Source organism: Haliotis rufescens, unplaced genomic scaffold (genome assembly GCF_023055435.1).
Source record: "Haliotis rufescens isolate VD_foot unplaced genomic scaffold, xgHalRufe1.0.p SCAF_123, whole genome shotgun sequence".
Taxonomy (NCBI): Eukaryota; Metazoa; Mollusca; class Gastropoda; order Lepetellida; family Haliotidae; genus Haliotis; species Haliotis rufescens.
Genome location: NW_025963806.1, coordinates 359,952 through 482,734, shown reverse-complemented (window position 1 = coordinate 482,734; position 122,783 = coordinate 359,952). Strand labels below are relative to the sequence as shown.

The window sequence follows — 122,783 nt, the reverse complement described above, 5'->3', positions numbered from 1 at the left end:
TTTAATACTGTACCCTACCACAAGTGACGTAAGATTGCGGATGCTCGGAGGCCATTGGTTGCTAGGTGTAGAGATCCCCAACTGAAACGAATCTACAAGCGTTTGACTGTGTATTGTGATTTTCTGAATAATTATGTTCGTAAATGAATTCTAAGTGGCACCAAATTATGAAAATAGCAGCATTTAACTTACGTTCAAGTTTTCTGTGTCCCATTGAATCCAGATTGTAGAAGGGGAGGTAATCAATATATCATACTGCATAGTGGAATACTGCACCTGCAAGCTCCTCACAGCGATAGCCCGTTCGCGGAGCTCTCTATACTATCGCTGCCACCAGTCAAAACTCCCCACTGTTGATAGTAGGCCACAACCATGCTTGGAGTTGAACTCGCAACCGAATGACCGTTATGTTTACAAACATGTAACGACTGTCATGACGCCGAATACACTTACCGCTGATAAATTACTTTCTTTGTTTGTCAATTTGAATTTCTATTTCATTAAAACTATCATCTTTAATTGATATAGTAAGAATGTAAGGGAGAAGTTGGTTGATTTTCCGTTAGTCTGCAATCTCGAACCAATTTGATTATACAAACAAAAAGTAAATTCATCTGGAAAACATGGTCAGTCGTAAACCTTTTCAAAATGAAATATGATGGCATTCCCAAAGACATAAACAGAAGTATAAACGTTACTACATATGGGGTTAGAGGGCAAATTTCAAGATTCTTGTAAAGGCCACGCCCACACTGGTGGCAGCGATGTTACCGAGAGTGTAACGAAGGTGTCACACGCTGGGAAGGAGCTTGACTGCACCTGCATTAAGGGGAGATTACTGCAATAGAAGGGGAGGTAATCAAGGTATCATACTGTATCGTCTTGTTTCATCATGTTATCTTAACATATTCATGTATTTTCATGTGATAATTTCAGGGTCTCTTTTTTCAAAAACTGTGCTTTATTTTGTATCTTAGACTGCAAGTCATGTTTTAGTAGTACCCTTGATGTATCCGTGACATTCTGTGAAATGTTTCCTTACATTGGGACACTGAAAATACAATTGCCATATACTTCCTGAAAGAACTTGAATTTTGCGTTATGATATATTTTAGAATTAATAGGTCTGTTGCTGACTCACTGGTTGGTTAAGTGATTGTCACTTATATCGGAATAATTACCCGGCAGATCCATGTTGATGTGAGGTAGGGAGAAGCACTGGAAGTCAGACGGAGATAGCTGAATTAGTACGACATGGTCCAGGACATATCACCTCAGTCAGCTGATAAATGTACAATCTCAGCTCCCTGGGGAGTAGACCAGGCTTCAACAAGTCATGTTATCATAATGTCACATCTTAGATGGTGGTTAGATTATTTTTCAGAGGTGAAATCATTGTAAGTTCATAAAGCATTGGTGGTTTGCTGTACAGAATTGCATCCCTTGTTACGCCAGGATCCACTGGGTATAGATTCAGCTTGACCATGACCTTCACTCTCACGGCACTATGTCCATGGTCAGGTGATCTAACAAAGTGGTCACTATCAGACTTCTTCCAACACTTAAGATGGCAGCCTCTACGTCTTCTCCTAAAGTGTGATAAAACTAAAGTACTGGTTAAAGGGGAGTTCAGCTCCACCCCTCATTCCCTATAATCACCGACTAGTGTATATAGTGATTGTATTAAATAACAGTATTGGTGTTACTGGAATTATGTATTAGTTGCTTAAATCACAGCTAGAAGTTAATATCCAAAAGGAGATAGCTTTCTGATCACTTTGCACACACTACTTCCTTATAAGCACATTGCAGTCAACGCTGACAGTCACGAGCCATGCACAGGCTACTCAACTGAGTGATCACTTGTTTAACTAAGAGAACTTGTACTTTGTTGGGATGGGCAAGTACTGATGTCAGTAATGATGCAAGATACTTGGACATGCCCTGCATTTGGGGTTTTCTCGATCTGTGACTTCTGTGTGTACTTCTTGAGACAAGTTACACAAGCAGTTGGAAGGCTATGTGGTGCAATACGCACCAGCCATGACAGATTATCTAAAGTCATGTGAAACAAATCGGATGTTTACTGTCTTTGAGTTGTATATTACGAGGAATGAGGCGAAATAATTGTTTGATACACGTGTACCCAAGATTAACTTACTTATTTCATATAACATGTAGTTCTTTTCATTCATTACATTGAATTCTTTGCCTTTTATATGTCACAGATTGCATCCATGATTTTTTTATGTGAAACTAGCTTTGAGTTATACAGCACTATTGTATTGATCATGTTTCCAGGTCGTTGTTGCATAGAGTTCTCTCCCTTCATCTTATCCTTAGAAGTAATATTGTATTAACTATGATGCATACATCAAATTTTGAAATAAGCATGTTATTCAATGACATTGTGCAGGCCAGAAATCCACAAGTTTAGAGTTCATAGGCAACACTTGTTTTTGCTGGGCAAAAATTCAGTGTCTTGCGGATTTGTATCAAAGGGAGAGAACTGCTGTTTTCCATGTCACTGGTTGTGAGCCAGCAGCTTTTGCCTGTTGGTGATTGAATATATGGCTGTCAAACTGAGCACGGGGTGTAAGCAAGTAGAATTAATTTTTGATACTTAAAATATGATGTAAATATATCTATATATATATATGAAATTAATATTTTATCTTAAAATACAAATGTTAAAATACAACTTGCAGTGTTGTTGCTTATTTCCCTTCTACTTTTAGTGGGGGCACGGGTGTCCCAGTCGTCTACGGCGCCACGATTCGCTGTGCAGAGTTGTGTCCCTTGGGCACGCCAGAAACCAAAGATCGTGGGTTCGAATCCCGGTTCACCCCGATTATGTTTCTAGGTTTGTCAGCACCGTGCTCGTGGGTTTCACCGAAGTGGTAAACGTCTGAGACCTGCATCACTTTGGGCTTTCCTCCCACATTAAGCTGACACGCCATAATATAACTGGAATACTGTTAAAAGCGGCGTTAAACCCAACTCACTCACTCTACTTTTAGTTGTCGTTGGTGAATACTTGTCACGTGGTGGTACCAGTGGTACAGGTAATACTTGTGTCACGTGGTGGTACAGGGAATAGCAGCTGATTCTATGTCCACGTGTTGAGGTCCTGATCAGCACTTTCTGCAAGTCTACATGCACAAAAACATGTGGTGATCGACCGGTCTTTCAGAAGACCAGGACCCCCACCACTGGAACAATCTCCCTCTTCATATCGGATCACAGCAACAATTGTGTACTTTAGTCTCAACCGAACACTGGCATATTGAAGGCAATCTTTGAAAGCATGATACATGCCAGTGCCAGTGCCTTGCTTGACCTTAGAGGCGACAAACTGACTTGGTTGATGCATGTCATCGATCCCAACTGCGTGGATCGATGCCCATGATGTCAATCACTGGATTGTGTGGTCCAGACTCGATTATTTACAGATTGCCGTCATATACCTGGAATATTGCGGAGTGTGGCGTTAAACAACAAACAAACAAACTTGGGTTTCTGATGAGGTTTCAGTGACAGTGATGATTGTTTTTCATCAGAACTCTCACTTTTGAGCAGTGTCAGCTGGAAGTCTAGTGCACCGTGAGTGTGCGTGTGTGCGTGCATGCGTGAATTTCTCTGGCAACTACCAGACTCCCAATTACTTACAGACCGCTGTTATACAGCTGAATATTGCTGAGTGCTGAGTTAAACAACAAACAAAAACATACTGACAAAATATGGATCTGGTTGGAAATCAATGCAGGGGTTGATGTAGAGACCTATATACCAGGTTTGGTGATAAGTACCATCAGTATCATCAGTACCATTTTGAGGAACTGTAATCACACATGAGAGTGAGCATCTTCCACGTACGGAACTTGACCTTTGTCCTGCTCATTCACACAATGTTTTCACTCTACAGAACATATGCCTTCTGAAACCGGTGGCCATTTTGAAAATCACATTGGAACCTCTTGAACACTAGAGTCATCATCAGTGGAACCTCTTGAACACTAGAGTCATCATCAGTGGAACCTCTTGAACACTAGAGTCATCATCAGTGGAACCTCTTGAACACTAGAGTCATCATCAGTGGAACCTCTTGAACACTAGAGTCATCATCAGTGGAACTCTTAAGTTTCAGCTTCTTTGGTCCAGTGTTGTCTCAGATGTTTGCAGAGCCTAGTTTGCATTTTGAGAGAATTTGGTCGAGGTCAAAACAATAATTCATTTTATTGCAATAAAATTTAGTCCCACAAGACCGCTTTTAACTCGTATATAAACTAAATTTCATATAAAGTGGATTATTATTTGTTAGTTCATTGTGAGGTGAAATAGATGTCACATTCAAAATTATTACACTCATGGTGTGTGTGTGTGTGTGTGTGTGCACGCGTGCATCCGACCAGTCCTTGATGCTGAGCGCCAGGCAGGGTAACAAAAAGTACCATCATTGAACTTCTTTTGGTTTCACGTGGCCAGGATTCAACTCGACCTTCCATTCTCTGGGCAGACACTATCCACAGAGGCAATCTCAATGTGGACTTGAATTGTGAGCCAGTGGAATTTTTAACCCATGTAATGTCGAAACAAACATTACGCATCCAATATTGGTGTCTGTATACCAGCACAAACAACAAACATGTGACTATATATTATTCATATTTATGTACTGTACAGCAGAACAGAATCATACAAAACAGAAGACAAGCAACGGCACATTGTTTCTAAGCCAAATGCAGAACTTACATGTCTGCTCCTACTGAATGTCCTCAAGATGACGTCAGTATCCCCACAATGGCCAGTGGACTCTTAGGTCTGGTCCAGTGTAATGCCACATGCCAAGGCCAACCCACCTGTCCTCCCCAAAATAAGACAAACATTGCAAATAAAATACAGTTTCTGTAAGGCCAGGACAATTTAATGTTTGTTTTACAAATTGTTTTGGTCAATTTGCCAACAGGCATGAGGTAAATAAACAAAAAAATCAATCTCATGAAAATCAGATCTTAGTTCTTGCTACCACAAAACAAATGTCTGAGGGCATCCCTTACAGGTCACGCCAGAACAACTTCGTGAACCGACCAATGAAATGACTAACAAGGAGACATCAGCCAATAAGAAAGCAGATTTCTCAAGCTATACAATGCTAGTTTCAAACTGGCTACTTCACTTTGAATTTTTTGGGGACTAATTCTCAATCAAAAATTTGAAAACTGACCAAAAGAACTTTCTGGAATGGCTAACTGATGACCTAGATTGTATGGTAGTACTTCACATGAGCAATTCAAAGTGTCTTCCGCTCAAATGTTTATATCATTGAAGGAAGAGATAGACGATCATTTTGACAGATTGTCATAAAGCCCATAACTGTCGATCTGAATACCCAGTATTAACCTTTATGAGGTTGTATGATCAGCAAAACACATTCTGACCGTTACTTTCCTGATCTGGTAAGCGATGCTCTGATTAGTCAGATGACAGGTCGCTTTGACGTGGCCCGTAATGCGATGTCCTCACATCTTTGTTTAGCGGCAGGGAAACCAAAAACATTCTAAAAAAATCACTTTTGCAAAATATAAAATAGGCTCATCTGTAAAACAAACAAATACACTTATCCGGCCTTATTATAGACAAATGAAAAAATTGTATATAAGGACCAGCCGACTCTATCCTATTAGGATAATTAATCTGTCATTGACCATGCCATGAGTGAGTGAGTGAGTGAGTTTGGTTTTACGCCGCTTTTACCAATATTCCAGCAATATCACGGCGGGGGACACCAGAAATGGGCTTCACACATTGTACCCATGTCGGGAATCGAACCTGGGTCTTCGGCGTGACGAGCTAACGCTTTAACCACTAGGCTACCCGACCGCCCCGACCATGCCATGACATTAACTATGGTGATATGAAAGAATTGGGTGGTCCTAAAATTGTTTTGAGTAGTATAGTAAAACTCTTCAGATTCCATCATAAGACAGGCATCAACAACATTCTCAACAAAATATACCTAAAACCCCAGCATACACTCTTTAAGTGTTTGGGAGATTCGTCACAGGAAGTGAATTCTCAGGGTGACACATCTTGGTTGGGATTACGTTTCGGTCAACTGCAAGAGACTGCATTATGTGTAAGCAGGATACCTTAAATTTAATTTTATGGTTCATTTCATAAGATATCAAGTTTCCATGTCCCAACAGTCTTGAAATGCCACCTCAAAAAAAAGAAAAAAAGAAAAGAAAAAAAAGTTGAAGAACACCTGATTCGTTCCTGTGACTGTTGTTAACCTGTCAGGACGTGAAGGAATCGGGTTGTCCTCAACTAGTCTCGAGTCGTATACCAGACAGTCTGTGGTAGTTGGCAGCAGTACAACTGAGTGTAAGTTGCCAACGGTTCTGGGAGACTTGCAAGGTTCGCTGCCTCCTGTACATGACCTTCAGTCTGTTCACCCGCTGACGTCAGCAAACATGATGAATGTCTGTCTCGTACCTCAGGGGCATCTTCCTGAGGCAAGGGCGTTAACTGACTTTAAAAGTCCAGTTTCCACCCTTGCCGAACTAGGCTGGTATTATGGAGTTACATTTTGGCTGGACTAACGAGTCTATGCATCATCCAATCAAAATCGCACAACGAAATCAAAATACGGTTTGTAAACTGTAATGCAGATTTCAGTCGATTGCAGAATTTGCAAAGCATGTGCACCGCCAACTTGTTGTCAACAGATATTTTGTAAATCTTTTCATGTTTTTATCAAGGTCTTCACATGACTTGATGCACTTGGCGATGTAAGACTCGTCTTATCATAATATAGGTCTTGATTATCGATCAGATCGTCTTGACTGGATGCTGTCATTTTGTTTGAAGCAAATGCAAGTGATATGAGAGGTTGAATCTGATTGGTCAATAGGAGAGGCATAGAAGGGACGTAACCCATAATAGCCACTGTTGGCGCTACGATTGAGGCCAGGAATTCCAGCCTTGTTCGGCAAGGGTGGAAACTGGACTTTTATAGTCAGTTAACTCCCTTGCCTGGGGAAGATGCATCTGGGTATGCCAACATGTAGACATGATGTATTAAATCTACTGCTCCTAAATATACTCATAGGTTCTGAAAATCAAGCATCATAATAAGGTAACAGTGACCCCATAGGGCAGTTTTCCCTACTTTCATATGAAGTGCTCGGAGAAGGCATCTCCTCTTCCTCATCTTCACCTGTGGTAAGGGATGTGCATAAGTGCCTTCCTAAGAAACATGTTTTACATTTTTTAGCTGCCATTCTTCACCACCTCGCTAAAACAAGTGGGGGTTGGGGTGTGTGTTCCCAACAACGGCCTGCAAGAAATGATTTAAAAAGTAAAATTTTCAGTTGTTGAAATGCAGCCTCCATGGATGTCACTGATGCGGTTGTCGCCCGCCATTTTGGAATTTCTATTTTCTAGTAATTGTTTTAAGTTCATGAAATGCTTTGACATTCAGTTTGTGTAATAGTCACAATAACCCATACAAATGAAAGAATCATTTTTTCTTATTATTTCGAGCTTGATACCCTCACTGTTATAGCTTGATACCCTCACTGTTATAGTTTGATACCCTCACTGTTATAGCTTGATACCCTCACTGTTATATCTTGATACTCTCACTGTTTCAGCAAGTCCCGATGTCGTGTGCACCATACTAGTAGCATCAAACAAACATGGTGGACAAGAATCTAGCAGCAGAAGTGTTCAACCAACCATCCTTCCAACTTCTCCAATCACTCGCGCCCAATACGTCAAAAAGGATTACCGTGTCAAATAAAATATCATGCACATGCAGTTGGCATAAAAACATAAATGTCAGAGAAACTGAGAAACAAAGTTCGAGAAGGAAGGTGTGGTGCCATGCTCACAATGACGGCCTTCACGACACAGCATCGTCAATACTTCCTGAGTTTGTGTACCTGTGTTCTTAATCACCTGTAAATATACTCACCTCCAAAAGAAACGCGAACCATAGCAACACGTAGAGAAGTATGTATGTTAAGAAGAGATGTTTCCAGTGTGTACCACTTGACAAAACTAACAATCAGTCAAGTGTTTCGACACTGTCTTTATTCTTATCACAATATGCTGCACATGATTTCCAAACTTTACACGCTAATCTTGCACGAGGCAAATGGTGTATCTCGAGTCATGGGTCTATGACGTCACATGTGATGTGTTCATGAGCGTCGGTTCACACAACATACCATTATGTTCATTTGTGCATCAAACCAAACTTATCTCTCTTGAATATGGGTAATTCTTCAGATATTAACCAGCATGTATGGTATTCGCATTTCTTTAGTTGCTGAGTATACATGCGGTGGTCTGCAGTGTGGTCTCATATTTAACCAACGAGCCACCAGGGCCTGGCTGCTGAGAGAGGAAACTAGCGGGTGGCCTGACCAATGAGTGCTTGGATCAATCGCACACACTGCAATGTTTCTCCAGCTATTGCTGCCCCACCCTTGAGGCCGTCTACTCTACACATTGCACAGGTAAAGTTCACAGTTTTACTCACGGATTTGGGCTGTAATACACTGCCATATTTCATTTTTTGATTTTTTGTACTTATAATTTTACAGACCGCCTCCTGGTCTGGTAGTAGAGTGTCCGCCCGGAGAGCTGAAAATCAGGGTTCGATCACCGGACGCGTCATACAAAGCGACGTTAAAAGATGGTACTTGTTGTAAACCCGATCTGGCGCTCGGCATTAAGTGGCTAAACAAGGACTGGTCGGCTCGGAGTCAGTATACTGTGTCTGAGTGGGGTATTCATGTTAAACTGTGGCATGGTATCTCAGTGGGCTGGCACTACAAATCGGCATCAGTCCAGAATAGTACAAGTAACCACACACACACGCGTGCATGCATGTGTGTTTGTTTGTTTGTTGTTTAACGCCACACTCAGCAATATTCCAGCTACATGACAGCGGTCTGTAAATAACTGAGCCTGGACCAGACATGAGTTAATATACTGGCTGAATACATTCACGTTGTTGGTGGAACACAGTGAATACAAACCCGGGAAGTATTGACAATGACAACATAGAAAACATTCGTAACTTATATCATGGCGATGATGTATCCCAACAGCAAGTTACTCCAACTCCTTCCTCACATGTCCTTCACTAGAGGGGTGGTCGGGTAGCCTAGTGGTTAAAGCCTTCGCTACTCACGCCAAAGACCCGGGTTTGTTCCCCACATGGGTACAGCTCGTGAAACCTGGAGATGTCTGGAGTCCACGGTCGTGATAATGCTGAAATATTGCTAAAAGCAGCATAAAACAATACTCACTCACTCTTTCAGTGGAGTGAGTGAGTGAGTGTCCCCCTTCCTGTTTTTTGGGTCCTGTTATCAGTGAAATACAAGTTGCCAAAAGCCATCACGATGTTACTTGATGATAAGATCACATGATTTGGCCAATTTTTATTTCTACTTTAGGAATTTCTTGGGATGAGAGTGTGAGGTGGTCCTGGCATATCCCAGCCTAGATGAATGAATACCATCACAAGGATTTGTTTGTTTGTTGTTTGTTGTTTAACGCCACACTCAGCAATAATCCGGCTATATGACAACAGTCTGTAAATAATCGAGTATGGACCAGACAATCCAGTGGTTGACATCATGAGCATTGATCAACGCAATTGCGTGAGTGAGTGAGTTTGATTTTACACCGCTTTTAGCAATATTCCAGCAATATCACGGCGGGGGAACACCAGAAATGGGCTTCACACATTGTACCCATGTCGGGAATCGAACCCGGGTCTTCGACGAGACGAGCAAACGCTTCAACCACTAGGCTACCCGACCGCCCCCTCCACGCAATTGGGATAAGATAACATGCATTAACCAAGTCAGCGAGTCTGACCACCCGACCATCACAAGGAGTACTGCGTGAAGCTACCATCAGGTATTCTACTTCTACCACTGCGTTAGGGACTTGGTGATGAGGAGGTCAGTAGGGCAACTACGCCATTATTAATTGAGAATTTGCTTGTTGCGAATCACTACTTCCATTTTTCTAAACATATGACTCAACTTTTGAAAGGAACAATCAGATTGCCATTCTATTTAAATATACACAACATACATCAGTTTTGGGGATCATGGAAAGATAAAACAAAATCCTTATCAAAAGTTGAGTAGCATATAAAGTATCAAGGATTTGTCACAGTGAATAACCTGCACATATAACTTGCTCTTGTTATACAAAATACTGAAAGTAATAACATAAAAGTAGATTATCAATGAATCATGCAAGGTGTGTGTATGACATAACTTTGCCCAAACTCTACACTGAAGTGACACTGGGAGACAGAGTTGGAAGCGAAGCTTGTCCTAGGAAGACGGAATGCTTGAACAAGCTTAAGTTGAACGCTACACCATGTTTAACAGAATATCGGTTATATCCCGGCATGACAGCTTAAAGTGGTGGAGAACCTAATATGAGTGAGTGAGTGAGTTTGGTTTTACTCCGCGTTTAGCAAATATACCAGCAATATCACGGCGGGGGACACCAGAAATGGGCTTCACACATTGTACCCATGTCGGGAATCGAACCCGGGTCTTCGGCGTGACGAGCAAACGCTTTAACCACTAGGCTACCCGACCGCCCCTTGTGCCCTTCGGAGAAACCATGATCACCGGCAAGAATCGTAGTCAGGGTCAAGCCGCAGTGTTTGACTTTAAGGTGTGTGTGTGTGTGTGTGTGTGGGGGGGGGGGGGGGTCCTGATGTCCTTGACCATTACTGTGAATGACCCTAGGGACCACCTACATCTGTAGCCTGTGACCCTGGGGCGAAGATGACCACCCCTGGACTTTCAGGCTTAATTTCCAACACTGCAAGGCGATTGTGTGAGATATTTTTATAGAAAAATGTATTAACCATACTATCATAATAACTTATTAATATTGATAGCGACAGCAAATGTGGTGGATCTTTTGAAACAAATGACTTATTTCAAAGGAAGAAAAAACCCACTGCTTTTCATTTATAAAAATATAAGATTCACTTTTCAATTTTTGTGAGTCGGAGGATTTGTATACCAAGCTTAAACAAATTTTGGTCTAACTTTGGTATACTGACTTCCTGTTTATGTGCAGCAGGTTTTCAATGGCGATCACAGCAAGTAAAGTCAAGGGAGAGTGGCTAGACGAGTCTCATGATTGATTTACTGAGTGAGTGAGGGAATGATGTCTAAAGTCACGATGTCAGCAACATTCCAGCTAGTCTGGACCACGAAAACCACGAGTCACGATCCAAGCTGTCACGCAGTCAGCCACAACAAACTAAAGTTTGCCAAAAGTTGGCCTTCATTTTAGTCTCTTGAGAGAATTGAAGAGGAACTAAGTAAAAGTTGGTAAATTGGTTTGATAATGGTGCTGACAAACCTAGATTCATAGCCAGGATGAAGCTTGGATTCAAACCCATGATTACCGGATCCTGGAACTACAAAGGGATGCAACTCTGTGCAAAAGACGTTTTGGTCACGATTCCCCCATAGTTTGTTTAGAGCCAGTCAGCCAGCCCCACTGACGTAGTAGATACCATAGCATATATAGTGCTACATCTGTATAGCTACTGATGGTAATAACAACATCACACAGACTGGCTGTACCATGTCAAACAGGGGTATAACATCAACAACACATACTCCTGTCTGGAGACAGTAAGCACAGGGGTAAAGCTGGCCACACAACTGTTTCTCATGCTGCTGTCTCTAATAATGAATCAGCCCACAAACAGGTTCACCCTACGGATACCCGCTAGCCTCATCAAGAGCAGTGAAGCCCTTCTAGATATTTCCAAAATCTTTATGACCTAATCAGTTTGTATAAAAAAAAGAAGGGTTAGTGTGCATTTTATTCGCAAATTCACACTTTGACATGCAGGGAAATTATTCATCGTATTAACAGTTTCGTATAAAGGCATACTTAACAGTGTATTTAACTTCATTAAAGAATTTAACCAAATACTGATCAAATGTTTATCACAAAGAAAACATTACAACATCAGTGAGCTATTTCTCTCAATTTCTAACACGCGACATTGGATGCATCATACACTGCTGTCACAGACCGAGGTTTCAATGCCGCGATGTTTGGAGGACATTGCGGCACTACTGCCATATGGGAATGAATTCATATTTTGTTTGATATTTATTGCCTTATATCAAGTCTACGATTATCATCAGAGATGTTGACATCTATCGTAAAGCTAACCTGATTCACAGCGGACATCCTTACCGAAGGAAACATGACAAGCATCTATTTATTTACATAGATCTAGTCATCAACTCAAGAACGTTCACGAGATAGCGTATTTAATTCCGCCAAATTCTCTCAATACAGCAGATAGAACATCGTTTTGCCTACCAACGTCTTTCTAATGTGACTATCCAAACATGAAACATATTCGTCTTGAACTGTATCTACCTTATCAGAGTGTGAACAGCCTTCAACTCGATTTGAATACACACTTGTTGGCATGGCGTGATGGTTTCTGATGTAGAGCTCCATGTGCTAATGGCCTTATTCCACACAGGGACCTTAGCGCTAAGAGAATCCATGTAATAGTGAGTGAATGACATCCAGGTGTCATGGCCGAGATGTCATAACAAATATTGGATAGAAAATATGGTTTATATATCCTCCTATTGGCTAAAACGAGGATCGACAATAAATGACATATTCCTGTTCCTCTTCCAGTAATAACTCATCAACTTCCTGTATGAAGACAATTATATACATGTAGTGGAGCATCTTCCCGAGGCAAGCGTGTCCACTAGCCTGTACCAAAGTCTAGTTTCTACCCTTGCCACATCAAGGCCACTTTTCCTGGCGCGACCCTGGCGCCACCTCGCGTAGATCACAAGTTGTGCCCCTTGTAATGAAATCGCGATATCCAATCAGACAACTGTTCTTATCTCACATAGCTTCACCATGCCAACTACCATAGGCGACAACCTAGTCAATCAGATAATGAAAACATTTGCGATTTCATCCCTGAAACAAAAACATACGCAATCGTTTGGGGTTTAAAAGATGAAAATGATGTGTCAACAAGGACGGGCAGTGGTAAATCATTTTCATACGAAGGTGTACCAGTCATGGATGTTGAGTTTATGAAACGTTCTCTGATTGGACTATCGATATGTGAGATAGTCCAATCATAAGCACAGGAAAGTGGGCAGGATGTTGCAAGGGTGGAAACAAGATTTTGATAAAAAGGCTAGCGGATGCTCTTGCATCAGAAAGATGGTAGTGGAGATTCACTTTTCTTATCCAAGGTCACCATTTCAGTACGGTCAACCTTGACCTTTCACTGACCTTGACCTTTCACCGACCTTGATAACACAAATATATTTATAAATGTACGGAGTGGGCGACCCATTGCCTGGAATACTGAGTCTGTGCATACATGGTGCATCATGGGTTCCGCTGCTCCTGTAGTCAATAACGACGACATCGGCAGCAACTAGCAGAGTACAAGCAACGTAGTGAAATACAGTAATATGCTTAAATGGAATATCCACAGTGATATTAGAGTTCGATGGTGATGCTCCAGGCCTTGACAAGCCATCTTGACAAACTGTCAACACAACGCATGGCCGGATGACGTTACGCATCTCGCTGTGCTGGGAAGCTAAAGCACGTGCATTAGAGAAAGTCACATGACTCCTGTACCTCAGTCATGTGATCTAGGACGACTGATACACAATGAAACTAAAATATCGTCACTTGGTAAAATCGCACCATTAAGAGATCACACATCTATTGGCCGATACCAAAGTCATCTGCTACTGTCGCCATGACAACATGGTGACAATATCACAAGAATCGTATTGTCACAGATCATACTTGAATATATCCCCTTGGAATGGAACCGCTACCATGGTAACACACAACAAAATTGTTACAACCAAGTGCTGGATCTACAGCTGTCAGTTTGTTGTTGCCATGGTTACTATCAGAACTGGTAACATGACCGTCGTCCTTGACAACCATCCCTATGGAAACAGCACATGCTGTATCTGTGTTGCATGTAAGAATACAGGATCTTCTGTTTAACGTGGCGACAAAGAAGCTGTCCCGTGTCACATCACAAGAAAGGATTGGTCGAGTTTCCTCTTGGCGGAACTTGTTGGGAGGCCGCGTTCTGAAAGAATAACAACAGTTGTTGGTACATTTGTCATAAAAGTCTGCTAAACATATGCATGAAATAAATATTGATACATGGAATTTATGTCATCTGACAAACATAATCAAGGGAAAGATACAGATGCAGGCAGCTTTTCATACATGTCTTCCAATCAATCTGCCTGGAACTCCCATATCGTGGTGATGTCAACTCCCATACCTTAACATAGACTCACGTCAGTCTTAGCGCTAAGATAATTGTAACTCCCATACTATGACAGACTTATGTCAGTCTTAGCTCCAAGATAATCGTAACACTCATACTATAACATAGATTTATGTCAGTCTTAGTGCTAGGATAATTGTAACTCCCATACTATGACATAGACTTACGTCTGTCTTAGTGCTAGGATAATTGTAACTCCCATACTATAAAAGACTTATGTCAGTCTAAGCGCTAAGATAATTGCAACACTCATACTATAACATAGATTTACGTCAGTCTTAGTGCTAGGATAAATGTAACACTCATACTTTAACATAGATTTATGTCAGTCTTAGCACTAGGATAATCGTAACTCCCATACTATGACATAGATTTACGTCAGTCTTAGCACTAGGATAATCGTAACTCCCATACTATGACATAGATTTATGTCAGTCTTAGCGCTAGGATAATCGTAACTCCCATACTATAACAGACTTACGTCAGTCTTAGCTCCAAGATAATCGTAACACTCATACTATAACATAGACTTACGTCAGTCTTAGCGCTAGGATAATCGTAACTCCCATACTATGATATAGACTCATGTCAGTCTTAGCGCTAAGATAATCGTAACTCCCATACTATGACATAGACTTCCAGCATGAGGGGAAACTTTCTTAGGAAATTGTCTGTGTTGAAATCAGGCTAATATGCTTAAAATATCTCTTAAAAATCACATCAGCATGAATTACAAACAATATTTAAAAACATATAAAAATGAATATCCTATTTTTTATGCAGCAGTAGAAACTGACATTTTGAGTCCACTAGTCCCAATAATGATAACATATTGCAAAATCCTTATGAATGGCATATTTCTACTGGTCCTCATGATACCTTAACTAACCGGCAGTTTGGCAAGGACTACAGGACTAATGACAATTTCTAACGGTGTTATGTAAACACGCAAAGGACTTTCTCTCTGAGTATGCAAAATGTAGGGAAGGCTTTTCTGTACAACAAAATATAGACCTGACTCCAAGGACAACAAAAGTGATGTCAAATAGGGCTGGGACGAGTTCAAATTTACTACCCGGGTACCCACCCCCCTATTACCCGACCCTACCCGGGTACCCACTGTAGGTCTCAGGAGATGTCTCAAAATGTCCGATTGGGAACATTTTTAGCACAGCCCTGGCAAATCGAATTTAGATACATATAAAAAACAATCTGGTCATTCATACTCTGAAGTTGAATTAAGTTATATCTTTATTCAACCATATGAAAAATCAGAAGGAATGGGTGCACAGTCAGAAAGAAATGCAAACATTAGTGACTTTAGTGTAACAGTAGAGTTCTAGATAAGTTTTGTCATTAAACAATATATCACGTGACTTATCACGGGTCCGGGTAGTCCCAGGCCTAATGTCAAACAACTGGTTCCGACTAAGAACAGGATGACATTAGCACCTCAAGTGGGAGAAGATCACAGTCATCATAAGGCTATACAGTTTTTTTCAATGTTTACAAATGTTTTACTGACAAGTCAGGCTGGGTAGGTTGAGATCAGATGTTGTGATGTATCATACCCTAAACTTCTCTCTGTCACATATCAACCTAAATTATACAGTGTCCCAAATAAATATGATGATGTATCTACGAGCTGATGAGCTGTGAGGCTTGTTATCTACTGGTGAATAACAGACAATGGATCACAGACTGTCAGAGAGTTATCTCACTAGTGTATGTCAACATTGATATCGAGGCCATGTAGATATGAAAGTTATTGAAATATGTGCAATCAATCGGAATGAAAAATGCGTTGGGTTAGAAAATAGGTATTGTTTATGGGAAATCGTTTGTGAATGGTTACTAACTTATATATTTGTAAGATTTTATAGAATAGTCTGTCCCACTGATCTGAGGTCTTGGCCTTAATCTACCCCAAGAGTGGACTGACCCATGTTTATGTTTACATACATATATGTACAATATGCAGAAGTTGGATCATCCCATTAAGAGAATTAGGGGTGATAATGAGGGCCACTTTTATTGTGCCAATGATTGGTGTAAGATGTATGGGTCATTCCCACTTTGAGTATGGGGGTGTTTGTTGGTTGAACTATTACTACCGGATTAACCGCCAGGTAATGTATAAATGTGCAGCCAGGATATTTAACCCTGTCTAAATGGACTCCTATTGAAAGGTTGTCTAGCATAAGTTTAGTTTATTCCAAACAGGAAATAAAAAATATTCCCCAGTAGCTGAGAGTAACTGGGTGACATATTTAACATATTAAAGTCTTTAGTTAATTTTTAGTTCTACCACTGATCAAACATTCTGCAAGACATTAATTTGTAAACCAACTAATATATATTGTCAGGCCTTATTCTGTTGATCAAGAATGTGGACTGGCTATTCCCACTATGACGCAGGGGATGAGGGCCATGCCTATTATGTTAAAAGGGGTGTCAGGTTGTTCCTTATACCCCTCCACATTAATCCCAGGTTATCAGTCACTATCTCCATCTATGACCCAAAGATGCTCTCTAGACAGGGATCTACAAGGCTGTGTGGCAGTATGACTCTCATGATCCTTTAACCTGGATCATGATACACTTACAATAATCACTTACTGAGATAAGTGTGAGCAACTAGGCCCATAATCCTCAAAGTTATATCAAGACATATATGACACCAAAATATCTCAAACATCAGAAACTTCCACCATATTTATTTTTTTGATTCTTGAGATAAAATTACACTCAAGCTAACTCAAATAGATTCTTTGAAATTCAATATGTTTCAAATTCACTTCAAAGTTTTATATCTAGGTCAATATATATTATCATATTTTCATCCCTGCACACCTCAGTACAAACCCCAGCTCACGTCATCTGATTCTTCCCAAGTTCTCAAGTTCCCAAGATGCCTGTGATCCCTTAATACTGGCTACATAGACAGGCCTAGCAAACATTCAGACTTGATGTGAAGGACATCACCTCACAGTTACATACATAAATGCTTTGAGTGAGTGAGTAGTGTTTTACGCCACTTTTAGCAATATTCCAGCAATATCACGGCAGGGGACACCAGACATGGGCTTCACACTTTTTACCCATGTGGAGAATCAAACCCAGACCTTTGGCGTGACGATCGTCTTTAACCCCTAGGCTACCCCACTGACACCTAAATACTTTGGCCAGTTTGTTAAATAAAAGAGAATATAAAAACTAAAATTCCTCACACTCAATATATGGATGAACACCTAATCGTTAACGTATTGTGGCCTCATGTGATACACTGCTGTTTCACCCCATGTGATAACACAACTATTTATCAAGCCTTGAAGGATAGGTCACAGCGGTCCGGAGCTTGTTTTCATCGGGACTGTGATATGACCTGTAGGCACGTGTATACAGTGATAGGATAGATGTTTGTTGCAGCTGTAAAATTTATTGTTAAAATGGATATACAAATATAATGTTTAATCCAGGTGAATACTGCTAACTCAGGTCCATTAAACTCACCACAATAATAAGTCAATATAATGCTGGACACTTAGGCAATGTTCATACATCCCTCTACATGCTCTAAGCATGCTAAGTGCCCATCTTGAAACAGCATTGGTGACAAGGGGAAATATGACCTGATGTGTTTGAAGGAGGACCAACTGTGGGTAATGTGTTGCATTTTGTATTAGTCAGTATGTGGTATTCATTAGGGCTGGGACGGGTAACTCGGGTACTCGGGTCGGGTGGGTACTGAGTAGGACCTGGGTACCCACAGGACTAGTCACGTGATATATTGTTTAATGGCAAAACTTATCTAGAACTCTATGGTTAAACTAAGAGTCACTAATGTTTGCATTTCTTTCTGACTTCTGCACGCTTTAGTCAACTTCAGTGCATGCATGACTAGATCGTTGAACATAATGTGAATATCTCCAACAAGATAAAAACAAAAACCAAAACCAAAATATCACCACACTCAGGAACAAAAACCAAAACACAAAAGACAACAATTTATTTACAAAACACATAAACACATGCATCACTGGCTTAAAGACAGTCGCCAGTCTCAACATCCCTTCATATCGGATATGCAGATTAACGCTACTCAGAGTGTTAGTTCAGTAGTTCCCAGTTGATTCTCTATCAAAGGAGATCTTAAGTGTCCATGTTTGGACGTGTCACATCTGACAATCTCCTCCTATCAAGACAGACAAGATGGAGTGTTGTCCATGTTTGGACGTGTCACATCTGACAATCTCCTCCTATCAAGACAGACAAGATGGAGTGTTGTCCATGTTTGGACGTGTCACATCTGACAATCTCCTCCTATCAAGACAGACAAGATGGAGTGTTGTCCATGTTTGGACGTGTCACATCTGACAATCTCCTCCTATCAAGACAGACAAGATGGAGTGTTGTCCATGGTGATGTTGGTGGTTTATTATCATGTATGACTTGTTACAACATGGTAGATATTAGAGACGAAGAACCAGCACCATCTCGCATTATGAAGGAAACCGCAACATGCTCGGTCACGACGTCATGGGTACGCTGAACAACATTCTCACTCACCTCACACAGTATCACATGTTACACACACAACATCACACATGTGACACACACAACATCACACGTGTGATACACACAACATAACACAATATACATGTGATACGCACAACATCACACGTGTGACACACACAACATAACACAATATACATGCAATACAAGCAGTATCACACATGTGACACACACAGCATAACACAATATACATGTGATACAAGCAGTACAACACATGATACAACACATGATACAACACATGATACAACAGTACTACCCACAGTACAACACACAGAAGACAGAATGACTAAAAATAGCTTTATGCCGTATCAGCAATGCTACAGCTGTTCACAGCCACAGAGTTACAAGAGAGGCAGAAGACGCCAGCAGTACAGAGAGGTCTTAGTACAGGCAGAGTTAGATAGACTGACATTAGTTAGAAATTCATAATCAGAAGAACAGAAAGTCCTACTGTCCCACTGAATGCTGTAATCGACAATAATGCAGTCATTTGGGAAGACCTGCTATAGGGCTGGCTTCTGGACCGGTGTTAACATGATCTAAGCATTGTTGTAGTAAGATTAAAATACTGCCCTAAATTTTCAGCGCACATTTTCAATAATAAATATTCTAAACAATACTGAATCTCAGAAATAGTCTTCTAATTATTTATTGGATTAATGAAATGAAAATGTTTCATTGTTCCTCTTGAGATGAGGAAGGATGCAGAAGGTGAATATGGATGCCACAGACATGTTCCAAACATGCAAATCTTAAACAGTCAGAAGTCTGGAGGTTCCACAAGGGACGGGATCGCTGTGTCCCAAATGTTCATCCCAGCTGTCTCCATACCAACCATCATCCCGTATCGTCCCTGAAGAGTGTCACACCATCGTCTATACTGCACAGGGGTGGGATACGGACACAACACAACAGTGAGTTAGTACAAGCTTCACAACCCATGTTAGAGTGGGGCTAAAACTGACCCCTAGGGTCCAGCATTTGAGCAGGCATTTGACCTGAATGGGGGGTTGGCATCTGAACTGGATAGGGCGTCCGCATTTGACCTGAATGGGGTGTTGGCATTTGACCTAAATGGGGGGTCGGCATTTGACCTGAATAGGGGGTCGGCATTTGACCTGTTTGGGGGGTCTGCATTTGACCTGATTGGGGGGTCTGCATTTGAGTTGCCATGGGGTGGTGTCCCTGAGCTGGCATGGGGGTGTAAGAGCTCACCATGAAAGGGTTTCCCGCAGGTTGGACTGGCTGTCCCCACCCTCCTGCGAATCCCTGGGGCTGGGTGGGGAATCCCGTCTGAGCCGCTGCGAATCCCGTCTGAGGTTGAGCCCCGAATCCTGGGTTGGCTCCAGCCGGTGCTGACTGGGTGAAGCCGGGGAAACCTGCCGCCGTCGTTCCGAACGCACCGCTTCCGTTCTGCATACCAAATTGTCCAAAACCTGCACTGGCGGGCTGTGTTGTAGGCTGACCCCCGAACTGACCGAAGCCGACCGGCTGCTGCTGGAATCCCTGACCTGCTCCCCCGAAGGGGTTCGCCTGTGCTGGGGCCGGCGGAGCGGCTGCTTGAGTTGTACTTGTGCTTCCTCCGAATGGGTTCGCAGCTGGAGGAACAAGGACAACGGTTCACAATCAGTCATACAACTAACATCAGAAATCAATGTCACCTCATGTCCAAATATTACGAAAGATCGTTAACTTTGTGATCATAGGTTTTCAAGATATTAATCATAATGTAAAAACCAACATTAATGTTAAACATGTTTCAGTAATGTCATTATGTCCAATTAGTACTTAAACACATGTACGGATATTAAAGACCAGCCGATGTTGAGATTAAATCGGATTGACCTGTCCACTTCATAAGTTTTCATACAAAACAGAATCATGTATAGCTTCAACAATAAATGAAAGCACATAACAAAACACTGCAGCATTGAGACATTAATGAGCTGACACATACAATCAGTCCTCCTGCATCCCGCTACATCCTGTATCCATGGCAACACTATCAGGATTATCCAGTTAGGAGCTACACTGAGTGAGTGAGGGTTTGACACTAGCAAGCAGTACCATGGATATATCATGCCAGGGTGGAATACACCAGTCATATTGTAAGCTTATCATGACCTAGCCGGATCCTGACCAAATGTCGGCCATTTTGACCACCCAATCCTCGCATAACACGACTCAGTGAGCAGTGTTTGAATTTAAGCATGAAAGTCATGGAGTGAGTGAGGGAGTGTGGTATTACGCCGCTTTTAGCAATATTCCCACAATATCATGTCAGGGGACCCCAGAAATGGGCTTGTACCCATGTAGGGAATTGAACCTGAGTCTTTGGCAAGACGAGAGAATGCTTTAACCACTGGGCTACCCCAACACCTGGAAAGTCATGGAAAGTCAAATCTAATAATTAAAAAATTTAAGATTAAGATTTAGGGGTTGCCAATATTCAACAGCCATTGGAGCAAATCTCAATGGCCTCCTTGAATTGCAAACCCTTCTTCAGAAAGCAATGGCTAAACCATGACCTTGGTTGCCACAAGGGGAGATAATCTATGTTATGCTACAAAAACTTAATTATTTCTCCTTCCCAGTGCACAGCGATCCATTGACCTGGGCAATAACAATATGGCATCTCAAGCATACATTGGAACCATGTGGCTTACAAGCAGGTTATTTTCAAATTTATTTTTAAAATTATTATTATTATTATTATTATTATTATTATTATTATCAAATAAGGGATGTAACTCTGCACAGTGAATTGTGCTGACAATTGGGCCACCTCTGCCCAAGTAGATATTTTCCCTGTCTCCATGTCACTACTAATCAAGACAGTGCAGAGGAAAAATATTCTTTACATTTTATACTGATTTTTAATGTTTATTTATTGATCTATCATCCTCAAACTAAAAGCTCGAGCCCTGAGGACACAACTGACATTCACATTCACCAGTACATCATGTTTAAACATGTTCAACTCTGAGCCTGTCTTAAATCTCTAAGGATTCAACAACAACCAAACCAATGCATGCAGAATTTCATCCACAAACAAATTTGGAACATCCCACTTGATTTTGTAAAACACTTTACCAAACATGACCCAACCCAAATCTTGTGTTGCCATCCCCTAGAGTAGAGAGGTACCAAGGCTGGAGGAAGAGGATGCTAACATTCCTACAGGCCGCATCCCCCACAAGCTGAGGATGCTACAGAACTATGGGGTAAGAGCATGCAGACTCCAGTGTCAGGCCAGACTGAGTTCTCGAGCCTCTATGCACATCCGATACGGAGCTCTCGAGCCTCTATGCACATCCGATACATGAGAGAGGGTGAGTGAGTATGGTGGGTGTTAAGCTGGTTGAAGCAATATTCCAACAATATCATGGCGGGGGACTTACGGAGGGGCCGCAAATGTTGTGTCCATGGAGAGAATGTAGGTGAGGTGAAATTGGGTTTAACGTCGCGTCCAAGATTATTGCACAAATATAGCAACGTACATGCATGTGTGTGTGTCTGTGTGGCTGCTTGTACTAGTCCGGACTAATTCATAGTGCTAGCCCACTGAGATATCTTGCCGCAGTTTAACATGAATACCCCACTCGGACACAGTATACTGACTCCGAGCCGACCAGTCCTTGTTTAAGCCCCTTAATGCCGAGCGCCAGACAGGGTAACAACAAGTAACATCTTTAACGTCTTTTGGTATGACACGGCCGGGGATCGAACCCAAGACCTTCTGCTCTCCGGGCGGACGCTCTACCACGGAGGCTGGAGGGGATCTAACTCCTTTAGGGGGATGGGTAAAAATGAGTGAGTTGGGTTACTTTTAGAAATATTCCAGCAATATAACAGCATGGGACACCAGCAATGGGCTTCGCACCATGTACCCATGTGGGGGAATCAAACCCAGGCATTTGCCATAATGAGCATGAACTTGAGCAGGTGAGCTTCCCCAACATATACAAAATATTGATACTCTGCATAGATCATGAGCTTGACCCATCACTGACTTCAAAGTTATTTCAGTTCTCTTACGACATATCAGGATAATGAGGCAGGAAAGCCTAAAGTTGGAGTGAGTGAGTGAGTGAGTGAGTGAGTTTGGTTTAACGCCGCTTTTAACAGTATTCCAGTCATATCACGGCGTGTCAGCTTAATGTGGGAGGAAAGCCCGAAGTGATGCATGTCTCAGACGTTTACCACTTCGGTGAAACCCACGAGCACGGTATGGTGCTGACAAACCTAGAAACATAATCGGGGCGAACCGGGATTCGAACCCAATCATAGGTTTCTGGCGAGCCCAAGGGACGCAACTCTGCACAGCGAATCGCGGCGCTTTAGACGACTGGGCCACCCGTGCCCCCCCCTAAAGTTGGAAGTTAATTATGCAAGTCAAGGGTCCTTGTCAAACCCAATGTTAATACCATAGGAGAAGATCTCAGGTTCCCCAGGACTTCATATCAAGCACTGTAGACTGACACAAGTTGTGACACCAGTGACAACTTTCAACTCCATAAAGTATGATGGTGCAGACAAACCGGAGACAAACGGAGATCAGAACCCATGATCACCTGATCCTGGAAGCTAATGGTTGCCTTGAGTGAGCACTTCGACAGCTGGGCCACCCGTCCCTCATAAAAAGGCTTTCAACATTATTTGGTCTTTTGCAAAAAAATAATAATTCTGGGATCTGTTTTGGCAGATAATCAAATTTTATATAAAATTTAAGAGTAAAATTCGACTTAGTCATTTTCTAACTTATGATATAAGGATATAGGATATTTATCTAGGTGTTATTCTACATCTTCACACCATATATGTAAACATGCTGTTATTAGTAATTATATACATAATTATTTTTTACCATTGAAATGTGTTAAAGAAGATATGATTTTTTCTGCATGTTTCAGTCAAATTAACAAAAGATAAACATTGATGCACTTCACTTAACGCTGCAAATCATCCAGGTCATGTTGCACTTCGGTCCAATCAAGACACAAGGCAGGTTTCAAATACAAGGGAGGTAACTCTGGATCACATAATTCATCCCAGCTTGAAACAAGATTCAACAAGAAAAACAGCAGAAGAAGATGGACGCAAGAACTCAATGTAAATGCCAAGCAACAGAATGAGTAAGACAGGGGTTAAACAGTAACTAACTTGGCATGCACAATGCTTATATTGTTACCACGGTTACCAGAAGGGGAGACAAAGGGGTTTCCTGGGAATCCTAATCGATTTAAGCTTTTCTGGCAATCTGATAGTAAACAAGGAACAAATGAGAAACACAAGCCTGGAAAGTAGAACTAAAAACAAAATCATTCTAAGAACTTGTTAAACAATTCGACTTAGATTACAAAGAGAGTCTCAATGAAGAGTTTAAAGAATCAACATCTAGATTAATAATGTGAAGTTGATAGAGAATATTAAAACGACAGTATGGCATAATTTTTACCTGTTCAGCAGCAGTAAAGGAAAAACAAAAAATGAATATTTTAAGAAGAAGCAAGTGTTTCACAGAGTTGTGAAAAATCTGCACTAATGTACTCAATATAAAACAAATTCAATACCACAAAGTAGACACAATATATGGTTAACAACTTCATTATTTTGCAGTTGTTATCCATAAATTGTGTCTCCTTTGTCATCCGTCAAACATCTAAGAAATGCCTATCAAACAATAAACTTAATATCACTTTGAAACAACTCACTAGGTCATGTTGACATTTGACTGTGCAGTTTTAAGTGTGAGAGGCAATCTCACCCAGTTAATGGTGAGATGCCCCCATGGAGAGACTACTTCAGGCATACAGAACCTCGGAGAGCGCCTGGCCATTGTACTAAAGACTGATGCCAAAGAAATCAGTTCAGGCATAATCGGCCTCACCTGTTGTTGAACTTGTATTGCTGAAGATGCTGCTTGTGCTATTCGCAGCCGTTGGCTGAGGTTGGTTGTTCCAGGCTGCAGGTGCACTCCCACTCGTGCTACTGGTTGTGCCGTTCCAGTTGATATTCCCACCCCCTACACTGGTTGTCTGACCCCCCCAGTTGAGGGCAGACCCTGACCCAGCGACCGTAGTCCCTCCCCACTCCATGTTCCCCCCGGCAGGAGGGTTGACAGGGGCTGCTGTGGTCGTGGCGGTACCAAACACGCTGTCCAGATCGGCAAGGGCTGCATACTTGTCACCACCACCCCCGCCGCCGCCGCCGGCGTTGGGGGGTGTCTGTGAGGGTGGAGCTGACGGTGCAGTTGCTGTTGCTGGGGAACTGCCCAATGGCTGAAGAGGAGCTGCAATACAGATGAACATTATCGGAACAAATTTCATAAAAAACAAAATAATCATGAAGTGGTCGTAGCACTTCCCAAACCGCCTCCATGGTCTGGTGGTAGAGTGTCAGCCCGGAGAGCGGAAGGTCCGGGGTTCGATATCCGGCCGCGTCATACCAAAAGACGTTAAAAGATGGTACTTGTTGTTACCCTGTCTGGCGCTCGGCATAAAGGGGCTAAAACAAGGACTGGTCGGCTCGGGTATTCATGTTAAACTGCGGCATGGTATCTCAGTGAGCTAGCACTTTAAATCGGCATCAGTCCGGACTAGTACAAGCAGCCACACAAACACACACGTACATGCACGTCGCTATATAAGTGCAATAATCTTGGACACGACATTAAACCCCATTTCACCTTACCTCATATTACAAAAGAACTAAACAACGCAGTAGCATCTTGGACCATGTAGTCCTTACATTTGCATACTGTGGGAATTTATGCAGTTCTCAATATCTTAATACCAGCGGTAGTAACTTACATTTTTAATCTACTAGACATTGTAACGACAACATGGCACATACAACTACTAGTCCTTATGATACCTTAACTATTGGGCATGTTTGGCAAGGGCTACAGGACTAGTATCAATATCTAACAGTGACAATACAACTTGTAATCTGGTGTCCAGTGGTTGATAGCATAAGCATCGATCCAAACAATCCGATATTCCTCTCCTTTTACAGAGATTGCACTGGTTTGCCTGGTCCAGACTTAGGCTGTGGTGATTACCGTATTTTCTTGAGTATAGTGCGCACCCATGTATAATGCGCACCCCCCTCTAGCGGGTTCAATATTTGGGAAAAAAAGAAATTTGAATATTATGCGCAGAACAAATTTACACCGTACCCTTTCAGCGAAGTCCGGCAAACGAATGGGTGCTGAGAAACTTTGTCAGTACAAATTCGAATACATGTTTATTTACCGTTTATATAGTATTTATTGTTCTGCTAGGCATTGTTTTATATCTAGGGATTAAGATTACCTTGTGTATTTTCTCGTAAACTAAGCCGGAAACAGCATTTGTTTTCGAAAAAAAGTGCGCACTAAACTCAAGAAAATTAATAGCAAGAATGTTGCTGAGTGCAGCGTAAACAACAAACAAACTATGACAGGCTGCGGTAGGAATTGTGTTCTAATCTAAGCTGTCATGACGGTGAGAAGGAAGGCCTCCATCTCTGGCAGACATTGTGGACACCAAATAACCACCCCAAACTGTCAGGAATGAGGCTCACCACTAGACATGGGGAACGCTGAGGGGGGCGGCGCCTGGGCTGCAGGGGTCGGCTGACTACCAAAGTTGGAAAAATCTGCAAAGCCGCCGCCTGAAAGTCAACAGGGAAAAGAATGTAACGTTGTTGGAACAACAGGAGCATGAACCAGATACACAGAGATGGCACTTCATCAATAACAACACAAACAGATGTATATACAATACTAAACGAGCTCCCGTGTAATACCACAACTATTCACGAGTTTCTAAAATTGGTTTTACACGGGAGCGAGTTTAGTATTTTATTTATGACTTGCCATTTATAACGTTTTTAGAATTATACTGTTAAGTATGAATAGGCTGACACCTACACGATCCACGGCATAGTCCAATTGAGTTTAACAGAATAATACTTTAAACACGTCAAAAGTTGAAACGTATGAATTTAATACCATACAATGGTCCAACTTTAGAATTCACAAAATTATCATAGGGCTAAGACTATCGCAACTCACATACTTTAACTAAGACTAACGACTGTCGTTGCGCTGTCGCCTTGTGGAACGGGCCTTGCACCTCAAAGTTTACAATAACGTCACAATACCCGATGACGTAATTTGTGGAATTTTGTTGCAAGATTCATCGGCGAAACAATGCCATGTGACGTCAGCCTAGCAACAAGGTTGCTGGGGTCATCGAGTGTGCATAAGCTCCTCTCAGTGATCTATCATCTCCACACGCAATGTCGTTGAATAAGCCAAGGGATGTTAAGAGCTTTCAATATTTGTTCGTGAAACGTGTTCCGAGAGTACATAAGCACATGTTTTGGTATTACACAATGTGTAATACAGCTGTATGTTTATTAAACGGGTGATCTCTTCACGGGCAAGTAATACAGATTAGTAATGACTTCAACACTTCTACACTGAGAGTCAACTGACTTGTCTGGACGTCCATAACATCCCCTGTGCAATTGTCAGACTTGTCTTAGTGCTAAGAGTGAGTGTGAGTGAGTATTGTTTTACGCCACTTTAAGCAATAATCCAGCAATATCACGGGGACACCAGAAATCGGCACACATTCACACATTGTACCCATGTAGGGAATCGAACCGATGCCTTTGGCGTGATGAGGGAACGCTTAAACCACTGGGCTACCCCATCGCTTTCTTTTTGTGCTAAGAAGTTAGATCCCTCTGTTGAACTAAGCCCTGATGTGCTTCATGAAGAACGACACTCACAAAAAAACCTCCACAATACCTTTTACGCCAACAAGGCATGTCTGTGACGCATGTATCATTCACTCACCTCCCGACGACGCTGGAGGGGTGCTGGCAAATGGATCACCTCCGAGGTCCCCGAGCAGGTCAAATCCTGACCCTTGTTGTGGCTGTGGCTGTGGCTTGGTCTGGGCCACTGCTGTGGGCTGTGGGGGTTGGACCGGCTGTGGTGCCCCAGGGGGCGCTGAGATAGCCCCGGGGTTGGCGGGCGCTGTGCGATTCATCTGGGGAGACTAGAAACAGACAAGGTTCAGATCAGTGTGATGGGTGCTGTGGCCGACTCTCCTGATTTCCAAACACAAATGTCATCCTTCACCTAAACAAGCACCTGTACTTGAAACTCTCCCTGACTCGGCAGTGACCTGGATTACAGCAGAGCAAGAGTGAGTGAGTGAGTTGGGTTTAACACCGCTTTTAACATCATTCCAGTCATATCACGGCATGTCAGCTTAATGTGGGAAGAAAGCCCGAAATGATGCAGGTCTCAGACCTTTACCACTTTGGTGAAACCCACGAGCACGGGTAGGGTGCTGACAAACCTAGAAACATAATTGGGGCGAGCCAGGATTTGAACCCACAATCATAGGTTTCTGGCGTGCCTAAGGGACGCAACTCTGCACAGGGAATCGCAGCACCTTAGACGACTGGGCCACCCGTGCCCCTCAGCATAGCAAGAGAACAAACAACTAACCCAATGATTAGATTGCTTTTACAATTTTCTGATATTTTACAAAATCAAACCCAAAAAAACAACCCAAGCCACAAGTGTTTGCATACAAAGAAATACCTACATTAGCATCGCCAGAATTGTACACAAGCAAGTCAAGTTTCAGTGCTGAGTCAGCACTAACAAACACACTCAGATGTGACTTGAGGACTGTGTTGTAAACATGTAACTGTCAAACTCCTTAATACAAAGTGTCACCCCTGCCACAAGGATCACCAAGCTGACCTCACGCAGCAGTCTTCAGCTAATGAATGTAAACTGCCCACTTATGGTTCAAGGGAGACAACTCTAATAGGATGTCATACTCCAGACAAGTATCACATTACCCATGCTACATTCCTGTTGACCCTGAGATGTAAATTGCTTATTTTCTGTGCCCGGATAGAATGACATCATTTGCATGTCAAGCATTGTCTTCACATGTGACACTCTGCGTCATGTGACTTGAGAATGACAGCAAGTCCAAAGTGCTTAAAACAATCTGCTACATAGAAGCACGCAAATGCTAGTATAGTGATGGTTTCCCACTCTTCAATACAACAGCATGGTGAATATCCAGGGTTTAATGAAGCAATCTAACCTTGGTTAAAAGATAACAAAGAGGAACATGATACAAACTTGATAACAAACCTGTTATCATTTCAAATGAATGCTGGGAAATGAGTCATTTCCCGAGATTTAATTATATTTGAAAGGAGATGTTGTAACCAACATATTAAAAGATTGAGTGCATCATTTTAAATCATTAGTTGGACCCCGCCTGCTTCAGTACCGACCCCCACTTCACATGACTGTTCTGTCTGACCACAAGCCCTACAGGGGAAGAAACTCGCTACATGCGTTGCCCTACGTGAAGTCATACACCAAATGTCTGGCCCCAGGGGTCTTCTGCTCAGAGGCAGATATTCCACTCCATGTCTGCAGCAATTGTCAGTAACTCCCAAATGGGAATGAAAACATTTCTATTTCATGTAAATATAGACATAACCATGGTAATGGCTTGGTCGAGGTAACTTGTATTCCACCGACACCGTTGCCTTGAATGCAATGTTACAAGGCAATGGTAAAATACTCTGAAAATAAGGACTTTAAAAACATCCTAATTATGAACAAAATAACAATGTTCTCCCTACTGATGGCACAAGGGAACAATGGCACAATGACACAAGGGCGCAATGGCACAATGGCACAATGACACAAGGACACAATGGCACAAGGACACAATGACACAATGGCAAAAGGGCACAATGACACAAGGGCACAATGACACAATGGCACAATGACAATGACACAATGACACAATGACATAATGGCACAATGACACAATGGCACAATGACACAAGGACACAATGGCACAATGGCACAAGGGCACAATGACACAATGGCACAATGGCACAAGGGCACAATGGCACAATGACACAATGACAATGGCACAATGGCACAATGACACAAAGACACAATGGCACAATGACACAATGGCACAAGGGCACAATGACACAAGGGCACAATGACACAATGGCACAATGGCACAATGACACAAGGGCACAATGACACAATGACACAATGGCACAATGACACAAGGGCACAATGACACAATGACACAATGGCACAAGGGCACTTAGTCTGGACTCCTAGGCAAATCTCTGAAGTATGTCTCATTCATGCATTATGTGAAGAAACCTGCCTTCAATACATATATGATTCATGTCACTAAACAAGACAAACAATGTTGCTGTCTTGCAGTGACAAACACATCCAAGTCTAGTCAACTGATATCGACTATCATTAACTGAGGTTACAGGACTGTAAGTGTTTCTTGCCTCACTCAGCAATATTCCAGCTATACGACGGCGGCTTGTAAATATTCAAGTCTGGACCAGACAATCCAGAGATTGATATTGTGAGCAACTGTTCAGCAATAAGAACCGTAACCATGGCAACCATCAATTAATAACAAATCAAATCCAAATTCACAAAAAACTCACCTGATTGTTGTGGATAACAAGTTTTGTGGCGTTTTCGCCAAGTAAAGATCGTAGTGGTTTCTGTGCAGGCTGTTTACTGGCTGATACTTCGTTCATGCGCCGTGCTTCCTCTTTCATGGACTCGGTCGGAGCTACATACCAACGTTTGTTTTCATACTTCTGAACCATAAAATCTCGCACCCTTTGTTCGTCTCTGGAGTCCGGTTCTGGCCACGATCGGCTGTCGTACAGACCAAGAAATACTTTCCGACAAAGCTGGAAAAGAATAACACATAAGCTAGAACTTCATCAGACAGAACTCAGAAAAAGCAGTACTGAATTTGACGATGCTTCGTTCGATGGCGTCAACGTGTGGATTATTGGCAACTATCAAAACCTTTCATCACAGATAAAAACTAAATGGATCTAAAAAAGTATGACCTGAAGATTAACTACTGCCTTCATTTAGTTGCCACATCAGGACTTGACACAACTTCAAATCCAAGACCTGTGACAACTTATTTGGACAATCTGTACAGAACTCGCCTACTGGCACAAGTTTCAGTAGATTGGAGTCGAAGGGACAGCTGTCTATTTAAGCTTACTGGAAAGGGGAAGAAAACAGGTTCAAATAAACTAGTGCTGTTTTTTAACCCTCACTCAGAAATATTCCAGCCATATGAAGGCAATCTGAAAATAATCAAGACTGGACTGGACAATCCAGTGATTGATATTGTGAGAAACAATCAAGCTGTCGAGGTGCACTGACACCATCAACCAAGTCCCCCAGTCTTCCCACCCTATCCATTAAGTCCCCTCTTACAACCATTATTGGTTCTAGTGAAATTTCAAACCCAGAACCTCATGTAATCCATATGTTCGTGTTGACAAGTGAAAGCTTTAACAACTGCCCCAACATCATTTGAACACGATGAGTAAGTGAGTGAGTATGGTTTTACGCCGCTTTTAGCAATATTCAAGCAATATCACAGCGGGGGACACCAGAAATGGGCTTCACACATTGTACCCATGTCGGGAATCGAACCCGGGTCTTCGGCGTGACGAGCGAACGCTTAAACCACTAGGCTACCCGACCGCCCCAGAGCACCTGAGAAGCAGGATCAAACCAACACTGAAACCCACACACCAGTATCATGTACAATATGTCTAACATTAAAATCCCGTCATTACCTGTCTGGGTGGAGCTGGGATCGCAGGAACAACAGTGGCCATATCGTCACAAAATAACAATAATCAGATCCAAACGTCAATAAATACACAAAGTTCAACTTACACCTAACAAGACACTCTCAAACCAATGCCACAACAACGACCACAAGCTGAATGTATTCCACGCTGTGAGTTGTGTGCAGTGACGATCGTAACATTGGTTCTGCTGGACAGGGAAACATGGCTTTCTTATATACCTTGTGTGAGTGGAAGATGCGGAGGGATGAAGGAGCAGTACAGCCTGGCCGGTTCAGGATCCCAGTGGTACAGAAGATAGTACCAGTCTGTGTTTTTATCAGGTGACATGCAATCAACCTTTGACTGGTGAGAGAGAGGGGACGTTGTGGTACAACGAGGTGATATCAGGTCGTATCACGTCCACGTATCACCTTACATCTGGGTTGGAGTGCTTGCTCATTCTCATGTACACATTACACTGCATTGTTAATCATCTTAATTCACAGCTTTCTCAATACCTTGTGTGATCTACCGTACAACCCCACAAAACCTTACTTCATACCTTGTGTGATCTAAATCCAAATTTATCCAAATTTATCTAAAATGTTGATGCTCTTATCAATAAATAGTTTCAGATATAAATTCTTCAGATCATTGTTATAAAAATTTTCTCTGTTATTATATTGGGTATATTTTAACTGAATCAACAGTAGATTACGGAGAAAATGTGTATATAACAGTCTGCTATCTGAGTCCTACATTAGATGTTAAATTAACTTAATTTCCATGTCCTAGAATAAGAGGGCTAATACAACAGATATTGCAGGCTTTTATTCAATAAATTGATGTTGTACTGTGTTTTGGTGGACAATCGTGTGTTCTTCTGAGTAGTATACATGGAATACTTCCAGAATAACTTTTATGAATTGATTTGAAGGATTTGTTTGTTTTTTAACATCGCATTCTGCAATATTCCAGCTGTATGACAGCGGTCTGTAAATAATCAAGTCTAGACCAGACAACTCAGTGATTGATATCATGAGCATCGATCCACGCAATTGGGAAACAATGACATTCATCAACCAAGTCAGCGAGCCTGACCACCCAATCCCGTTAGTCGCCTCTTACGACAAGCATAGTCACCTTTTACGGCAAGCATGGGTTGCTGAAGACCTATTCTACCCTGGATCTTCGCAGGGGGAGGTAAGCATGGGTTGCTGAAGACCTATTCTACCCCGGATCTTCACAAGGGGAGGTAAGCATGGGTTGCTGAAGACCTAGTCTACCCCGGATCTTCACTGGGGAGGTAAGCATGGGTTGCTGAAGACCTAGACTACCCCGGATCTTCACTGGGGAGGTAAGCATGGGTTGCTGAAGACCTATTCTACCCCGGATCTTCACAAGGGGAGGTAAGCATGGGTTGCTGAAGACCTAGACTACCCCGGATCTTCACTGGGGAGGTAAGCATGGATTGCTGAAGACCTAGACTACCCTGGATCTTCACGGGGGGAGGTAAGCATGGGTTGCTGAAGACCTATTCTACCCCGGATCTTCACAAAGGAAGTTACAACTACACAAACAAAGCAAATCTATACTTGCAAACGCATATTTGTTTATTGTTTAACGCTGCACTCAGCAATATTCCAGCTATATGATGGTAAATAATCCATTCCAGTGATTGATATCATGAGCATCGATCAACGCAATTGGGATCATTGACATGCATCAACCAAGTCAGCGAGCCTGACCACCCCATCCCGTAAGTCGCCTCTTACGACAAGCATAGTCGCTTTTTACAGAAGGCCTAGGTTGCTGAAGATGTATTCTACCCCGGATCTTCACGAGTCACAAACGCATGTAGCACACAGCCATGCATGGCACAACCACCTGAAGCACCAAGATGGTGGTACAGCAAGTTTCTTGGTGGAGCAAGTTTCTGGATGAAGCATGTTTCTGAGTGGAGCAAGTTTCTGGGTGGAGCAAGTTTCTGGGTGGAGCATGTTTCTGAGTGGAGCAAGTTTCTGGGTGGAGCAAGTTTCTGGGTGGAGCATGTTTCTGGGTGGAGCATGTTTCTGGGTGGAGCATGTTTCTGGGTGGAGCATGTTTCTGGATGAAGCATGTTTCTGGGTGGAGCATGTTTCTGGATGAAGCATGTTTCTGGGTGAAGCATGTTTCTGGGTGGAGCAAGTTTCTGGGTGGAGCAAGTTTCTGGGTGGAGCATGTTTCTGGGTGGAGCAAGTTTCTGGGTGGAGCATGTTTCTGAGTGGAGCATGTTTCTGGGTGGAGCATGTTTCTGGGTGGAGCATGTTTCTGGGTGGAGCATGTTTCTGAGTGGAGCAAGTTTCTGGGTGGAGCAAGTTTCAAGTGGAGCAAGTTTCTGGATGAAGCATGTTTCTGGATGGAGCATGTTTCTGGGTGGAGCATGTTTCTGGGTGGAGCATGTTTCTGGGTGGAGCATGTTTCTGGGTGGAGCAAGTTTCTGGATGAAGCATGTTTCTGGATGGAGCAAGTTTCTGGATGGAGCAAGTTTCTGGGTGGAGCATGTTTCTGGGTGGAGCATGTTTCTGGGTGAAGCATGTTTCTGGGTGAAGCATGTTTCTGGGTGGAGCATGTTTCTGGATGGAGCATGTTTCTGGGTGAAGCATGTTTCTGGGTGGAGCATGTTTCTGGATGAAGCATGTTTCTGAGTGGAGCAAGTTTCTGGGTGGAGCAAGTTTCTGGGTGAAGCATGTTTCTGGGTGGAGCATGTTTCTGGGTGAAGCATGTTTCTGGGTGGAGCATGTTTCTGGATGAAGCATGTTTCTGAGTGGAGCAAGTTTCTGGGTGGAGCATGTTTCTGGGTGGAGCATGTTTCTGGGTGGAGCATGTTTCTGGGTGGAGCATGTTTCTAGGTGGAGCATGTTTCTGGGTGGAGCATGTTTCTGGGTGGAGCATGTTTCTGGATGAAGCATGTTTCTGGATGGAGCAAGTTTCTGGGTGAAGCATGTTTCTGGGTGGAGCATGTTTCTGGATGGAGCATGTTTCTGGGTGAAGCATGTTTCTGGGTGGAGCATGTTTCTGGATGGAGCATGTTTCTGGGTGAAGCATGTTTCTGGGTGAGGCATGTTTCTGGATGAAGCATGTTTCTGGGTGGAGCAAGTTTCTGGGTGGAGCAAGTTTCTGGGTGGAGCATGTTTCTGAGTGGAGCAAGTTTCTGGATGAAGCATGTTTCTGAGTGGAGCAAGTTTCTGGGTGGAGCAAGTTTCTGGGTGGAGCATGTTTCTGAGTGGAGCAAGTTTCTGGGTGGAGCAAGTTTCTGGGTGGAGCATGTTTCTGGGTGGAGCATGTTTCTGGGTGGAGCATGTTTCTGGATGAAGCATGTTTCTGGGTGGAGCATGTTTCTGGATGAAGCATGTTTCTGGGTGAAGCATGTTTCTGGGTGGAGCAAGTTTCTGGGTGGAGCAAGTTTCTGGGTGGAGCATGTTTCTGGGTGGAGCAAGTTTCTGGGTGGAGCATGTTTCTGAGTGGAGCATGTTTCTGGGTGGAGCATGTTTCTGGGTGGAGCATGTTTCTGAGTGGAGCATGTTTCTGGGTGGAGCAAGTTTCTGGGTGGAGCAAGTTTCAAGTGGAGCAAGTTTCTGGATGAAGCATGTTTCTGGATGGAGCATGTTTCTGGGTGGAGCATGTTTCTGGGTGGAGCATGTTTCTGGGTGGAGCATGTTTCTGGGTGGAGCAAGTTTCTGGATGAAGCATGTTTCTGGATGGAGCAAGTTTCTGGATGGAGCAAGTTTCTGGGTGGAGCATGTTTCTGGGTGGAGCATGTTTCTGGGTGAAGCATGTTTCTGGGTGAAGCATGTTTCTGGGTGGAGCATGTTTCTGGATGGAGCATGTTTCTGGGTGAAGCATGTTTCTGGGTGGAGCATGTTTCTGGATGAAGCATGTTTCTGAGTGGAGCAAGTTTCTGGGTGGAGCAAGTTTCTGGGTGAAGCATGTTTCTGGGTGGAGCATGTTTCTGGGTGAAGCATGTTTCTGGGTGGAGCATGTTTCTGGATGAAGCATGTTTCTGAGTGGAGCAAGTTTCTGGGTGGAGCATGTTTCTGGGTGGAGCATGTTTCTGGGTGGAGCATGTTTCTGGGTGGAGCATGTTTCTAGGTGGAGCATGTTTCTGGGTGGAGCATGTTTCTGGGTGGAGCATGTTTCTGGATGAAGCATGTTTCTGGATGGAGCAAGTTTCTGGGTGAAGCATGTTTCTGGGTGGAGCATGTTTCTGGATGGAGCATGTTTCTGGGTGAAGCATGTTTCTGGGTGGAGCATGTTTCTGGATGGAGCATGTTTCTGGGTGAAGCATGTTTCTGGGTGGAGCATGTTTCTGGATGAAGCATGTTTCTGAGTGGAGCAAGTTTCTGGGTGGAGCAAGTTTCTGGGTGGAGCATGTTTCTGGGTGGAGTATGTTTCTGGGTGAAGCAAGATTCTGGGTGGAGCATGTTTCTGGGTGGAGCATGTTTCTGGGTGAAGCATGTTTCTGAGTGGAGCAAGTTTCTGGGTGGAGCAAGTTTCTGGATGAAGCATGTTTCTGAGTGGAGCAAGTTTCTGGGTGGAGCATGTTTCTGGGTGGAGCATGTTTCTGAGTGGAGCAAGTTTCTGGGTGGAGCAAGTTTCTGGGTGGAGCATGTTTCTGGGTGGAGCAAGTTTCTGGGTGAAGCAAGTTTCTGGAAGGAGCATGTTTCTGGGTGGAGCATGTTTCTGGGTAGAGCATCTGTTCAACTTCTACTCTACATGGGCCTCATCACTGGCCATTACGGTACAGTATACATTGGCTAATCCGACAGATTGTTGGGATAATATGTCCAAAGTCCAGCCAACTTATCACTGTTGCAGCAGGTACCAGTCAGTTCAGTGAGGGCTATGAAGCATAACCATTATCAGAGACTTTTTCTCACAGTGTCACCCAATCACAGTTCCTGCCTTGCAATATCTGCAGCCAATCACAGCACAGCTTCCATATCAGCATGGAAACAAGCATGCTACAGACAGGTAAACACTGGGCAATCAGTTATCATCACGTTTGTGTGTAGGAGATGTTACAAGGCCTACTACGACATGATTTACTTGCACTAAGGGAACTTGAATCAGAAATCTTGGAAACGTTTTAAAGCCAATTATATTTCATTATATCACAGTATACCAGCTTAATCTGAGAGAAACGTTTAAAGTATTGTCGGTTGTACTTAATTACTACTTTGGAAGAAACCCAAGGCAAAGATATTGGGCTGGCAGTCAAAGGATCATAGTTAGGCAAATAGTGGATCCTACCACAAGTAAGGGAGATAACTCTCCAAGGCAAATTGTGGTGCCTTTAATCACTGATCTACCCTGCAGCAGCACTGATAAGAAGAACGTTCTCATAATCACCAAAGTGATGCAGGTCTCAGACCACTAGGAAGAAACCCACGAGGATGGGTATGCAGACTACAAAGCGATCGTAGCACTAAGGTGATCGTAACTCCCCGACTTTAGCATAGACTTACGACAGTCGTAACACTACGATCGCTTTGTGGAACAGGGCTCTGTTTACCTCTCACGTGCCATACCAGTAGTTCACAAAGAATCCGTCAGAATCATTTTTACCAGCATGTGAACAGGCAGAGCCATTACAGTGAACGAACAACTGTACCAAAGGGCATAAGGCATTATGAGTAGGTGTGGTTTTACGCCGCTTTTAGCAATATTCCAGCAATATCACAGCGGGGGACACCAGAAATGGGCTTCACACATTGTACCCATGTCGGGAATCGAACCCGGGCCTTCGGCGTGACGAGCGAACGCTTTAACCACTAGGCTACCCGACCGCCCCTAAGGCATTATGACATGGCCAGATCTCATGGTATGAATCCTTGTATCGCTATGTTGATTTAACATGCAGTTTTAACAGCCTAGCCTCAGTTGACATTGACTGACCAAGGTCACAGTCCTTTTATTCGGCCATTAGCGTCTGCTTGATATTTAACCCTGATAATATTTTCTTCCATGCCTAAGGGACATAACTCTGCACAGCGAGCTGCTGTGCCTTAGACAAATGGGCCACCTGTGCCCCACAATGAGGAAATATGAAACATGACATTGCAGATCCTGGTATGTCAGCTGACTAGTGTGATGCTGAACTACGACGACAGGGATAGTGAAGATAGACTGAGGCACATGGACTCACGTGACTCACATCAACATCACAGTGTGCAACATCCACGCCACTTGTTGCTTCACAAGCTGGCCACAGGGCGAGTATAAATTCATCTTGCAGTTGCCCATTATTCAATTCACCTGCCTAAATTCTTTGTCACTGATTCCCCTCGCACCTTGTCCACTGTCACTGGGTTCTAGGTCAAAACACTTTTGTGGTAAGGCACAAAACAAACTAAATAACTAAATTCTTTATCATCAAAAACACCAAAAATTTGTTGATGCTTTAGAGCTATCAATAAGCTGTGTATTTGCGTAAAACACCCCCAAAAAATGTTCAAAACCTAATTGCTTTCAATTAACTTGCATACAGAAACGCTTGCATTAAATGAAAAACTCAAATGTATAAAAAACACCACATGTAAATATCCAGTGAAGCTTTTCACCATACGTACAATGGAGCTAATTTCTTAAACACAAATACGAGCTAATTTACTTTCTGAGTCAAGCCTATAGAACCCTTATAGTTAGAACCCTTAAATACATCTAAAACATTATTTTTATTTTTTTTTAAATCTCAAAATGTTTACATATTTGGGGAAAAACCCAGATGAATAGATGAGTGAAAAAATATTGGTTACCCAATGAAAAATGTAATAACCCAAATAAAATAGAAACCTTTGAGTAAAAACTCAATTGCTCAAAGACCCATGAAGATCCGGGGTAGAATAGATCTTCAGCAACCGATGCTTGCCGTAAAAGGCGACTATGCTTATGGTAAGAGGTGACTAACGGGATGGGGTGGTCAGACTCACTGACTTGGTTGATGCATGTCATCGATCCTTATATTTGCGTGGATCGATGCTCATTTTGTCGATCACTGGATTGTCTGGTCCAGACTCGATTGCCTACAGACTGCTGTCATATAGCTGGAATATTGCTGAGTGCAGCGTTAAACAACAAAGAAATAAGAAACAATTGCTCCAAAAGTTATCTGGAGCTCTGTGCTGTTTTACTGCATAGTGCTGATGTTACTTATAAGAATTGTCTCCATCTCCATGTTGTCCTGAACAAGTACTGATCAGTCCCCTATGTATTCTGCGGCCAAAAAATAATAATTCAAAATTCTGCGGTCAGTTTGTTTTAATACTGCAACCAAGTTTGATCATTCTGCACACAATTCTGCAAAACTTGTAAGCTTAGTTTTAGTTACTTTCGTTGTTTTGCACCTGTTTGACTTGAGGCAGGCATTCATGCTAAACATATCCATGGCTAGAATAGCCTACTGAGGTGAATCAGGAGATCACTAGTGTGAACATAAGGACGTACATGCACTCTCACTTAGCAATAATTAAAAAAAGATCCACTTCAAAATGAAATAACTATCCATTTGCATGTTTAAAACCAGCTTTTGACTCACATGTTAAAATTCTGCAGAGTACCAGTATTTGATGAATTCTGCATGAGCTCTGCACAACATGATTTTCTGCAAGCTGGCAGATTTCTGCACCGAGTGGACCTGTCAGCAAAATATTCTGCGACCGCAGAATCGCAGACTACAGCAGGGACTGAATGCCAAACCAAAACCTCATTCAACTGATTTTAACACAGTGTTTCACAGTAGAAAGCTGACCACAGAAACACATGTCTGACATGGGAGTTTAATTACAGATGTGGAACTACTAAACTTAAATAGTCTGTTCATTTAATGTCAAAACATGACCAAAAAATCATGCTCGAATAGTCTTACATGGGTTCTATACACCTGAACATATAAACAAGAGGACTAAGTCAATGATATCCCCTGCAATAGTAAATACTGGTGATTAAATAATGAAACTTGTGGCCATGAAACTCAAAATTATAGGTTTAAAAACTCCCAAACCATCAAAAGGCACCTTTCACCATCAGATCTATCTATGTGCCAATTTTGGTGAAGAAATAATGCCATGTTTTCAAGATCTCCATAAAAGAGAACTACCCCCATTTTCAGCCCAAGTCAAAATTTAATTTTTTTTTTTTTTAAAAAACGATCAAAATGCTCCAGTTTACCACTAGACCTATCTATGTGCCAAGTTTGGTGAAAACATATTGTATGGTTTTCAAGATCTGCACTGGAAACGAGCACTACTGCCATTTTCAGTCTGAGTCAAAGTTGTTGACATGGAAAAACAATTTTTTTTAAATCACAAACTATCAAAAAGTACCATTTCACCACAAGACCAATCTATGTGCCAAGTCTGGTGAAGAAATACTGTATGGTTTCCAAGATCGGCTCTGGAAACGATGGGTCACACAGATGTATGGGCGCATGGACACACGGACTGACAGTGTCCGTTTGAATACCCCACTCAAAACAAGGGCGGGGCATAACAACTGGGATCACGAAGGTCGCATACAAGTTGTATTCTTCTAACAGTTTGAAACATTTCAAAAGATTGTTGTTTTCAAACTAGAAAAGATATATTTATTTTACGCCAGTTCATTTGAGATTTGGCTAGGCAAATTTCAAAATGTTTCAAGACCCATTATCCATTTTCAATGCCTTTTCAGGTCTTTGAGATCATCATCATCATCATTATCATCATCGTCGCCGTTGTTACTATCATCATCATCATCGCTGTCATCGTCGCTGTCAGCATCATCATCATCATCATCACTATCATCACCATCATCATCATCACCATCGTCATCATCATCACCATCGTCATCATCATCATCATCATCATCCATCATCATCATCATCATCATCATCATCGCGGCATCACATCACAACAAGCTCCGATCCACTGACCCATTGACTGAGATCCGTGAAGCCCACTTCCTCGGTGCACACACTGTGCTTATGATCAGCATCCAGTCAGATCACAACTCAGTATTGGTGTCAGGGTCCCTGTGATAACTAATTGTGTTGACGTCCTTCTTTCAGGCCAACCCCAACATTTCTTCACATGTTATCGTTCACATAACATATTTCATGGATTTCTCTGGGAAGTCAATATATTTTACTCTCTTGGGTCCAGTTTGTTGCATAAAGTTTAAATAAAATGTTCTTTTTAAAAATTAAAAATATTCTGCTTACAATGCTGTTTCAGGTAACTTCTAATTTCCTTCTGTTTATGTGCTGCTTTAGGCTACAGCATAATATATGTCTCAGTTATAATAATCACGATTCAGCTCTTTTTTGCATTATTCACTGCAGCATTCATGGTACAGGTGATGCTGAGAAACAATCATAAAAAACGATTTGTAAAGATATCTGGGTATACAAGCCGAAAAGAGTAATTACGTCTTGTACTATTTTCTATTTTTAAATTTTTCAGGCATATTCGTAAACAAGCAACTCAAAATTAATTGGGCTATGATGATTTACTTGTTAACTTTATGCAAAAAATAAAGCAGCTTTGTCTTAAGTCTGCATCAATGATTCCAAAAGACAATACCCTCAGACACATAACGTTAGATGCAAGTACAAAGCTATAAAATCTAGCCTAACTCTACACTGACAATACCGTATGTTCACCATGTTGAAGTAATCAGTAATTGCGACAGCCTACTGACAACTATAGAGACCCCCTGCTGCTATGACCAGCTGATGACATGTGAGCATCAGTGATGTTATTGCTAGAAACAGACAAGTTTGGGTTCTTAAAAAAGTATTTTTAAATCTTTATTTGAAATGTCTGTCTAACCAATATCATAATATTCTTAATATTCAAAGTAGAATACCAAATATAACCTGTGACAGAAACATTTGCGTTCATGAGTGAGAACTTGTTTATCAGTGTCTGTCCCTAGATCGGAGTCTTCACTCATGTGCTTAGGCCAAATCTGCCGACTTTCCACCGAAAATGAAATGTGACAAACACAAAAGAAAAGCATTTTTTTTTTATTCCTTTGAACAGAAATAAGTAAAATGTTAAACTCATTTACTGTCTCTATCAATTTAATAAATTATTCAAAATACTTTAATTAATAGAAACCTGTTGAAAATATATCTAAAGATTTCCCGACCCAAATTTTTGTATCATACGGACTTTAAGATATTGAGGAAATGCAAAAATATATTTGAAATTGAATTATTTTTTTTCCTCCCACCTATCCACATAAATTTATTGGCCAAAAATCAGTACCCCTCCCCACCCCCAAAACAATCTGGCCTCAGTAGACCAAAAATATCTTTACGAGGTTGGAGATTTGGGATTATGGCAGAAATGGCATGAATTCACAAAAGTAGTCCCAACTTCACAACACATAATAATCACAAATAGTGTAGGCAAGCAAGTTCACCTGTTGCCCTGGCAACAAACAATAAGGATGCAATATATGTATTAATTAAAATAAATGTGAACATTTACTCAATGTGATTGGCGTTATGTCCAATATTGATGATGTATTGCTATCTTCCAGTGTCCTCTACACTGTCAATTGCGCTACAAAGTAGACGCAACATCCAGTCGCGATTTTCTGTAATATCAATGTACTTGTGTACTCACACTTCCTTTTAAACCATGTTTAAAAAATCTCTGTCAATAGATTTAGAATAGTTTGTGTCTAATTAAATTATTGGTTTTGAGAAAAGCTCAGAAAACTGTTTGGGTATGGTAGGGAACACCTTTGAAAACAATGTGTATCTTACACTAACAAATAAGTATGGATTCTATTCATTCTAATATTTTCACATGTATAAAAATAAAGATTGGTCTGAAGGCTATGTTTTTCACTGCCGTATTTTCGTGAGTATAGTGCACACCCATGTATAATGCGCACTCCCCTCTAGCGGATTCAGTATTTTGGAAGAAAAAAAAAATTGGTTATCAAGCACAGAAAAAAATTACACCATAGATCTACCCCTTCAGCAAATTCCGGTAAACGAACGGGTGATGAGAAACTTGGTCAGTACAAATTCGAAATTTAAGATTAAAAAATCACCAGACCGTTTAAATTGTATTTTTTGTTCTGCTAGGCATTGTTTTCCATCCAGGAATTAAGATTACCTTGTGTATTTTCTCGTAAACTAAGCCGGACACAGCAATCAGCTGTACACACGTTTTCTTGGAATCTACCAGTGATTCAGTCAAGACACACCCAATGATATAACTTTACAGGATTTTAATGCAAGAATCGGCAAAAATTGTATCTGAAACTATTTTTTTATCAGGAATAATATATTCCAATATCTTGTTAATTTAGTTGCAGCTTTTACTAAACATATTTAAAATGATAATAACCTTAAGCGAAGTAGCTGATCGCTATAGCCGGTTATTATTTTTCACATGGAACCAGTCTGACCAGTCACTGTCAAGGCACCCACGCACGTGATCGCGTGATCGCGTGATCGCGAGAACTACGTGTTGACATAGAATCGTCAAACTATAACAAATATGAGCTGTAAATGAGCTGCTGCAGTGGCCATTTCAAGTTTATCAAAATACAAATCATAAAATACAATGTTTTCTTAACAATGATATGAGTAAATTCTCTTTAACAAAACCATATTGAGACAGAAGGCTGTATTTTTCACTCAAAGGTTTTTAAAATTAAAGTTGACTCCGTTGTAGCTAGGGAGAGGTAGACCATGTTGTGTGAAAATGATATTAAAATGTTGAGAAGATAGTATAACAAATAATCAATTTGTTGCAGCCTGATACATTTTTATTGTTATTGTTATGTGTATACGCGTACCAAGAAACAACAGTGTAACCTGTTAGGACCGAAGTATTTGTAAACAACATCCATTGTTTTCTGTCTAGCTTCTACGCAGTCATCCAAACTAGGCTATCACCAGCACACGTGTTTTGAAAACAACAAGTAGACTTACATGTGCCATGACCCTGTTGACTGCACACACTACTGGGACGAGTGCGGCAGAGTCGGCCTGGTAACAATACCAGCCCATGAGCTGATGCATCTGTGCAGGTCTAGAACACATGTGTGCAGAGCTTCTGGAAGAGTCGATGGACACCCACGCAACACACAGGAGTACATCAGTATTGACACATCAACAAAGTCACCAAGTCTGATCCCCCAATTCATTCGGACACCTATCATGACCAGCATAGGTTGCTGGGGACCTATTCTAACCCGGAATCCCTAGGGGGACCTCTCATGACCAGCATAGGTTGCTGGGGACCTATTCTCAACCAGAATCCACAGGGGGACCTCTCATGACCAGCATAGGTTGCTGGGGACCTATTCTAACCCAGAATCCCTAGGGGGGACCTCTCATGCCAGCATAGGTTGCTGGGGACCTATTCTAACCCGGAATCCCCAGGGGGGACCTCTCATGACCAGCATAGGTTGCTGGGGACCTATTCTCACCCAGAATCCCCAGTCCCCTCTTATGACCGGCATAGGTTGCTGGGGACCTATTCTCACCCAGAATCCCTAGGGGGGACCTCTCATGCCAGCATAGGTTGCTGGGGACCTATTCTAACCCGGAATCCCCAGGGGGGACCTCTCATGACCAGCATAGGTTGCTGGGGACCTATTCTCACCCAGAATCCCCAGTCCCCTCTTATGACCGGCATAGGTTGCTGGGGACCTATCCTATTTTGGATGACAATCAGTAGATGTCCTAGAAAATGAAACAATCTGAAACCTGCTGCAGATTCAAATTCTACAGGACACCAGAACACCAACCCCAAGCACACTATAATTGTTGTGTTGGTGTTGTATGATATACCGTATTCGACGTTATAAGCACCCAGGGTACTCTCAAAATTAGAAATAGGGGGCTCTTATTAGAATATTATTTTGGCGAAAAAAAACAGAGTTGAAAGATGAATTTCGTGGTATATGCTGAAAGCCTGAAATGTTTACGTACGACAGATATATTTTTCCAGAATTTAATTGCCCATAATTAAGGGTGCATATAACACACGAGTGTGTATGATATGCAAATAAATACGTCTTGTGTACATTGAACAATCGGAAGGGATGCTAATTGGGATTGTTCAGTAGCCAATAAATTAGCAAATTACATTGTGGGTGCTTATTAGAGTGGGGCACTTATTACGTGGAATACAGTAGTTGTCCCCGTCACACACTGACACACTGTCACACACTGTCACACACTGTCACACACTGTCACACAAGATGGCGGTCTCACCTCATTCCCATGACACTTGAGGAAATCCATTTCGTCCACAGAGAAGCTGGCCATCGAGATGGACTTGACCCGGTGAGGAGGGTTCAGGCCTCGTCTGGAAACACAGACAAATGTCATCATGGTTGCAGAGGGCAGTATAATGTATTTCCTCAAAGCACTGAGCCTCATAAGCACCTGCCTCTTATATAACAAACAAGCACTAAGTCTCTAATAAGCACCTGCCTCTTATATAACAAACAAGCACTGAGCCTCATAAGCACCTGCCTCTTATATAACAAGCACCTGCCTCTTATATAACAAACAAGCACTGAGTCTCTCATAAACACCTGCCTCTTATTTAACAAACAAGCACTGAGTCTCTCATAAGCACCTGCCTCTTATTTAACAAACAAGCACCGAGTCTCTCATAAGCACCTGCCTCTAATTTAACAAACAAGCACCGAGTCTCTCATAAACACCTGCCTCTTATTTAACAAACAAGCACAGAGTCTCTCATAAGCACCTGCCTCTTATTTAACAAACAAGCACCGAGTCTCTCATAAGCACCTGCCTCTTATTAAACAAACAAGCACTGAGTCTCTCATAAGCACCTGCCTCTTATTTAACAAACAAGGGTCATTAGGGTCATTTATCATCTAAAACTGGCTCCCACAGGAAAAATCGCTTGTGTGAGATGATATCGCTGCAATAAAATTGCATCACAATGCTTTGCAGACCACTGTGACGTCATTGGTTACCATGACATGACATCACAATCAAATGACATCACTGATAGCTCTGCTACTGAAGCTGTTTGCAGTACGTTTTACACTTAAGACACTGCTTATTACTGTCTACAAATTGAAAAAGTTGGAAGAATGATGTTGGATGATAAATAATATCTCCCCCTAGTGTCTTTTGATATAAAATATATCAAAATGAGTTGATAAAAGTGGGAAAACTCCTCTCTGAGTTTTTCCTCTTTTATCAACTCATTTTGATATATTTTATATCAAAAGACACTCGGGTGAGATATTATTTATCATCCAACATCATTCTTCCAACTTTGGTTTAACAAGGCTTTGAATATTATTTTAGTTGTATCACGACATGTCAGCCAATGTGATCCAGGTCGTGCAAGTTTACCACCTTAGTGAGTGAGTGAGTGAGTGATATTCGAACCCACAATCATAGGTTTCTGGCGTGCCCAAGGGACGCAATACCACCTTAGTAGGGTGCTGACAAACCTAGGAAGATAATCAGGGGATTACAACACACGATCACGTGCTTCTGGCACTCCTAGGGGACTGACTGAACAGTGATGTGTGGCAACTTGGGCCCGACCCCCCTCCTCGCCCCCCCCTCCCCAGGGGACTGACTGAACAGCGAGGTGTGGCAACTTGGGCCCGCCCCCCCTCCCCGCCCCCCCCCTCCCCAGGGGACTGACTGAAAAGTGATGTGTGGCAACTTGGGCCCACCCCCCTCCCTCCCCAGGGGACTGACTGAACAGTGATGTGTGGCAACTTAGGCCCGACCCCCCTCCCCCCCTCCCCAGGGGACTGACTGAACAGCGAGGTGTGGCAACTTGGGCCCGCCCCCCCTCCCCACCTACGCTACAGATGTCCAAGCCTGATGGCAATGGTTGGTAGGTGGTTGTTTATTGCTAAAGTTGGCTCAGATGAAAGATGCTGCAGCTGGCATGATCAAGTGATGAAGGGAATGTCTAACAACACGGTTACACAACCAACACAATAGACTTGTTTACTGATGAGCTGTTATCAGGCGGGCCAGGTTACATAGTGAGGCTCTAGGTCACTGACAATGTACACGTGTCATAGATGTGGGTCAAGCTGTCAATCACAAGCAGCATGGAGCTGACATGTGGGTGACAGAGTTGTGAACTAGGTGAGTGGGTGGGTGAGTGAGTGAGTGAGTGAGTGAGTGAGTGAGTGAGTGAGTGAGTGGATGGGTGGGTGGGTGGGTGGGTCAGTGAGTGAGTGAGTGAGTGAGTGAGTGAGTGAGTGAGTGGGTGGGTGGGTGGGTGGGTGGGTGAGTGAGTGAGTGAGTGAGTGAGTGAGTGAGTGAGTGAGTGAGTGAGTGAGTGAGTGAGTGAGTGAGTGAGTGAGTGTGATAGATATTGCTAAAAGAGGTCGCTTAGGACTTTTGTGAAATCCATATGCATGAGTATGGTCACTTCACACAAGGATCATATCGTGCAATGTTCTAAATTAAGAGGTGTCCTGCATCCTGGAATTTGCTGCTATCGTCTTAATCCAGGGACCCCAAAAATCTTTAACTTTTAACATCAGGCTTATGACAAGGACCTCTTTGACTTTCATGCTCAATTTTCGGCTACTGTTGTGAGTTGTATTTAGGATTCAGAAAACAGATCCTGGGAAGGCTAAGGGAGGCAGCTATGCAGCACCTTGGACCACTTGTATCCCATATATTGTTAGTTTACATTGACTGGGTGGATGCCTCAACCATAACCTTCAGTCTCATAACATAAGTTAGATCAAAATTAACTTAGATTTTTGACTTCATTGAAGTTTTCTCATTCATTGGGCCATGGCAACAAATGCTTCATTTCCAAAGCATGTCAAAGCAATATTTACCCACTCATGCATTGGCTCATATGTTCTGAATCTTAGCCATGTTTACAAGCAAAGGTATATTATAAAAATCTTAATTTCTTGGTTTTTGAAGTTTCGCTATCCTGCAAACTGTCTGTCAGCTAATTTCAGTAAGTAAACAACTTTTAAACAGGTTAAAAGAAAAGGAAATATATATTTGACACATCATGGCATATTTACTACAAAAATCGGTAGAAATTAGTTTGTATGCTATCTAAGCCTGAAAAACAATAGACAATATAGGTGTTGACTTGAGTTCTTTTGAATTTGGACTGACTGTGTTGACAAGCAAGGGATGGTAGCAAGTCATTGACTACACATTGCCTGCATACCACACAGTCCACTCATATCGGTTACTGATAACATCAATATCTGAATGCCTTATAACAATGCCTATCTCACGTAGGCCATAATAAATTAATTTTTAGATTTACATTTAGATTTTGCGTGAGTGAGTGAGTGAGTGAGTGAGTGAGTGAGTGAGTGCGTGCGTGCGTGAGTGAGTGAGTGAGTGAGTGAGTGAGTGAGTGAGTGAGTGAGTGAGAGAGAGAGAGAGAGAGAGAGTATGGTGGTATACCGCTTTTAGCAATAATCCAGCAATATCACGGCAAGGGACACCAGAAATGGGCTTCACACATTGTGCCCATGTCGGGAATCGAACTTGGGTCTTCGGCGTGGCGAGCGAATGCTTTAACCACTAGACTACCCAACCGCCCTATAACTGACTAGAAAACACTAGGTCACATGATCATCTTATAAGTCCAGGAGTGTTCAAATATGCCTGACTTGTCTGACTCGTGAAAATATAATGCTAGGCAAGTGGGAAAATATAACTTAGTTGTATGAAACTATGAAAACTGGCCGTATTAACTTCAAAACTGAGAAGATTCATCGTGTGGTTGTCAACTGCAGATGACATGCCTGACAAGTCATTTTTCTATTCTGCACATCTTCCATTAACTGTTGCTTCAGGTTGATAAACTACTGTTGCTTTCTTCTTTTCTCTAAATATAGCAGGGCAAGTTGAAAATCAGGCTGGGCACGTAGAACTTGTGAGTTTACAAATTTAGTATTTGAACACCGCAACATTTATCCCCGATTCCAAACGAAGGGGTCTGGTAGGCAAGTATGGGAAAAAAATTGTTTTTGTTTTGTTTTTTTACAAAAATTGGGATTATTAAAAAAATAATATGATACAATAATTTGGGTTCTGTTATCAGTGGAAACCAAGTCACCTCAACAAAACTGCAATGGTTTAATCAAACTTTTAACAATATTTAAATTGCCACTTACATTCAACTTTTCAATTCCATTTGGTAATCTTTTATGACAATTATTTGACTCAGGGCCAAATCAGCCCATTACTTCTTCGGGATTTCCCCCATGAGTTCCAGTTGCCCCTGACAACCAGTAATCAGCACAATCACTCTAAAACTTGCATTTGTGTGTAACAAAATATATTTCCCATGTACACACTACAAACTACAAAATATTATCCCCTGCATAATATTCTTTGCCTACCTCAATTCTTAATTCCAAAATGAATCAAAATACGAACAGTAGCCATGACAACCATGACTGCACATCGGTAGAAACTAACAGTTTTAGCCCACTAGTTTGTTTGTTATGTAACGCCACACTCAGCAATATTCCAGCAATATGGCAGCGGTCTGTTAATAATCGAGTCTGGACCAGACAATCCAGTGATTGACATCATGAGCATCGATCCACGCATTTGGCATACAATGACATGCATCAACCAAGTCAGTGAGTCTGACCTACCGATCCCGTTAGTGGCCTCTTACGACAAGCATAGTCGCCTTTTACGGCAAGCATGGGTTGCTGAAGACTTATTCTACCCTCTAGTCCTTATAATGATAACATAAAGTAATACCCCTAAAAAGGGCAAATCTCTACTAGTCCTTATGACACCTTAACTATTGGGCAGCTTGGCAAGGACTATAGGACTAGTGCCAGTTTCTAACCCTGTTGCATCTGTAACTATCCCAGTCCCCTTGTAGCCCTGTCGTGTTTCACCGTGCTCGGTGTTGGGTGTGCCGTATTGATGTCCACAAACCACAGCTGGGCTGCTGCTGCTGCTGCTATTGCTGGTCCCACCATCAGCTGCATAATTCATGCATCCCACCACTTCCTCCCTCATCCATTATACAGCAACTTATACAGTGAACATACTGTAACCTGATCAGGATGATACTCGTATCAAAAGTGCATAGTGATGTGTAAACTCGGGCCAAGCTCTCCATGCTCAAACACCCTCAGGGTTACAACTAAACTGAAGAGCTTTACTAGCCAGAGTAAGGATAAAATACCCTTGTAATGTTACAACAATGGGGAAATTTGTATTAGCCCACAGGAATTTGTACTAGCCCCAGGCTAGCGGGCTAGCGTTAATTTCTAACCCTGTGTCCTTTAATAGTGTAATAACACCAATCACTACCAGTATATAGAGAATCTCACTCCAGTGTCTTTTGATATCAAATATATCAACGAATGTTGATATAGTTTATATCAACATGATCAAACGACATGAGGGCGAGATTTTATTAATCAACCAATATCATTCTTCCAACTTTTTCAGTTTGTAGACTGTAATAAGCAGTGTCTTAAGTGTAAAAAGTACTGCTAACAGCTTCAGTAGCAGAGCCATTAGTGATGTCATTTGATTGTGACGTCATGGTAACCAATGACGTCACAATGGTCTGCAAAGCCTTGTGATGCAATTTCATTGCAGTGATGTATACAATGTAGATATTGCTTGATCCCACCCAAGGGATATCTCCTGTGGGAGCCAGTTTTGGATGACAAAATACCATCTACTACAAGTATAATACCATCTACCACAAGTATAATACCATCTACTACAAGTATAATACCATCTACTACAACTATAATACCATCTACTACAAGTATAATACCATCTACTACAAGTATAATACCATCTACTACTAGTTTAATATCATTACAACTAGCAAAATTAAATAACCAAACAAATGAATGGTGTCGGTGATGTACATTTTCAAAAAGATAGACGCAAGAAAAACACTCACAAAAGTTATTCAACAAAAGGATGTAGTCATCAAACAGAATTGGACTTTTTATCCCTACTCCCGCAAAACAGGATCGTTAATTGGAGTGGCCTTACTTGCCATCAAAGGAGTGACACCGTGATAAGTGCGTCTGTCTACAAGACCAGCAAACTGATGAACGCTATTAGCGCTTCAACTTTGTGGTTCAATTTGTGAAACTAGTATATCAGATTGTACATGACATTTAATATATACTGTATATTTGACATTTGCACTAGTGGACCATATTACGTGATATATTACGCAATACTACGTGTCTCTGCTGACACAGAGTACGGTGTGGAGTTATCTCCCCTTGCAGTGTCTGCTGTAGTGCACAGCTGTCTATCCAACGCGTCGACTTACCGACAGCAGCACCATCATTAACACAGACTGTCAAGTGTATCAGCTCTTATTTAGCTCCAATAATAACTACACTTACAGATCCGATAATCTAAACTTATAGGATGATTTTGTTTGAAACAAACTATTATTTTCAAAAACCACTTAAAAAACAAAACATTTTTCAATTTCGTTCGCTGAAAGGGGAGGGGGGGGGGCCACAACAGATTGTTTTCCAGAACATTCAACAGGACAAGTGAACGCCTTAGGGACGATGGAAACATTTACGGAGCAGATATTGTTTTTTAAATATTCCCTCTCTCTTACCACTCCCACTCTTCCAAATATATAATGGTCAGTCCCGCCGGCCTTCGGCAAAATTAACACAATCCATCAAATAATATCTATGTACTTTGAAAAATAAGAGGCATCTTGTTTATGTACTTTGCTCTGTTCCAGAACAAGCCATCTCTCCAGCCGTACCTGCTGTGACTCTACCCACTACCCCGCAGCCCGAGTCTAGCAATATTTTCTTGTGTCTTGTGCATGCAGGAAGCTCAGGTAATTATAGTTCATGTACTAACACTAAAATCTACTGAAAATAATGCCAAGTTTGGTCTCCAACCCATTATCATATGATCCTGGTGTGTTAAAGGGATACAACTCTGCACAACAAGAAGGCCAGCCAATATCTAAGGTGTTCTGAAGGATGAGTTGGTAGGGACGAATATCTCACCTTCTATTTATTTCACTCCTAGAAATAAACTTACAACCACACTGAATATGGACTTATGGTAACTATGGTAACGAATTAGTTATTTACACATTTCTCAATGTTGTCATTATTCAGTCCACAGGTGTCATATAGCCTTACATACATACTAATTCATGCCAAACCATTTACTTTCAACACAGGTAGTTGTGGAGGTCAAGTTACAATCAACTGGAAGTTTATTCAAAGGGTCACATGATGATAAGGGTGTTTCAGAATGTGAGTGAGTGAGTGAGTTTGGTTTTACGCCGCTTTTAGCAATATTCCAGCAATATCACGGCGGGGACACCAGAAATGGGCTTCACACATTGTACCCATGTCGTGAATCAAACCCAGGTGTCCGAGCGAATGCTTAAACCACTAGGCTACCCGACCGCCCCTTATCGTTTCAGAAAGCACAATACCTCTACTTGTGCATATGAAAACTCTCACTTACACAAGAAGCCCAAAGTGAAGGGTGTCGTAGACTTTCACAAACCAGGGAATGGAGCTGACAAACCAAGGGTCATAATCAGGGTGAATTTGATACACAAACCCATGGCATCTTGGCACACCCAAGGGCCACAACTCTGCCCAACAAATCGTGGCACCATAAACTTGAAACAAGTAAATAAACATGGTCAACTCTGAGTGAGTTATACATTACATCTGTACATGCAAGTTAATTAAATATGGTAGTCTGTGGCAGTGATCAAATATTAGGACCAGTTTTGAGTCCGTCTTGTAACCACCATCTCACAACATAGTTATGTAGATGTCACCATGGCACTGTTGTACTATCCATTCACTGTGGCAATTTCAGGAATATTTTGCAGACTTGGGATCTGAACAAGACATTTTACAGAAACAATTGGATTTGGTGATCACTAGCATGAAAGCAAGCTCCTTCCCAGCGCATGACACATTCGTTACACTCTCAGTAACATCGCTGCCACTAGTGTGGGCGCGGCCATTACAAGAATCTTGAAATTTGCCCTCTAACCCCACATGTAGTCACATTCATACTTTTGTTTACATGTTTGGGAATGCCATCATTCATTTTGAAAACGTTTACTACTGACCATGTTTTCCAGATGAATTTACTTTGTTGTTTGTATAATCAGATTGGTTCGAGATTGCAGACTAACCGGAAAATCAACCAACTTCTCCCTTACATTCTTACAATATAAATAACATGATAGTTTTAATGAAATAGAAATTCAAATTGACAAACAAAGAAAGTAATTTAGCAGGGGTAAGTGTATTCAGTGCCACGACAGTCGTCACGTGTTAGTAAATATAACGGTCAATCGGCTGCGAGTTCAACTTCAAGCATGTAGTCATATATGACAGTGGGGAGTTTTGACTGGTGGCAGCGATAGTATAGAGAGCTCCGCGACCGACCGGGATATCGCTGTGAGGAGCTTGGCATGACTGACTGCATGGGACATAACTCTGTATCACCCACATTGCATTGGAAAAACATTGTCAACCAAAACCGTTTTTTCAAAGCTGGATTTTTTTTAACTATTGGCAACACTACGTATAAAGTTTCTGAGGCAAAGGAGGCAATAATTTGATGTAGCTCAATTTGGAAAGAATAACTTAACTTAGTTATTAGCAAAATTAACATCCTGTAAAAATTACTGAAGATATTTTGACAAAATTTAATACCTGTATATAAATTGGTGCAAGAAACTGCAATGAATCCTTGATAAAAATAATGGTTGGCATTTCTACATTCTACAACTGTTTCCATGGATACTTGACCGATTGTCATAAACAGGTGAAACATCTAATAATAAAGAAGTTGACGTCCATATATTCTCTTCCTTATGTGTATCAGTTCTAAACATGCTAAATGCCTTTCAAAGACCAGATTATTCTTATTCTGCATGTCTGGAGTCTAAACTAAACTAAAAATGTAATCAATAAACATGAGAAAGTCATACAAGATTAATAAACATGTCGTTCTTATACCCTCATCATGCTGATAGCAAAACAATACTCTTGATTCCTTCGCAGCTCATAATGCTGGATCCTCCCACAGTCTAAGCTGAAAGCTACTAGAAAGAGTACCGTATTACCTCTATTAGACGCCGGGCCTCTAATAGAAGCCGGGTCAATTGTTCAGTGCAAAAAATAGAAGCCGGGCCTCTAATAAGATTCAACTACGGACTTCGAGAATTGATTGCGATATATCTACGGATATCTACAAACACAAAATATTTCCATTTCGTGACGATTTGGGACATTCGTGGTCAAAGTGAAATGGGGGTATTAATAGAAGCCGGGCCTCTAACTGACACCGGGTCAAAGGCTTGTCCGAAATAAATAGAAGCCCGGGCGTCTAATAGAGGAAATACGGTAGGTCTCTAGTCCAATCACAGCACCACTTAGTGACTGTACTTGTTATAACTAAATCATCTGGAGCCAAATATACGGTTTCAGCTAAGTCCTATTAGAATCATCAGTTAGTAATATATTAACAGAAAAAAGTAACTATGCTTCATCTAAAGTTCAATAAAAAATATATTTATTCTGAAATTAAATAATGCATCTTTCAAAACAAATTCACCAAGATGTCTTCTCGACTTTGAGATGGTGATTCACAATTTTCAAGAGCATGTTCATGCTCGGCCTACAATTTGGATATTTGCGTGTTTGTTGGGAAAAGGATACTCATTCACGTGCTTTTCGAATGTGAACAGCTCACTCTGATTGTTTAGATGAGCGAGTGAGTTGGGTTTAATGCCCATTTTAACAGTATTCAAGTTATATCACGGCGTGCCAGCTTAATGTGGGATGAAATCCCGAGGTGATGCAGGTCTTAGATGTTTACCACTCTGGTGAAACCCACGAGCACGGGTATGGTGCTGACAAACCTGGAAACATAATCGGGGTGAACCGGAATTCAAACCCACAACTCTGCACAGGGAATCACAGTGCCTAAGACAACTGGGCCACCCGTGCCCCCAGATTGTTTAGGTATCAGGTGCTCATAAAACACCTTTGTTGATCTGTAAATAACCCTCACGCAATGCCACGGCTTGCTGACAATCAACATCTACATGGCGGGGTATGTAGACAGGAATGGCACAAACAAAGTTGCCAGACACTTCCATGTTCATCATACACAATATCATCTCTGTGGAGACGTTATCTACAGCAGGGCAACACTCATGACTTGCCACGGGCCGGTTGTCCACGTGTGACGTAATGTCAACAAGACAACAACATTCGGTTAGTGCATTATGTGCATCAAGATAAAGCCCGCCCACATGTTGCATGTGTTGTAACAGACATTTTGAAGCAGCATACCATTGCCGTACTGCCATGGCCGGCTGTTTCTTAAGACCTCTTCCCCATAGAACATGACAGGGATGAGATGGAACGATGCCTACAACAGGACCAGAACCAGCATTAACTCTAGCTCAGTTGAGCCAATGTTTTGACATCTTGAACAACCAGCCCAGGCTGTTTCCAGTCATCTGGTGTCTTCAATGCATCGCAGCTGCCTCGCTTGTATAAACGCAAATAATGGTCACGCTCGATATTGCCATTGTTAATTGAGTTGTCACACCATCTCTTTTTTATGGCGTGTCGCTCTGTCTCCTGTTACCCGGTTTGGGTTTGTTAGGAATTTGTTAGGACAAAACATTGACCAAAGACCAACTATTATGTCATTTCCAATAACATAACACACATCACGTTATATGAAGCACAGTTAATGTATCCTCTAGTATGTATATACACTGACATAACATGTTAGATTATTACACATACAATGATACATGTACATTGATATACATATATGTTAATTTATGCATCTAATTAACAGCCAGCTTGTTAACAAGGTAATGCCATCTAGAACTTTCTAATGAATAAGTAATTCAGATTCTGTATCACATTCAGAGCCTAAGGTAGTTGCTGCCATGACACTGATTTGTCTGTGGATTAAAGGTGTGGGGTGTTTTCACCATGATTACCTTATTATAATAATATATACACATGAATGATAAAATACAATGTGTATGTCTTCTCAAATAGATCAATAAATTGTAGATAGAATGCTCAGATGATATTGTCATAAATTGATACTTTATCAAACAGAGCTCTAGATAACCTTTTGAGCAATTGACTTTTTACTCGAAGTTGAAGGTTTCTATTTTAATTGGGTTATTACATTTTTCATTTGGTAACCAATATGTTTTCACCCATCTATTCATCACTCTATTGGGTTTTTCCCAAAATGAGCTAACATTTTGAGATTATAAGAGGGCTCTACCAAAAGGCTTGACTCGGAAAGTAAATTAGGTCGTAATTTTGTTTCGGAAATCAGCTCTATTGTACGCATGCTGAAAAAGCTTCATTGGGTATTTACGCATGCTGTTTTTAAACATTTGAGTTTTTCATTTAATGCATGTTTTTCTGTACACAAGTTAATTTATAGTAATTGGGTTTTGAATATTTTGGGGGAGTATTTTACGCAAACACGCGGCTTATCTGTAGCTCTGATCAAGCATGAAGTCAGGGGTACATATCTTAAAGATGACGAACATATGAATATGACTAATGATCAGAATTTCAAATAGATTTTTCATAGAAAAGTATTCTTCACTTTAGCAGGTTTAGCACACCTAAATATCCGTGAGAATGTCCTGTAACATGCCTGGAAGTGGAACAAATACATTTCTATCCCTGGGTGGTAGGACGTGATTTCTTTTCCGTATCTGGTTTCAATCCAGTCTGTGTCAGGTTCTCAATGTATTATATCTCAAAACATCATGAATATAGCTCGTCCACAAGTATCATCATCACCAACATCATGACTATAATTTATCCTGGAGTAAATTATCAAGTTTAAGCATGCTTCCATGTCCAACAAACAGTGATTAGTAGCCGAGTGTCAATGAAATTGTATCATGTGTATTGTGGGAGCCTATGGCAGGGATAATTCTATGGTAGGGCCTTGTGCTTTTAGCCCCAAAATATAAAAAAAGGCCCACATTTTCAAATACCATTTTAACATTGTGCTGTAGGCTTGGTTGGGGCAAGTGTGGGTGTACCTCTGGAATATTTGAAATTTTCACATAAAGAGCCCAAGTCAGAAGATTTCTAGAGCGAAGTCTGCTTTGGCTAGCATAATATATACTTCTTATTCCAAATATATGATACTTAAGATACAGAAACACATGCCGGTAGTAATGTCATACTTAAAATAATCAAAGTCTGAGGCACATTTTCATTTACTAAAGTACTTTCAGAAACGAGTAGGAATACAATACAGGAGAGAAATGCCCCACTTATAATATAGTTCCAAATGACTAGCAGACATGTTGGATCACATAACCAACTGGCATAACATACTCACACATGGGCACCTTGAACTACCTTGTGTGGAATGTTATGCCAAGCTGTTAGAGCAAGCTGGCTTCCCATCTAAGTATAGATTTATAAAAACATCCCTAACCATGCTAACACTATCAAATGTATCATAAAATTATAAGTTGTCCAACGGTCCCTGGGCGACATGGGTTGACATCCCCTCTATGCTAGTTAAAGTTCCTCGAGTTTAGAAGGACAACATAAACAGACATAGAGGGATGTCACCCATGGGACCGGTGCACAACAAATTTATCTTACCCCATACGTAATTAAACTCAGCAATTTGAGCATCTCATCGATCCCGACTGCGTGGATCTATGCTCATGATATCAATATGGTCATATGGTCTTATATCCTTAACTTGAGATACAAGGTGAGGTGAAATGGGGTTTAACTTCGCGTCCAAGATTATTACCTTATATAGCGACGTGCATGTGTGTGTTTGTGTGGCTGCTTGTACTAGTCCGGACTGATGCCGATTTAAAGTGCTAGCTCACTGAGATACCATGCCGCAGTTTAACATGAATACCCCACTCAGACACAGTATACTGACTCCGAGACGACCAGTCCTTGTTTTAGCCCCTTAATGCCGAGCACCAGACAGGGTAACAAGTACCATCTGTTAACATCTTTTGGTATGATGCGGCTGGGGATCGAACCCCAGACCTACCGCTCTCCGAGCGGACGCTCTACCACTAGACCGCGGAGGCGGTCACTTGAGATACAAAGTTGCAGCTGGTATGTTGCACATGTAATGCCAACACTGCTATAAACATGATAAACATGATAAACATGATAAACAAATATAAACAGTACTTTTACATGTAAGAGGGGTACATTGAAAATAATAGAATGTGTACGTCTCAGGCAATCAGAGCCTGACATTCATGTGTAAGGTAAGATCAAGTCAAATGTCTGGTGATAAAGTTGCATACAGCAAGTATTTACCCCCCAATTCTGAAATTCAACAATACAAACAACATGACATCAACATGGTAAGATGTGAGCAGGGGACTCAACTGAAATACTTTACATGCACTCAGCAATATTCCAGCTTTATGACGGCAGCGTGTAAATAATCTAATCTGGACCACGACAATCCAATGATTGACATCATAAGCATTGATCTACACAATTGGGATACGACAACATGCATCAACCAAGTCAATGAGCCTGTCAAGTTTGGTTTGCTGAAGATCAAATTTAACCCGGGTCTGGAAAACTTATCAACTGTTGGCAAGAATGGCTATTCCTACCAGTAGACACAGACCTAGACTAACATATAATAAAGCCACGTATACGGTTATTCAAATAGAATTTACTAAAAGAATCCTCAAGTTTTTTCACCCAGAGCTGAGAAGGGGACGAGAGTGGGATGGGGATGATTGCCTCAGTAACTATGGTGACGATGTGCTCTGGGGTCTGTAACATTGTGGTAGAGAGGATAACCTATCCCATGCCATGGGGTCAGGGCTGACACTATCTGTGAATGGATAAGTGAACATGTACAAGCTCATCAGCAATGTTAGGAATGTATGGAGTTCAGTTATTTAGGTTATTATTGATGGGGCCCTGGACAACCAACACATTATTATGAGGACTAAAACTGCAAAATTCTACTTGTTCAATCGTCAAAACAGGCCAAAAATCAGTACTTGATAACAAATTGTATGGGTTTACTGCAAATTAGACAGGATTAATTCATCAAAAGAGATGTGATAACTAAACCAAACTCACAACTAACCCAAGGAAGGTAGAGCGGTAAATGATCGAAAAGGTCTAAAAGTGGTGTTTGATTGGCAAAGAAGGTCCAACCCTAAATATCGTGAAGGGTATTTTATTGGCAAGAAGTATCTAACCCTAATGATCGTAATGGGGATCCAAGGCTGAGGATAGAGTAGGGGGAAAACTACCCTTACACAACTAACACTAGGAATTGAAAAGGCAGCGAGATCAGTGAAGTGAGAGCCAGAGTTGACAGCCGGAGCCAATTAGCGCTATAAGCTGCGCCTGGTAAACTACAGTGTTTGGTGTATTGGCCTATATATTGACTACTTCACATGAAGTTTCATGTTTCATAACCCAAAGTATTTTCAATGCATGAATAACTCAGAACTTAGTAACTGTTTGCAGACCTCTAAAAAAGAAATGAATTCATTGAATAACATCAGAATCAATCTTATATCAAATGGGCAAGTAAGAGTGCAGTCACATTCTATCTGTTCAATGTCAATGCATTTTCAACACATCATTCCGTGACTGTTTACGCTTGTAAGATGGAACAACGGGTTAAGTCTATTTCCTTGTTTGACAGTTATCCGGTACACGCCTGCGGACACAAACCACTTAACTGTCTACACGAAGAAGCCGGTTTCTACTCAGAAAGAGGTAAAGTAAAACAACTGGGCGATAATAAAAGTGTATGCCGGATACAAAACCTGATATATACTATTCCTTTCACATTAAAAATTGAAACCGTAAATTATAATGCGACATTTCGGTAGGAATCGTGCTACACAAGCCATCGATTACCGGAGACAGTCGGTGTCATTCCCGGCAACTAGGGGTACTTACAGGATTCCGCTGCACGATGTGCAAACGAACGATCCTATCGTCATGTCCACATATGTCGGGCCCCTCTGGTGGCAGTCGAAACATTGTTTATTGTGGGGTAGGGCCACCATCTCCCGTAACATTTTGAGATGTTTCTCATCTTGCTTTCTCTTGTTCGACGCCATTTCTACCGTACGGAGATTGGCGAAACGGTACGGAAATGGAAACGTATCAAGGGACGTAATAAAGCTATCGCCTATGTTGCATACCACAACCGAAAGCAATATTTCATGTCTCCTGGGGTCAAAGCCGTATTCACATGTATATATGTCTTTGATGGGGGTAATTAATTTCATTTATAGGTTGTTAGTTGTTCTTGAGCTGAGGTTGGTCTAGAATGAACAGAGAAGTTGTCCTAGTCTAATGTCGCTGACAAATATCTAATCAACGGAGGCCACATTCATCCAAATTGCTCCAAAGGATTCGTGTTTATTAAACTAATGAAGTCTCTCGGACTGAAGGCACAGTAGATATTTGTGGTTGTTCTGTTTGCAATTAAGAAACAACTTAGAACATTACCACAAGAAGCACATTCGTTTTGTCAACTAAATACATTATTCATAAATCGCATGTGACCTTTAATTATGTAGTTAGAGATGAAATATTATATATATATATTTATAGAAAATCGATACTTCCCGCGAGCGAAATAATACTTCATGTGGGAATTTCTTTCAGTCTGCCTCAACGACACTGGTTGTCAGCAGAGGATCATACACATCAGTAAGCAAATAAAGTCTTTGATCGGCAGTTAGAAGTAGGGAGAACATGAATACATGACACTTTTTATAATAGCAATTTCTGTTATTCTTTGTACGACGTTTCAGAACTACTTCTTGCTCCTTCATCAGGTGAATGCATAGTAAGTGCATAGAGTATTAAATATATTTTACAAAGATAACAACATAATGACGAAGCCGAGGGGATAGGATTAATGTATAAAGATAACATTATTATGCCGAAGACAATTAGATTAGCAGGAGAGGATTAATTACGTACATTGTAGTGTAGTAGTGACACGGATTTGGCTATTGTCACACAAGCAATACGGTGATCAAGATGTCCATTGTGGTAGAGGGTGTGATTACAGCACAGAGGAGTACACGCTGGGGAGGTAGATGAGGGGGGGTATTCGCATGACGACGACCCCTCGAATTTTTCCATTCGCAGGACGACGACCGCCGGTACGCCTTTGATGTGTGGTGTTGTTTTAGGAGGGGATTAACTCTTTGGTTAGTGTCAAAAACTGAAATATGTACACGAAAACTGAAATGTGTTCACTGAATTGGTGAATTCTGATTTCAAGCTTTGGAGCCTTTGAACCATTTCAACAACGACGGCCCTCGCACCAATCACCACCTGATGACACTCGATACCCATTGTTTAACTAGATTGACGGATTAAAATATTCGTAGGACGACGACCTCACTTTTTGCTAGTTTGTCTTCATACGACACAGGGGGTCGTCGTCATGAGAATGAACCGTAGATGATACCTTGGTCTATGTTAATGCTGGCAAATAGTAAATAAGTAATTAAAAGTCAAATTGTCTTTTCTTGTCAAATAATATGTTTATCCCACATCCCTTGTGACCAGCATAACAATCGTGGCTGTGCCACATGGAAATATCAATTTTGTCAGGTCATTAGATGAGGAAATTTAACCTGTTATTGACAAGAAAAGTAATATATCTCCTGTTTATTTGAAACGAAAACACCAGTATGAAAGTACATGCACAGATGTACATAACACAACGTGCAGAACTTAGGAGTTTCCATTACGTTTTATATAGGGACACCTTATTTAGTTTATTGGAATATTTGTGACTAGCATTAGTTTCTTACTTGCTTGGGCGCGGTCGGGTAGCCTAGTGGTTAAAGCGTTCGCTCCTCACGCCGAAGACCCGGGTTCAATTCCCGACATGGGTACAATGTGTGAAGCCCGCCGTGATATTCTAAAGCGGCGTAAAACCATCCTCACTCACTCACTCACTTCTAACTTGCTTGACTTGTAATGGCTAAATGCTCACTTTTTGAGAAACATAGACGACATTAAAGAAAGATTTTCTATGTTAAGGTTACGAAAGCCGTACGTAAGACTAATATCGCTTCGTGTGACCCAGCAGTGTCCTTGTCCTGCTTGTACAAGCTTCCTTGTCAGACGTCGGACGGGACCTGACAGAGGCAAGGAGGAGATTTTATGACGCTTCATGTGATTTAGTCAGGATAATGTACAAATGAGGAGTATCATTGTATACAGTGAGTGAGTGAGTATGGTTTTACGCCGTTTTTAGCAATATTCCAGCAATATCACGGCGGGGGACACCAGAAATGGGCTTCACACCATTGTATACAGGGCGACTTGAGCAAGGTATCCCCTTTTTGTGCCCAGTGAAGTACAAATTTAGTATTTGGGGTTATAACTTTTTGGGAATTATAAATATCATTTGGCAAATGATGCGACAAGCAGGGCAAAGGCGAGGCATCTTATCAAATGCCATTTAATTTTTTTTTTTTTTTTCATGTTCAGATCATCTTCCCGAGTCAAGGAGGTTAACTGAATATAAAAATCCAGTTTCCATTCCCTTGCCCCGGGAAGATGTGTTTTCAGATCCTCCAAGCCATCCTTTGTCAATGTTATTTCTTGTTGGGGTGAACGACTGGTTGTTGTTTTACAACGCAGCAAGCAATATTTGCATCCGTATCACGTGGTGGTCTGTAAATAATGGAATCTGGACCAGACAGCCCAGGCACTGATGCATATGGCATGATCGCTACGATGCTACACAATATACGCCAGGTGACGTGCGATGTTTCATCATTCATTGATCTGTGTGGTCATTTACTGATTTCAATATTTAGTTCTGGGTTATTCATTGCGATCATAAAGGAAACCACATCGAAACAGAAATTGGGGGCTCGCCAGGATCTGAATTAAATTCGCTGAAACTTCTACATTTGTAAATAAAATCGCCCAAACCCTCTCTATATTCATAAGAAATCTCTGAAAACAATTTTAGTGCTAAATTTGCCAGTGTGCAATCTATCCTCATAGTTTTGCACGGGGCAATTGTGATATCAGTAAAAGACCACACAAGATGAATGAAAATTTAACAAATTATATTGAAACACGCAGTTTTAGGTTTACAATCACAAAAGGCAATACAATGGACCCGTGAAGATCCGGGGTAGAATAGATCTTCAGCAACCCAAGCTTGCCGTAAAAGGTGACTATGCTTGTCGTACTCAGCACTCAGCAATATTCCAGCTATATGACGGCGGTCTGTAAATAATCGAGTCTGGACCAGACAATCCAGAAATGTACATCATGAGCATCGATCCACGCAATTGGGATGCGATGACATGCATGAACCACGTCAGCGAGCCTGACCACCCGATACCGTTAGTCGCCTTTTACTGCAAACATGGGTTGCTGAAGACCTAGATCTAGGAAATGTCTTCATGAATCTGAGGAAAGGTTGACCAGAAACAATAGAAGAAACACCCCCAAAACAAACTGTCTAATATGGCCTATTTACCTCCACCACTGTCTAATATGGCCTATTTACCTCCACCACTGTCTAATATGGCCTATTTGCCTCCACCACTGTCTAATATGGCCTATTTACCTCCACCACTGTCTAATATGGCCTATTTACCTCCACCACTGTCTAATATGGCCTATTTACCTCCACCACTGTCTAGTATGGCCTATTTACTCCACCATCAAGGAGGAACTGTACTTAACGATATTCTTATTTCAAGTCTAGGTCTAGACGTTGTATAATGCTGAGATATCGTGTCTGTATAATCGGAGTAAATATGCTAGATTGGTCAGTTAGCAGACAGACATTGTGGCTCTTAAATAACTTGAACACATATGCCAGTACAGCCAATCGGCCTGAGCCTAGCCACATTTAAAGAATGGTTTTCTAGTGTATAGCATAATGGTTAGATAAACCTTACATATCGATGAATTTGACATTTAAATAGAATTGGGGTGAGGTAGGTTTAACGCCGCTTTGGATCTAGTTCAGTGTCAGCTTGATAATCTGGAATGAGCGAGTATGGTTTTACGCCGCTTTTAGCAATATTCCAGCAATTTCACGGCGGGGAACACCAGAAAAGGGCTTCACACATTGTACCCATGCCGGGAATCGAACCCGGGTCTTCGGCGTGACGAGCAAACGCTTTAACTACTAGTCTACCCGACCGCCCCTGATAATCTGGAATCTCAAAGTGATGCAGGTCTAAAGACCTTTACCACTTACTACGAGCACGAGTAAGATGTGGACAAAGCTAGGAACAGTATCAAGGTGACACTGAGATTAGAACAAACGATCACTGGAATCTAATACGCCCAGAGGGGCGGTCGGGTAGCCTAGTGGTTAGAGCGTTCGATCGTCACGCCGAAGACCCGGGTTCGATTCCCGACATGGGTACAATGTGTGAAGCCCATTTTTGGTGTCCCCCGCCGTTATATTGCTGGAATATTGCTAAAAGCGGCGTAAAACCATACTCACTCACTCACTCTGGTCCAGACTCGATTATTTATTGTCGCCGCCACGTAGCTGGAATATTGCTGAATGCGGCGTTAAACAACAAACAAACAAACTGAAAGCGGTGTCTGCCACACACATACATGTATATGGTCAACCAACAGGGGTTTACATGGTCTCGGAGACAATCAGATACAGATAATTCTGAATCGCGACCTATCTGCATCTCATGGGACTTGACACAGTCAGGGTGTGGTGTAACGCCTGTAGGTAGCTACTGTTTCTTGAGTTGTCTCCCTTACACCACGTCAGCTACAGGTACTTCCCTATCGCGACATACCGTGATGACCCGGGTTAGAATTGATCTTTAAAGACTGCCGTCATACATGTGGCTGGAATATTGCTGAGTGCGGCGTTAAACAACAAATAAACCAAACAAACTTATAATATTGTAGTTAACCGCAACTTTGCATTGTGTAATCTATCACTTTACAAAATGTTGATTTAAAAAAAAGTACTGTCGGAAATGTTAGAAAATTTTGGTTTCATTTAATAAATACGAGTCATGAAAATAGCATTTATCAAAGTAACGCAAATTGACCTAATCTAATATTTGTGTCATGCATGTATGAAACAGCCTATAACCTGAGGTGATGACATCACACCGGCCCGTGCATTCTCACAGGTGCAAATGTCACCCGAGTTTGGGGTGGTCTCAAAATATTGCTGTTATTGTTCTTAATTGACATGTGCGTTGATGGGGGTAGCAATTAAGGATATGTACTGGATTATAATTGCTTGGATAAATGATGGAATAGTTAAAAGCTATGAAACGGGATGTGTACCCATCTCTGCTTGGACACTCGCCCCGTGCAGACGTGTCCTTCCAAGCTCGCTACCCACGCTCAACTATGAGAGACATCGCTCTGTCGCTACCGAGGGAGCTAGTTGCCATCCTGGAGCCCTTGCTGGCTTACAGGGTTGGGGACTACTCCCTCAGGACTTCCTATAAGTCCAACTCCTCCACCCTCTCCATCTCCTTTGACTTAGGTCAAAGGAAAAGGCCTCTGGTCAAAGCTCCGGCCAAGACCAAGCCTAGGGAGAAAACCACCCCGGCCCCTATCCCTGCTGCACCACGCCCGGTACAGAAGGCCAGGCCGCCCACAGTGAAGAAGGCTCCACCAGTCGCCGCCATGGAGATCCAGGAGAGCCTACCCACCACCCCTCATCCTGGAGCAGCACAAGGTCCACCCTAACCCTGCTACCAGCATGAGAGCGGCAAGGTCTACCCCAGCAACCGCCCACGCCCACCCATGGTGATGATGCAGTACTGGGGAGAAGAGAGATTTGAACATGAAATCCACAGCTACCAGGATCTCTCGGATTTCCTGGTCGACTGCGATCTTCAAGTCAGCCCCCTCTTCATCACCAAAGCCGCCGCCCGCCTCACCACCGCACTGTTCCAAGCTCTCCCTCCAGGGGAGCTTGACCTAGACAGGAGGCTCCTGGCTGGGGAGAAACAGTAAGCTCCAGCTTCCACCACCACCCTTGCTCGCCAGCCGACGCCGTGCCTTCCCACGCCTGACCCCCTCCCCCCCCCCCCCCCATATTATTATTATTCTTTTATCACCCCCTCCCACCCAGCCAAAACCCACCCCCCTAGGGGTAAAACAGTAAGGACCAGCTTCAATCACCACACCAGCTCGCCAGCCGACGTGCCTTCCTGACTGATAGCTAGCAGATACTGCGTTGAACCTCCCTTTGACATGTGTGAGTTTAAATGTTGTGTTGTCTTGCCACGAACCCTGTACAGTTAGCCAAGATATGCTCAACAGGGTTGAGCTCACAACGTCTGACTGGCGTACGTAAGACAACGTGACCGTGTTATGCCGCAAGCACATATGTCTTGCACTTTACTTGTTTCTTATTCAGCCGAACTTTCTCCATGAGTTGAACTTTCGTTTCATATGGTCTGAAGTCGACAATGTCATACATTCCTGTATGGTCGCCTTCAGGCTACTCATGGTTGGGGCGACAGAATCTGATACCCTGACGTTGTATTAACTGGCGTTATCCATGACTATGACACTGACGTTGTTTAAAATGGGCAATAGCTGAAGTTCCAACCAGTCTATGAACACATCACCTCCTATGATTTCCTTATGGAAATCACCAGTTTTCTTTTTCACCTCGAAAACTAGCACGCATCCATCAATAAGCCCCATATCATGGTTTGCAGCGTGACAATGACACGATTACCTCTACCTGATGGTACCATGGGTGCTTCCTGTCTATCTGTCGATAGCCACATGTAGTCAGTGAAATGATTCATCAAGGTAAATGATCTGGAAGCCCTGACTGTGATAGTAATGAATGGTCCGGAAATATGTGACCTCAGACAGGATGGAATATTTCCCCCTGAAAACTGCTCGGTCAACTGGGATACCTTCTGCTCATAAAGCTTGTACACTATACACCTAGTCACCCTGTATCAAAGCTGTCTAGTATCCTTTTACGTCCCGGTTTTGTTTTTGAGACCCCCCACTATACCTTTTTAGTTTTATTTATCAAACCGTCGATGGAATGAATTGAAAATCCCACAGCTTGGGCAGTTCGGTATCTAAACTAATAACTGGTTCCCTCTATCTTTCTAAAGTGTAAAGAACTTGTATGTATGTATTTCCTAGTACGGACTCCATGTCGTGTACCATGAACACAGGGTAAACACGGAGCATCAAATGTTTTGTGTCATTTAGTAACGCAGAACGTGCGTCCTGTGCTTTGTGACTATCATCAGTGCACATACCGTGTAGGTCACGTGACTGGAATATACACGTCTAGAGGTAAATTATCCGACACTGACCTGGTAATGAGAGCACGTGCGTGGTAGAATCTTACGTTCGAAACCTTACCATGAAAACTGTGTAGGTTTTCCTCCTTGCCGATTGCGACTTAGATCTAGTATTTGTGTTTCTACTGTTATTGATGACTTTGGGACCATGGTATCTTCACACAAAAGCGCTTGACTCAAAATTGAATAAGAGGGATCTAATCTACAGTTAGGTTTATCTCCTGAACTGATTATGAATACATATTTTAGTTTTTTATTTATTAATGTTTTGACCGTTGGGAAGCTCATGTGCTAACCCATGAGGTCTTAGGCATGAGGCTTCGCATTTATTTGCACGTGGATTTAGTATCCGTGTAGAATAAAAAAAATGTCTTTGTTGACCTGTTTAAACTGCTGTTGTTGTTGTTGTTTAGTGCCGAATGATAGCAGCCGTTCCCAGTGTCTGATTGCAACCGTACTGTTTACGACATTTTCAGTACATATGCCATGTTCGCATAATTCTACTTTTATGCTGTTTCGGTTAACTGTATCTGGCACATGTTCGCATGTATCTCTGTGACCTATTTACAGCACTAGACTCCACGTGTACGCGATGCCTGCATTCAGCCAGGAAACACGTGTACACACGCTGAAGAGTGAGTGAGTGAGTATGGTTTTACGCCGCTTTTAGCAATATTCCAGCAATATCACGGCGGGGGACACCACAAATGGGCTTCACACATTGTACCCATGTCGGGAATCGAACCCGGGTTTTCGGCGTGACGAGCGAACGCTTTAACCACTAGGCTACCCGACCGCCCCCACACGCTGAAGAAGCTCCACGGTTAATGACGCAGTGTTTAGACAAACTAAACTCTGGAAAATAATACAGTAAACTACGGTTATAACGAACTCAATTGGACCGCTAATTATAGTTCGTTATAACCGTAGTTCGTTATATGCATATATACAACAAATATACAGCAAATGGCTGGGACCAAAAATAAGTTCGTTATATCTGTCAGTTCGTTATAAGCGTGGTCGTTATAAACGTATTTTACTGTAATTTTGATAGAAACAAATAACTCAATTTCAATTGAAAACGTATCCGAGCCTGCCGAACCTGAGGAAAATCTAGACTTGCTTCATTTAGAGCTATTGCATTACAGAAAAAGCGGAGGAGAAGGGAAATTAAAAACGTACATCCCGGTAGTAAACTACCGGGCAAAAGAAACGTATCACTTTGTTCAGTAGCTCTGAACAGAAACAAAGACAGGTGTTAACTATATGATGAATATTTTAATGAAAGGAATCATTTCCCTAAAGTCTGTACCAAATTGCAATGCTACATCGATAATGCACTTGCCATTAGGCCGAGCGAAAGAGATATGGGGTCAAAATAAAAAAAATACATTATCACGAGTCAAACAGAGTCTACTCAAAAAGGTGCTGACAAAGTCAAATCCTGTGACAAGACATGTCCTTAGTAGCGTGTGTGACCACTCCCTGTATCAATGCACGCCAAAATACGTCTCCTCGTGGATGTCGTCAATTGCCGGATGACGTCAGCAGGAATTCTGCGCCACTCATCCTTTTAAACCTGTTCAAGCTGCTGTCTGTTTGCTGGGGGAGGTACGCATTGCCTCAGCTGTCGATCAACATGATCCCAGAGATGCTCTATGGGATTCATGTCTGGAGAACATGCTGGCCAAGGCAATACGTTGACGTTAACGTTGTGCAGATATTGCTGAACAAGACTGGCGGTATCAGGTGCATTTCCCTGCTGCAAAAGGGTAACCCTTGGCTCTCCACGTAGGAATGGCACAAGTCGCTTGGTTTCTGTATCCTTGGGGGCGGTCGGGTAGCCTAGTGGTTAAAGCGTTCGCTCGTCACGCCGAAGACCCGGGTTCGATTCCCGACATGGGTACAATGTGTGAAGCCCATTTCTGGTGTCCCCCGCCGTGATATTGCTGGAATATTGCTAAAAGCGGCGTAAAACCAAACTCACTCACTCACTCTGTATCCTTGGCCAGTCAGATTCCCACGGATGATGACAATCTGTTGGCGACTGACCGAAAATACCGCCCCACACCACGCCGTCTCCACCATAAGGGTGCACATCTTGGATGCAGTTAGTTGCCAGTCGCTCCACTACGTCGATAAACACGGACTCGGCCATCATTTCGGAACAAGTTCAAGCCTCTCTCGTCTGCGTTCAGGGATCAAGGCCATTCTACGAAGGGGCGGTAGGCTCTGATATCAACAATGCAGAGTCGTCGTAAGATTGTTCGTCTGATGATGGGGTGTCCCAGTGCTGTCGCCGCCGTTGACGTCGCCGTCACTAATCGGTTAAGCAGGTGGATTGTCCGGATGTGGCGGCCTTCAACTGGCGCTGTGACCCTTGGTCTTCCAGATCTTGGATGGTCTTGTGTCGGGCCTGTTTGCTGATAACGGCTCAACAAGTTGCTGATACTGTTTGTTTTTTTTGCAATCTGCCGTTGAGAGGCCCCCATATCGGTCATACCAATAGCTCTGTCACGTTCCTCTTGTGTGAGTCTCGGCATTTCTATGATGTTCTTTTTGATGCTACATCCTTGCTCTGGTCCACACCGGTATTTATGTAATAATCATTTCAAACAGTTCCCCCAAATCCTGTTTTTCCGATTTTCCACAACTGCATGAAATTCACAGAATCCTGCAAAAAGTGACTTTAGCAACCAACGCTTATCTTTAGCAACTAACGCTTATCTCCCGTAAAGATCCGGGTTTGAATTAGTCTTTAGAAACCAACGCTTATCTCCCGTAAAGGTCCGGGTTAGAATTGGTCTTTAGAAACCAACGCTTATCTCCCGTCAAGATCGGGATTAGAATTATTCTTTAGCAACCAACGCTTATCTACCGTATAGATTCGGGTTAGAACTGGTCTTAAGCAACCAACGCTTATCTCCCGTAAAGATCCGGATAGAATTGGTCTTTAGCAACCAACGCTTATCTCCCGTAAAGATCCGGGATAGAATTGGTCTTTAGCAACCAACGCTTATCTCCCGTAAAGATCCGGGATAGAATTAGTCTTTAGCAACCAACGCTTATCTCCCGTAAAGATCCGGGTTAGAATAAGTCTTTAGCAACCAACGCTTATCTCCCGTAAAGATCCGGGATAGAATTGGTCTTTAGCAACTAACGCTTATCTCCCGTAAAGATCGGGGTTAGAATTAGTCTTTAGCAACCAACGTTTATCTCCCGTAAAGATCCGGATAGAATTGGTCTTTAGCAACCAACGCTTATCTCCCGTAAACATCCGGGATAGAATTGGTCTTTAGCAACTAACGCTTATCTCCCGTAAAGATCGGGGTTAGAATTAGTCTTTAGCAACCAACGTTTATCTCCCGTAAAGATCCGGGATAGAATTGGTCTATAGAAACCAACGCTAATCTCCCGTAAAGATCCGGGTTAGAATTAGTCTTTAGCAACCAACGCTTATCTCCTGTAAAGATTCGGGTTAGAACTGGTCTTTAGCAACCAATGCTTATCTCCCGCAAAGATCCGGGATAGAATTGGTCTATAGAAACAAACGCTTATCTACCATAGATCCGGGTTAGAATTGGTCTTTAGCAACCAACGCTTATCTCCCGCAAAGATCCGGGATAGAATTGGTCTTTAGCAACCAACGCTTATCTCCCGCAAAGATCCGGGATAGAATTGGTCTTTAGCAACCAACGCTTATCTCCCGCAAAGATCCAGGATAGAATTGATCTATAGAAACCAACGCTAATCTCCCGTAAAGATCCGGGTTATAACTGGTCTTTAGCAACCAACGCTTTTCTCTCGAAAAGATCGGGGTTATAATTAGTCTTTAGCAACCAACGCTTATCTCCCGTAAAGATCCGGGATAGAATTGGTCTTTAGCAACTAACGCTTATCTCCCGTAAAGATCCGGGATAGAATTGGTCTTTAGCAACTAACGCTTATCTCCCGTAAAGATCCGGGTTAGAATTAGTCTTTAGCAACCAACGCCTATCTCCCGTAAAGATCCGGGTTAGAATTGGTCTAAAGAAACCAACGCCTATCTCCCGTAAAGATCCGGGTTAGAATTGGTCTAAAGAAACCAACGCTTATCTCCCGTAAAGATCCGGGTTAGAATTGCCTTAGAATTGGTCGTCTGTAAAACGTTCTTGTAGCAAGTGGCGACTAACGGGATCGGGTGGTCAGGCTCGCTGACTTGGTTGATGTATGTCATCGTATCCCAATTGCCTAGATCGATACTCATGATGTCAATCACTGGGTTGTCTGGTCCAGACTCGATTATGAGCAGACCGCCGTCATACAGCTAGAATATTGCCGAGGGCAGCGATAAACAGTAGTACTAAAATCGCTTCTAGAACTCGCCGTCAGACGGCCCCAAATCACCGCTACAATTTTCGGCGAGCCAGCTTCATGAACGCCCCCAGTCCTCATCGAACAGGAATTCAAGTATTTAAATAATTATATGTTTATGCTTATGATCAATAAAAGAGAAAGTCACAGCCAGTAAATAACGTTTATTTATATCAATATAAAGCAGTTCAAAATGCACAAATCACAACGCACAATAAATATCAATTTATTGTACCCGTACGGAATGAATATCAAACACAGCCAATAATATATTGCAGCGAAACTGGTTGAGTAAATTATACAGCTCATCTTTGGACTTTTGTATTTAAGATAGAATCGGGTTCCAAACGAAGCTATGGTAGCGATCCAGGGAATTAATCACAGTGGAATGAACTAGTAATACCCTTGAAACAAAACTTCAAAACAAGCAATTTTCTTTCTGCAATATTTTCACAAACATGTTAAACGCGTTAAATTCAGGACACGAACCACGGAGGCGGCCAGGGGATCCAAACACCGACCTACAGCTCTCCGGGCTGACATTGGATCCACTACACCACGGAGGCGACCAGGGGATCCAAACACCGACCTACAGCTCTCCGGGCTGACAATGGATCCACTTCACCACGGAGGCGACCGAGGGATCCAAACACTGACCTACAGCTGTACGGGATCCAAACACAGACCTACAGCTGTCCGGGCTGACGCTATACCCACTACACCACGGAGGCGGTCAGGGGATCCAAACACAGACCTACAGCTGTCCGGGCTGATGCTGTACCCACTACACCACGGAGGCGGCCAGGGGATCCAAACACCGACCTACAGCTGTCCGGGCTGACATTGGATCAACTACACCACGGAGGCGGCCGAGGGATCCAAACACCGACCTACAGCTGTCCGGGCTGACGCTATACCCACTACACCACGGAGGCGGCCAGGGGATCCAAACACCGACCTACAGCTCTCCGGGCTGACAATGGATCCACTTCACCACGGAGGCGACCGAGGGATCCAAACACTGACCTACAGCTGTACGGGATCCAAACACAGACCTACAGCTGTCCGGGCTGACGCTATACCCACTACACCACGGAGGCGGTCAGGGGATCCAAACACCGACCTACAGCTGTCCGGGCTGACATTGGATCCACTACACCACGGAGGCGGCCAGGGGATCCAAACACAGACCTACAGCTGTCCGGGCTGACGCTGTACCCACTACAACACGGAGGCGACCAGGGGATCCAAACACCGACCTACAGCTGTCCGGGCTGATGCTGTACCCACTACACCACGGAGGGGGCCAGGGGATCCAAACACAGACCTACAGCTGTCCGGGCTGACGCTGTACCCACTACAATACGGAGGCGACCAGGGGATCCAAACACCGACCTACAGCTGTCCGGGCTGACATTGGATCCACTACACCACGGAGGCGGCCGAGGGATCCAAACACCGACCTACAGCTCTCCGGGCTGACACTGGATCCACTACACCACGGAGGCGACCAGGGCATCCAAACACCGACCTACAGCTCTCCGGGCTGACATTGGATCCACTACACCACGGAGGCGGCCGAGGGATACAAACACTGACCTACAGCTGTATGGGATCCAAACACAGACCTACAGCTGTCCGGGCTGATGCTGTACCCACTACACCACGGAGGCGGCCAGGGGATCCAAACACAGACCTACAGCTCTCCGGGCTGACACCGTACCCACTACATCACGGAGGCGGCCAGGGGATCCAAACACCGACCTTCAGCTGTCCGGGCTGACATTGGATCCACTACACCACGGAGGCGGCCGAGGGATCCAAACACCGACCTACAGCTCTCCGGGCTGACATTGGATCCACTACACCACGGAAGCGACCAGGGGATCAAAACACCGACCTACAGCTCTCCGGGCTGACGCTGTACCCACTACACCACGGAGGCGGCCGAGGGATCCAAACACAGACCTACAGCTGTCCGGGCTGACGCTGTACCCACTACACCACGGAGGCGGCCAGGGGATCCAAACACAGACCTACAGCTGTCCGGGCTGACGCTGTACCCACTACACCACGGAGGCGGCCGAGGGATCCAAACACCGACCTTAAGCTGTCCGGGCTGACGCTGTACCCACTACACCACAGAGGCGGCCGAGGGATCCAAACACAGACCTACAGCTCACGGGGCTAACGCTATACCCACTGTATCTTCCCCGATTTAGCTACCAGCATATCTACCCTGACAGCGGCATCAAACACAATTCACCCTTCCACAACTGGCTAGGAATGTTACCGAGGCAGAATAGATATAATGATAGAGCATAGAAACCAGTAGGTGGACTTTTATCTTGGCAACGCTAAGCGCTAGAGCCTTCCAAAACCGAAAGCCTTTGAACGTAAACATAAATAAAACATCATTAACAAACAACAAACCAGAAACACGTGAAATGGTAACATGCGTATCTCGGGAATGAAAGTACAGGTGTTTCATAAACTAACTTGAATACTTTTTACATTCGTGAATATTTTTCATCGTTATTATGTCCATGGATATATCGACCAAAGAAAAAAACCAGGGGCGGTCGGGTAGCCTAGTGGTTAAAGCGTTCGCTCGTCACGCCGAAGACCCGGGTTCGATTCCCGACATGGGTACAATGTGTGAAGCCCATTTCTGGTGTCCCCCGCCGTGACTTTGCTGGAATATTGCTAAAAGCGGCGTAAAACCATACTCTTTAACCACTAGGCTACCCGAGCACCCTTGTGGTTTTGAAACAGGAAATTAACTCCGTATGATGCAACCAAATAGGGCCATAAATATCTGTAGCTCACCTGAATAATGAAGGAATAATTGAGGCCATACACGTTTAAAGTGAGTGAGTGAGTATGGTTTTACGCCGCTTTTAGCAATATTCCAGCAATATCACGGCGGGGACACCAGAAATGGGCTTCACACATTGTACCCATGTCGGGAATTGAACCAGAGTCTTCGGCGTGACGAGCGAACGCTTTAACCACCAGGCTACCCGACCGCCCCACACGTTTAAAGACACGGTTCGGAATTATGAGAGCAAATCTTTGAAACTAGGATCATTGATACAAGTTTCAGTTCCATATGCCTCATAGTTTAAGGGCTGTTGAAATGTATATATACGTTTCCGAGTCGGAATGGAACGCTTGTTACGAATGAGATTCCGATTGCGTCTGAACGGAACGTGCACGAGTATGTGTGATAGTCTCTCGCAGTATTTCACTAAACACATGCATCATAAACAATTAAAATATTCGAAAACAACAATCCTAAAACAGTACAGAAAACTGAAAAATATTCTGTTGTCCCAGTTTCATGCCGGTCATAAATAGGGGTGACGGCTGAACAAGCGGGTACCATACGAGTACAGCTGAGGTGAAGTGGGGTTTAACGTCGCGTCCAAGATTATTGCATTTATATAGCGACGTGCATGTACGTGTGTGTTTGTGTGGCTGCTTGTACTAGTCCGGACTGATGCCGATTTATAGTGCTAGCTCACCGAGATACCATGCCGCAGTTTAACATGAATACCCCACTCAGACACGGTATACTGACTCCGAGCCGACCAGTCCTTGTTTTAGCCCCTTAAATGCCAAGCGCCAGACAGGGTAACAACAAGTACCATCTTTTAACGTCTTTTTGTATGACGCGGCCGGGGATCGAAACCCAGACCTTCCGCTCTCCGGGCGGACGCTCTACCACTAGACCACGGAGGCGGTCCCTACGAGTACGGTGACGGGGCTGACAGAGACTCAGAAATGAGATAAATCTGAGACCCAAAGAAAGGTATAGATCTGTAATGGAAGTTAATCACTGCCAAATTAGTCCACCCTAGTATCCAAGTATACTACTCACAAGAAGATAAGAACAAACGATTCCTTAATATTGGTATAGCGTCATAGCAGAGTGAGTTGGGCTTAACGCCGCTTTTAACAGTATTCCAGTTATATCGCGGCGTGTCAGCTTAATGTGGAAGGAAAGCCCGAAGTGATGCAGGTCTCAGACGTTTACCACTTCGGTGAAACCCACGAGCACGGGTATGGTGCTGACAAACCTAGACACATAATTGGCGCGAACTGGGATTCGAACCCACAAACATAAGTTTCTGGAGTGCCCAAGGGAGGCAACTCTGCACAGCGAATTGCGGCGCCTGCTTCCCGGAGTAGGGAGGTTTTGTTTGTTTGTTTGTTGTTTAACGTAGTACTATTTTCCAGCTATATGACGGCGGTCTGGACCAGATAATCCAGTGATTGACATCATGAGCATCGATCCATGCAATTGGGATCGATGACATGTATCACCAAAGTCAGCGAGCCTGACCACCCGATCCCGTTAATCGCCTATTACGACAAGCATGAGTTGCTGCAGACCTATTCTACCCCGGATCTTCGCGGGGGGAGACAAGCATGGGTTGCCGCAGACCTATTCTACCCTGGATCTTCATGGGGGGAGACAAGCATGAGTTGCTGCAGACCTATTCTACCCTGGATCTTCACGGGGGGAGACAAGCATGAGTTGCTGCAGATTTATTCTACCCTGGATCTTCATGGGGGGAGACAAGCATGAGTTGCTGCAGACCTATTCTACCCTGGATCTTCACGGGGGGAGACAAGCATGAGTTGCTGCAGACCCATTCTACCCTGGATCTTCACGGGTGGAGACAAGCATGAGTTGCTGCAGACCTATTCTACCCTGGATCTTCGCGGGGGGAGACAAGCATGAGTTGCTGCAGACCTATTCTACCCTGGATCTTCACGGGTGGAGACAAGCATGAGTTGCTGCAGACCTATTCTACCCTGGATCTTCACGGGGGGAGACAAGCATGAGTTGCTGCAGACCTATTCTACCCTGGATCTTCCCGGCTGGAGACAAGCATGAGTTGCTGCAGACCTATTCTACCCTGGATCTTCACGGGTGGAGACAAGCATGAGTTGCTGCAGACCTATTCCACCCTGGATCTTCCCGGGTGGAGACAAGCATGAGTTGCTGCAGACCTATTCTACCCTGGATCTTCACGGGGGGAGACAAGCATGAGTTACTGCAGACCTATTCTACCCTAGATCTTCACGGGGGGAGACAAGCATGAGTTGCTGCAGACCTATTCTACCCTGGATCTTCGCGGGGGGAGACAAGCATGAGTTGCTGAAGACCTATTCTACCCTGGATCTTCACGGGGGGAGACAAGCATGATTTGCTGAAGACCTATTCTACCCTGGATCTTCACGGGGGGAGACAAGCATGAGTTGCTGAAGACCTATTCTACCCTGGATCTTTGCGGGTGGAGACAAGCATGAGTTGCTGCAGACCTATTCTACCCTGGATCTTCACGGGGGGAGACAAGCATGGGTTGCTGCAGACCTATTCTACCCTGGATCTTCACGGGGGGAGACAAGCATGGGTTGCTGCAGACCTATTCTACCCTGGATCTTCACGGGTGGAGACAAGCATGGGTGGCTGCAGACCTATTCTACCCTGGATCTTCACGGGTGGAGACAAGCATGAGTTGCTGCAGACCTATTCTACCCTGGATCTTCACGGGGGGAGACAAGCATGAGTTGCTGCAGACCTATTCTACCCTGGATCTTCACGGGGGGAGACAAGCATGAGTTGCTGCAGACCTATTCTACCCTGGATCTTCACGGGGGGAGACAAGCATGGGTGGCTGCAGACCTATTCTACCCTGGATCTTCACGGGTGGAGACAAGCATGAGTTGCTGCAGACCTATTCTACCCTGGATCTTCACGGGGGGAGACAAGCATGAGTTGCTGCAGACCTATTCTACCCTGGATCTTCATGGGGGGAGACAAGCATGAGTTGCTGCAGACCTATTCTACCCTGGATCTTCACGGGTGGAGACAAGCATGAGTTGCTGCAGACCTATTCTACCCTGGATCTTCACGGGGGGAGACAAGCATGAGTTGCTGCAGACCTATTCTACCCTGGATCTTCATGGGGGGAGACAAGCATGAGTTGCTGCAGACCTATTCTACCCTGGATCTTCACGGGGGGAGACAAGCATGGGTGGCTGCAGACCTATTCTACCCTGGATCTTCACGGGTGGAGACAAGCATGAGTTGCTGCAGACCTATTCTACCCTGGATCTTCACGGGGGGAGACAAGCATGAGTTGCTGCAGACCTATTCTACCCTGGATCTTCGCGGGTCTAGAGTAGGGAGATTCAGCCAACACAACTGTAAATTCTGTGTTTTCGGTATTTTCTCGGATTTAAGTTCGACTCGCTTCAAGACATACAATTCTTTTGACTGATAGGAGTGAGTGAGTATGGTTTTACGCCGCTTTTAGCAATATTCCAGCAATATCACGGCGGGGGACACCAGAAATGGGCTTCACACATTGTACCCAGACTGATAGGAGGAACATTTTTATACCCCAAAAATACTATTTGTCAATTCGTGATAATGTTGAATTGTGTGGTAAAGCGTGAGAACTATGTATTTGCTTCCTGTATTTTCGGAAACAGATTGTAGCCTTAGAAATTCGGTGGGTTTTTTCAAGACTTGTCAACAGAACTAGAAGAAACGTTTTCACTGGTCCCCAGCACAATTTAGTAGCCTCGGTCTTGCGAAATAGCGCGTATTTCAAAGGCTTGTTTATCTTTGGTAAATAATCCCTGCATAGTCCTGGAAACAACGTGTTGTCAAAGAACCGACTGTTTGGCTCCTGTCTGAGAGAAACATCTCATGTTTTGAAGCATTGTACGGGACCTGTGACAGGCGTAGTGCCACGATCACATTGAGAAACAGAGCCATGTTCATGCCCCGTCCAACTCAACCTAAGACTTCGGCGACATCTTGACTATTGAGTGACATAAGGTTGAATGAATATCCCCTTCTGTTGTTGTTGGACAGCCTGACATCCATAAATAAACAACTTCTCTCTATATAAAAATATCTCACGTGCACGACTGGCACACGCCTCAACACCTCGAGGGGCACATATAAACAATACACAAACACTGACCCTGCAGAAAATACACGAAAATATAAGCAATATAAACATACGTTATATATACAATGTAAATAACGAAAATATTGCGACTTCTTTCCAACCTGCCTACAATGTAGGTATATAGCAGAAGCAACTGTCCCTGCGTGAAGCGCGGTGAAGCTCCGTGAAGTCATCCCAAGCTTCAAAGCAGAAATAATTAATGTTACCAACTTCGAATGCATGTCCTTTTTCCATATTTTCCAACTGGCCTTTAGGTTATATTCACGATTAGTAAAAATCATGACGAGATCTATGGACATATTAATACTTGTTTCGACCAGTCCCAGAACTGAGAATACCTTACACGGAAAACGCCGAACTTGGCTGAATGTAGCCGAGGAACAACCTAGAGGTGTGCAATAATCCGAATGATTGATCTTTAAGATTGTTTCCTTACTTATGCCTTACTAGATAACAACAGTGAGTGGGTGAGTGAGTGAGTTGGGTTTAACGCCGCTTTGAACAGTATTCCAGTTGTCCCACGACGTGTCAACTTGACGAGGGAGGAAAGTCCTAAGTGATGCAGGGGTTTTAAGACATTTATCACCTTGGCGAAACCCGCGTGCACGGGAATGGTGCTGACAAACATAATCGGGGCAAAACAGGATTCGAACCCAACATAGGTTCTGGTGTACCCGGGGGGCGCAACTCTGCATAGCGAATAGCAGGCCTCCAAATATAAATAGTACCAACAGCGTTGACAATCATGAATGCTGAACACACACGCTACAACTCTGAGATTCTGTTTATCATCCAAAAATCATTCTTCCAAAGTTTTAAATTTGTAAATAGTAATAACCAGTGCATTGAGTGTAAAAAAGTACAGATAACCAATGTCAGATAAATCATGTCATTTGAATGTGACGTCATAGTGACGATGACGTCACAGTGACGTCATGTAACGATGACGTCACAATGACCTGCAGAGCATTGTGGTGCAATTCATAAAGCGATAACATAGATATCGCTTGATCTCACCCAATCGATATCTCCTCTAGAAGCCAGATTTGTATGACAGATAGAGAATATCACCCTCGTGACTTTTGATAAAAAAGTTTAAATATCCGAGGCATGCTGAGGAGGTTTGAACTGTTATAGACGAGTTTTGATATATTTGATATCAAACGACACGAGGGTGATAATCTATATTTCATCCAACATCATTCCACCAACATCCAGTTTTTAAACAGTCATAAGCAGTGTCTTCAGTGTAAAAAAAACCCCTGATAATCACAGTAACCAGCTTTAGTAGCGGAAGAATTAGTGATGTCATTTGATTGTGACGTCACGGTAACCGTCATATCCTAGGAGAGATCGCTTGTTCTCACCCAAGCGATATCTCCTGTCGAAACCTGTTTGAGATCCTAAACGTGCGTACCAAACGTAATTCTCGAACAAATTTCAAAAGAAAATCTATCAGGGTTGGAGCCCTGCGGCCAAATAATGCCTGTATAACCAATACATTTGAAAGGGAATGCTCTTTTCTGGAAACAAGTAAATACAAAGTATTATAGCTAAAATGGATAGAATTATCACAAAAACCGCCCGCATGTTATCAGAAATGAGCGGGCCACTGAAACTTGATAATGCCCTCATATTGCTTGACGACGGGCCATTATCACGCCCGTTGTTAGGTGACGTCATAGGATACTGATAGGTGACGTCATCAGGTTTGTTCTATGACGTTTCCATATTTGTAAAAGTGGGTCAGTGGCATTCGTGTTGATTGCAGTAAATGTTTCAAAATCGATATTGAGGTTTCTTTTTATTTCATAACAAATTCCATCCATTTTTAGCTATAATAACGGTAACGCTATTTTTCAGAGCATTATCATTTGCAGAAGCCCTTTGTCTTTTCAACTGCCCTCCTTCGTCGGGCAGTTAATGGAAGACCTCGGGCTTCTGCAAATGATAATGTCCTAAAAAATAGCGTTACCCTTATAATACTGATTCCTTCTCAATACACACGAATCAGAGTTAACATAGTGTTGTTCTGGTCTGCATGTGGCCATGGTACGGTCAGTTTGATTTTTTTTATGCCAGGTGTTCAAAGCAGCTTGTTTTACAGGAGGAGGGAGATATATCCGTCTTCGCTAAACACCAACAAGCGGAACTAGCCCGAGCAGCGGTTTGTAGTCCATGTGTCATTTCTTAAAACGTTTCTCGGTGAAGATACAACGTGGACGAGTACTCACTGAAAGGCACGGGGTTAAATGCGAGTGTAACTATTTGCGTTGTTTATGTAATGCGGTCGACAAACTGCCGGGGAATACCATAGGTCATCTCCAGAGTTTCCTTGGGCAGTGTGTCCAGGGCCCAGAAGTGTCTGGACACCGTCTCCCACGACAGCTCCATCAGCTTCGGCACATGATACGGAATTCTCCATCTGAACATGCGCGATGACCTGACCCCTCCATCCGTCACGCCACCATACACGTAGAGATGATACGAAGGGGAGACAACCACACGATGAAAATACAGCTTCTCGGGAAGAACGACAGGCACTCTACACCACTGAAACGATTCCAGGGATATTTTCCATATGTCTGTGAGACCCACGTGTGGCACCGAGTCCAGGTAAAATCTCCCCCCGCAGATATAAACCCAGCCCCCAATCTGAACCAAACCGAAACTGCATCTGGCGGCGGGGTAACCATGTAATGGATCCCGGGCTGTTCTGATTTCCTCCCACCTGTTTGCAGCCACTTCGTAGGCAAATATGCTTTTGAGCTCTTCTGTGAGATGAAGTCGCCCGCCTCCGAACACGAAAAACCTTAAAAAGATATAATAATAAATTATATGTTTGAGTATGTATAAAACCACAGTATTCCAGCCAGCAATATCACAACGATCTGCAAATACTCAAATCTCAGCCAGACAAACCTGTGATTGATATAATGAACAACGTCACAGGCCGTCCAGGGGATGACCAAGTCACCGAGCCTGACCACCCGAACCATTTTAGTTCCCCTCACCACAATCTTTAGAGTGCTTGAGGACCTACATTAACCCTGGTCCCGCACATCTTCCCGAGACAAGAGCAACACACATATCGATAGTTCAATCAGAGAACGTTTCACAAAATCAACATCTACGACTGAACACCTTCGTATGAAAGTAATTTACCGCTGGCTGTCTTTGTTGATACGAATATGTCTTTTTCATCTTTTAAACCCCCCAACGCTTGCCTATGTTTTTGTGTCAGGGATGAAATCGCGAATATGTTTGTTATCTTATCGTCTAGGTCGTCAGCGATCTGATTGGATATCGCGATTTCATTACAAGGGGCACAACTCGTGATCTACGCGAGGTGGCGCCAGGGTCGCGCCAGGAAAAGTGGCCTTGATGTGGCAAGGGTAGAAACTAGACTTTAATACGGGCTAGTGGACCCGCTTGCCTCATGGGTCCCATAAGACTTTAAATGTTCGCAATCTCATTAAAATCAGATCTTAGTTCTTGCTACGGCTAAACAAAGATCTAAGTACATCCATTACGACCTCTCGCAAATTTTGACCGACCAGTGGAATGACTGACAAGAGGTCGACGTTAGCCAATCAGAAGGCAGCTTTACGGCACTAGTTTTCAACTGTCGACTACGCTTTGAAACATATTTTCACAAATTCTCGATTACAAATTTGAAAACGGAACAAAGCAACATTCTGGAATGGCTAGTAGATGGTCTAGATTGTAGGAATACAGTCACAAAGCCCATAACTGCCGTTCGGAATACAGCGTATCAAATATTTCGAAGTTGCACGATCAAAAATCACATTCCAACTGTCACTTTCATGAACTGATAAACGACGCTCTGATTGGTCGGATGAAGGGTTGTTCTGGCGTGACCCGTAACGGGATGTCCTCAGATCTTGGTTTAGCGGTAGCGAGAACTAGGACGTGATTTGAATGAGATTGTAAATGTTCAGATGCACTGTGTCCTGCTCGCCCGTCCCGATATGAGACCACTCTCAGTTATCTTTCAGAAGCATAGTTTCACCTTTCATTTCACTCGAAACCAAATAGAGTCTAATACACAGTTGTTTGGACAGAATACGTTGTAAATCACTCGTTCGTCGTACTTGTAGTCGAGGATTGGGCCTGTCTAGGATTATTTATTCCGGCTTCGTTATTTACAGGTTAATTGTCATCATTATCATACCTTTTAAAAAAACGAAAAAAAACCCGAGGGTTTTAGGTTTATCAGCGTTAGAAATTGGCACTTGTCCTGTAGTCCTTGCCGAACTGCCCAATAGTTAAGGTATCATAAGGACTAGTAGAAATTTGCCATTTTTCAGGGTTTTGCTATATGTTATCATTAAATGGATAAGTGGACTAAAAATGTTAGTTTCTACCCTTACCTTTCTACCCTTCGCTTTTAGCAATATTCCAGAAATATCACGGCGGGGGGACAGCAGAAATGGGCTTCACACATTGTACCCATGTCGGGAATCCATCCCTGGTTTTCGGCGTGATGAGCGAACGCTTTAACCACTGGGCTACCCGACCGTCCCTTTTAGGTTATCCCCAATTGAACGTTATGACTTGTTCAAGTCGTGCAGTGTTCTGATTAATTAAAAAAATGCATCCCTTGGGTTAATGTAGATTTGGCCACAGCTTGACATACACAAGCTGCAACACATTCGTCTGCCTGTACACGTCGGAAGTAGCCTTCAATCCCGGACAGTAAAACCGACATTTCGAGCACTTTTTGACACCCTTGAATAGCCGCATATATAGTACCAGATAATGCCATGTTTCATGTAACCGAGGCGAAACTGTGCAACTCGGCTTGGAATCTACAACAGTTCTCTTTGTTGTCTAACGACGCAATCAGCAATCGTCCAGCCATATAAGTGAGCTGTTTTAAAGCTGCTTTCAGTATTCCAGTTATATCACGGCGTGTCAGCTTAATGTGGGAGGAAAGCCCGAAGTGATGCAGGTCTCAGACGTTTACCACTTCGGTGAAACCCACGAGCACGGGTATGGTGCTGACAAACCTAGAAACATAATCGGGGCGAACCGGGATTCGAACACAACCATTGGTTTCTGGCGTGCCCAAGGGACGCAACTCAGGAACGCACTGAGTGAGTTGGATTCAACCTCGCTGTGACCAGTATTTCAGTGATATCAGGTGAGTCTGGCGTGGGAGACAGGAGGTATACAACGTGACACGGCTGTCGACTCACCGTGGAGTGTGGGGCGAACCTGGTCTACTTGACAGGACGACGATAATCTAGGTCAGGCTGTTATTAGGAAAAGGGTCATCAAAACATTTTTTGACAGAGGTCAGACTGCTTGTTTATCTATCTTAAAACCAGCGTAACTCGTCTCGCGTCATGATTTTTACCACTCAAAAGAAGTTAAAAACATTACAATAATAATAATAATAATAATAATAATAATAATAATGGCATGACAGATTAACTATAGTAATATATAAGATAGCTGAGCGATAAATCGCAGAACGAAGCGTGGTTTATTTAGGAGATAAACATACAGTGTTTTCAATGTAGAGCTAGGTCCTGTAGATTTAACCCCGCTAAACTGAATTTGGAACCGAACGCGCAGCATTGCAAACACAGTATGTTTATCTCCATTCTACCATGACTAAATAAAATGCGAACTCTTTGGTGTTAGCAAATATACTGAGTGAAGCGTCATGGGTTGAGTTCAGTGTTTTGAGTGCGTTATCGATCTGAATTGCGGAATCACCGAAAAAAAATATGGTGCTGTATATCCTCAAGCAGTTTGTTTATACCGTAATACTTCAATCGAACATATGACAGGCATTGAAAGCATATAAGCACGGCAACTTGGTAAGCAAACATGAGGTGGGCATCCGTAAAGAAAACAAAGCAAGCTTTGCAAGGCTTTCGCTCTACATCGCACGTCACCATTATGACGTCATGCCGCTCATTGTGACGCTGCTCGTGGGTTTCACCGAACTGGTCAACGTCTGAGACCTGCATCACTTCGGGCTTTCCTCCCACATTAAGCTGACACGCCGTGATATAACTGGATACTGTTAAAAGCGGCGTTAAACCCAACTCACTCACTCATTGTGACGCAAAAGATATGACGTCACAGTCATATATAGAAAAGCGCCAAAATTCCAAGCTCTCTGTTGTCTCCAAAACGTAAATACATTCCCTTTGTTGATTTCTGTCGTGTTTTTCTGCACAAAATGTATTGCCACACATCCTTTGTATATTGTATTAACCGCATCTGTGCATTTTGTAACCTGTAATTGCAGATATAATTATTTAAATACGCCTACCGACAATGACTGAAAATAGTACCATTCTACGAATATTAGCTTCCGCGGTGAAGCGGCCGTCAAACCAGCTGTTTCAATCAGAGGGGGTTTATTGTGATTTAATAGCCTCTGATTGACCAATCAGAATCGAGTAAATTCCAAATTTATGGTAGAATTCACGATAAAACATTGTTCTATCATGACGTCATTTGTGGAGATTCGTATTTGCGCTCGCAACGCGATGACGGCGTATATTAGACGACATTATTTTTGAGAGAGAAGTGTTGTATACGTTGTTCCCCATAGATACATACGCAGATAAACGCAATACCCGAACAGTTGCATCAAAGAGCGGGAGGGTGGTCGGGTTGCCTTGTGGTTGAAGCGTTCGCTGGTCACGCCGAAGACCCAGGTTCGATTCCCGACAAGGGTGCAATGTGTGAAACCCATTTCTGGTGTCCCCCGCCGCGATATTGCTGGAATATTTCTAAAAGGGGCGTAAAACCATACTCACTCACTCACTCACTCCAAGAGCGAGAGAGCTATGACAACTTATATTCGGAGGAAAGGTACATGTAATTGACGCGAGGATTTTGAGAATATGTGGGAAATATCCACCTGTGCATAAAAATGGACATGTCCGACATTTCCGGGGTAGGATTCTATTGTTGGATTCATCATTATAAAAATACCGGTAATTTATATTAAAAGCTTGTACAATGTATCATCATACTTAAAGAGGCTGTACGTAATGTTGATGGTGTTGCACACCTCACAGATAAACCAAGCCTGTCCTACGAGGCGACCAGATAGATATGGGTTCATGTGCACAAAGTGAATTTAGCTCTGCGATTGTACCTTTTATACTTTACATAGGCTTACACTAGTCGTAGCGCTAAGATCGATTTGTGCAAAGGGACTAGGCTGATCGGGTGCCATTGTACCCCGACGGCGTAATTCGTTGCTCATAATATCAATCACTGGATTGTCTGGTCAAGACTCGATTATATACAGGACGCCTCAACCAGCCGGAATATGGCCGAGTGCGGCGTTAAACAACAAACAGAACAGAACCTGTGACAACTGGGTTACACTATCAGCCTTACAAATATCAGCACCCAAACAGGTCCAAAGGTCATCAGGTCATCTCACACTGTGCACCAGCTGATCCCGGGAAGAACATAGCGTCTGCACTGAGAGCGGAAGGTCGGGGATTCGATTCCTGGCCGCGTCATACCAAAACACGTTACTTGTTGTTACCGTGCCTGGTGGTCGGCTCGGAGTCAGAAAACCGATGTTAAACTGCGGCATGGTATCTTAGTGGGCTAGCACTATGAAACCGGCATTAGTCTGGACTTGTACAAGCAGCCACGCACGCACGCACGCACACACACACACACACCATACACACACTACACACACACACTACACACACACACACACACACACACACACACACGTGCATATGCACGTTGCAATATAAGTACAATAATTTTTAACGCGACGTTAAACTTCATTTCACCTCACCGTAACTGAGGAATTCTAGTACATATGCACCGATGCAGCAAAAGTATTTGAAGAGTAATAAAATTCTTCGTTTAAATATCATTACAACAATACTGACTGACTGAGTATGGTTTAACGCCGCTTTTAGCAATATTCCAGCAATATCACGGCGGGGGACACCAGAAATGGGCTTCACACATTGTACCCATGTCGGGAATCGAACCCGGGTCTTCGGCGTGACGAGCGAACGCTTTAACCACTAGGCTACCCGACCGCCCCCATTACAACAATAGGAATACACCAGCCGTACCTTCCTCTGTATAACGCCACCTCCTGCTTATACCGCCCAGGGGGCACATCCCCTGCCGGTGACAGTTTCTCCCAAATTAATGTACGACAGTTGAGACGGTGAAGATCGTTTACAGCCTCGTCATAAAATCCAACCGCTCCCCCAAACGTGTATAAACAATCTTCGTGGAATATCAGACTTTGTCCATAGGCTCTCGGGGGCATATTGTCGCCTAGATCTAAACAGTTATACACATTTGGGTTGGTTTCAAGAAGATACCAGTAGCTCCTACGCCGACTTCCAAGACTACATTCACACACTTTGACAGTATTGCTCATCATTTCACCGAACGGAAATCCTGTCCCCCCGTACACAAACAGCCTCTTCCCTCTCATGACCATGCACGAGCTGGCGCACGTGTCTGGCACCCCAGGGGATGTCAGGTTCGTCCATTTCCAGGTGGCGAAGTTGAATTTCCAAAGTTCGACGAGCACACATGCAGATTCAGTGTCCTCGCGAATGCACCCGCGTGGATTGTATCCACCAAAAACATAAATATTGGCGTCATCAGCCACCATGGAGTGCCCGCTGCGACCGATAGGATAAACTCCTGTTTTTGTCCCATCGCACCCGTATGTCAACTCTTTAAACCTGCCTACACGCCTTGCGGACATATTCCGAGTGAGGTGGCAGTTTAGAGTTACCCGCCCTTTGTTGTCATGAATTGCGCCCCTTCGAGTGACCGTACTAGATATTTTACGTGCGCTTATTCAAGTAGACACGTTAATGCTGATCAAGTCTTATATATGTACCTAATATACATACTTCAAACATCACAGGTCATTGGAGAACAACTTTTTAGGGTGTAATAACGGTTTACAATATGTGTGTTTGTATGTTTATTAAGGGCGGTGGTCTAAACGGTCTGTTGAGTCACCAAGCTAGTTAGGTCAGTAGGTTGTCATATCCGCGATATGCTTGCCGCTCAGCGACATCGATTCAATCTCAAGGTTGTGTCTAAAGTGTGGCAGAAGCGATTTTTGTGAGCGATTTCAACTTAACTCACTCGCTAACTCAGTGAATCGGAAGTTGTTATACATTCAACACATGCCTCATTCAACACATGGACTATCTTTCGACACAGCCACGCGATCACTTGCTTACTTCGCCTTACTGCGTTCATCGCCTGTGTGTTAAAAGCATGTGCGCTCATCAAGTAGATTACCATATTCGTGAGCAGACGACAATATCTCGCTGTTGTCCGGGTCAGACGCTTCGCTGGTGAGATCGGTCCTCCTCGGGTCAGTCTGTTCACAATGGCGAAATATCTTGTTGAGTACAAGCCGCCCAGTTGGGCTCAACATCTAAAGAATGTACCTACGCATAAAGTAGAGGTGAGTGACATTTTCAGTTATAATCCATTCAGATATCGTGACACTCTGGATCGCGGATCCTAACTTCGCTTCTGTTTTCTCCCCCGTTTAACTATCCGACATCGAATGGTTGTACTGATGCATAGCGCTGAAACCATGCTTTTGAAACGGGTGCATCTCACTTCGTGAGTGGTGTTACTGTCACCGACGGAGAGAACGTGAACGACCCCTTCCCGTAATCTGTCCATACCTTTTCCCCAAATATATTTTCAATCGAAATATTTGATGTTGAAAAATATAAATGGTTTCTGAAATAGAGGGTATAACAAATGTCCATTTATTTTCTGTAAAATGGACGCTGTTGAGCAAAATATACGTCGGATTTTACGCGCTCACTCGACATTAATTCCGCCGGGAAAGATCATCGTATTTCCGAGTTTCGAGTTGGGTATTCTTTTTGGTACCCATTATCGGATTTACAGCAAACGTCTCATCTCTAACCACCTTCGAAATTTCTAGCGGCTGTAACCCAAAATTAATCTAATAAAAGTAAACACACGACCTTTTCACGGCACATGGATCGTGTTAAATGGGTCGCTATTGCCATTCGAGTTTAGAATATCTGTATCGCTTACGCTTGTACCCAAATATACAATACACAACACGTAAGAAACATGTTGCATTTAATTTATTAATTTTAATAAATGCAAGTCTCAAATTATATAAGTCAACATCGACGAGTGCGAGACTGTCAGTAGAAGTGGGTCACAAATGTTGACATAACGTTACAGCGGCTCAGTAAACCAATTTTAAGAGTTTCTAACATTACCAAATTGATGCTAGACAAGCATACCACCAATGGATGATGGATGGATGGATATGGAATATTCAGCAATTGCAGTTATTTATTCGGAATCGGAATTTCGAATTATGCGACGCCCCATTCCGTTTGAGCACGTGGATGATAGACTGAAAGACACAATACAGGAAATTAGTACGGCCGACCAATGAAAAGTCGAGTTATTTTAGAAAATCTGCAATTCTCAAGCGCATTACAGAAATTTAATACCCTCTATCCGACGTCCATTATGGGTAAAAAACAAAAATAAAAACTTGTAAATTAACCTTTTTTACACCGACAGGCAGATGTTTTTTCGCCTCAAACCTGAAAATTATTAACAATACATGCATAAAAAGATTTGTACATAACAAGAAGTCCAGCCCGACTAGTATAAAGATATGATCGAAGATACAAAACTACATGATAAATACAAATAGCTCTTCAGCTCCTATGAGCCTCCTCAGATCCAACGCTAGGTGTTCTAATGACCTCGTTGAAGCTGAAGGAGTAGTCTGTTAAATGCATTCATATACTTGTGTTGTCGGAGCAGGCTGAGATGGGACTGACAGCCCTCACACTGGCAAGGATAACCCCTTATCTATAGAAGATGTATTGACTGCTAGAATAGGTCCGGCGTGTTGCCCGAACCATGCAAACAAGACATTAAACACTTTCCTTCATAACAAACGGCACTTTCAGCACCTACTGTGCAGGATAAAACACAAGGGTTTTCCTGTTCAGATGTTTATCGTATGAAAGGCCACATGCCCAATACATGAAGCGGATACAATACAGTACAGGATAATTTTACAAATAGAAGCACATGTTTCATTTCTGTACATCTCTGGTTTGGAAGGCATATTTTAAATAACATAATAAATTTTTAATCTTAATAATTTGAGGATGCCATAAGGCGAATAAATTGTTTGAATGACGGTCGAATTACAGATTGATTTATTATGTATCGAATATGTTTTATATTTTATTTTTGACCTGATATAGATCTTACACATTTTTAAGATGACAATATATACATAATCGTTCAGATTTTGAAATGGTGTGGTGTCTCCCCGTGTCTCAAGCACGAGACCCCTGAAGATCCGGGGTAGAATAGGTCTTCAGCCACCCAGGCTTGTCTCCCCCCGTGAAGATCCGGGGTAGAGTAGGTTTTCAGCAACCCATGCTTACCTCCCCCCGTGAAGATCCAGGGAAGAATAGGTCTTAAGCAACCCATGCTTGCCTCCCCTGAAGATCCCGGGTAGAATAGGTCTTCAGCAACCCATGCTTGTCTCCCCTGAAGATCCCGGGTAGAATAAGTCTTCAGCAACCCATGCTTGCCTCCCCTGAAGATCCCGGGTAGAATAGGTCTTCAGCAACCCATGCTTGTCTCCCCCCGTGAAGATCCGGGGTAGAATAAGTCTTCAGCAACTCATGCTTGCCTCCCCTGAAGATCCCGGGTAGAATAGGTCTTCAGCAACCCATGCTTGTCTCCCCCCGTGAAGATCCGGCGTAGAATAGGTCTTCAGCAACCCATGCTTGCCTCCCCCCGTGAAGATCCGGGGTAGAATAGATCTTCAGCAACCCATGCTTGCCTCCCCGTGAAAATCCCGGGTAGAATAGGTCTTCAGCAACTCATGCTTGTCTCCCCCCGTGAAGATCCAGGGTAGAATAGGTCTGCAGCAACCCATGCTTGTCTCCACCCGTGAAGATCCAGGGAAGAATAGGTCTTCAGCAACTCATGCTTGTCTCCCCCCGTGAAGATCCAGGGTAGAATAGGTCTGCAGCAACCCATGCTTGTCTCCACCCGTGAAGATCCAGGGTAGAATAGGTCTTCAGCAACCCATGCTTGCCTCCCCCCGTGAAGATCCGGGGTAGAATAGATCTTCAGCAACCCATGCTTGCCTCCCCGTGAAAATCCCGGGTAGAATAGGTCTTCAGCAACTCATGCTTGTCTCCCCCCGTGAAGATCCAGGGTAGAATAGGTCTGCAGCAACCCATGCTTGTCTCCACCCGTGAAGATCCAGGGAAGAATAGGTCTTCAGCAACTCATGCTTGTCTCCCCCCGTGAAGATCCAGGGTAGAATAGGTCTGCAGCAACCCATGCTTGTCTCCACCCGTGAAGATCCAGGGAAGAATAGGTCTTCAGCAACTCATGCTTGTCTCCCCCCGTGAAGATCCAGGGTAGAATAGGTCTGCAGCAACCCATGCTTGTCTCCACCCGTGAAGATCCGGGGTAGAATAGGTCTGCAGCAACTCATGCTTACCTCCCCCTTTGAAGATCCGGGGTAGGATAGGTCTTCAGCAACCCATGCTTGTCTCCCCCCGTGAAGATCCGGGGTAGGATAGGTCTTCAGCAACCCAGGCTTGCCGTAAAAGGCGACTTTGCTTGTCGTGAGAGGCGACTAAAGGGATCGGGTGGTCAGGCTCGCTGACCTGGTTGATGCATGTCATCGACCCCAATTGCGTGGATCGATGCTCATGATATTAATGACTGGATTCATTGGTCCAGACTCGATTATATACAGACCGCTGTCATATAGCTGGAATATTGCTGAGTGCGGCGTTACACAACAAACCAACCAAACCAACTCAAGCACGAGCAAATCGGTAGCAAATGTGCACAAGGTTGAATCTTTAAATATGTCACTGATTCTGGACATATCTTAGAAAGTACATGTATATAATATTCAAATCTAGTCATAGTATATTAGTCCATTCTTGGCTTTACATATCTTTCAATCTGGTTTGAGGAAGGTTAAGAAAACTAACTATACATCCCAAATCTTGGTAACCCAGGAATAGACAAGACCTGATAGAGTCGTGTCCCTCAAACCGCTGACATACCCCTCCCCAAAGTTGAAAAAAGCAAACTTAGATTTTCTTTATGTTTTTGAATTCAGCAGACTAGAAAATAATGGTTGTGGTCAAATAATTTGGTGGCAGATATTGTAAATGTTTTGGGGTCAAAATGAACATTTCTGTTGTAAAGAGAGAGAAAATCAAATAAAGTCCCCTAAGAAGGTAGTGTGTGCAATGAGTACTCTTTTGTATCATGTGTGTGACAGTTTACACATAGTAGACTTCAATTATATTTTGTTAAACCTATAGCCTCCCAGAAATTGAGTTCTTAGTGAAAAGAAGCAAAAAATTTGTAAATTTTCGCATATTTTCCTTTTCCAATTAATAGGAAATGAACCGCAATGTACTACTATAATTATTCAGAGAACTATTTGATTTATCAAAATAAGCCGACATGTCCTATGATGAGATAGCAGTATTTATATTTCTTACAACTGTTATGATATTTAAAAAAATGGAAACATGTTATACCCCTCAAGGGGGGCACGGGTGGCCCAGTCGTCTAAGGCGCCGCGATTCGCTGTGCAGAGTTGCGGACCTTGGGCACGCCAGAAACCTATGATTGTGGGTTCGAATCCCGGTTCACCCCAATTATGTTTCTAGGTTTGTCAGCACCCTACCCGTGCTCGTGGGTTTCACCGAAGTGGTAAACGTCTGAGACCTGCATCACTTCGGGCTTTCCTCCCACATTAAGCTGACATGCCGCGATATAACTGAAATAATTTTAAAAGCGGCGTTAAACCCAACTCACTCACTCACTCACTTAATACCCAAGGAGTGCACTAATATGGTTATATTTGTAATTGCATTGATTCCTCATAGGAGAATTTCACTTAAACCACAAATGAAAATAACCGAGATATAAACGAGAAATATATTTACTCATGGCATTGAAGAATATTGTGGCTATGTAGCCTGCGTTCCAGACACACCTGCTCTTGTACACAGCAGATAAAATTCACATTTCGTTTTTTAGTTTCCACAAAAACAGTAAATGCATTATCGTATCACTGGACTTTCTGTCTGGTCCATTGCTCGATTCCCTGGCGTGTTTATAGACAACCGTCGCATGGAAGGAAACCTACAAACACTTATTATATATGTAAATTGAGTGAGTGGCAGCTGTTACCGGTAGGACAGGGCATGCTTACCGTTTTCACTGATTTTCACTGATCTATTCATATAATTTTCACCGTTATTTTGCTGTGACGCCCAGAGGAATCTGTACCTGTGGATCGAGACTGGTTGTTCTCTGGTGTTGACTTTTCGTAACCCTGGAGTGATAAACTTATAGAGCACGGTTTATTGGAACAAGTCGTCATAAAAGTGACAATAACAACTAGACCGTCACGACTTTGTTGGCCTCACCGGTTATGGAGAAGACTACAAGTTTGAATATACAAAATGCAGTCATCATTTGATTTTTTATTTCATAGTACTATATCTTCATTTCAGATTAAGCATTGCAAGAGGGGCGGTGGGTAGCCTAGTGGTTAAAGCGTTCGCTCGTCATGCCAAAGACCCGGGTTCGATTCCCGACATGTGTACAATGTGTGAAGCCCATTTCTGGTGTCCCCAGCCCTGATATTGCTGGAATATTGCTAAAAGCGGCGTAAAACCATACTCACTCACTCACCTACTAGTACTGCTGCAAGCAGTTTACTCGAATATCAGATATGTTATAATGAACTAACTACTGTTATCATTATGCCAGTAGTAATAGTTTTAGTTTTTGTTTCCCTCGATCTACATGGAAACGATTTTATTATGTATATCATACCCTTCTATCTGTCTATAAACCGAACATTTAACAACAATTTAATGTTCCAAACATACTTTTCACGAAGCTTAGGAAACGGACGTATAATATCTGTTATACTGTTGGCGTACGGGGACTTGAAGAAGACATTCCAAAAACATTGTAATTGACCAGAGCCTCTCTAGCCTTGTGCGTCACTCACTAATTTGAAACCATTTGCAGCCACCTGAGTGAAACACATGGCCATAGACACGAAATAAAAGAGCAACCCTCCAAAAAAGTAGAGTAAATTGGAAATTTGTTTACATAATGGAATGACAAATAATTCATCCCTTATCTGACCATGCACGTTTGATTTTAGCTTGCGATGGAGAACACCCCTATCCACGAATGGAATCTCCCAGGGATTCCCGATGGCTTCAGTCTTCACATCAAGCGACACGATATGACGGGCAGTTCATTGTCAGGCAACAAGGTAAGACAGGGTGTGAGGCGTTGCCAGGAATCCACACGATATCCTTTAAAAAGGCAGGGTTGGTGCACACCGAGAGTGTGTCTGTAGGTGGCCGTTGGATGTGTGTTGTGGCACACACTATTTCCACAGATAGCTGCGGTTGACGTATCCCCTCATCGCTTCATCGTTGGTCATCATCCGTACTAAATATCACGGATCGTCCCGTATGAAAAGTGCCAATGTCATCTAAGATATTTTTTAAACTAACCTCCAAATATGTAAAATAATCAATATGCCTTATTTCATTAAAAAGGAAAAGCCAAAAATCGGTATATTCCTCACCGTTTGAAAAGGAATCACGAAATATCGAGATTATTGATAAACGAAGATAGTTTCACGGGTGGTTATACTTAGATGGGTCAGGTGAAATGAGGTTTAATGCCACGTCCAAGATTATTGCACTTATATAGCGACGTGCATGCACGTGTGTGTGTGGCTGCTTGTACGAGTACTAGTCCGGACTGATGCCAATGGCTAGCCCACTGATATACCATGCCACAGTTTAACGTTGATACCCCACGCAGACACAGTTTAATGACTCCAAGCCGACCAGTCCTTGTTTTATCCCCTTAATGCCGAGCGCCAGGCAGGGTAAGAACAAGTACCATCTTTTAACGTCCTTTGGTTTAACGCGGCCGGGGATCGAAACTCGGACCTTCCGTTCTCCGGGCAGACGCTCTACGGTTTTCCTTAGAAAGTGAATATAGGCCATTCCGACGATCATGGATATCACGAACAGGGATGGCAAAAGCTGCAAAGTGGGCTTTTAAAAAAATATCCATTCTGCTGGCGATAAAGATTATCATTGAGTTTTGATCACGTGGTTACATTCCGGGTAATGATCGGGTAAATATAGCAGTGCGTGCATTTCGAACTAGAGCAATCGGGCTTTAAATATCCAGCATGCCCCTTTACTGCTTCTCGGGGGACATTTAGAACTCTATTGTCTTCGTATCATATTTGTTTGTTGTTATTTAACGCCGCAAGCAGCAATATAAATAAATAATCAAGTCTGGACCAGACAATCCAGTGATTGACAGCATCATCATCGATCTACGCAATTTGGATATATTGCGTTGATCGATGCTCATGTCAATCACTGGATTGTATGGTCCAGGTTCGATTATCTTCGTATCATAACGTGGGATACATTCGACACTGCTACTTTTATTTTCGACAAGACAGTGTGTAAAATGTTGATGTAAGCCAGGGTTAGAGCTGGATTCGTGCGCGCGATGTTTTGTCTGCATGAAGCATTTCATGGTTTGCGACAGACACACGAGGTCATGAATTATTTATACAAATCAGTTCTAGATGATAGCCATGACTTTCTAGATGATGCCGTCCATAAGGTACGCGCTCAATGAGACAAACCCCAGTTTATGATGGACATAAATAGCTGGCCATGCGTCGTGCAACAAACATGGGGCGCGTGATTCATGTCACGTGTGCAGTAATCACGAGCTGGTCAGCAGGTAAAGGACAATGTGTGTGTGTGTGTGCCTGCGTACGTGCGTGCGAACGTGCGTGTGTGTGTGTGCGTGCGCGTGCGTGTGCATGCGTGCGTGTTTGTGTGTTCAAGTTTTAGTACTTCGAACAACAACAACGCCAAGTGTAAAATGCGTTGAAAAGTTTTAAACATGAGCTTTGTCTTTCCAAAGAGCGGAAGGTCGATGGTTCAGTCCCATTGCCACGTCATAACAGAAGAAGTTAGAGGATGGCACTTGTTGTTGCCCTGCCTGGCGCTCGGCCTTAAGGGGCTAACACAAGAACTGGTCGGTTCGGAGTCGGTATACTGTGTCTGAATGGGGTCTGCGGGATGTACAGCAGCATCTATGATTCAATGCAAAGTCCATCTGTACGATGACTTGAGATGGAGGAGGGGGATCCTTCAGATGTCTGGACTGTGACATGAGATGAAGGAGGGGGATCCTTCAGATGTCTGGACTGTGACATGAGATGGAGGAGGGGATCGGGACTGTGACATGAGATGGGGCAGGGGGATCCCTCAGATGTCTGGAGTGTGACATGAGATGGAGGAAAGGGATCCTTCAGATGTCTGGACTGTGACATGAGATGAAGGAGGGGGATCCTTCAGATGTCTGGACTGTGACATGAGATGGAGGAGGGGATCTGGACTGTGACATGAGATGGAGGGGGATCCTTCAGATGTCTGGACTGTGACATGAGATGGAGGAGGGGCATCCTTCAGATGTCTGGACTGTGACATGAGATGGAGGAGGGGGGTACTTCAGATGTCTGGACTGTGACATGAGATGGAGGAGGGGGATCCTTCAGATGTCTGGACTGTGACATGAGATGGAGGAGGGGGATCCTTCAGATGTCTGGACTGTGACATGAGATGGAGGAGGGGGATCCTTCAGATGTCTGGACTGTGACATGAGATGGAGGAGGGGCATCCTTCAGATGTCTAGACTGTGACATGAGATGGAGGAGGGGGATCTGGACTGTGACATGAGATGGAGGAGGGGGATCTTCAGATGTCTGGACTGTGACATGAGATGGAGGAGGGGAATCCTTCAGATGTCTGGACTGTGACATGAAGTGGAGGAGGTGGATCCTTCAGATGTCTGGACTGTGACATGAAGTGGAGGAGGTGGATCCTTCAGATGTCTGGACTGTGACATGAGATGGAGGAAGGGAGTCCTTCAGATGTCTGGGCTCTGACATGGAATGGAGGAGTGGGATCCTTCAGATGTCTGGACTGTGACATGAGATGGAGGAGAGGGGGGTGGGGGATCCAATCAGAAAGCAGCTTTCTCCAGCTTTTTCGGCACTAGTTTCAAACTGGCGACTTCCATTCCAGGCTACCTTTGAAAAATATCAAATGAAAATTTTGAAAACTGAGCAACAAAAATTTCTGGAATGTCTTATGATGGATAAGATTGTAGGTCAGTACTTCCCAAGAACCACGGAAAGTCTTTTCCGCTTCAAATATTTATACCATCCTCATTTTAATGTTGTTTCTACTTGTATGTCATGTTTGAGTAATTCTAATGTTTTTAAAAAAAATATTTATTTGTTTAGAAAGAATTTTAGTCTCGAATATCAAGTGTGAATGGTACGAGTGTATCATAATTGTAAAATAGTAATCAGATGTTATTTTATAAACATGTCATTTATTTTCGTTTCAGGTCGGGAAGCTAGAATTCCTCCTTGCAGATGCGATCTTAAAGGGATGCAAGCACGTGATCACGTGTGGTACGTCACCATCCAATCACTGTCGAGCTTTGGCTTTGGCGTGCAGACAACTTGGACTTGTCCCTCATCTATTTTTAACAATGGTGAGCAAGAGAATAGTTAAGAAGTTTGTGCCGATATATTTATAAGTCCATGATGTTATGGTTTACATGAAATAAGCCACAACGCCCAAGGACAGATAACTCGATGCCACCAACAGCGCTAGCCGCTGCAATCAGGCCGCAGCAGTTCTCGACATTTTACTAGCACTTCAAATATTTGCTGCTCTTGACAATTTCAACATGAGTGAGTGAGTGAGTGAGTGAGTTGGGTTTAACGCCGCTTTTTACAGTATTCCAGTTATATCGCGGCGTGTCAGCTTAATGTGGGAGGAAAGCCCGAAGTGATGCAGGTCTCAGACGTTTACCACTTCGATGAAACACACGGGCACGGGTATGGTGCTGACAAACCTAGAAACATAATCGGGGCGAACCGGGATTCGAACCCACAATCATAGGTTTCTGGCGTGCCCAAGGGCCGCAACTCTGCACAGCGATTCGCGGCGCCTTAGACGACTGGGCCACCCATGCCCCCATTTCAACATGATATATGAACACCTGTCTCTGCTGCCAAACAACGAAAGACCCGTGAAGATCCGGGGTAGAATAGGTCTTCAGCAACTCATGCTTGCCGTTAAAGATGACTATGCTTGCCGTAAATGGTTACTATGCATGTCGTAAAGGCGACTAACAAGATGGTCAGGCTTTTTCATCTCGAGCATCTCATATTGATTGTAGACCCGTGAAGTTTCGGGGTAGAATAGGTCTTCGGCAATCCGTACTTGCCGTAAAGGGTGACTCTGCTTGCCGTAAATGGTTACTATGATTGTCGTAAAGGCGACTAACGGGATTGGGTGGTCGGGCTTGCTGACTTAGTTAATGCATGTCATCGTATCCCAATTGACTGGATCGATGCTAATGATATCAATCACTGGATTGTCCGGTCCGGACTCGATCAATTATTTACCGTCGTCATATAGCTGGAATATTGCTGAGTGCGGCGTTAACCATCAAACAGACAAAATATACATCACAATGTATTTTTAAAAATGGGTGCACCCACTCCATCTGCGTGTGTAATTTGGTTCGGCTTGGCTGATTGCGTGTCACGTATCCACTTGGTATGAATCGTTGCTCATGTGTTCAGCCACTGGTTTGCCTGGTCGCACCTTTCAAAGGACATCTTCTAATGCATCACTGACTGCAGCGTTAAAGAACACAGACTTACACCGAGATACACTGTAACGTGTGAACTGGTTGGTTTTCAGACTTCAGAGGATCTGGGTTGCCGTGGCAACATCCTGCTGGACCGCCTGTCTGGAGCTGACATCTACATGATGCCGCCTGACTCAGATGACGAGAGGGACGTCCATCCTAAAATGGAGTCTTTGGCAAGAAGGATTATGTAAGTTTCATCCTTTCATAACCCTGACCGTAAGCGTGATTTCTATGAGCACAAGTTACCTCCAGGAGGCAAAGGTATCTGTCCTGCTGCACCCCTAAGGGGCGGTCGGGTAGCCCAGTGGTTAAAGCGTTCGCTCGTCACGCCGAGGACCCGGGTTCGATTCCCCACATGGGTAAAATGTGTGAAGCCCATTTCTGTGTCCCCCGCCGTGATATTGCTGGAATATTGCTAAAAGCGGCGTAAAACCATACTCACTCACTCACTCCAGCGGGCATGAGTGGATCTGGCGCGAGTGCCTGTGTCATCTACAAGGTGTCTAATTAGCCGCAATTTGCTGTCCTTAGGGGGAGAATAATGCCTGTTTTATTATTTTTTTCCGAAAAACTTTGATTCTGTCAACAGAGAAAAGTTTGGGTATTTATTCTAAAAAATTAATTGTCTTGGTACAAAAATGGATAAGGTGTTGCGATTAATTTACTAGAATGTGAACGTCTTTGTGCATACATCGAAAAAAAAAGATCTTCGACTCTAAAATATTCTATTGTATGGATCTGATGTTTTGGGTATTCAGAGGATCAATGTATTGAAAAAATCCAGTCACAAGCATCCATAAATCAATCAACTAGTGATATTGTACTTGGTTGGTTGGTTGGTTTGTTGTTTAACGCCGCACTCAGCAATATTCCAGCTATATGACTTCGGTCTGTAAATAATCGAGTCTGGACCATACAATCCAGTGATTAATATCATGAGCATCGATCCTCGCAATTGGGATATGATGACATGTGCATCAACCAAGTCAGCGAGCCTGACCACCCGATCCCGTTATATATTGTACTTGGAGAATGCGGAAGATACCCACCATACATATTGACATTAAAACGCTGTTTCTTATATTGGTTAAAACGCATCTCCCTGCGTCACTACCGCTCGCCATCTGACGTGTATAAGATGTTACTTTATCTGGCAAAAACACAAGTGGTTCTAGAAACAGTTATACCTGGGCTACATTAATTAAGATTACACTGTTTCATTTGGGTCATGGAAATACGCGGATTGGACAGGGAGTTGGGAATGTTACAACCTTTTTGTCAATTGTGCAACAAAGATGTAAAGTTGTTGACTAGAAATATTCAAAACGGAAAATGTAGATAAACAACAATTTGTGTGTGAAAAGTATTTGACTACTGTAAATATAAGAAAATTAAGAACAGCATTGTCGCAATTTCCATGTGGTTATTATGATCTAATGTTTTATAAAAAACTATTTCCACTGGGAACCAATCATGCCTGGAAGATCTCTCACATCAAGCGTCCAGTCCCTACTCACTGTGCCTAGTGTTAGAACGGCGACTTTTGGAGGTCGGAGTTTCGCCAAAGTTGCCCCTGAGCTATGAAATAGGCTGCCATTGGATATCAGGAACATTGACAGTCCTACTTTGTTCCGATAAAGACTCAAAACCTATCTTTTCACCAAATCTTTCTTGGAGTATTGAGGCTTTGTGTTTTCCTAGCTGTGTAATGTCTCTTCTTTGTGTAGACTCAAATGAAGCGCTTTTGAGCATGTCTTCGAACTGGATACCAGCGCTATATAAATCTGTAGTTATTATTATTATAATATTGAAGACGAAAACCATATTATTCTTATCTGTACACATGATAGTACTATAAGTAATCATTATATTCCATCTAAATATATGTCCTGTCCATCAAGTACTAAAGTTGGTAAAACTATACTGAAATGTCAACAGAAGAAAATGGCCAGCTTCTACAGAATATGGCTACGTTTATACATCATGTACTGTCAAAACGTAAACTTACATGTACCACCCACTCAATATCCTCACTGTACTTTTACCTGGGGCATGGGGCCTACAGTTCAGAAATAAACTCTCAACACTATCAGGCAGATCAGTATTGTGTCAGTGCTATGGTTTTTTCCAAGTTTTTGTCAAGATGACATCGATTAGATCACCAGCCTTTTGAAATATTTACTAGCCACGGACTGAAGGGCCACTTCTCAATACATCAAAATGTTTATGATAATTTCAAACTGCGGTGAAGATGGAGTCCTTTATTTTGTCCCGAAGGAGCGAGACTGGGGAGAAGTCATGCCTGGTCCCGAAAGGCGGTGCCAATCTGATAGGCTGTTTTGGTTCCATGGCCATATTTGACGAGCTATACAACCAGGTGAGACGCTTGTATTGTTGTACATGGTCATATTTGACGAGCTATACAACCAGGTGAGACGCTTGTATTGTTGTACATGGCCATATTTGACGAGCTATACAACCAGGTGAGACGCTTGTATTGTTGTACATGGCCATATGTGACGAGCTATACAACCAGGTGAGACGCTTGTATTGTGCATGGCCATATTTGACGAGCTACACAACCAGGTGAGACGCTTGTATTGTTGTACATGGCCATATTTGACGAGCTATACAACCAGGTGAGACGCTTGTATTGAACATGGTCATATTTGACGAGCTATACAACCAGGTGAGACGCTTGTATTGTTGTACATGGCCATATTTGACGAGCTATACAACCAGGTGAGACGCTTGTATTGTTGTACATGGCCATATTTGACGAGCTATACAACCAGGTGAGACGCTTGTATTATTGCACATGGCCATATTTGACGAGCTAAACAACCAGGTGGGACGCTTATATTGTTGTACATGGCCATATTTGACGAGCTATACAACAAGGTGAGTCGCTTGTATTGTACATGGTCATATTTGACGAGCTATGCAACCAGGTGAGACGCTTGTATTGTTGTACATGGTCATATTTGACGAGCTATACAACCAGGTGAGACGCTTGTATTGTTGTACATGGCCATATTTGACGAGCTATACAACCAGGTGAGACACTTGTATTGTTGTACATGGCCATATTTGACGAGCTACACAACCAGGTGAGACGCTTCTATTTTTGTACATGGCCATATTTGACGAGCTATACAACCAGGTGAGACGCTTGTATTGTTGTACATGGTCATATTTGACGAGCTACACAACCAGGTGAGACGCTTGTATTGTTGGACATGGCCATATTTGACGAGCTATACAACCAGGTGAGACGCTTGTATTGTTGTACATGGTCATATTTGACGAGCTATACAACCAGGTGAGACGCTTGTATTGTTGTACATGGTCATATTTGACGAGCTATACAACCAGGTGAGACGCTTGTATTGTACATGGCCATATTTGACGAGCTAAACAACCAGGTGAGACGCTTGTATTTGTTGTACATGGCCATATTTGACGAGCTATACAATCAGGTGAGACGCTTGTATTATTGTACATGGCAATATTTGACGAGCTATACAACCAGGTGAGACGCTTGTATTGTTGTACATGGCCATATTTGACGAGCTATACAACCAGGTGAGACGCTTGTATTGTTGTACATAAATCAACCATTGACAGGCGTGTTTTTAATTGTTGGTTTTTTTCCAGGTTTGTTTGCCAAACCTCCACACCTGGCTTTAGTTAAGACTTCGGAAATGATTGTTGTTCATGAATTGTGTTATCCGGAACAGGGCGCCCTCGACAGGTTCGACGACGTGATGGTGGCTTGTGGAAGCTCTGGGACGGCGTCAGGCATCTGCATAGCCAACTACCTGGCCGGATCCCCGTTACGGTAACGTGTAGACTCTCTCTCTCTGCACACAGAGACCTCTCTCTCACTGCACACAGAGACCTCTCTCTCACTGCACACAGAGACCTCTCTCTCACTGCACACAGAGACCTCTCTCTCACTGCACACAGAGACCTCTCTCACACTGCACACAGAGACCTCTCTCTCACTGCACACAGAGACCTCACTCTCACTGCCTCACTGCGCACAGAGACCTCTCTCTCACTGCACACAGAGACCTCTCTCTCACTGCACATAGAGACCTCTCTCTCACTGCCTCACTGCACATAGAGACCTCTCTCTCACTGCACACAGAGACCTCTCTCTCACTGCCTCACTGCGCACAGAGACCTCACTCTCACTGCACACAGAGACCTCTCTCTCACTGCCTCACTGCACACAGAGACCTCTCTCTCACTGCACACAGAGGCATCTCTCTCACTGCACACAGAGACCTCTCTCTCACTGCACACAGATACCTCTCTCTCACTGCACACAGAGACCTCACTCTCACTGCACACAGAGACCTCTCTCTCACTGCACACAGAGACCTCTCTCTCACTGCACACAGAGACCTCTCTCTCACTGCACACAGAGACCTCTCTCTCACTGCACACAGAGACCTCTCTCTCACTGCCTCACTGCACACAGAGACCTCTCTCTCACTGCACACAGGGACCTCTCTCTCACTGCACACAGAGGCCTCTCTCTCACTGCACACAGAGACCTCTCTCTCACTGCACACAGAGACCCCTCTCTCTCTGCACACAGAGACCTCTCTCCCACTGCACACAGAGACCTCTCTCCCACTGCACACAGAGACCTCTCTCTCACTGCACACAGAGACCTCTCTCCCACTGCCTCACTGCACACAGAGACCTCTCTCCCACTGCACACAGAGACCTCTCTCTCACTGCACACAGAGACCTCTCTCTCACTGCACACAGAGACCTCACTCTCACTGCCTCACTGCACATAGAGACCTCTCTCTCACCGCACATAGAGAACTCTCTCTCACTGCATATGGAGACCTCTCTCTCACTGCCTCTCTGCACACAGAGACCTCTCTCTCACTGCACATAGATACCTCTCTCTCACTGCCTCACTGCACATAGAGACCTCTCTCTCACTGCACACAGAGACCTCTCTCTCACTGCACACAGAGACCTCTCTCTCACTGCACACAGACACCTCTCTCTCACTGCACACAGAGACCTCTCTCCCACTGCCTCGATGCACACAGAGACCTCTCTCTCACTGCACACAGAGACCTCACTCTCACTGCACACAGAGACCTCTCTCTCACTGCACACACAGACTCTCTCTCACTGCACACAGAGACCTCTCTCTCACTGCACACAGACTCTCTCTCACTGCACACAGATACCTCTCTCTCACTGCACACAGAGACCTCTCTCTCACTGCACACAGAGACCTCTCTCTCACTGCACACAGAGACCTCTCTCCCACTGCCTCACTGCACACAGAGACCTCTCTCTCACTGCACACAGAGACCTCACTCTCACTGCACACAGAGACCTCTCTCTTACTGCACACACAGACTCTCTCTCACTGCACACAGAGACCTCTCTCCCACTGCACACAGAGACCTCTCTCTCACTGCACACAGAGACCTCACTCTCACTGCACACAGAGACCTCTCTCTCACTGCACACAGAGACCTCACTCTCACTGCCTCACTGCACATAGAGACCTCTCTCTCACCGCACATAGAGACCTCTCTCTCACTGCATATAGAGACCTCTCTCTCACTGCCTCTCTGCACACAGAGACCTCTCTCTCACTGCACATAGATACCTCTCTCTCACTGCCTCACTGCACATAGAGACCTCTCTCTCACTGCACACAGAGACCTCTCTCTCACTGCACACAGAGACCTCTCTCTCACTGCACATAGGGACCTCTCTCTCACTGCACATAGAGACCTCTCTCTCACTGCCTCACTGCACATAGGGACCTCTCTCTCACTGCACATAGAGACCTCTCTCTCACTGCACATAGAGACCTCTCTCTCACTGCCTCACTGCACATAGGGACCTCTCTCTCACTGCACACAGAGACCTCTCTCTCACTGCACATAGATACCTCTCTCTCACTGCCTCACTGCACATAGAGACCTCTCTCTCACTGCACACAGAGACCTCTCTCTCATTGCACACAGAGACCTCTCTCTCACTGCACACAGAGACCTCTCTCTCACTGCACATAGAGACCTCTCTCTCACTGCCTCACTGCACATAGAGACCTCTCTCTCACTGCACATAGAGACCTCTCTCTCACTGCCTCTCTGCACACAGAGACCTCTCTCTCACTGCACATAGATACCTCTCTCTCACTGCCTCACTGCACATAGAGACCTCTCTCTCACTGCACACAGAGACCTCTCTCTCATTGCACACAGAGGCCTCTCTCTCACTGCCTCACTGTACACAGAGACCTCTCTCTCACTGCACACAGAGACCTCTCTCTCACTGCACACGTAGACTCTCTCTCACTGCACATAGAGACCTCTCTCTCACTGCACACAGAGACCTCTCTCTCATTGCACACAGAGGCCTCTCTCTCACTGCCTCATTGCACACAGAGGCCTCTCTCTCACTGCCTCACTGCGCACAGAGGCCTCTCTCTCACTGCCTCACTGCACACAGAGACCTCTCTCTCACTGCACACAGAGACCTCTCTCTCACTGCACACAGAGGCCTCTCTCTCACTGCACACAGAGACCTCTCTCTCACTGCCTCACTGCGCACAGAGGCCTCTCTCTCACTGCCTCACTGCGCACAGAGGCCTCTCTCTCACTGCCTCATTGCACACAGAGGCCTCTCTCTCACTGCCTCACTGCGCACAGAGGCCTCTCTCTCACTGCCTCACTGCACACAGAGACCTCTCTCTCACTGCACACAGAGACCTCTCTCTCACTGTACACGTAGACTCTCTCTCACTGCATATAGAGACCTCTCTCTCACTGTACACGTAGACTCTCTCTCACTGTACACAGAGACCTCTCTCTCACTGTACACGTAGACTCTCTCTCACTGCACACAGAGACCTCTCTCTCACTGTACACGTAGACTCTCTCTCACTGCACACAGAGACCTCTCTCTCACTGTACACGTAGACTCTCTCTCACTGCACACAGAGACCTCTCTCTCACTGCACACGTAGACTCTCTCTCACTGCACACAGAGACCTCTCTCTCACTGTACACGTAGACTCTCTCTCACTGCACACAGAGACCTCTCTCTCACTGTACACGTAGACTCTCTCTCACTGCACACAGAGACCTCTCTCTCACTGTACACGTAGACTCTCTCTCACTGTACACGTAGACTCTCTCTCACTGCACACAGAGACCTCTCTCTCACTGTACACGTAGACTCTCTCTCACTGCACACAGAGACCTCTCTCTCACTGCACACAGAGACCTCTCTCTCACTGCACACGTAGACTCTCTCTCACTGTACACGTAGACTCTCTCTCACTGCACACAGAGACCTCTCTCTCACTGCACACGTAGACTCTCTCTCACTGGACACGTAAACTCTCTCTCACTGCACACAGAGACCTCTCTCTCACTGCACACGTAGACTCTCTCTCACTGTACACGTAGACTCTCTCTCACTACACACAGAGACCTCTCTCTCACTGTACACGTAGACTCTCTCTCACTGCACACAGAGACCTCTCTCTCACTGTACACGTAGACTCTCTCTCACTGCACACAGAAACCTCTCTCTCACTGTACACGTAGACTCTCTCTCACTGTACACGTAGACTCTCTCTCACTGCACACAGAGACCTCTCTCTCACTGTACACGTAGACTCTCTCTCACTGCACACAGAGACCTCTCTCTCACTGCACACGTAGACTCTCTCTCACTGGACACGTAGACTCTCTCTCACTGCACACAGAGACCTCTCTCTCACTGCACACGTAGACTCTCTCTCACTGGACACGTAGACTCTCTCTCACTGCACACAGAGACCTCTCTCTCACTGCACACGTAGACTCTCTCTCACTGTACACGTAGACTCTCTCTCACTGCACACAGAGACCTCTCTCTCACTGTACACGTAGACTCTCTCTCACTGTACACGTAGACTCTCTCTCACTGCACACAGAGACCTCTCTCTCACTGCACACGTAGACTCTCTCTCACTGCACACAGAGACCTCTCTCTCACTGTACACGTAGACTCTCTCTCACTGCACACAGAGACCTCTCTCTCACTGTACACGTAGACTCTCTCTCACTGCACACAGAGACCTCTCTCTCACTGTACACGTAGACTCTCTCTCACTGTACACGTAGACTCTCTCTCACTGCACACAGAGACCTCTCTCTCACTGTACACGTAGACTCTCTCTCACTGCACACGTAGACTCTCTCTCACTGCACACAGAGACCTCTCTCTCACTGCACACGTAGACTCTCTCTCACTGGACACGTAGACTCTCTCTCACTGCACACAGAGGCCTCTCTCTCACTGCACATAGAGACCTCTCTCTCACTGCACACAGAGACAACACACGTAGACGTGCCAGACAACACGCTTTTATCAATATCAAGACGACACGTGCGAATCTAGCTCCAAAATGCACCATACCAATTGGGACCCCCCCCCCTTCTCTGTGTGTGTGTGTCTCATCCTCTCTGTGTCTCTCCAGCCGTCCCCCTCTCTCTCTCCAACCTCTCTCTGTGTGTCTCACCCTCTCTGTCTCTCTCCAGCCATCCCTCTCTCTCCACCCTCTCTCTGTGTCTCTCATCGTCTCTGTGTCTCTCCAGCCGCCCCCCTCTCTCTCTCTCCACCCTCTCTCTCTGTCTCTCATCGTCTCTGTCTCTCCAGCCCTCTCCTCTCTCTCTCCCTCTCCCTCTCTCTCTCTTCCTCTCTCTCTCTCTCCCTCTCTATCTCTTCCTGTCTCTGTCTCTCTCTCTCTCTCTCTCTCTCTCTCTCTCTCTCTCTCTCTCTCTCTCTCCCGCTTGTATGAACCTACGGGTGAGTGTTTGCTGACGTGTAGACGTTCTGCAGAGTTCACGGCGTCCTGGTGCGGCATGACCCCGAGTTTGCACACGACCACGTGAACAGCACGCTGCGGCAGCTGGGAGTAGAGGGCGTCAGGTCGGAGGACATCTTCAGCATCATCGACACCTACCAGGGGGAGGGCTACTCCATCTCTAAACAGGAGGAATTAGGTATGTGTGTGACATGGAGACATAAGTGGAACATATACTACCAACAGTTGGACAGTTCCAAAGCTCAACAACGTTCTCATGTTCCTATCCTTTTAACCATTGTTCTGAAAGCTCCATAGCTCAACAAAATTCTTGCATTCCTATCCTTTTAACCATTGTTCGGAAAGCTCCATAGCTCAACAAAATTCTTATATTCCTATCCTTTTAATAATTTTCTGAAAGCTCCATAGCTCAACAAAATTCTTATATTCCTATCCTTTTAACCATTGTACTAAAAGCTCCGTAGCTCAACAAAATTCTTATATTCCTATCCTTTTAACCATTGTTCTGAAAGCTCCATAGCTCAACACAATTCTTGTATTCCAATCATTTTAACCATTGTTCTGAAAGCTCCATAGCTCAACACAATTCTTGTATTCCAATCCTTTTAACCATTGTTCTGAAAGCTCCATAGCTCAACAGAATTCTTATATTCTTATCCTTTTAACCATTGTTCTGAAAGCTCCATAGCTCAACAAAATTCTTATATTCCTATCCTTTTAATAATTTTCTGAAAGCTCCATAGCTCAACAAATTTCTTATATTCCTATCCTTTTAACCATTGTACTGAAAGCTCCGTAGCTCAACAAAATTCTTGTATTCCTATCCTTTTAACCATTGTTCTGAAAGCTCCATAGCTCAACACAATTCTTGTTTTCCAATCCTTTTAACCATTGTTCTGAAAGCTCCATAGCTCAACACAATTCTTGTTTTCCAATCCTTTTAACCATTGTTCTGAAAGCTCCATAGCTCAACAAAATTCTTATATTCCTATCCTTTTAACCATTGTTCTGAAAGCTCCATAGCTCAACACAATTCTTGTATTCCTATCCTTTTAACCATTGTTCTGAAAGATCCATAGCTCAACAAAATTATTGTATTCCTATCCTTTTAACCATTGTTCTGAAAGCTCCATAGCTCAACACAATTCTTGTATTCCAATCCTTTTAACCATTGTTCTGAAAGCTCCATAGCTCAACAGAATTCTTATATTCCTATCCTTTTAACCATTGTTCTGAAAGCTCCATAGCTCAACAGAATTCTTATATTCCTATCCTTTTAACCATTGTTCTGAAAGCTCCATAGCTCAACACAATTCTTGTTTTCCAATCCTTTTAACCATTGTTCTGAAAGCTCCATAGCTCAACACAATTCTTGTTTTCCAATCCTTTTAACCATTGTTCTGAAAACTCCATAGCTCAACAAAATTCTTATATTCCTATCCTTTTAACCATTGTTCTGAAAGCTCCATAGCTCAACACAATTCTTGTATTCCTATCCTTTTAACCATTGTTCTGAAAGATCCATAGCTCAACAAAATTATTGTATTCCTATCCTTTTAACCATTGTTCTGAAAGCTCCATAGCTCAACACAATTCTTGTATTCCAATCCTTTTAACCATTGTTCTGAAAGCTCCATAGCTCAACAGAATTCTTATATTCCTATCCTTTTAACCATTGTTCTGAAAGCTCCATAGCTCAACAGAATTCTTATATTCCTATCCTTTTAACCATTGTTCTGAAAGCTCCATAGCTCAACACAATTCTTGTATTCCAATCCTTTTAACCATTGTTTTGAAAGCTCCATAGCTCAACACAATTCTTGTATTCCAATCCTTTTAACCATTGTTCTGAAAGATCCAAAGCTCAACAGAATTCTTATATTCCTATCCTTTTAACCATTGTTCTGAAAGCTCCATAGCTCAACAAAATTCTTATATTCCTATCCATTTAACCATTGTTCTGAAAGCTCCATATCTCAACAAAATTCTTGTATTCCTATCCTTTTAACCATTGTTCTGAAAGTTCCAAAGCTATCGACGCTGCTGTGTTCGAGCCTTTCAGATTTTGTTTTGACATCTTCAACTTTAAAAAAGGTAAATCTCGCTCTAGTTATTTAGCTTTCCAACTCTGATTTTGAAAATGAAATTTCAACACCTGATATATTTGTTGAAAGGAATATTTCCAGTCAGGGCCGATGTGCTGACAGGCTTTCCGTTAGAATCACTCGGAGATGAAGGGATGGAAAGCTTCCTAACTCTTATTTGGAAGATGAAAAATCTCAAAACCTCATCATCAGCTACTGCTTTCAGAAAGTAAATATAGATGATACAGTAAAGTCACAGTAACAAATCTGAGTCTCGTTCATTTCGGCGATCTCTAGCAAAGACAAATAAAATATCCCAAGTACACACAGTGGGGTCTGAGCGAGATAATCTTTAATATTTAACGACGTTGATATTCGAGGTAATTATTTATACTTGCTGATGTCAGGTGAAATTACTAATGTTTTATTAGGATTGTTCAACCTTGTCAGATTTCATTGTGGAGGTGAGCAGTACAACAGGGGTGCTGGTCGACCCCACCTACACGGGCAAGGCGGCCTGGGGGGTGATGCAGGAGATGAAGAACAACCCCGGCCGCTTCAAGGGACGGAGGGTCCTCTTCGTACACACAGGTGAGTAGCGGGAGGGGGTTGTTGCTGATGGACCCCTCCACGGGCAAGGCACACTGGGGGGTGCAGAAGAAGATGAAAAACAACCCCAGTCGTTTCAAGGCAGGGAGGGTCATGTGTGGTGTAGAAGGGGAGTAGATGGTCCACCAGCACCCCCCGACACACACACACACACACACTCTCTCTCTCTCTCTCACACTCACACACACAAGCACGCACACACACACACTCACGCACACACACACTCACACTCTCTCTCTCACACACACACACTCACTCACTCACTCAGGGTCATGTGTGGTGTAGAAGGGGAGTAGATGGTCCACCAGCACCCCCCGACACACACACACACACACACTCTCTCTCTCTCTCTCACACACACACACACACACACACACACACACACACACACACACACACACACACACACACACCTTCACGGCCAAAGTACTCTGGGGGCGGTGCAGGAGATGAAGAGCAGCCCCGTTCGCTTAAGGGACTGAGGGACGGAGGGACGGAGGGCCCTCTTTCTACACACAGGTGTGCTGAGTCTTGTTTACTGTCGCTTTGAACAGTTTGTAACTTACATCACAGCGTGTCAGCGCGGTGTGGGAGGAAATCCCGAAGTAACGTAGGTCACGAGCGGGGAAATGGTGCTAACAAACCTAGAAACATTAATAGGAGATTATCTGGGATTCGTACCCATAATCACAGGTTTCTGGCACACCGAAGGGACGCAACTCTTCACAGCGTCCTTAGTCGACTGGCAAACTATATTGCAAACAAAGATTTTGAAAGTTGTATTATCATCCGTTTTAAAATAATTCATCTTCTTTCAGGGGGGATGTTTGGGCTGTTTGACGGGCGAATGGACGACATGTTAATGCAACATGGAGCTGAGACGAAGAAAGTCAGAATGTGCTCGAAACACGAGGCACCCCGGGAGGCAGTGAATGGATCCCCCACAGACCACGATGGGGAATGATGAAGCGAGAGATGACATGATATCCCCGATTATCCATAGGGGAGGGATATCGGTGCGGTTCTTTTCATAAGCCACGCCTACTCGAACAACCCCGGACAAACTTCCTGGATTTTACCATAGCGGCAAACTACATTGTTCATTGTTTACACTCTCGCCACCAAATGTTCTGTAAATCACGCTGAAAATGTGTTCACTGTGGTGAAAAGAAATGTTTGCATAAATCATGTGCATTATTAATATATAGAAGAAATTGACAAACAAAACATCGACGTCAGGGCTTAGGTTAACTACAAACATTTATGTACATGTGTTACATTCTACCATGAATTTGGATATTACTCGATTCTGATTGGTCAATCGGATGCTATAAATCACAATAAACCCCCTCTGATTGAAACAGCTGGTTTGACGGCCGCATTACCACGGAAGCTAATATTCATAGAATAGTACATTTTTCAGTCATTGTTAAATAATGATATCTACAATTACAGGTTACAAAATCCTAGGTTGCGGTTACTACATTATTCAAAGGATGTGTGGCAATACATTTCGTACAGAAAACACGAAAGAAATCTACAAAGAGAATGCATTTGCGTTTTGGAGACAATAGAGAGCTTGGAATTTGGCGCTTTTCTATATATGACTGTGACGTTATATCTTTGTGTCACAATCAGTCATATGACGTCATAACGGTGACGTGCGTGCGCGTTAGGTTCCAAGGGCAATTTAGCGCTGTTAATCTACAGTTAACCCAGCTCTACATTGAAAACACAGTATGTTTATCTCCTAATTGTAACCCTTGAAAATTATTCAATAAATAGTGTATACAATATCACACAGCCCATTGTTGAATTTTCTTACATACGGTGTAAAATTCAAATGAATACACCACAATTATGTACTATTCCATCTTATTCATGACATTGTTTATTTCTGAACGTACTGTTGTATCTTTCATAGTGTAATATTTTAGTTATGGGGAAAATTATTATTATCATTATGTACAGATTAAAATAAAAAATGCAGCAAAGAGGGTTTGGGTGATCCTGGCACAGTTAGGCTGGTTAGGCTCATCATCAGCTCAGGGGCCCTTGTCCCCTCTACACGCCGCCCAGACAGCGAATGGGACATCTCCCAGGAGGCGCTGCCTTGTCAATCCCACCCAGGGCCTAGATTTTCGAAACGATCTTAGCTAAGATAAATCTTAACAACTTACGTTTAAAGATAAGATATCTAAGGCTAAGATAAGTTAGATTTTCGAAACTATCGTAAACCTGTCGCAGATCGCTCAGAGCTACGATACCAATCGTAACTCTGACAGAGAACTCATTTGTGTTGGAGATAGAAAAGCGGGGTGTTTTCCCAATGACGTCACAGGGATTTCCCAGCTGCTGACAATAACAACAACGTAGATAAGTGACAGGGAATTCATGATTACATTGTCAGGTCACATTGTTAAACATGCACATATTTGAGTGAAATTCTGTACAATCCTACATATGTCCTAGCAAACCCGGGTACTCTCCCAATGTCAGTCAACAGATTGGGAGGTACCAAACCTAAGGCACCGAGAACAATGGGGAGTCGGACAACTTGGTACTTGGGATGCAAGCGTGACATACCGAAAGCGATGTCTGCATATTTGCCATGTTTTTCCTCAATCTTGTCAATCACGTTACTGGCAAAGGGGACAGAAAATTCAGTGATACAAATGATTTCATTGGATTTATCTAAAAGGACAAGATCAGGTTTATTATTATTATTGTTATTATTTACAGAACAAAATAAAAAATGCAACAAATAGGGATTGGGTGATCCTGGCACAGACAGGCTGGTTAGGCTCATCATCAGCTCAGCCCCCCCCCCCCCCAAACCCAAACCCAACCCAACCCAACCACCCCCACCCCCACCCCCACCCCCACCCCCTCCCTCCACACGCAACCAAGATTCATGAGAGTGACACTGATCTCATGACATAGAACAGTTATATTCACAGAGAAAAAAACACACACTTAAATTTGAAGCTTATTCTGTTTCCTCTGCAGAAATATAGTTCTATTTAAGAACTGCAACTTCATAGGATTGTATTTTCAAGTTATTAAGTTAAAACTGGAAAAGCTCAAGCCCGCATGGCCGCATGAGCACATCGACCGAATTATGACAGATTCAGTCGCTTTTGATTGATTGAGTGAGTGAGTGAGTGAGTATGGTTTTACGCCGCTTTTAGCAATATTCCAGCAATATCACGGCGGAGGACACCAGAAATGGGCTTCACGCATTGTACCCATGTCGGGAATCGAACCCGGGTCTTCGGCGTGACGAGCGAACGCTTTAACCACTAGGCTACCCGACCGCCCCCAGTCGCTTTTGAAGTAATCTCTGGATGGACTGAATCTTACGTTACAAGTATGGCACACTTCTCCCCTGTCATGTGTACAATAAACTGAAATAATTCTTTATGTGAGGTTTAAACGATATACGGCCTCTCCGTTGGACGAGAGGCCAGTCACGTGACATCGGAGCTAACGTTCATAAGCGTATGAACGACGCAGTTTGACGTTCATACGTTTTTCACGAGACTGTATTAAGGAAATGACGTAACGACTGACGGACTACTTCCCCAGCACGAGTACATACAGAAGCGGACCGCCTCCGTGGTCTAGTGGTAGAGTGGTCTGGTGGAAGGTCTGCGGCTCGATCCCCGGCCGCGTCATACCAAAAGACGTTAAAAGATGATACTTGTTGTTACCCTGTCTGGCGCTCGGCATTAAGGAGCTAAAACAAGGACTGGTGGGCTCGGAGTAAGTATACTGTTTCTGAGTTGGGTATTCATGTTAAAACTGCGGCATGGTATCTCAGTCCGGACTAGTACACGTGCCACACACACACACACTCACACACTCACACACACACACACACACACACACACACACACACACGTGCATGCACGTCGCTATATAAGTGCAATATTCCTGGTCGCGACGTTAAACCGAATTTCACCTCACCTCACATACAAAAGCGTTGTTTCTGATCATATAGGCTCTATTGTTTAAAGCGTTCGTTCGTCACACCGAAGACCCGGGTTCGATTCTCAACATGGGTACAATGTGTGAAGCCCATTTCTGGTGTCCCCCGCCGTGATATTGCTGGAATATTGCTAAAAGCGGCGTAAAATCATACTCGCTCACGCTTTCACCCAACCCGTAGTCTGCGAATTATTTAAACGTCTTTGTAATCTGAGGGGGCACGGGTGGCCCAGTCGTCCAAGGCGCCGCGATTCGCTGTGCAGAGTTTCGTCCCTTGGGCATGCCAGAAACCTATGATTGTGGGCTCGAATCCCGGTTCGCCCCGATTATGTTTCTAGGTCTGTCAGCACTATACCCGTGCTCGTGGGTTTCACCGAAGTGGTAAACGTCTGAGACCTGCATCACTTCGGGCCTTCCTTCCATTTTAAGCTGACACGCCGTGATACAAATGGAATACTGTTAAAAGCGGCGTTAAACTAAACTCACTCACTCACTGTAATCTGAACGAAGATCGAATCACTCGTAAAATCTTTTCATGGACTAATCTCTGGGCAACCAGACGAAAGAAAATCTCATCAATATATACTAAGTTAAATTAAAAACTTCACATTTTTAAAAGTAATCCCATATATGATATACAACGGACAAATGTATCAGAGAAGGTAATTTTTAATCATTAATGTCCAAAGAAGGATTTTAATTAACGGTGGTAACCATAATTGTCCAAGCACCTAAGGTATTCGGTAATAACATCAACAGTTTAAATCATAAGTCCCAAGCACGAGAATCTGATGGCACACAAGTTCAGCAGCGTGTATGGCCACCATGTGCGTTGACAACTGCCACACAACGCCGCCGCATGGACCTTGTGATGCTTGTGAACACATGGTTGGGAAGACGAAGCCATTGTTGCTGCAAAATGGTGCCAAGATCTTGCGAATTCTGTGGTTGGTTCTGGAGAGTGCGCAGACTTCTGCCAAGAGCATCCCAGACGTGTTCCATGGGATTGAGGTCGGGAGACCTTGACGGCCAGTCCATGACGTTGACTCCCGCATTCTGAAGGAAATTCCTTGTCAAAATTGCTGTGTTGGGTCTGGCATTGTCGTGTTGGAAGATCAAACCGGGTCCATGTGCTGCCATAAAAGGCAGAAGTTCTGGTGCCAGTACCTGGTCGCGGTAAGCAGCAGCGTTGAGGTTGCCACGGATGACAAGAAGCCTGGAACGAGCATTGCCACAGAAAGCACCCCACACCATGACACTTCCGCCTCGAAATCTGTAACGTTCATGACGGCGCCTCCACACCCTCGCCCTACCATCAGCAAATCGAAGATTAAATAAGGATTCATAACTGAAGACGACTTGATTCCAATTCCTCTGAGTCCATCGTAAGTGTCGCTGTGCCCACAATTGACGTTGACTTCTGTGTAATTGAGTCAGAATCGGCCCGCAGTATGGCCGTCGTGCTTGAAGGTGAGCAGTTCTCAGACGGTTTCGAACAGTTTGCGCACTCAGTCTACCCCTAACAGTTCATTTCTGGTTGATGTAGCCGTCAAAAATCGGTTACGGAGGTGACGTAAGACAATCTGACGATCCTCTGCATGTGACGTCACACGTGGTCGACCTGGCCGAGGGCGATCAGCGGTGGTACCCGTTTGCTGTAGACGCGTCTGTATATCATAAACAGTCCTTCGACTACAACCCATCGTCCTTGCGACTTCAGCTACGGACGTTCCCGTCTGCAACATGCCAATGGCACGTTCACGTTGCACATTTGAAAGGAGTGGCATGACAAATGGCCGTAAAGACTTTTGTTTTCTTGTGTTTTTCTTTTTTTGTTAATGACTGCTAACAAGTATTGCTGAAAACACGTGCGGTATTATGGCCACGTGACCAGTTGCACGTGAAAAAACCCTTTTGCCACTATAGTGCTGTGCACATGATTTTTGATCGATTCACCTGCACAAAAAGGGTGTTATCTGAAGACAACACGTGGCCATTACTGTTTAAATACACAATAAGGGCCCACAATGATAACTGGTCAAAATGTTAAAATTTGAGGATTGTGAAATTTTTAATTTGGTTCAGTATATATAATAACTTACGCACCCGGCTGGTAGGCCTTAGTGTGTAATCATTTGACTCCCCCAGACAACTGTTTTGGCCCTGGTTTATTGTCACACGTGTAAAACGTTTGTCTCTGTAGGGATGTAATATACTTAGAGTATCCTGAGTGAGTGAGTGAGTGAGTATGGTTTAACGCCGCTTTTAGCAATATTCCAGCAATATCACGGCGGGGGACACCAGAAATGGGCTTCACACATTGTACCCATGTTGAGAATCAAACCCGGGTCTTCGATGTGACGAGCGAACGCTTTAACCACTAGGCTCCCCGACCGCCCCTAAAGTATACTGCTGTTATAGATGGACTTGAGTGTTGATGAGTATGTCACTCGTCCTATGATCCGAGCCCACAGGGGCGTCTTGACCAAGTTTAGAAATGCCACCGCTCCTATCCAGTTTGAATAATGACGGTATGTTAACAAGCCTTTAGAGGACAGGAAATGTTTTCAGAGCCTCAATGTTGTTGAAGATGAATGCCATATTTTAAATTCTCCAGTGTATAACGATGAGCAATGTAGTCTTTTAAACACATATGACGACTCAAACCCAAACCAAAACAGTGTATATTTCGTCAGAGGATTTTTTATTTCCTTTTACCGCCAAAAATTGTCCAAAAAGGGAAAGTATTTCCTGCAGCTGCTTTAAATTTGAACTTTAGGTTTTATTCTATACTGAAAAAATGGGAATACGTTTAAAGAGCGATCGCAAGCGTCATATAATAGTTCAGGGCAAATCTATACTTGACACTTGGGGGTAGAGCAAACTTTATTATTTTATTATTTTTCTAAGATGTCTACCATAGGCTTAACCTTGTGTTTTATTGGAGCGGGCTAACTGACGGGCTCTTCCACCTAATTGTCTGCACCCTTACGTTAAAAGACATATTTACGTTTTGAACATAATACAACACTACTAAAATGTGTTGTTTATTATTTAAATAGGTCACATTTCATAACCCGTTCACTCTGTGGAGATCCATAATCTCAAGCAGCAAATAGTAGGATTTAAATTGAACTTTTTCATATTGATTTGTTTCAGTTTAATCACGTGACTCGAAACATTCCACATGTGCATTTAGGTGAGTGAGTTTGATTTTACGCCCATTTTAGCAATATTCCAGCAATATCACGGCGGGGGACACCAGAAATGGGCTTCACACATTGTACCCATGTCGGTAATCAAACCCGGGTCTTCGGCGTGACGAGCGAACGCTTTAACCACAAGGGGCCGCATTAACACACCGAAGTGCGGTGTCGCTGGTTATTGTAACCTGAGGTGTTTTCTGTTTGACAAGGTGGCACTTTGTTTCCACAACGATTGCTGACTGCAATTCATGCCATGAAATGCCAGCCATGAAATACTATACTTACTGAGCTGGTTGCTACGGAAGCCTTTTAGGGCCATTTGGTTTTTTTGTTTTTAAATCGATACTATCTTGAAATTTCAAATTACTAAGTTGAAATTTCAAGGAACTAAGTGGAAATTCAAGATACTATCTTGAAATTTTAACATAGTATCAACTTCTGTATCTTGTAACTTAGTATCTTGAAATTTCTAGATAGTAATCTTGAAATTTCAACTTATTATCTAGAAATTTCATCTTAGTATCTTGAAATTTCAACTTATTATCTAGAAATTTCAACTTATTATATTGAAATTTAAAGATAGAATCTTGAAATTTCAACTTAGGTTTTTGAAATTTCAAGATAGTATCGAAAAAAGTTAAAAAAACAAATGGCCCTATAAGGTTTCCGTAGGTTGCGCTGCATAATACCGTCGCCCACGTCAATGGACGCCCTGGGACGTGTTATGGCGGCGCGTTATTCTATTATGATGCGACGTTCCGGTATTCACGCTTGCTTGACAAGATATAAGGATCTGTACCGAAATGTCGCATCATAATAGAATGAAGAAGTTGTCATCCATACACTATCTTGCCTTTACTGTTAACTGCCGGACGCTGAACAGCAGGTGTACGTGGGGTTATGAAACTATTCAAGGATTGCCCATTCCTTTGTCCACAGACAGACATGATTAGAGGGCACCAACGTCTGCCTTGGACAATTTTGTGCCAGCTGACAGTGGATGTGTTTATAATAAGCCTGCAGCATGGGAGATGGCTGACGTCATCTTGCCGTATTGGTTCCAAGGTAATAAGGGGCGGTCGGGTAGCCTAGTGGTTAAAGCGTTCGTCGTCACGCCGAAGACCCGGGTTCGATTCCCGACGTGGGTACAATGTGTGAAGCCCATTTCTGGTGTCCCCCGCCGTGATATTGCTGGAATAGTGCTAAAAGCGGCGTAAAACCATACTCACTCCAAGGTAATAATATTCAATTATTTGACAAGCTTAAAGAAACTATTTCCCTGATAACTGATGTGATTGCACCATCTTGCTTGACAGTAACGAAAGAACACGTTGGAGGTAATTTGCACAGCCCATTATATGACGTAACTCAAAAAGTGTACTTTAGCGAAGATCAAAGGCACCGACTGTTTTTTATTAAAGAAATAAATGACACATGGGAGTTGTTTATCGTAAAACATAGGTCTGTATCCCTCGTGATTTATAATCCCTGCGGTGTTCTCTTTGTACAATAAAAACGACCACGACTTGTTTATTTCTTAGATGAGATATCAACATTATGTACAACCTCTTTGTAGACACGCTTTAAACATATTTACGCGTATTTTAATAATGATAACGCCCAGAATAGAATCAGGTGGTTTAAGGGTGGTATTTACCGCATATTTTCACATTCCTCACGTCTATTATCTGCACATCTTCTCCCAGGACCGATTGTCATATCTCTCCCACTTTTGGATGCGATCGTTCGGCCAATGCGTTCATCTGCGTTGCCCAGCTATATCTATGGGGAACAACTTACTTGACATTTCCCTCGCAAAAATAACGTCGTCCAATATACGACGTCATCAAGTTCATGTTCAATGCTCCAGAAATGACGTCATGGTAGAACAATACTTCGTTCTTCCTTTGTTTATCGCCTGCCTGGCTGTCATATATCATTCGATACAGTACACTTTTTGGGTTACTTCATAATGGGCTGTAACGCATCCTTGAAACATCGTGCTTGAACTCTATTGTTCAGGGCTATACTATGCTTAATTACACTGCACACGGGGTAGAGTAAACCTCAATTCTTAACCGGTGTTGTAATGCATTTGGGTGAGACGGTTATACAATATTTGTCTTTCTGTCTTTATTCTGCAGGTAAGTGAAGAGTGGTCGAGTTTCAGTGTAGACTTTGACCTGGTTATACCAACACAAACACTGAAATCCACCGAGTCACGGGGGGCATGATACTCGGAGATCAGAGAAGCACTGCCGTTGTCCACATCTGCTGTTGAAGTCGTCACAGATGTTGGAGACGCTAGGCTGGCGGTATTGATGAATCTGTGGTAGAAGTGTGTCGAATACATCTGTGCCATCTGCCTGTTTTCAACCCGAGATTGTATCCACATCATATGACTAAAGGTAATTTGACATGGGAAGAAATCAGGTATATTTCTTTTGCATCCTTACAAGGACCCCCCACCCCCCACCCCCCACCCCCCACCGCTCCCCCTCCTACCCCATATCTCTCATTCAGGTCTCTTTAGATATATTATGTTTATATGGTCTGCACTATGTGTGGTGTTTCATATGGAAAATATTATGTATATCAAATTCAAATTAATTCTAAAAACGAAATGCCCTTAACATATAGTGTTAAAACATAAAGTCAGCATGTGACAAGTGATAGCTAGATGTCAATTCTTTATTCATGTACATGTGTAGGCCAGCGGCCCATGGTACAATATTTGGTCCATCATTAACATTTACAGACTTAGTGTTTGGAGTCTAACATTCATAGCATGGTATATAAAAGTTGCAGCATGTCTTATAATAGCTAGATGTAAAACACTGTTATACAGTTGAGAATTGACCTTCACTTTGTGTGAGTTCATTGGAGCATGAACCTCCGTAGAGGGAGGTCCAGACTGTATGAACGTCGGAGCTAGCGTCCAATGGAAAAGCAGTATATCGTGTAAACGTCAAATTAAAAAAAAATATACATGTATGAATCCATTGGGAAAAGTGATGAGTTCATTTTGTATTTCACAGTTTGCAATTAAATATTCAAGATCAAAGCCATAAGTTTAATCATTAATAAGTGAGACATGGTTCGTTTTTGTGTACGTGCGTAGATGAATGTCCGACGGCTGGCGGAAATAACTTCCCTCGGTCAAGGTCACACCAGAAATGCTGCACTCTGATTGGCTGATCGCACATATTTTCACGTTTGATTGACGTTTGTGGATCTGTCTATTGCTTTCATTGCTCAAAGGAACGTTTCGTCATGTAAAGGTATTGTGGCAAATAATGAAAGATGACGCCAATGTTTGGAACAATATTTATTCACTCGTGACTGGTGATCTTTAATTCTTGATCATACGTTATTTCATTTCATGTTATATTTCTGTTTGACAAATACCCCGAACCCATTCGCTGCATGTTTCGTTTCCGGTCTTCAATGATACGACGCCAAAAGTAGCTACCGAATAAACTCCATACGCGTGCGCATACAAAGTTTGTGCGAAATGACAACGTCGTTCGATTGTTAACGTTTGTGTCAACTAAGGTTAAGATTTTGTTTGTTTGTTTGTTTGTTTCTTAACGCCGCACTCAGCAATATTCCAGCTACAATTATTGTAACAACTGTATTACGTTGTTTCTGTTGAGATTCGGCATTGTCTTTGGACAATGATTAGTTGTCAGGAATGTGGTACTATTATATGTAAGTGGTGAGGAAGTTACTATAGTTAGATGCTGGTGTAATTAGACCGGCAGCCCAGAGCACTTTGGTCAAACGAACAAGGTACCAATATCCGAACACAGGAACAGTTACTGTGTAACCCAACATATTCATATATGGATGTCTGCCGGGGAGCCCCTGCTGCGTGTGGCCCCTGGCCCCCCAAAAGAAGGGGCCATTCAGGGGCTGGATCAAACATTGGAGGTACCACTTGAAAGTAAGTGTAAATGAACTGGTTCATATCACAGAGTACAGAATGGGCCACACCAGACAAATCTTCCTCTGCATAAGGCTTAAACATTGGAGGTATCACATGGAACCAACATAAAATGAACTATTACACTCTACTTATTACAAAATACCCATTGCCAAAGAAATCCTCTTCTGCATAAGGCCCGCTAGACAGACCCTCACCCCACCCCACACAGTTGACCCTCTGTAATCCCAGTGTGCATAATGAAACATAGGAGGCAGAAGAGCATTGGACATCAGCTCTGAGAGTCAACAGATGGTCAAATTTATGTTTTGTTCTTAAAGATGGAAGGATTTTATTGACATTAAAATCACGTATTAATAGAATTAGGTCTCTGAATACTAGTATTGATATCATAGATTAGGCCTATCGTTAAAATGTAATGAAAATGGCATGAATCTGATTCTTGTGAATATATATCTGATCAGCTATGAAGTCCTCAAAGCCTGCTATAGCCTGATAGCTTGGCATTAAATATTATATTTTGTCATTGAATATTGTACTACCACTCTATTGTGTACTGCCATTGTAATTGCATTAATTGCAGTAATGTGTATTGATTTGTAAACCTAGTTAATTTTGTAATACATTTGTATTGTATACCACTTGTTGGTTGTTTGTTGGTTTCACACTAAATTAGGTACAGATTTCTGGGTTAACATATTGTTTCAATGTCTTTGGGGGCACGGGTGGCCCAGTCGTCTAAGGCGCCGCGATTCGCTGTGCAGAGTTGCGTCCCGTGGGCACGCCAGAAACCTATGATTTCGGGTTCGAATCCCGGTTCGCCCCGATTATGTTTCTAGGTTTGTCAGCACCATACCCGTGCTTGTGGGTTTCACCGAAGTGGTAAACATTTAAGACCTGCATCACTTCGGGCTTTCCTCCCACATTAAGCTGACACGCCGCGATATAACTGGAATACTGTTAAAAGCGGCGCTATACCCAACTCACTCACTCACTCACCTGCATGTCTTTACAATCTAACCATATTGTCACGGTGAAGTGTAGGGCTCGTTTCGATGCATTACATTGCACATACAATATAACACCACGAGTGTGTCAGCCCGGGCTTATTGATGTTGTAGGACAAATCCTACCAACTACTAGGGTGATAGTCCACAATGACAATGGCAGCTGGTGCAATGAATCACCTCATTATAACTACCAACTGCTATGATCGAACAAGAATAACGATCTAGGCAAATGTTCCCAGACAATGAATGCACTGGGGGGGGGGGGGGGGAGGGGGGGAGGGGGCTACCTATTGATATCTGTACTCTGCCTATATACATGCACACGAACAATGTCTGACGGGAGATGTACTGTTTGTTGTTCTTCTATTCTTTATTACCTCTCTCAGGCCCGTGGGTGAGTATGGTTTTACGCCGCTTTTAGCAATATTCCAGCAATATCACGGCGGGGGACACCAGAAATGGGCTTCATACATTGTACCCATGTCGGGAATCGAACCCGGGTCTTCTGCGTGACGAGCGACCACTGGGCTACCCGACCGCCCCTCTCAGGCCCGTGAAGATCCGGGGTAGAATAGGTCTTCAGCAACCCATGCTTGCCGTAAAAGGCGACTATGCTTGTCGCAAGAGGCAACTAACATGATCGGGTGGTCAGTTTCGCTGACTTGGTTGATGCATGTCATCGATCTCAAGTGCGTGGATCGATGCTCATGTTGTCAATCAC

General features: G+C 43.3%; 3 protein-coding genes and 2 long non-coding RNA genes across 10 annotated transcripts; 2 read left to right on the top strand and 3 right to left on the bottom strand.

The window, feature by feature from the left end:
* Positions 1-11,875: 11,875 nt before the first annotated feature.
* On the bottom strand, positions 11,876-59,885 carry LOC124117435 (arf-GAP domain and FG repeat-containing protein 1-like). Of its 4 annotated transcripts, XM_046479336.2 has the most exons (9): positions 59,693-59,885; positions 44,940-45,033; positions 30,506-30,760; positions 27,822-28,026; positions 26,537-26,626; positions 24,861-25,262; positions 24,171-24,230; positions 20,186-20,568; positions 11,876-14,188 (listed from the first exon to the last, which is right to left on the bottom strand). In XM_046479336.2, exons 1-9 carry the CDS (start codon positions 59,854-59,856, stop codon positions 14,132-14,134), a joined length of 1,710 nt encoding a protein of 569 aa, XP_046335292.2. In that variant the 5' UTR covers positions 59,857-59,885; the 3' UTR covers positions 11,876-14,131. The 4 variants fall into 4 exon arrangements, with proteins under 4 accessions (XP_046335292.2, XP_046335290.2, XP_046335291.2 ...); XM_046479334.2 differs by lacking the exon at positions 11,876-14,188 and having other exon boundaries at positions 18,388-20,568; XM_046479335.2 differs by lacking the exons at positions 11,876-14,188; positions 24,171-24,230 and having other exon boundaries at positions 18,388-20,568.
* On the top strand, positions 51,203-61,225 carry LOC124117436. Of its 2 annotated transcripts, XR_006858271.2 has the most exons (4): positions 51,203-51,540; positions 59,433-59,506; positions 60,410-60,454; positions 61,038-61,225. It is a non-coding gene; the product is annotated as an uncharacterized LOC124117436 (long non-coding RNA). The 2 variants fall into 2 exon arrangements; XR_007220257.1 differs by having other exon boundaries at positions 60,410-61,225.
* Positions 61,226-71,584: 10,359 nt separating this feature from the next.
* Positions 71,585-74,070, bottom strand: LOC125378530. The gene is made up of 2 exons (XR_007220256.1): positions 73,402-74,070; positions 71,585-73,061 (listed from the first exon to the last, which is right to left on the bottom strand). It is a non-coding gene; the product is annotated as an uncharacterized LOC125378530 (long non-coding RNA).
* A 6,418-nt stretch (positions 74,071-80,488) lies between these two features.
* Positions 80,489-87,199, bottom strand: LOC124117434 (kelch domain-containing protein 10-like). Its single transcript, XM_046479333.2, has 2 exons — positions 86,540-87,199; positions 80,489-81,243 (listed from the first exon to the last, which is right to left on the bottom strand). The coding sequence occupies exons 1-2, from the start codon at positions 87,190-87,192 to the stop codon at positions 80,709-80,711; spliced, it is 1,188 nt and encodes a 395-aa protein (XP_046335289.2). The 5' UTR covers positions 87,193-87,199; the 3' UTR covers positions 80,489-80,708.
* A 267-nt stretch (positions 87,200-87,466) lies between these two features.
* Positions 87,467-111,703, top strand: LOC124117432 (bifunctional D-cysteine desulfhydrase/1-aminocyclopropane-1-carboxylate deaminase, mitochondrial-like). Of its 2 annotated transcripts, XM_046479332.2 has the most exons (10): positions 87,467-87,912; positions 93,712-93,825; positions 97,020-97,169; positions 98,393-98,529; positions 100,620-100,719; positions 102,083-102,183; positions 107,232-107,395; positions 109,392-109,530; positions 109,752-109,892; positions 110,729-110,886. In XM_046479332.2, the coding sequence occupies exons 1-10, from the start codon at positions 87,835-87,837 to the stop codon at positions 110,748-110,750; spliced, it is 1,146 nt and encodes a 381-aa protein (XP_046335288.2). In that variant the 5' UTR covers positions 87,467-87,834; the 3' UTR covers positions 110,751-110,886. The 2 variants fall into 2 exon arrangements, with proteins under 2 accessions (XP_046335288.2, XP_048249912.1); XM_048393955.1 differs by lacking the exon at positions 109,392-109,530 and having other exon boundaries at positions 87,473-87,912; positions 110,729-111,703.
* Positions 111,704-122,783: the final 11,080 nt, after the last annotated feature.

Bases quoted from the DNA above. Each gene is read 5' to 3' on its own strand.
- LOC124117435 (XM_046479334.2), bottom strand. From the start codon at position 59,856: ATGGCGTCGAACAAGAGAAAGCAAGATGAGAAACATCTCAAAATGTTA. The intron at 45,034-59,692 runs GTAAGTACCCCT...CTGTGTTTCCAG, and splicing joins ACATCGTGCAGCGGAATCCT to ACGAGGCCTGAACCCTCCTC. The intron at 25,263-26,536 runs GTGAGCCTCATT...TCTGTATTGCAG, and splicing joins AGCGTTCCCCATGTCTAGTG to CTCCTCTTCAGCCATTGGGC.
- LOC124117434 (XM_046479333.2), bottom strand. From the start codon at position 87,192: ATGTCCGCAAGGCGTGTAGGCAGGTTTAAAGAGTTGACATACGGGTGC. The intron at 81,244-86,539 runs GTACGGCTGGTG...TATCTTTTTAAG, and splicing joins GTGGCGTTATACAGAGGAAG to GTTTTTCGTGTTCGGAGGCG.
- LOC124117432 (XM_046479332.2), top strand. From the start codon at position 87,835: ATGGCGAAATATCTTGTTGAGTACAAGCCGCCCAGTTGGGCTCAACAT. The intron at 102,184-107,231 runs GTAACGTGTAGA...GACGTTCTGCAG, and splicing joins CTGGCCGGATCCCCGTTACG to AGTTCACGGCGTCCTGGTGC. The intron at 109,531-109,751 runs GTAAATATAGAT...CAACCTTGTCAG, and splicing joins TCAGCTACTGCTTTCAGAAA to ATTTCATTGTGGAGGTGAGC.